The sequence below is a fragment of the Podarcis gaigeae genome (assembly GCF_964106915.1).
Source record: "Podarcis gaigeae genome assembly, chromosome: 8".
Classification (NCBI taxonomy): domain Eukaryota; kingdom Metazoa; phylum Chordata; class Lepidosauria; order Squamata; family Lacertidae; genus Podarcis; species Podarcis gaigeae.
Window position 1 is genome coordinate 2,581,998 of NC_139684.1, and position 144,179 is coordinate 2,726,176.

General features: G+C 45.4%; 1 protein-coding gene and 1 pseudogene across 4 annotated transcripts; one reads left to right on the forward strand and one right to left on the reverse strand.

Moving 5' to 3' along the window:
- Positions 1 to 3,555: 3,555 nt before the first annotated feature.
- On the reverse strand, positions 3,556 to 107,169 carry FER1L5 (fer-1 like family member 5). 3 transcript variants are annotated; one of them, XM_083753106.1, is made up of 55 exons: positions 106,674 to 107,169; positions 104,069 to 105,069; positions 101,705 to 101,753; positions 99,016 to 99,071; positions 95,871 to 95,962; positions 87,620 to 87,728; positions 83,665 to 83,749; positions 82,920 to 83,047; positions 81,995 to 82,123; positions 79,961 to 80,023; positions 74,621 to 74,671; positions 62,495 to 62,525; positions 61,160 to 61,275; positions 59,387 to 59,510; positions 56,819 to 56,895; positions 54,292 to 54,360; positions 53,452 to 53,495; positions 53,043 to 53,125; positions 51,305 to 51,411; positions 50,578 to 50,691; positions 49,132 to 49,309; positions 47,830 to 47,954; positions 46,051 to 46,151; positions 45,072 to 45,261; positions 43,789 to 43,944; positions 42,707 to 42,838; positions 41,749 to 41,912; positions 39,905 to 40,019; positions 38,637 to 38,739; positions 38,360 to 38,523; positions 36,772 to 36,945; positions 35,787 to 35,931; positions 33,965 to 34,042; positions 32,970 to 33,151; positions 31,138 to 31,299; positions 29,886 to 29,984; positions 29,370 to 29,531; positions 28,298 to 28,463; positions 26,313 to 26,338; positions 25,075 to 25,134; positions 24,298 to 24,408; positions 23,171 to 23,293; positions 21,738 to 21,893; positions 21,481 to 21,572; positions 20,241 to 20,411; positions 19,455 to 19,603; positions 18,410 to 18,549; positions 15,561 to 15,649; positions 15,006 to 15,101; positions 14,011 to 14,152; positions 8,993 to 9,092; positions 8,092 to 8,303; positions 7,284 to 7,393; positions 6,211 to 6,358; positions 3,556 to 4,806 (listed from the first exon to the last, which is right to left on the reverse strand). In XM_083753106.1, exons 2-55 carry the CDS (start codon positions 104,141 to 104,143, stop codon positions 3,952 to 3,954), a joined length of 6,978 nt encoding a protein of 2,325 aa, XP_083609232.1. In that variant the 5' UTR covers positions 104,144 to 105,069; positions 106,674 to 107,169; the 3' UTR covers positions 3,556 to 3,951. The 3 variants fall into 3 exon arrangements, with proteins under 3 accessions (XP_083609232.1, XP_083609233.1, XP_083609234.1); XM_083753107.1 differs by lacking the exon at positions 106,674 to 107,169 and having other exon boundaries at positions 32,991 to 33,151; positions 104,069 to 106,072; XM_083753108.1 differs by lacking the exons at positions 23,171 to 23,293; positions 106,674 to 107,169 and having other exon boundaries at positions 104,069 to 106,072.
- An 11,043-nt stretch (positions 107,170 to 118,212) lies between these two features.
- LOC310851131 (neuropeptide FF receptor 1-like) lies at positions 118,213 to 136,926 on the forward strand (annotated as a pseudogene). The gene is made up of 6 exons (XR_014568718.1): positions 118,213 to 119,233; positions 119,316 to 119,385; positions 132,091 to 132,413; positions 133,632 to 133,659; positions 134,493 to 134,564; positions 136,009 to 136,926. The product of XR_014568718.1 is annotated as a neuropeptide FF receptor 1-like (transcript).
- Positions 136,927 to 144,179: the final 7,253 nt, after the last annotated feature.

Sequence of the window (144,179 nt, forward strand, 5' to 3'; positions counted from 1 at the left end):
AATTGGGGGAGCATGTGAGCCTCCAGAAGCTCACAGGATGGTGGGCTTTTCATGTTGGTTCTAGAGCATCAAGCAAAGCATGACACGAGGGTCGCCAGTACCTTCCTTGCTAAAGGAAAAAACCCATTGCAGTGTCCTTTTTTTAATGTGGGGGCTTCACTTTCACTGGCACCCAAATGCTGTGCTTCAGCAGGGTCAGCATCTGGCTGTGGGGCTGCTGCTGAGTTAATGGCTGCAGGAGGACCCTTCCTCTTTCTGAAGATAAGTTTCCTACATCAGCCTTTGCCAACATGCTGCCCTGTGGTTATTTTGGCTGACAACTCTCATCAGCTCCAAACAGCATGGCTGGAGCCAATAGTAGATCTAGGCTCAAAGATCTACTGAACACCTGCTTGGTGAAGGCTGTTTGAAATAGTGATGAAGCAATATTGTAGCCAGGAAGCATTGCTTCTTTCAAAGACCTCCCCCCCCCCTTTTTTTTTGCCTGATCTGGTAAAAAGATTGTATGCTCGTCTGCCTTTTTCTCTGTATTTGTTTTTGTGTCTTGACAATAAACACAGATGCTGAAGTCTCTTTGCTGTTGTATGCATTGGTGGCTTAATTTAGTTCTCTTTTACTCTATCACAGTTGGGATCTCTAAACAGCTCACAGAATGAAGAATGAGATGTTAAAATACAAAAAGCCCAGTAATTAAAAATGCAGCAACTTGTAACATATAAACTTTACTTTCCAGTGGAGGAAAAATAAAACTAGTTGGCAGCTTGGACGATCAAACAAGCAGAACTCTAATGTTAAAAGAGCATAAAGGTAAAGGTAAAGGTACCCCTGCCCGTACGGGCCAGTCTTGCCAGACTCTGGGGTTGTGCGCCCATCTCACTCAAGAGGCCAGGGGCCAGCGCTGTCCGGAGACACTTCCGGGTCACGTGGCCAGCGTGACATCGCTGCTCTGGCGAGCCAGAGCCGCACACGGAAACGCCGTTTACCTTCCCGCTGGTAAGCGGTCCCTATTTATCTACTTGCACCCGGAGGTGCTTTCGAACTGCTAGGTTGGCAGGCGCTGGGACCGAGCAGCGGGAGCGCACCCCGCCGCAGGGATTCGAACCGCCGACCTTTCGATCGGCAAGTCCTAGGCGCTGAGGCTTTAACCCACAGCGCCACCTGCGTCCCTTAAAAGAGCATAGATCTGTTTTATTTTCAAGTGTAAGTTGTTTAAAAGGCTTGGGTGGATAAAAGGATCTTCATCTGGTGCCGAAAAGAGCAAAGAAGATGCCAGATGTGAGGCTATTCTGTAGCTGAAGTGCTGATCTCTTTGCGAGGGGCCATGCACCTCACTTCACTAGAGTGTTGGCACATGAAACAAGGGCTTTGAGGAGGATATTATAGTTTGGGTAAGTGTATGCAGGAGAATGTGATGTTCTGGGTAACCTTTATGCTGTTAAGGGCTTTCAACCAGCCCTGGAAGCAGCCTGGCATCCCGTGTGGCTGATCAGGTACTGGCATAAGATTGAATAGCTCAGTCCAATTAATAAATATACTGGCCTATTTTGAACCAGCTGTAGTCTCTAGGTAGTGCTACTCACAGTGCACTGTAGTCCTAAAGGGAGGTGACCAGAGTGTCCAGGTCTGTCTAAGCTGCCATATCAGTTGGAGCTGATAAGAGGCTATGACAGGGAAGGTGAAGCCACTGGCGCTCCAGGTGTTCCTTGACGCCAGCTTCCATTAGCCTCAGCCAGGGGATGACTAGATGTCATCAGTCCTGATTCAGGGGTTGCTGCAAAGCAAGCCCTCTCCTAGCTTGCCATGCCCCACATTTGTGAGGGTGGCAGAGTTCCCAACAGGGCAACTCCATAGCCCCCAGCCTCCGCCAGGGGCACCACATGGAATGAACATGTGTTGGGACTGACTGAAATCCCACAGGCAGTCAGGGGCCTCCACCTGTCCTGGAAGTTTGATACAGTCTGCTTATTGCAACCCCCCCTCAAAATGGGACATCTTTCCTTCAAAAGGGGGAGGGGGATCTGCCTCTCTCTCAAAACGGAGAGCTCCACATTGAAAGCTCATATTTGAATACCTCCAATTTCTCTCTTCTGTTGTTTCCCTGTGTCTATTTTAGATGGTGTCTCCTTTGGGGCAGGAGCCTGTCAGGACTGCTCTTTGTTGTCTTGTGCACAGATGGTGCAATATAGATAATACATTCCAAATTATTTTAAATAATGTTTTAAACAGCACTCAGTGTAACCTTGAATATAACAGCAGCAGGTAAATGGGGTATAAATAATAAATTATCATTATGTCTGCATCAGAGCCAGTCTGTAAACATTGCTCAGTCTCAGATACAAATTCATGTAAATATGTTTCAGTAACAAGTATCACCTACCTGTCTTGTATGTTCCATCTGACAAGAGCAGTGAGGAGCAGGTAGGACTCATCAACCTGGGAATCTAGGAGCAGGAAAACTGATCCTAAACCTCCGCTGCTTTGCGGAACATCTTTGGGAGAAGAAAAGGCTCAGGAGTAAACCCTACGCAAATCTGGAGTCCCTAAGTCAGTTGGATGGTGCCTCATACGCCGCCTTAAGCAGCTCCTGCAGCCAAGCTGGTGCCAAACATCTTGCTCTTCTTGGGGCCCATCAGGGAGGCTGAGAGGATCACTTTGTCTTGCCCCTTGGGGAGGTGACACTGGTGCTACTAATGCAGTGGTTTGAACTCATCCCTGGAAGCACGCTCCCTTGTCTCTTGAGACACACAGATGCGGTCCGTGAGTGTGGTGGTGTAGGGGATCGGGTGTTGGCCTAGGGCCTGGGAGACCAGGGTCCAAATCACCTATCATCTCTCAGCCCAACCCACATCACGGGCTGTGGGGAGGATAATACAGGGAGCGGGAGAGCAAAATATGACACCTTGAGCTCCTGAAAGGGGGGGGTTATTAAACAAACAAACAAACAAACAAACAAACAAACAAACAAACAAACAATAAATAGCTGCCTGCCCTCCAGTGCTGTAGAGGACACCAATATTGAAGGAAAAGTCAGCTACTGGAATGAGGCATGTATGGACTTTCACCTCAGGCAGGAGGATGTCTCAGGCAGGTTTTTATGAGTGCAGAGGACCCTTCAGATAACCTGGTCCCAAACTAAGGTTTAAAGGTCAGTGGCAACACCGTAAACTGGTGTCAGAAGCAAATAGGTAAGCAACATAACTGGTGCAAACAGGTCCCGTGTGATCCAAGCATTTTAGCTCCCACATATGCCACCAAATAAAGTTTCTGAACTGTCTTCAAGGGTTACACCATGTGAAGCTCATTGCAGTAATCTAACCCCATCCTGTATCACTGAGGCAAGGCATGCCTTCTCTTTAGTAAGGCCACAGACGTTGTTAGTAAGACATGGCTGAAGATGTTGTTCCACCCCAAAGAATGCCAAGCCAATGACCCCCCCCCCACCGCAAGCTGCTTGCCTGACCCTTTAGGGGGAGTGCAGCCCCGCCCAAGCCAGTTGCACACCCCACAGGATTGCTCAGCAAATACCAACAATCCCACTTCTAGAAGCAGCGAGACTTAGGGCTTAACTTTTATTTTTTTATGGGAATATTATAGTCTGTGAGAGTGAAATATGCTAAAATATATGGTGATGGATGGGCGGGAATTGAACATAAGTCTGTTTGGATAGTCTGTTTCTACAGTGGTGCTTTACCCCCTGTTTCCCCACCCCAAGCTAGTTTTATTCAGTGATGCTGCTGTAAATTTGTGGTTGGGATCAGAAGGCCTTCATAATTGTAGGAACGCAAAGATTAGGCGAGGATTGTCTGATGGAGGCTTATGATTTAGAAGCAGCTATGCTCCATTTTTGCCAGATATCTAGAGGCAAGATGGAGCATGAACAGAGTGGTCCTCTGGTGCAAGACATTATAAGCAACAGCATTTGGAGACATAATTTGCTTCCACTGCAGCTAACTACCAGGTGCGTCTTTTTTTGCGAATCAGTGGTGGCTTCTTGGGAGTGGATGGTTGCTTCTTGGGAGCTTTGGGTGGTTTCATGGGAGCTGGAGGTGATTTTTTGGGAGCTGGAGGTGATTTTTTGGGAGCTTTGGGTGGTTTCTTGGGAACTGGAGGTGATTTTTGGGGAACTGGAGGTGATTTTTTGGGAGCTTTGGGTAGTTTCTTGGAAGCCTTGGGTGATTTCTTGGGAGCTTTGGGTGGTTTCTTGGGAGCTGGAGTTGATTTTTTGGGAACTGGAGGTGATTCCTTGGGAGTTTTGGTTGGTTTCTTGGGAGCTTTGGGTGGTTTCTTGGGAGCTGGAGTTGGTTTTTTGGGAACTGGAGGTGATTCCTTTGGAGCTTTGGGTGGTTTCTTGGGAGCTGGAGCTGGTTTCTTGGGAGTTTTGGGTGGTTTCTTGGGAGCTGGAGCTGGTTTCTTGGGAGTTTTGGGTGGTTTCTTGGGAGCTGGTTTCTTGGGAGTTTTGGGTGGTTTCTTGGGAGCTGGAGCTGGTTTCCTGGGAGTTTTGGGTGGTTTCTTGGGAGCTGGAACTGGTTTCTTGGGAGTTTTGGGTGGTTTCTTGGGAGCTGGAGCTGATTTCTTGGGAGTGGGAGGTTTGAAAGTAGTGGGTGTTTCCTCGGGAGTTGTGAGTAGATTTTGGGGAGTGGGTGGCAACTTATTGGAAGCTGGGAGTGGTCTCTCAGCAACTGGAGGCAGTGTTTCAGTAGCTTCTTCAGGTGGCCTCTCAAGAGGTTCCTTCTTCTTTGGAGGCATTTGGTATATTATGGAGCGTCTCCCTCCCATCGGATTGATTATCTTCATTGCCAGGTAGCCCTGAAGGGGAAAGAACAGGTAATAGCATCCAACCTAACTGCCCCAATTTACTGGGATATCATGGATTTACAGAAGCCACCTTGGCTTCTGAAAGTAATCCCATTTGTCCCATTTTGGGCACAGTACTATGGCTTCTGCCTGTGGCCCAGGCCACTGTCTTTTCCAGAAGCATGCTGATGATGTGCTTCTGGCATGCTGTAGCCTCTGTTTCTACCACCCCATGGCCTTTGCCTGCAGCCACAGGCCGCAGTTGGCAGTGTGGGGAGAGGGACAGATGGCCAAGGTAAGGTGGGAGGGGGGCAAGTGGTGGTGGCAGGATGGGGGGAGGCTGATGAAAAAATTCCTCTCGGGAAATGTTGCAGCATCAAGCAAAACTATTCTCAAAACAGTGGACCACAACAGGCTTTCATTGCCTCCAGAGGCCCATTCCTACCGGCAGATGAGACCAGGTTTCAGACAAGCTGGAGAAGCTTTCCCGGACAATTACTTGAGGACACAGTGGAGGCCATGCCCTTGATGCCACATGGGAGGTGTAATTATGCACTTTAATCACTGCTTGCTAGCCCTTGGAACAAGATCTGTACCACCAGCATTATAGCAGTCATCTAGCCTGTTTCATTGCACACAACTCCGTAGAATACCAGGGGACATTGCAGGCTCCACAGTGCCGAAGAAGATACTCAGGAGTGATCATGTCAGTAGTCCTCTGCAATAGTTCTCTTCATTCCATAGTGAGACAACAACCTCAACAGGATCACCTGCTCTGTCCACCAGAAAGTGCCCCAGAGCATTCAGGAATCCACCAGAATCCGTAGCTCTCAGAGGGTGGAACACCTTAATTGCAGAGAGGGATAGCTGCTATGAGTCCAACCTTCATCAGGACGTGGTCCAACCATAATGATGGAATGACATATCCATTTCCAGATCACTTTTCATCCCTTTTGGAGCAAAGACCAAGTCAAGGGTAGGTCCTTTGTGCATTGGGTTGAAGATGATCTGAGACAGCACCATGGTTGCCATGGAATCCTGAACCAATGACCCAACGGCAGCATTGGTGTGAAAGTTGATGTCACCCAGAATTATCATTTGGGATTCCATCAGCACACTGCTCAAGACTACCTCAGCCAGCTTGGCAAGGGAGGATGTTGTTGGTGCTAGTACACCAACAGCACCCCTAAGTCTCTAAGCCCAACCATGAGATGCAGGCCCTGTAGTCCTGCTCTAAGGCAGAGAGATTTCCCACGGAGGACGAATGAAGCCTGGTCAACTACAGCAACCCCACTCCCAGACAGTCTAGCCTGGATTGATGCTGCACCTAGTGGGGCAGAGCTGGGCAAGATCTAGCAAGGTATGTGGCTGAGCCTAAGTTGCCTGGTCCCCTTTGCTCTTCCTGAGCAGACTCACAGGAGCTGCGTAGATGAAGGCTGCAAACAGCAGAATCACCAGCACACTGCAAAGGAAAATCAAGAGCTTCCATTTGCTCTTCTGCCACACAACGAAGTGGATGCTCTTCAGCGGGGCTGTAAACCACAGGAAAGAGGTCTCCGGCCTCCTGGTCACGGGGAGAAGGAAGGGGCAAGAAAAGTTAACCAGAAGTTGCCTACAGCAGCTGTCTCCATCTTCTCTGGCTTAAGAACATGGGGAGCTGACGTACACTGAGTTAGACTGTTGGCCCACCTAGTTCTATAAGGTATACATCAGGACCTCTGGGCCTCCAGATGTTGCTTAACTACAACTCCCATAATACCTGCCCATTAGCCACATTTGCCTGGGGTGTGGGAGTTGTACTTCAGCAACACCTGGAAGGCCAAAGGTTCCCTGCAACTGTTCAACGCCGACTGGCAGCAGCTCTCTGGGGTTTCAGGCAGGGGATGCCCCCAGCAGGGGGGCCAGCTTGAATAAAACAACAATTTTAAAGTCAAAGACACAAAACAGTTATAAACAGTTACATGTGTAAAAACAATGCAAACATATAAAAATTATACCATGTAGTTTCTATATGTTTGCATATCAAAACAGGATACCGAGCAGTATCCAGAACAACTTAACGTCGCTCTTGTGCCCAGTGCTGCTTAGAGTGGTACCAGCACAGCTAGGAAAGGTCCTCAGGGCCCACACAGATGCCAGGCAGGCATGGGCAGGGAGAGTGCCAGAGGGCACAGTGCTCAGAGCAGGCTAGCCAAACTGGGTGCATGTGGCTTAATTGGTGTCGCTCTCATACAGAAGCCTCCCAGCCACCAAATCTTTGGAAACATGCTCTGCCACAGCCTTTGCCAACCTGGTGTTCTCCAGATGTTTTGGACTGCAGTTCTCATCAGCCCCAGCCAAGCACAGGGCTGATGGGAGCTATAGCCCCAAACACCTGCGAGGTACTAGATTGGCAAAGGCTTCCTTCTTGACACAATGACATCCCCTTCCCCATTTCTACCTCCCCAGGAGTTCATGATGCAGGGGGCACCCAGGCGCTGCAGTCTTACTCTGGTGGCTTCAGAACTGGGTTCATGTTGGGCTCCTCTCTTCCTTTCCCAGCTGGCCGCTCTTCAGCCTCCTTTTCTGTCAGCAGCTCCAAGGACATTTCCACCTTGCCCTAAGAGAACGAGAGAGGATGGGCAGAGGGGTTTCCAGGGTGGTATTCAACGGAAAAGAGCAACGACTCAAAATTGCAAAGTGTAACTTCTACTTTCTCCCCACTCCCAACTGGCTGGAGAAACCTGTGGATCAGATTTAGGTGGTGGTGGTGAGGAGGGCAGGGAATGGGGGTGTTAAATTGCATAGCTGAAAGTCATTACACTAGTGAAACTCCTCAACTAAATACCCAATGTATGCATATTTTTCAATATATGGGGGTGGTTCTTCTGTTCATTGGGGTATTTTCTCTTCCAGCAATTGCATAGAACGGTGTGTCTATAGTGCCACCATTCTTAATTTGGCATTTCCTGTTAGCCCTGTTCAAGGCATGCCCAGCCTTGAATACTTGGAGGGAAGGAAAGGTGGAGAATGGGACACACAGTACATTTGGAAAACCTTTTGCTATGGCAGAGCTGGGAAGAGTTAGAGAAGGCCCAGAACAAGAAAGGCAGAGATGAGAGCCCTCCAGAAGCTCCACCCACCAGCCCCAGCCAACGTGGTCGTTTTTCACAGTCCAAAACTTCTGAAAGGCTGGCTTAGGAGTTCATGAAGTGAACTCCTCCCCTCCCCTCTGTTCTACTTGCTATTCTTTGCTCCCCAGACCCAAGTCCCAACAGGCAGAGGTGTGGTAGATCTGGCCTATGATGCCTTACGGACCGACACGCGAGGCTTGTCTTTCTCAAAGACGATGCAGGGCCACCATCCCCTCATTTCCCTCTGCTTGAACAGGGAGACAGGTTTCCGTTTGCGGCGATGGAAAAAAGAGGTGGAGGTGGTGGCACCGGTGTCCTCCAGCAGCATCTTCACGGTGCAGTCGCGGGGACGTTTGGCGGGGCTAGGCATGCTGTTCAGGTTCAGCTCCAGGATTCCTGCAAGTGGAACCGGGTGCTCAAGCATTTAGAGACTCTGCCTTCACCCTTTTCATGCGTCTTCTGCTTCTGGGAGATCAGGCGGGAGAAGAGCTTATCTCAGCAGAAGGGAGAGACCCCCTTGCTTCTCCAGCAACCTGACTTCTCTGCCTCTTGGCCTCCCTCCTCCCCTGCCTCAGCTCTTGCCTCTGATTCTGGACTTCTGTCTGCCATAGACTCCCTCCAGCTCACTAAGCCCTGTTACCTCTCCAGCTTCCGACACCTGATCCTCCCAGTCTTCTCCTTCATCCCCCTCTGACCACCCATTGCTGTCCCACCCCCCCTCCCTGGCCTCTGAGCCTTCTTCCCTTGGAGGTTCCCTCAGCTGGTTCCTCCCACTGCGTCCAACCAGTCCATGATACCTGACTAGAATGCAACTAGGGTCTCTGTTAATGCTTCTTGCATCTCTGGGCGGAGGACAGCGTGGATGTGTGCATGTGCACAGGGAACCTCGCTGACTGTACAAGGCAAAATCCAAAGCAATGGCTTTGCCCACAGTTGGCTTTGGCCCTGCCTGCCACTTGCATGTGGCCCCTGGGAGGCTGCCCAGAAGGGAAAGTGGCCCTCAGGGTGAAGAAGCTTCCCCACCCTGAAATAGGACATGGGGTGAAAAGCCTTGTCTTGCCCCCCAGGTTCAGGATTCTTTTTACCTATAAAGTCGTCAGCTGAGAACTTGTCATTGTCCCAGATCTGGATGATGAGCTTGGGGGGCACTTTCTGCATGGTCTCGTCAAGGCTCCAGAAATGTTGCTGCAAACAGGGTAGAAGAAGGGCTGTTGAAATGGGAGACGCATGACAGGTGTCAAGGCAAACCTGCTCAAGTCAGGACCAGCTCCACCACACCTGGGAGCTGACGCTGAGGCTGTGGGGCAGGAGCACAGAGGAGGGCAAGCAAGACAACCAGGGGGTGGAAACCAAGCCTTATGAGGGAACTGGGCATGCATAGCCTGGTAAAGAAGAGAGTGAAAGGAGATATGATAGCCATCTATCTAAAGGGCTGTCACATGGAAGAGGGAACAGGTTTGTTTTCTCTGACTCTGGAGGGTAGGTCTCAAACCAATGGCTTCAAGTGACAAGAAAGGAGATCTTGACCATCAGGAAGCACTTTCTGACAGTAAGAGCTGTTTGACCGTGGAACTGTCTCCCTCGGGAGGTGGAGGACTCTCCTTCCTTAGAGGTGTTTAAGCAGAGGTTGGATGACCATCTGTCATGTATAATCTCGTTGAGATTCCTGCATTGCAGGGGGTTGGACTAGATGGCCCTCAGTGTCCGTCCTAACCCTACAATTCTATGATTCTATAATTAACAGCATGAAACAGTGCTTTCCAGAGAAAGGAGTGTGGTAAAGCACTTGCCTGACACTAGGTGGCAGCACCAACTTGGAATATCCTTTGAAGTTTATTAGCTAGAGATGCCGGCCAGTTGCTCCAGGGCTATTCACTGGAGGAAGCACATTGGGCCCCCTGACTATTTTCACAGAAATTTAGATGAACTGTCATTAAGCTGACTAGGGACATGGATCATATTCCTGGTGATGAAGCAAATTTTTAGTTTGCTTGCAACAAAAACAACCGTTGTGTCTTGTGCTGGGATGACTCTCAAAATTCACAAGTGACATGCCAAATAAACAACAACAACAACAATAGTATTAAAGTAAACTGATGAAATGGAGAGGGAATTGTTTCAAGATGAAGCAACAAGGGGGAAATGTGCATTGCGAAAAATTAACTAATGCTCATGCCGCTGCTGCTGCTGCCGGATTTTGATCTGTGGCCTGGGACTATTGGGAAAGAAGGAATTGGCAACAGCAACCAGAATGGAATCTTACTTTTGATGATATGTGCAGCGCACAATGTTGTTATTACCAACACACTCATTCAACAACAACAACAACAACAACAAAATTAAAACATCTTGGAGACATCCTTGGTCAAACCACTGGCACCTCTTAGACTATGTTATTGTCCGTGCTAAAGATCGCTGTGATGTGCTCTTTACCAGAGCTATGACGAGCGCCGACGACTGCTGAACAGATCACCAACTAATACACTCCATGATGGCTATCAAGATTATACCTCAATGCAGGCTTCAAGGAAGGAAGCCAAGGCGCAAAATGAACACTCAAGCCCTTCAAGATCCCATTAAGCAGGATTGCTTCCAGACAACTCTTAAGGACCATCTGTTTTCAGAATTCCCTGATAACATTGAGGAACACTGGACCAAGGTAAAAACATCCATTATTGCAGCCTGTGAACAAACTATTGGATACCAAACCGAAACACCAGGACTGGTTTGATGAGAATGACAGTGAGATTGAACGCATGATTGACAAGAAAAGGAAGGCCTTTCAGATCTGGCAAAGAGATAGAAACTGTGCCATTAAGAAAAAAACCTATGCCAACGCTAAGGCTGAGGTTCAAAGAAGAACCAGAGAACTAAAAAGCATCTGGTGGATAAAAAAAGCTCAAGAGATCCAGCACTTAGCCAACACTGATGATGCACAGAGTTTCTTTAAAACCACAAAGACCATCTATGGGCCAGTAAACCATGGCATATGCCCCCTACACTCAACAAATGGTGGTGGTGTTGTTTAGTCGTTTAGTCGTGTCCGACTCTTCGTGACCCCATGGACCAGAGCACGCCCGGCACTTCTGTCCTCCACTGCCTCCCGCAGTTTGGTCAAACTCATGCTGGTAGCTTCAAGAACACTGTCCAACCATCTCGTCCTCTGTCGTCCCCTTCTCCTTGTGCCCTCCATCTTTCCCAACATCAGGGTCTTTTCCAGGGAGTCTTCTCTTCTCATGAGGTGGCCAAAGTATTGGAGCCTCAGATTCGCGATTTGTCCTTCCAGTGAGCGCTCAGGGCTGATTTCCTTAAGAATGGATACGTTTGATTTTCTTGCAGTCCATGGGACTCTCAAGAGTCTCCTCCAGCACCATAATTCAAAAGCATCAATTCTTCGGCAATCAGCCTTCTTGCCCGTTATACGGACCTTTGTTGGCAAGGTGATGTCTCTACTTTTTAAGATGCTGTCTTGGTTTGTCATTGCTTTTCTCCCAAGAAGCAGGCATTTTTTAATTTCGTGACTGCTGTCACCATCTGCAGTGATCATGGAGCCCAAGAAAGTAAAATCTCTTACTGCCTCCATTTCTTCCCCTTCTATTTGCCAGGAGGTGATGGGACCAGTGGCCATGATCTTCAGTTTTTTGATGTTAAGCTTCAAACCATATTTTGCGCTCTCCTCTTTCACCCTCAATAAAATATTCTTTAATTCCTCCTCACTTTCTGCCATCAAGGTTGTGTCATCTGCATATCTGAGGTTGTTGATATTTAATTCCAGCTAGGGATTCATCCAGCCCAGCCTTTCGCATGATGAATTCTGCATATAAGTTAAATAACCAGGGAGACAAAATACAGCCTTGTCGTACTCCTTTCCCAATTTTGAACCAATCAGTTGTTCCATATCCAGTTCTAACAGTAGCTTCTTGTCCCACATAGAGATTTCTCAGGAGACAGATGAGGTGATCAGGCACTCCCATTTCTTTAAGAACTTGCCATAGTTTGTTGTGGTCGACACAGTCAAAGGCTTTTGCATAGTCAATGAAGCAGAAGTAGATGTCTTTCTGGAACTCTCTAGCTTTCTCCATAATCCAGCGCATGTTTGCAATTTGGTCTCTCGTTCCTCTGCCTGTTCTAAATCCAGATTGCACTTCTGGGAGTTCTCGGTCCACATACTGCTTGAGCCTTCCTTGTAGAATTTTAAGCATTTAAGCATTTAAGAATTTTAAACAGATGGTACCACACTTCTAAAAGATAAAGAAGCTGGAAATAACATTACCAGCATCCCCTTAACTGTAACTTCCCTGTAGCTGCTGAGATCCTCTCACAAATTCTGCAAAAACAAATTAGAGATGAGCTTGCAGTATCTCCAAATCTGGGTGAGTTATGTACAGCTATTAACCAAATGAAAAACAACAAAGCCAGTGAACCTGATGGGATACCTGCTGAAGTCTTCAGAGTGGGTGGAATTGAACTTACGCAACAACTTCACAAGCTCATCGAAAAAGTGTGAGAGAACTGATTGCAGAAACTATCGAGGCATCTCTCTGTTAGCTGTAGCCGGCAAAATTCTTGCAAGGATCTTAGCAAACTGTATCTTAAGAATATTCAAGGTGACCCTTCCTGAATCCCAAAATGGTTTTCGGCCTTCTAGGGGGACAGTGGACATGATTTACACTGCTTGACAGCTTCAAGAAAAATGCAGAGAGCAAAACCAACCCGTGTATATGGCGTTTATTGACCTGACTAAGGCCTTCAACACTGTAAATCACAATGCCCTGTGGACTGTTCTTCTGAAAATTGGCTGCCCAGATAAATTTGTGAACATCATTCAGCTCCTCCATGATAAGGGAGAAATGTGCTAAGAGGAAGGCACATTTGGCAAACCCTCACTGTGATCAACTCCTTCCCGGAAACCTATGACCCCACTGTGGAAGGACGTGTGGATCCAGAATTGGCCTCCACAGTCACTTACGGACACTCTCATTCATATTCTGGCACACTTAGTCCATGTAAATTTAATAGCACTTATAGTCTTCAGATGCAGGGCACTTCCAGGCTGTTGCTATTTTCTAGTGGGTTTCAGTCATGTAGCAGCAATCACAGCTGGTTAGGAGGTCCCATGCAACAAATAAGTAAATAAAACCACTTCCCCCAAAAGATCAGACTTTTTGCAATAAAGGAAGTGACAGGAAAATGCCCTGGGAAGTGTGGAATAATAACATAGGCTTTCACGTGACATATTCTAACCCCCCCCCCCCTTATTTGTTGCATGGGACCTCCTAACCAGCTGTGATTGCTGCTACATGACTGAAACCCACTAGAAAATAGCAACAGCCTGGAAGTGCCCTGCATCTGAAGACTATAAGTGCTATTAAATTTACATGGACTAAGTGTGCCAGAATGATGTGTGCACCACAGAGAGCTGTGTGCCTGTCAGTGTGCCTCTGTTTATCCTCCAGCAGATGATATGCAGAGAGATATTTTCTGTCAACCACCCTGAGACCTCCAGGTATAGGGCAGTATATAAATTCAAGAAATAATAATACAATCCTAATCTCTTGAGTTGGATTTGCCAGATGGAGGATAGGAAGGCTTTGCTGGTTGTCCATACACAACCCTCCTTCATTCATTCATTCATTCAAGTTTAACAAAATTTATGTACTACTTAGTCAAAACAAATAATAATAATCAAAGCAGTTTGCATAAATGAATATAAAATATTCACAAGAAAACATCAATAATATAAACTGATTTTAAAAACAAATAGAAATATTAAAATGTTAAAATGGGAGAAAACAACCACACACTATAAATTTGCATGTCTGTCTAGGTGTGGCCCACGCCAAAAGGATTTTTTTAAAGCAGGCATCAACAAGAGTGCAGCAAAGGTGCCTAAATAGATTTCCAAAGAACAGGTGCTGCCACACATTAAGAGATTGATTCCTTGCAAGTGCAGAGCAGGCATGATATGTCAATTGTAAAGGTGCCAGTTCTGGTGGTCCACGTGGTTGAGGGCGCTCCTATGGGGTAAGGTAAGCTTTGAGGAAGCCAAGGCCACCTCCCTTTTTCTAAATTGGAGCAATGCTCTGTTTCAGTTTCCACCTACCTTCTTGGTGAGAACGCAGACCTGCTCCATGGGCAGGTACTCCAAGGTAAACACAAAGCGCCAGTTGAAGTTGCCTTCCCCTGTCAGGGACCTATAATGGATATCTGTCTTCTGCTTGTCCTCCTCGAGGCCATCCATCCACCTGGAACCAGGGCAAAGGAGATGCTGGAGTTGTTCATAGGAACTCTTTTGCCCCATCCCAGATTCTAGGGCACACTTGGGTACATTGGCAATAAAAAGCTGCACCATCTAGTCCCGCTGGCAGCTTTGGGAGAGATGTCCCTCTTCCTCCATGACCCTTAGGCAAGGGACAGGCGGGAGCTGAATGCAGACCAAAAAGTCCAGGTTCCCCTGACATCTCTGCTGCTGGAGCGTATCATCCAGCCCAATCTTCCCCAACCTGAGGCCTTCTGAATCTTTTGGACTCCAACTCCCATCAGCCTCAGCAACACAAGGCCATACAGGCTGGTGATGATGGGAGTTGCATTCCAGAACATCTAGAGGACACTAGGTTGGCAAAGGCTATTTTTCACCCCTTTAAGGTGCCAGAAAACCCATCTTTTATTTCTTGCATTAGACTATTGGAGCAACCCTTTTTGAAGGCTGATGGGAGTTGCAGTTCAGCTACAAATGTGGCAGAGGAGCAAAGGTTCTCTATACCAGGAGAAGGAGAAAGTTCTGGTGCACAAGTTGATGCAGAAGCACCAGCCAAATCTTTAGCTACTAGTCTCTCCTTTGTTAACTGCTGCTTCATTTGATTGTTGTGAACCACCTTGGTTCTTTGGAGAAAAGCAACACAATTGATGAATGAATTCATGAATGGTTTTGTTATGCAAATGGGGCTATAACAGTTTGGGAATCATGGAGCTGACACCTCAAAGGAAATATGGCTAGGGCTGGTAGACAGCTCTCCATCTGCAAATAAGACCAGTTGTTGGTCACTTGCCACCACAGGAGTTGGGCTGCCATAAACCTTCTGCCTCTGTCTCTCGTACCCTTTCACATAGATGTCACTCATCCTGTCTCCAAAAATGTTGGTGTCTTCCAGATCCACATCTTTGGTGTTCCAGATGATGCAGCGAAGTTCGTGCCTACAGAGGAGACGAACAGGAGAGTCTTGGTGCTACTGGGAGGGTGCTTTAAGGGATTCCTCTTCCTGCTATATACAAGAACAGGGCAGGCTAACAAGGACTTTTACTGGAAAACTTTCTGTGCAACCCCGCTCTAGTCCAGTGTGGAGATGCCAGTGGGGTTTGGAGCTAGAACCTTCTGAATGCAAAGCAAATGCTCTAGCACTGACTTGCAGCCCTTCCCTAAGAGTAGGGGCGCCACCAGTAGATGCCTTTGTGAACCAGCTTCCCCCTTGTGTCATGCTCTGGGATTAGAAACAATGACAAGTATGCAACAGCGGACACGGGGTGGTCAGATCCAGCATGCACGTCACCCTGCACCCTGACACTCTCATTCAACCATCCTGAAAATGTGCTACGTGGGTGCAAATAGTTCTGGGTCTTTAAAAGGGTTGGGGTGGCTGTGTTTGGTGCACCTACTTCTTGGGCTTCCTTGGGGTGATGTCAAAAGGAGGTCCTGGCTCACCTATGTTTTCTGGGAAGATGTCAACCCACATCTGCACTTTCCCCTGGATATGAAGAGAGGCACATTCTTAATGTTTTTCAGTTGGTACTTCAGTGATGTACATAAAGTATAGTCACAAAACAGACAGTGAACATAACGAGATAAAAAAACAACCACCACAGCATCCTCCCTATGCCGGAAACCAGGCAAGTAATTGTAGTCTCATGTATACTCACTGTTGCCTATTTCATTCATTTTCTCTGCTGTTCTTGCAGGGACCTTACAGAGCATATTGCCAGGATAATGTCACCATTTTAACTGGCCAGAAGAGACTGAGATGTCCAAGGAAAAAGTTAGGAGCAGAAACATAACAATGGCATCCGGATATGTGCTGATGCTGGTGACAAGGTGTTTTGTAAACCTGATATGTTGGCCTATGTGATAAACTGCCACCAAACAGCCTGCAATGCACCTGGTTTCTTTTCCCCCTTCAAGATTGCTACATCACATCTTATTTCTTCAGCAATTGCTAACTTCCAGACTTTCTTAAGCCACAATTCTAGTTCAGTGCCCTGCGAGGTCCTCCAGGTTTGGGCTATAGGGCACAAGATTTATAAAGGAGTCTGCAAATTCAGACCTGCAGGCAAGAAGGCTGGTCTTTCTTTCCAATTCCAGTGTGTGCCACTCTGCTTCAAAAGGCAGGTTCCATTTCATTTACCAGCACCTATTTAGGATATTACAGTACTTCAGCTTGTCTGAAATGTCTCCTGGGGGTCAGTGCCAAACTTATCCTTACCTCCTGCAGCCAAATGGGGAGGAAATGGGTCTGGGGCAGGAGTATTTAGGGTAACATCTACTACACTGAAACCAGCTTCAACTCCCACCCAAAGAACCCTGGGAAGTGTAGTTCTGTTGGATGACGGATTTCTCACAAAACTATAATTTAATGTTCTTTGGAGTAATCCATGACATATACTGGGTTCAACCAGATGCAGATTTTCTTGGGCACCATTAAAATTGCTGGTTGTGAGGCAAAATGGCCTGGGACCATCTTGGCTGAAGGATCAAGTTCTCCTGCACAAACCAACCCAAGTCTTGAGATCTTCTTGAAAGGTCCCCATCTTAGTCCTGCCTAAGGCATCTAAACAGCATCTAAACATACTGTTTAAGGCATGTTTGGCAAGGGTGCAATGAGAGGCCTTTCTCACTCACTGGCTGGGCCTTACCTCTGGGATTCTCTCCTTAGGGTCTCTGCAGAAGACCTATTTATCAGCATTCATCCTGATCCTCCTGCACAAAGCTTATGTGGAAATTAGATTCTACCTGGCCTTTATTTGAACATCTGATTTGCTCATGGGATGCTTATATGCCTTCCTGTTAATTCCACACTTTTCAGTGCATTTCCCTATCACATTCCCAGCACAGAAAGCCAGGTCACATCCACACCATAAATTACCCCAAAGAATCCCAGGAACTGTAATTGAACACCTCAAAGAGCTCCCACTCCCAACACTCTTAGCACACCACCAGTGGTGTAGCGTGGGGGGTGCAGGGGAGGCTGGGTGCACCGGGCGCAACATCTGGGGGTTAGGGGCGCAAATCCACGAGTTAGGGGGCGCAAATTACTTGCCTTGCCCCGGGTGCTGACAACCCACTGCTGACAACCCACTACGCCACTGCACACCACAGCTCTCAATATACTTTGGTAGAAGCCATGCACTTTAAATATGTGATATGGATTCCTCTTTAGTTTCTTTCTTAAAGTGGATTTCTCATACAAGGGCAACAAAACTCTTGAATCTACTTTAATTACAGAAATCTAAATTTTGTGGCATGCACGGGAATCCCCCCCTCAAAACACTGGCTGCCTGGAGGCTTCCTCGGAGGTTGGCTTAGATTCCTCTCTGATGTCCTACTATTGGGCAAATGTATTTTTAAATTTAGAAATGCTTTTGGTTTGTCAAGCTGCCTTGGCTTTTTAAATGCATGACTTTCTTTAATATCCTTTAACAGGGCAGTTCTTGTTGGTATTCACCTGTTCTTATTTTATCATCACACACTTTTAAAAATGGGTTTATAGCATTTTAAAAAATCATAACCATCATCACTTGGTAAGCCACTTTGAATGCTTTGCATAGAAAGGTTGGATATATATTGCAATTATAATAAATGAACAGTAAGTCGGACCTGCAGGAAAATCTTGCTGACAGATGTGCTTCTGTTCAGATTTCTAGCCAGCCACCCCTTTTACAGGATGCTATTCTTTTCTGTCCCTCCATCAACTCCCAGCATTCTGGGGTTTAGCCAACCAACTTTCTACTCAGTGAGACCCATTGAAATTAATGAACATAATGAACATGCCTATTCATTTCAATGGGTCTATGCCGAGCACAACTGACACTGGACACAGTCTTTGCCCGCTGAGCATGCTCAGTCCTTATTGTGTTGTGTTGGAGACTCCTTGCCCCCAATCCTTGGGATGAAGTGCTCTTCTGAGTGGATGGTACTGTTTGGGCTACGTAAGTGTCAGCACTTGGAGAATGAGTTTGCTGTAGTTTTATGTAGGATAAATGAACATGTCAGCCAAGTGTGTAGCTGCTCTAAGCTTCCCACCTGTGAAGGGGAGCCAGACTACAGGGGCAAATAGAGAAGCTTCTCTCTTCCAGCAACCACCAAATGTGTAGGCTCAGCAGCAGCTAACAAGGCATCCTCCAACAGTTGTCAGCTAGGATTCCCATCAGCCCCTGCCAGGGATGGTGGGAGCGGCAGTTCATAGCAACTGGCTACTCCTGGTGCAGTGGGGAAATGGAGGCAGGAAATTTACCTGCTGGATCCCGGGATTGGTAGCGCTGTAGATGCCACGAGTCTCCACGTGTTCAGGCACCAGCCCACAGGTGTGGAGGAGATGGAGAGCCATGCGCTCTTTTGGAGGCCCCAGGAAGCCATGTGACGGTAGTTTAGTCTCTGAAAGGGGAGTGTCAAGTACAATAGAGTCAGCACTTATTCAGCCAAATGTATCACAGGAGCGTGAGACTTCCATGCAGGGCAATGGGGGCCACAATTACAAATACAATTCTGCTCCAAGGCAGCCTGTGTTCTACAATGTATACGCATTGTGCAACATAAGCACATTTGCAGAGTGCTGCTTCTGGGGGAGCATTTTTCCTTGCATTATGCTCTTCCCACAAACATTTGTGGGGATTTATTGGATTTATTATTATTATTATTATTATTATTATTATTATTATTATTATTATTATTACTATTACTGCTATCATCATCATCATTATTATCTTTGTTTGTTTGTTTATTGTGATTTTATGTTGTAACCACTCAGAGGCCTGTGGGTATATGGCAGTATACAAATGTTAATAATAATAATAATAATAATAATAATTATTATTATTATTTGCTGCTTGGTGAATGTCAGACAAACCATGGTCAAGGACAGGTGCTGGGTTCACACATAATACCAAGCTATAAATAAAACAAACCATGGGCTGAAAGCCACCAAATATCCATGGCTTCAGATCATGCTTTGTTGGCAATAAACAATCCATTTTGTGAAGTCATTGGGCAGGGTGCACACATAATGCTAAGGCATAGCTTAACGAACTATAGTTTAATTAATCTTCCTTTAGCATTAAATATGTGCCGAACTATTGCTCTCACACCCAGAGAGGACAGGTGAGCAGGAAGCAACAATGAGGAGGAGGAACAGCAAGCCAGAGCTTCAAAGGATTGGCAGTGGGCTCCCTTTCAGCAGGTGCTTAGTGATACCAATGGCTGGTGCTGACCTCGGGCTCAACCTTCAGAGCAGCTCAAGCCTCCTTCTCTCTTGCTCCGTGGGAATATTTTGAAGTACTTACCAAAGTCAGACAGCTGATAAATCTTGCTTCGGAAAGTGGCTCTGCTGCCATCTTCACTTATATCCGGCTGAGGTATGTTCTTGGTCCGAGCATAATTCTCCAAGAGCTGGCTTGGAAGAAGCTGGTCTCGCCACTGGGTGGGGCCACATCTGTGTGGGAAAGAAGCGATCAGGAGGTTAAGCGGCATCTGCAGGGGGGGCTACCTGAGGGATGTAGTTTCTCCTAGACTGCAGAAAATCTTTATTTCATGAACTGGTTTAATGCCCTAAAAAAATGCTAAGGGGCAATGATTTTTCTGCTCTGTTGGGTAGAAAGATTAGCTAATTGTTCATTTTAATTTCACCTACTTCATTCTTATCTCTGGAAAGTAAAAAGAGACTTTAAAGAGAAGGAACTTGTTAAGCTAATATTAATATTGCTTGCTAAAACGGTAAGATGAACACATAGTGGAAATATTTCTGGAGCTCCAGAGCAGTTATATTGTGGATCACAGAGAGAAGACAAACGTGACCTAAAAACCGAGTGTTTTGTTGATGAAACATTGATATGTAGCTTATGAAATGACCACTGGCAGTTCATTAGTTAAGCCTGGTGCTCCTGCCCTGCCAGGGGATGTGGCAATGGCACTGCTGTTGGGGAAGGCATCTCTGTGGGGCTGCCCCCTTGAACTGGCTGCTCCCAGCTCTTGCAGCAAAACCATGAGCTCTGACAATGAGCCCATCTGTAGCAGATGCCTGTATGAGTCCAAAAGGCACCTGCTTAGCACCTATGCTCATTGCTGCTTACACGCAGTAGGACTGTGGAAGGCCACAGTTGGCTCCATAGCGGGACAGGATCCGGTCCTCCAGGTCAATGGTGGTGTCTCCAATTACATCATCAGGGGAAAACATGTCAAAGTCATAGAATGAGATCTTCAATTCCTTTTCTGTTGGGATGTTGCACATAATCTCAAACATCCTGTGGCAGTCAAGGAAAAGAGTAGAGGAATAAATAGGTATGTATGCCACTACTGCGGCCCACGTTTTGTTAGCTCAAAAATAGAAAATAAGCGAGGTCCCAACTAAAGAAGAATGGAAAGCATAAGCTGATGGAATATGTGCAGCTTGTAGACCTAACATGGAATAAGAGAACAAGAAGAACATACATTTAGAGAAAATTCAAAAATATTTATTGAATAGATGGGGGGAAATTATGTACACTTTGAAAACGTTGGCAGCATTAAGATAAATTCAACAGTGTAAATAAGTTTTGATGGATGTAATAATGGAATATTGAATGGTTTATAGTTTATGTAAAATATGTAGGGACGCAGGTGGCACTGTGGGTTAAACCACAGAACCTAGGACTTGCCGATCAGAAGGTCGTCAGTTCAAATCCCTGTGACGGGGTGAGCTCCCGTTGCTCGGTCCCTGCTCCTGCCAACCTAGCAGTTTGAAAGCACTTCAAACTGCAAGTAGATAAATAGGTACCGCTCTGGCGGGAAGGTAAATGGCGTTTCTGCGTGCTGCTCTGGCTCACCAGAAGCAGCTTAGTCATGCTAGCCACATGACCCGGAAGCTGTACACCGGCTCCCTCAGCCAATAAATCAAGATGGGCGCCGCAAACCCCAGAGTCGTCCATGACTGGACCTAATGGTCAGGGGTCCCTTTATTTTTAAAATATGTAGGGATTTATAGTATGCAAAATGAACCATAAAAGAAGAAGAGAAGTCATTGATATTTTAATGATATTTAAATGAGTATTTAAAATTGTAAAACAGAAAATTTAATAAAAATTATATATAAAAAAACGGAAAAGAGGAGAGGAAATAATCCTTTTCCCTTCCCACCTCTGAACGCTTGTTATGCTCTGTACATTCCAAGGATAAGTCATGGTAGGGATGCACCTGTGTCTTAACAACCCTCTCCTATCCCAGTAGCTTCCTGCCCTGCCCTGTACCAGAGGTGGGGACAGCATCCGCAGGATGTGCACAAAGCGATTAGCCTTAGCAGGCAGAGTCTCTGAGGGAGAAGTGTGCCAGACCTACCTCCCAAAGACGGGCTCCAGAGTGTTGGGAACATACTCCTCCCTCTCTCCAACCTTTTTCTTCCCGACCTTGATTTTGATGTAGGGGTCACACTGTAAGGGGACACAGTTCAATGCAGGATGTTAGGAGGACCAGACCCTCAAACGGGGCCCAGCAACACCTGCTGTAGAGGAAGCCTCCTATCACATAACACAGGGAAGCTCAGAGCTGGAAGCGAGAACTGCAGGCAAGCAAAAGAACAAAGCTGTTGTGATTACCAGACCATTGGCGTCCTTTGGCTCTAGGTTAAAGGCTCGGATGATGTAAATCCGGACCAGACATGACTCGCAGACGTTGTCGGGAAGTTCCTGGAATTGGCGTGGAGGGGGTGGGACATTGGGATCTTCTGGTAAAGGATAGATCCGGAACAGTCCCTGCCAGAGAAAGCACTGTTTCATTTAGTTACCAGCTCCACTGCCCCCACTCCAGAAGTAGCAGCTGGCAAAGCCACATTGTTCTCCTGGCTGCCCATTGCTCTGTGCTGCTGTGCCTGTTTCATGCTGAGCGCCCTGCTCTTAGCAAGGGGTGTAAGGTGTTGGCAAGCTGGGAGAGCAATGCAGCCCCACCTACACCCTCCCAGCCTCTACTGCCTGGAAAGGCTTCAAGAATACAGCTTTTTGTTCCTCGAAGCTGCCATAATCTCTCCCTTGCTGATTTCCTGCTTCTCATGGAGATGCCAAGAGACCAAGAAGCCTTGCACAAAGAAAACTGGACTCTAGTCCATGAAAGTGTACGTCACGACAATTTGTTAGTCTTTAAGGCGCCAAAGACGCTGTGCTGCTTTTGCTGCAACACTGGCTAGTCAGGCTACTCCTGGGGATGAAACCCACATGCAAAACTTGGCAACTCTGCTTCTGAAGACTACCGTATTTTTCGCACCATAGGACGCACTTTTTCCCCTCCAAAAATGAAGGGGAAATGTGTGTGCGTCCTATGGTGCGAATGCAGGCTTTTGCTGAAGCCTGGAGAGTGAGAGGGGTCGGTGTGCACCGACCCCTCACGCTCTCCAAGCTTTGCACACCTCTCCGCAAGCAGCGGGAGCCCAGCGCTGGGCTCCCGCTGCTTGCAGTGAGTTGCCAGCATGCCGAAGCCTGCGCGCGCTGAGCTCAGCGCGCCCAGGCTTCGCGGACCTCTCCGCAAACAGCGGGAGCGCTCCCGCTGCTTGCGGAGAGTTGCCAGCATGCTGAAACCTGCGCGTGCTGAGCTCAGCGCGCCCAGGCTTCGCGGACCTCTCCGCAAGCAGCGGGAGCGCTCCCGCTGCTTGCGGAGAGTTGCCAGCATGCCGAAGCCTGCGCGCGCTGAGCTCAGCGCGCCCAGGCTTCGCGGACCTCTCTGCAAGCAGCGGGAGTGCTCCCACGGCTTGCAGAGAGCTGCCTGTTTGGGGGCTGGGGTCGGGGGAAGCTCGAGCTTCCCCCGCCCCAGCCCTGCACCTGGGGGAAAAATAATTCCCCCCCCTTTATTTCCCCCCCAAAAAACTGGGTGCGCCCTATGGTCCAGTGCGCCCTATGGTGCGAAAAATTCGGTATATGTTGTTTAATATACACCTGAAGCAGAGTGGGAAGTCAGTCTCCTGAAAACAGTCTCCAGGGTGGAAGTTCTGTGGATTTTTATAGATGGCTAGAAAGCAGGGCCACTTGGGGCAGGCCCTCACCTTGAACTGACCCCCCACTCTGGGGTCGTCATCTTTCACCAGCCCTCGGTGCAGCTGAAAGGTCTGGCAGAAATCCTGTAGGCCATGGAATTCAGGCACTTCTTCCAGTTCACAGCTATACATCTGGGAGAAGGAGACACAGACGTTGGCTTAGCCCCTTGGCTGGGCTCCCTGCAGCGTGTGCACCTGCTCACTGCTTCAGCCATCTCTCCCCAGGCATTGAGTTAAAGTCATTTTCTTACATTTAAGAACATCAGAATGTAGTGGGTCAGGCCCAGCAGCCTGTTCTCACAGTGGCCAGCCAGAAGCCTGTGGGAAACCCGCCAGCACAAGAGCATCCCACACGAGGTCAAGCAACTGGGATTCAGAAGCAACTGGGATTCTGCCTCTGACTGTAGAGGCAGAACACAGCCATCATAGCTAGTAGCCATTGATAGCCCCCTCCGCCATCTTTTAAATCCATCCAGATTGGTGGCCATCGCTGCCTCTTGTGGGAGTGAAGTTCATAGTTTAACTATGCAATGTGTGAAGAAATACATTCATTTGTCTCTCCTGAATCTTTCAACTTTCAGCTTCCTTCAACATCCCTGAGTTCTCGTATTATGAGAGAGGGGGAAATAGCCACTTTCTCCCCAGCACCCACAATTTTATATACCTCTATCATGTCTCTTCTTCCTTGCCTTTTCTTTAAACTAAAAAGACACAAATGGGTATTTTGTTGCCCTTTTCTAAATATTTTCCAACTCAACAATATCCATTTTGAGTTGAGGCATCCAGGACTGTGCACTGTACTCCAAGTGTGGTTGCATCACAGATTTGCAGCATGGCATCATGCTACTGGCAGTTTTCTTTTCAATTCCTTCCTTAATGATCCCTATGTGCATCATTCACTCTTGTTTACACAGAATGGCAGTGTTTGCCATTTTGCTGCCCATTCATTCAGTTTGGAGAGATCCTTTTGGAGTTCTTCACAATCCTTTTCACTTTAATAACTCTAAAAAACAACAACTAGATCCCTGCATTATCTCTACAAACATAAATTTAGGGACAGATGTTAGTTGAGGAAACCTGCCGTTCTGCCTTGCATTCTGCTTGGACTGCTACCCCTCCCCCCACAGCACAGGCACCTTCAAACTATCAAAGCCCTTCTCCAGGTAATGTCCACTCTTTGACAGATCTCCCATAGTCACGTAGTACTTGCTCCACCAGTCCACCTCCTCTTCCTCTTCTTCCATCTCCTGTATGGGGAGAAGGAAATTCAGTTCACCTCCACGTCACATGTTCTCAGAGCAAAACAACATTCGTTCGGATCCAAACTTGACTTGTGGGATCTGATCTGTAGAACATGTTCAGATTATAGGAGGCAGCACAATAGCCCAAACATTTTGCGATGCTCCCTCAGCTACTGTTTCTAGAAGACTACACAGGTTTTTTACTAAAATTGGAAGAAGTCAGAGGGGTGGAGCTTGTGGGTTTTATGAAGGATCCTTCTACGCCCCCTCCATCTGAATAGTCACCAGTCTTTGTTTTGATTACCCCCCTCCCTAATCAACAAGAAATCAAGCAGGGAAGTGGCTTGGGAGCCTCCAGATCTGTACGGATGCAGCACCCGCGATCAAGAAGTAATAGTAGAAGAAGAAGAGTTTGGATTTGATATCCTGCTTTATCACTACCCGAAGAAGTCTCAAAGTGGCTAACATTCTCCTTTCCTTTCCTCCCCCACAACAAACACTCTGTGAGGTGAATGGGGCTGAGAGACTTCAGAGAAGTGTGACTGGCCCAAGGTCACCCAGCAGCTGCATGTGGAGGAGCAGGGAAGCGAACCCGCTTCCCCAGATTACGAGTCTACCGCTCTTAACCACTACACCACACTGGCTCTTAGCTTTGATGGCATCATGACTTACCTTCTCTTCTTTCCTAAAGGGCCTTTTCCAGAACCAGGCCTTGTAGGCTTTGCCCAGCTCCTGCAAGAAGCAGCAGAATAACTCTCACAAGCCCAACAGCCATCCAACTTTGTTCCTCCTTCCAGGGAACCCCATAGTTTCTCTCTTCCCTGGGAGGCTGGGCTTTTTTGGCTACCACTACTTACATGGCAGCATCTGTGCCAGAGGCTGTGGCCTGAAAAGTGGCTAAACCTATGGAAGTGAAATGCAAAACCAAAAGACAGAAGCCTTAAAAAGAGAGAAAAAAGGGAAAGGAAGGTAAGGAAAAACTGTAAGTTTGACAATAGCTTAACCTGCTTGGATGAAGGACCTAGAAAGAATTTGCTCCATTCCACCTGCTATGGTGGCTGAATGAGAACTGAGCAGGAAGGTGTAGGATCTATGCTTTGGAGCATGCACACAACACAAATGTGTAGGCTACTCCGCAGAGCTTCCGAGCCAGCACAATCCTTGGGGGTTTGCAGCCCACCACTCCCTGTCCTCAAACATCTGCTGCCTGAGGTGGGTGTCTCACTCTGTCTAATGGTAGGTCCAGCCCTGAATGAAGAAGACCTGAGCTTCCCTGGATGAGGCTTTCCCTTCTGCTACCAATCCATTGTAGAGGCATGTGCGGTGTGCTGTTGGGGGATTACTCATAGTTGACACAACCCCAGCCAGCACCCCATGTGAACATGCTTGCAAAATTCATGCAACCAAGAATACTTTCAGAATCTCAGAGATACCAAAATACACTGATATAGAACATGGGAAGTTAGGGCTCACCCACACTTACCTTCCACCCCACACTTTCTAGGCACAAGTTTGTGCTTTAATAAATTGCAGTGCCCAAGCACTTTTTTTGGCCCACTGCTTTCCTCAGGAAAACCTGCTCTTTAACACTAATTGGAACAAACAACAATTTGGATGGTTGTTTGCTCCAATTCAGCAGTAAAGAGCATGTTTCCGGGGGGAAGGCACTGGAGAAACACACACACACACACACACACACACACACACACACACACACACCTGTGCCTAGAAACATGGCTCAAAAGGAAGTATCAATTACCCCTTGGAAACCCACCACCGTAGGAGGAGACCAGGGCTCTTAAAGGTTCATTCTTTCCATTGGCCTGTGGAGAGCCTGATAAATGTAGACCTTCTTCAAGGAAGGAAGGAACTGAATCAGTGGCAAGACAATGAGATGCAGCAACACTTACCTTCTTTCTCTTTGTCTTGGCAATGGCTGTTTGGAGAAGGGGAAAATTGAGAAGACGTGGAATTAATAATAGCAAACTTTGAAAGGTTTGACAGTGGAAACAAGCAGGAACAAAATCTGCCACCTTGCTTGCAAATGCTTTTAGGAGGTGGAGAGCCATTAGTTTGGTATAGCTTGCTCGCCCTTTGGAAAGCTCGGAGAGGCTTACATGAGGCTCCCTGGTTCTCTCAGGCAGGGATCAATGTTGCTGAACTGAAACTCCCATAATCCCTGGCCATTGTCCATGCTTGCCGTGGCTGATGGGAGATGTAGTTCAGCAACCATCTGGAGGGCTACAGGTTCCTCACCACCTGTGTTACAGCAACAACCGGTGTTCCCAGACCATGCAGCTGGCATGCAAGGTCAGGTAACCCACAACAAAGATGTGGAAGCAACCCATAAGGCACTTCAGACCCAGCCTTCCCAAGAGTGACTTGGGCAGTGGCGCAGCAGGAGTAGCCTCCTGGAAGTGGCATCGCTGCCGCTTAATGGGAAGGACAAGGTGGCAGTGAGGTCAGGGTTGTGCAGGTACACTGGCAGAGCCAATTCGGTGCTTTGGCACAAACCAAACCTTGCTAAGCGCCAGTGGCACTGCTGCTATGGGCTATTGCTGTGGCGCTGCTCCACTGGGCAAGGCACTCCTGTTCCCCGGAGCTGACAAAGACATACATGAGGCTATCCTTTTTCTGCCCTTGCAGTGGCCTTGAGAGTGTGTGGCTGGCGTGGAGACCTATATTTCCTGTGCTGCATCTAAAAGCAACTGGTGGAAGGAGGAGGAGACGTTTGCAGGGACAAAGTGACAGGTGGGAAAGGGTTAAGCACACCCTGCGGCTCCTCTGCAGTCTCTTCCCCCAATTGCCACTTTGCAGCTGTTTGGAGGCAACTGGGGTGTCCAGCGCCATGTTTGCAGCCAGGAATATAGCTCTGTTCAGCCCTAAGAATAAACTCTTGCAATGGAACTCAGCAGCACTTAAGTTTGTTTTTGGTTGTTAGTTTGTTTGTTAATGTGGCTAATATTGTAGATTATGAGTGCTGTAGCGCTTTGTGAATCTTATAACATGACCTGTGTTGTGGCTGTGCTGTTTAGCTTATTTTTTTTAGTTGTTTCGTTAATAGTGTTTTATACTAGTTGCTTGTTTTACTGATTATTTGTTAATTATTCTATAATGGTGGTGTTCTATCATGTAATTGTCATTGATTGCTTGTGAGCCACTTTGTTTGTTTTTTTTCAAGTGAATTTTTATTGTTTTCCTTGCATTTCTTTTCCAACAAATTGTAATAACACCATACATTCCCTTTGACTCTGCCGAGTCACGACCCCCCTCCCTCCCCACAACTGGTATATTTATCCTCTTTCCATCACACACATCATTCTCAAATTAGTACTATTATACATTGGAGGTATTATGTCAATCCTGCTAGTGTCTTGACCTCTTTACAATTCTTCTTTAAGTATTCAATAAATTTACTCCAGTTATTTTGGTATCTTTGATCTCCCTGGTCCCGGATCCTCCCTGACAGTTTGGCAAGTTCTGCATATTCTGTCAACTTCGCCTGCCACTCCTGTATAGTTGGTATATCTTGTACTTTCCATCTTTGGGCCAGAAGGGTCCTCGTGGCAGCTGTAGCATACATGAACAAATTTTGATCTTCTATTTTAATTTCTGTTCCTATTAAGCCTAATAGACATGCTTCCGGTCTTTTGGGGAAAGTATATCTAAATATCTTTTTGAGTTCATTATAAATTGCTTCCCAAAATTTTTTTACCTTATCGCAGGTCCACCACATATGGAAATAGTCCCCATCTGCCTTTTTACATTTCCAACACTTTCTTTCTTTTTTCCTATACATTTTAGCTAATGTGGCTTGTGAGCCACTTTGTGACTCATGTGAGTGAAAAGCAGCATAGAAAATGAAATGAACTCACTCCTGTAAGGTGGAGCCTACCTCTGACAGGGAGATTATGGGCCTTCCTTTCTTCCCAGGGGTCACAGTAGTACTGGCTCATGGATCTCACAGTCGCTTGGCCCACCACAGGCTTAAATCCAAACTCTCTGTGGTCTATCACCTTTAGTTCGATAGGAAGCGCATAATCTTCATCCACAGGCAGGTACTAAGAGAGATCAGGAGGGGCTGCATGAGGTTCTTCCAGGAGAGGAACGCCTGGGGGATCCATTTGAGGGATGATGAGACAAAGACAGCTGTGCACATACTGTCATGCTGTCCAAGTGAGGAGATTACACCTCTAAGGTTTCAGTATAGCTAGTAACTAAAAAGATGCCTATTTAAATGAGCATGCCTGGCCTAAAGATGCTTGCTTAGATAAGCATTTGTGGCTCTTGATGACACACGCTACCAGTTTGGATCGAGGCAGGGCTGGTCCAAGACTTTTTGTCACCTGAGGCAAGCCACAAAATGGCATCCCCTCTCCTCCCATGAGGGAAGAAAGGGTGAGAGAAGATCTACATCTGGAACAAGGGTGGGAGGAGACCAGCAGTGCCTCCTGTTCACTAAGATCGCCATATGGGACAGCTGAATATTCCTGCATTGCAGGGGGCTTGGCTAGATGATCCCATGGGTCCCTTCCAACTCTACAATTCTATAAGATTCTAAGAAGCTACTGTGGAGGTGGCATAGGGGGGCTGCTGAGGAGACAGCAGATCCAGCCCCCAAGGAGCACGCTGCAACTGTTGGTAGCACCATGGGGGCAGCAGTGGGCAATGCATTCCTTGGAGGCCAGATTTGCTGCCCCTGTGAATCCTGCTGCTTGAGGCGGTCGCCTCACCTTGCCTCATGGGTGGGCCAGCCCTGCGTAGAGGCTGGAGGGAAAGTATAGCTAGTAAAGGAGACATGAGGCAAAAGGTCACAGTGAAAATGTGGATTGCAAAATCTGATTAGCACACTCTAAAATGGTGGAGATGATGATGATGATGATGATTGGAGGAGAGGTTAGTTTCATCTCAAGTCTTAAGATTTGCCCTTGGAAACTGTCTCTGCCATATGCTAGGGGCCCACTCACCACTTTCATGAGATAGATATTGATTGGAAAATTGGAGTGCTCTTGCAGATTCCTGATGACTGGTGTCTGAAGCGTTTCTCCTCCACACTCTATGATGAGACTCGGATTGCTGATGGCCAGCAGATTGTAGGTCTTCATGTCCCGCAGGCCCCAAGCCAGGATCTGTGGGAAGATCATGATAAAAATTTATAAAAGCAACAGCTCAGCAGAAAGTGGGGCCACAGGGCCTGAGGCTCTGCTTTCTGGATTGGTTGCAGGGTTGGACCAACCCATCCATTTTACTTCCCCTGAACCTTTGAAGAATTAAATGATAATTGTGGAGTTTACAACCCGCCCCCGTGCAATCTTTTAAATTCATTATGCTTTATTTTCCCCTCCCCCCCCCCATGCATGCTGTAAGCCACCCAGAGTGGCTGGGGAAACCCAGCCAGATGGGCAGGGTAACAACAACAACAACAACAACAAAACAACAACAACAACAACAATAATATCATCATCTTGTGGCTTTACACTCACCTCAATGGCCATCAGCCTTAAGATTGGCCGGATTCCTTTAGGGATTATGTATGTCCCATCCTTCCATGCAGGTGGTGGAAGCTTTCCTAAGGATCCATCCTGTAGAGAGGATGAAGAGCTCTGCTGAACAGAGATCTATTTTTCTTTTTTTAGCCAGTGATGAATGACATTTTCTCCTCAGTCTTTAGCTGGAGGATAACTATTGGCTTTATGAGCCCCAGAGAGCAAATCTGGAGAGTAGAAATCTAGAGAGTAGGGTGTAGTAGACAAATTTCTTTTGCCCTGCTTAGACGTGCTGGAGCTTTGAAACACTTGGTTGCAGAAGGCTTTTGAAATGATGCTGGGGCAGCAGGTTGCTCCTTCGAACCTCCCAGATGTTTTGAATTACAACTCCCATCATCCCCAGGGAACGTGGCTGTGAGGAGTAGAACTGATGGGAGCTGTAGTCCAAAATATCTGGAGGGCACCAGGGATAGTGAAGGCTGCTTTAGAGCCTCTGGGAAACTCAAAGAAAATTGTTGCTTGCGACTGCATGACTCTTTTATCCAGTTTTTTAAAGGAGTTGTAGCTTAATTTGGTTTCTTCCGGTGTACCTAAATGTCAGGAGTGAGCCAGCAGTAAATCACACCATTGAAGCTGGAGTGAACTTTCTGTTAGCAAGAACAGAGTCTGCACAGATTTGGAGGAATGCCAGGCCCAATGAGCACAGCAGCTCATGTCTGGTAGGTCTTGCCTCCTGGATCAGTTGCCAAGCCTGAAAGTCTCTGCCTCACCACAGCCATCTAAGTTTCCTCCTCTCCAGGACCTTTCTCAAGCAATTGGAGACTGTGTCTGCATGAAGTCAACCTCTCCCCCACCCTTTTCATGCTTCTTGTGTTCCTGGGAGACCACAGGAAAGGGGAGCTTGTCGGAGCAGGAAGGGGGGGACAGACTCCTGTCACTTTGCCTGACTCATCTCCGCCTCTTGGCCTCCCTCATCCCACTTTCCTGCTTCAGCTTATGACTCTGATTCTGGACTCTGCTACAGACTCTCCCAGTTCACTGAGACCTGTTACCTCTCCAGCTTCTGACACCACTTTCCAGGCTTCTCCCACTTCTCCCAGTGACCACTCACTGTTGTCCCACCACCACTGCCCAGACTCTGTGCCTTCTTCCCTTGAGAGTTCTCCTGCTAGTTCCACCATTCCTCTGCATCACACCAGTCCATGATACTAACGCATAACCTGCCATAAGGCATAATTTAATTTGTTACCTTCTTGTCCAACAGAAGCTCAAAAGCAGCCAGGAGCTGTCCGGAATCCTCCTGTTCTTTGATGATTGTATACTTCTGGAGGCGGGGTAGTCTTCGTGAGCTGAGATCCAGGTGCACACTTGGGATGCACAAGCTCCTTCCCATGAAATAATGGGAGTGGCCCTGAAAGAGACACAGAACAAGGGGTGAAGGTTTTCCAGGCTAGGTGTGCAAGAGGAGTCGTTAAAAGCAAATAGTAGATTTGGCTGCCTGTATGTTTGGCTGCCTGTATGTAGGGTCAGAAAGCAAACAGACAGGAAATGTTGGACATGCTGAAGACTGTACTTGGTGTTATAATCTAGTTGTTCCCTTATGTGGAAATTGCAGTCTGAAGCAGCTGGAGGGCACCAGGATGGGGAAGGCCAAGTTTAAAAGAGACTAGTGGTGGGCGAATCCATCAATTTCAGTTTCTCTCTTTTCTGATCTTACATTCAGTTCTCCCCATTTCCACATTAGTTTGTGATTTTTTTATTTTCAAAAAAGTTCTCATGAAAATTCATATGCATCTCAGTTCAAATTTCTCCTAACTGTATACATTTTTGCCAACACATTTCTGCAAAGCAGTGTTTCCTAATATAATGCATTTTCCTATGTTATTTTCACATATATTTTTATGAACACTTTACTCAAACATATGCATTTTTGTACATGTTACATGGAGGGAGAACTACATTGCAAAATTCAAAGAAGTGTGAATTCTGAAGGGTGTGTGTGTGTTTCTGTTTGTGTGTTGTTGAGAAGTGCTGCGAATTAGGTAGATTTGCCTTTAAATGTGAACCAAATCAAATTTCTTCTCCATCCTTACCAGAGAGCAATCTCCATTTTGAACTGGACTTATGGATATTTGTAACATTTAAGGATTGCTTGCCTTATTTTCAGCAGTATAGCTCTTGAATTCTGGCAAGTATTTTGATATGAGTAAAAATTGTCTTTTTCTTGTTTACTCAGTAGTCTGAGAGTGATTTCTTTGTTAAGAGGGAAACATAAAACAGGCAGAAGGTAATCCAAGTCTATCAAAAGCATCCTTGGAAATCACAATTACTCTAGAAGGTTACACTGACCTGTGGCCCCCGGAGGGTGGACCAAGAATGAATTTGGCTCCTGGGCTGGAAAAAAATTAGTCACCCCAAACTAAAGAAAGTGTTTGTTGACATATGTTGCATGGAATTCACTGCCATGAGATGTGGTGTTTTGTCACATTTGCAAGTTGACTAATTTATGGAGGAGGGAGTCTTATCAGGGACCATTACAAATGATAGCCAAATGGAACCTCCACGTTCAGAGGTAGTCTACCTCTTAATATCAGATACTGGGGATAAATGAAAGAGGAGGGCTGTTGCCTTCCTGTCCTGCTTGTGGACTTCCTAGAGATAGATTAACTGGGAAACAGGATGCCTGAATAGGTGGGTCTTTGGTTTGAGATAGCAGGGCTCTTGAGTTATTACTCAAGATAAAAGGCTGGAGGGAAAGCACCTGGGAATGCCTTCTGGACTGCCCATGGTGCTGTTATCACAGGTTAATAATGCCAGAAAAGAGAAGCCTGAATTTCAGTTGCCCTTTTGCTTGCCACCTTTTTCTGTTGACTTCATGGGCCTGTGAAAAGAACCTCATGCCTATCTCAGGGTTAGGTCATCGGCTTTGCATGCAGAAGGTCCCAGGTTCAATCCCTGGCATCTCTAGGTGGGGCTGGGAAAGACTGTGTTGGAAAGCCGCTGCCAGTCAGCATACAGATAATATCATGCTAGACGGGCCAATGGTCTGGCTCAGCGTAGGGAAACTTCCTATGCACATACACTTGCGTCAAAGTCAAAGACCTCCAAGGCCACCACAGGTGGCTCTTGCTCAGTTGCTCGAGGGTCTCCATAGATCAAGATGTTTTCAAAGATAAGGGTCTGGTCCCAGCAGGGGTGCAGCGTGCCAGAGATGGTCTGGGTATGTTGGCTCATGTGAAGGAAGGAAACGTGGGCCAAAGGATCTAGCAGAGAGGAAATAACAGGAGATGGAGGAATTACTGATACAGAGTCAAATATCACCTACATGTTTTCCAAGATAACACTACGCTATAAGCTTAAAATGGATGAATAGCCATTCACCCCCCCCCTCTTTCTTGGGAATTCTGGGAACTCTAGTTTTAAGATGGGTGAGTCTAGGGATCTCCAACAGAGAATTCTCAACATTTGCACTCCCAAACCACCATTGGATTGGCCCAGCTGTACTGTGCTGTAAGCATCAACTCTTTCCCCCAGGCCACTTTCCTGCTCTAAATCCCCCCCTGCAAAAGCAGCTGTTAAAGCAAATGGGGAGGGAGAGGAGAGAGGAATGATCTACAGATAGCTAAAAGCAACATTGGGAGGGTGTGTGGGGGGGTGTTAGATGGGGAAATGGCTTTTAAAAAAACAGTACTGTTGCCCTGATCCAGTCTGAGCATGATTTGAGGATAAGAAGACAAAGATGAAGATGATGATGAAGAAGAGGGCAGGAGATCCAATACTGGATCTCTTGCAACACAGCTTTTTTGCCCTGACCTGAGCTCCAGAAAAATAATAATTACCTTGGGAGAGGACACCAAGATTCTGCCCCTCCTAAATTCAAAGCGTAACACAGGCATTTGAGTGCCTCTGGGGAAATGGCCTCTTGTGAGGAAAGAGATGAGGACAGGGAGGAGTGAATGATAGAGGGCATGGGAGGGCAGAGGACTTGGAATCATAGAATGGTAGAGTAGCAAGGGACCCCAGGGGTTATCTAGTGCAACCCCTGCAATGCAATTACTTGTTTCCATTGCACCTACCTGCAGAACTCTTAGCACTAGTTCCAACTAGGTCTCTTGCCTGGTAGATGTAGCAGCGCAACTGGAAATAGACAGGATCTGAAAGGAGGAAGGAAGAAAAAAGAACTGCACTTTCCTTTTAGTTTGGCTACAATATACCACCCAGACTTGCAAACAGGGATGTAGGAAGGCAAAGTTTTTTCATTTCGCTCTGTATTCATAGCAAGCCGCTGCTCATCTTCCACCAAAAACCTTGCTGTCCGTTGTGGTGAGCTTATGTAATTGATTAAATAAATTGCACAAGTTATGTTGTCATTATGTTATTCCACCCCATTCATTTCAATGCAAAGGAAATGCATTGCAAATGGTGGAGTGGGGAGCACCATTCCAGACATGGGATGAATTTGCAAACACCAGCAATTTCTGCTCCTGCTTTTGTTTTTGTCCGAATTCTCTGCAAACTCCCTACTTGCTCTGTTAGAGAGTCCACAATATCATTCCATCTCAGGGGATGGGTTATGCCCCAGAATGCTTGGGAGAACCCCAAGCTTTACAGAAATAGAAAAGAATCTTTCAAAATACAACCACCCCCCTATGGATGCGTCTGCCTCAATACAGCCCAATAAGTGCTGAGCATGCTCAGTGGCCGTGGAATGCCGAGTGACCACTGAAAACGAAAAACAGAACAGGGAGAAAATATCCAAAAAGTGGCACAAACAAGGGCACTCTAGACATTTTGATCCATCAGAAGATCAGCTTTCAATTCATGTCAATGTAACTTGCATAGATTTAAAATACATCAAAATTGGTTTAGCAAACTGGTTTTGGATTTGCTCTTGGCAGGCACAGAACAGCCAAGTGTCACAGCTGGAGGTGATCCAGCAGTTCGGCCAAGTCCTGGAGAAAGGGGAGAACATCTGGGAGGGGTAACAGCAGGGGCAGACTTTGGCCTTTCATATTTCAGCAGTGCCCTATGTGAGCCCAAAGTTCAGCACTGCCCTCCTCTCGCCCTCTGTTCTGCTCAATTCACTATGTTGTACTTGCAAGCCCTGTGTCACTCTCTAGGCTCAGCGCCTAGTGTGGTAGAACCAGATGCGCTGCTTTAAATCTGTCTCTGGATAACAGTCCTTTGTCTTGGATACCCCTAAAGCCCAAGCCTGGCTCATCATTTTACAGTTCCTAAATTCATGTTTTATTAATTTTTTTACTTACTTTTATATTCCACCTTTCTTCCAAGGAGTTCAAGGTGGCATACATAGAAACCATGGCACGTATTCTATAGATTTATGACTGCTCCATGTAAGCTTTGAATGCACTATTTGCAAAGTAATTAATTATCATATTTGGGAAAATTTCTGGAGTTCAGGAATCAATGTGGGGTCAATCAGGGCTACCAGTGGTTTCTTTTCTGTCACTTTTCTTTCCACTTGATTCTGTTTCTTGACCATTGTATCTGTCATGGAATCTGATATTTACTTGTTATTTTATGTGCAGTAGGACAGCCTTCTTTTTCCATGTGCTCTTATTTGAACAAACTGTTGGAGAAAAGCATATGCATTCCCTTCTCTTGAGTTTGTAGTTAATGCATGAATTGCTTTAAACTACAAGAGGACACTTTGTGTGCAGCTATTTAGCCAACAGTGTTTGTAAGCCTCTATGTCTAATTTAACTCCAACCCTAAAAGATGTTTGTTCTTCTCGTCATAAAATATGTCTGCTGTTTCTCTCTTATATCCACTCATCCGGTAAATAGTTCCTGCGTGAATAAAGCCTTCGAACTCCAGAAACTGTAAGTCATTCTCATTCACCCAAGCTGCTAAGTCCTGTTAACACAGACTACTCACTCTTGAACATGCAGAAGATAAGTGGGGTGTTCTTCTTCAGGAGGGTTTGAGAGGGAGCTTTTTCTGGCTCTTTCTCATCTTTCTTTTCTTCTTTCTTTCCTATCTCAATTTTCTTATTTTTCCATTGGCTTTCAATTTCCACACCCTGAAAAGAGAGGACATATTTTTTTAAAAATAAAAAAATGCCATAAGTGTACACTTAAAAAAAACCCTGCTACCCATACAAATCATGCAAATAAAGCACAGCAGCACAATTTCTTTTATTTTGCATTTTTAAACATTGCCTTTTAGCTATTTTGCCAAACTTATTCCAGTTTTGCTAGTCATGGTATGTGTGTGTGTGGGGGGAGGAGAACCCTGAAACCCCACCCCCTGATGACGGGAAAACTTGTTTACCTTTGTGTGTGTGTGTGTGTGTGTGTGTGTGTGCGCGCGTGCGTGCTTGTTGAGAAATGGTGGCCACACAAAAAGCACTAGAGAATATTCAGAAAAAAATGCAAATCTTTTTCTACAAGGGTGGAAAAAGAAGAAATTCAGAAACACTTCTAGACATTTCAGCTTAACTCTGCTTGAGTCACATTGTGACTTATCCCAAGACTTCTCTGTTGAATTTTACTGAAATGAATGGAAGCTTCTGTCATGGATGCACTGAGGATAGAATTGGTGATGCTGCTATTGAACCATTTCTGTCTCTCTCCAGCAGTCAAGATTCAATTTAGGGCTCACCTGTGGAATTGGAACAAATGTCAATCCATGGAAAACCCATTTGACATTTGGTCCGATTCAGCTATAAATAGCATGTTTCCCTGGCAAAAGCGGCAGGACAAAAAAAAACCCCTGCTCAGACCCTTGCCTGCACATCATGAACCTGTGCCTAGAAATTACTTGGACGAGTCCTTTGAAAGCCAAAAGACTGACTTCGTATCCTCTGAATCACTTGCCAGCTGTGCCACAGCTGAGGCAGAAGGCACCTGCCTTTTCTTACCAGTGAACCCTCCAAGAGAAAAATGGAGGCCACACCGCTGGGCGACATCGGGATGAGCTTCCTGTGCCAGCAGCGCCGGCGAAAGATGTCGCTGGGATGCCGCTGCAGATGGAACCTCCAGCCATGGAGTGGGGCATATTCCCAAGTCTCTTCTTTCAGCCTTAACTCGGAGTGCTGCAGGAAATAGATGGAAAGAGAGGCTTGAAGTGAGCTGGAGAAAAGATAGTGATTAGGTCACCACATATGATCCTGGTATCAAGGCCATTTGAGACCCCCTGGATGGACTTGAAGGTTTTATGGGGGTTCACTTCAATGCTGATCATTAACAGTAACAATGAAGATTGTGATTTGATTTGGGGCCCCAATTTAGACAGCCATGTGTGTTACTACAATTTTGACGCACACAATGTTACATTGCATTTCATTGTCATTGCGATATATTTTGAGGCTTCATGTATGTTTTGTTTTTGTGGTTCTTAGTTGTTTTACTTAACTACACTGTTACTTCATATATGGGAATTATTAAGGCCACATGATCTAAGTTTGGAGCATCCAGCTTAGACCTTCTTACTGGTAGGTATCAGGAATGTGGCCGCCCCCCCGCCCCCCGAGCACACCGAGAGAGTCAGCCTCGGAAGATGAGCTGAGTGAGGAAGAGGTTAACTCTGTAGCTGAGAGTTGTCTGTCTGATATTTGAGAAAGCAGCCCAGGGCCCCTCCTCATTTCCAGGGAAGGAGCGTTTAGTTCCCAAGAGGAAGAGGAGGAGGAGTTGGATTCTGACCAAGACATTGCCAGGCAACCATCAAATAAGACTTCCTCTCAGGCTGGATCTTCGGAGGGGGATTGCATTCAAACCAAGAGTCCAAGAACTTGTAGGTTAGAAAATGTAGGTTAGAGAATGAAGGAGGGGGGAGAGAAGGCGGGCGGGATTTTGGTGTTCCTCCTGTTGGAGAGGGCAGGACGATGACTCGGACTGGAGCAACTAATGAGATCATGGCTGTCTGTCCTGCTCTGAATGTGTTTCTTTCTTTCTTTTTAATAAACTTTAATAAAACAAACTCCTGTTTGTTAGGAGAGTCTTCGCTGCTTTATCAGGCTGCTCCCCTGCAGAGGTCCCTATAGTAGGGTTAACATGGAGGAAGAAGAGTGATAACAAATAGTTTGGTAACCCTTCCTAGCAGGACAGCGTACTCTATGGTCTTAATCCCTTCATGGATTAATTATGTTGGTTATATGAGGCTGGACAGCAAGCACCCTCCCTTTTTACTAGCAGGCACCTCTTGAATGCCTTTTTATGTTCCTTATCTCTGTGCCAGTAATTTTAATAATCATTTTGTACCCTTTCCATGAAGTATTATATTTTATTGTTTTTATTGTTTTCTGGGCCGTGTCTAAGCTGCACTACCAGCCTGCCTGGGTGTCTTGTCAGTTGGCACCCCCCCCCAGGGGGTGCCAATCCCTGTCCACCTGGTCCCCATAAAAGTCCTGGCCTCAAGAGTTTGCTCTGCATTTATGGCTGACTTTTAATCCCTGACATTCTCTGAACAAGCCCTTGGGCACAACAGCTGTGAGCACCACTGCCAGTTACCAGCCGAAGGAAGGCAGCCATTTTTCCTTCTTGGTTCTCGCTGGCCAGGTTCCGGCAGCGTTTCCTGAGCCAACGCCGCCGGCGGTGGGTGTGGTAGGTCTTCTCGGCTGCATTCCAAGAACGGGGGAACTCAGCGGGTGGGAGAGCAACGCCATACTCCCAACCTAAGGGAGGAAATGTATTCTCATGAGGCTCCAGGCAATGACCCCAGAAGATATACAGTCATTGTTCTCAGGAGTGGCTCCAGGGCCAAGACAAACACAAATGGAAAACTTGCCAGCATCGTCCACAGCACGATTCTCCTCCACTTTCCAGTCTTCCACAAAGAGCCAGCCTTGGGGGCACAAAATCTCTTCCTTTGGAGGGGCAGGGGAACCACTCTAAAACAGAGAGGGCAGGGGGCAAAATGGGTGTCTAAGCAGCAATATTTAAAATGTGCAGGGCATTGCAAATCTTGGGGGCTCCAGTGCAGGAGAGGGTTTTGAGGTACTATTGAAAGCCAACCTTTTTAGGCTTGAGGGCATGTTAGAATATTTGAGTGAGTGCCGTAGCACCCCTGCCCTCACTGACCAGCTCTCTTCTTTCCCCTTGCTCAGTCCCTCCCTCAGTGTACACCTGCATGCACACACTTCACTTTCCCAAGGGATCTGGGTAAAAGTTGGTTAAGGCAGAATTAACCTGAGACTTTAAAAGCACATAAAGCTGAAAGAGAAATTTCCTAAGCATTTTTCAAGGGAGGAAAAGAAATTCATCTTCTCCATCTAATGGCTAAAGGGGCAGTGGTGGTGCTTGGAGGCTTTGGGGCACCAGGGGAAGACCACAAGGGTGCCATCGCATTCCTGGGCACCACACTGTTGGTCCCTGAGTCTTTTTTCAGATTATTGACCCCCAGCCTCAGGAGGATATGAAATTTAGGAGTGATGGTGGTGTGTGTGTTCCTGTGGTATAGAGGTATCCTGCTCAGTAGTGTGGCAAGACTCACCCAGGGTGTAGGACAAGGTGAGGTTCCAGCTGTGCTCTGGGAAACACAAAGCTCTAGCTAGGGACAACCTGAGCCCATTTGTAAAGGCAGCAGCAGGTGTAGTCTAATTGCTAGCACCATCTGTGCTGCAAAAGGCTGCCCTACTTAAAGGGGCCCACCTGTCCCTCGTAATCTCCTACTGCGAAGGAGCCAAGGAGGACCCTCTTCTAGGGTCTTATACAATGAAGTCCTTGGAGTTGGAGGATGGCAGAGACATATCCTTGGGCTTGGGGGTGGCACTGGCAGCAATGGTTCTGGAGCTGGCCCTCAGGAATGGGGTGCTATAGTATGTGTACCTTGCAGTCTCAAGGAATGTTCTGTGGGGGTGGGGGGTCTCCTTCTTCTTTCGGAAGTTTCCCCCCATTTTGGATATGGCAGGTTCTGACGGGGGGGGGGGGGATCTACGGGGAGAGCATCTTCCAAAGGTAAGTTTGAAAACCACTGGCATCTCCCAAGGATGTCCAAGCCTCAGAGGGTCTGCCCTCAGTCCCAGGCTGAAGCTGTCTGTCTCTCCCCTCACTCACAGCATTGCTATAGGGGACTGGGGCTGGTCTCCATCGACGCCCAGGTTGCCGGATCTGGTTCTCATACACTTCCTCTAGCACTTCGGTGTGGTTTGTCTCTTTGTCCAGCAAGAGCCTGGTCAGATGCAGAAGGGGCAAAGGTCTGGTATGTTTTTGGTATGGTGTGGTTTATTTACATACTGTTTAGTGACCCAAGGGCCACAGCAGGGTGAACCACATGAATACATTGCAAAAGGAATAAACAAAGTTTGTATCTACGTAATCTGTGTAGACACATTCTATTTTAGAATCAATGGAGACTGAGTGCTTTTCCCCAGTATGTAGTCCATGCGTCACTGAGATCTGTTGCATATTCTTTGCCCTTGAAAAGTGATCCTTGAGAAACTGGTTTCATTCTGAAAATGAAAGCTAATTGCAGACTGATTCTCCTTTGCCCTGCTGTGGGCCTATTTGAAAACAGAAGTCGGTGGTCCTGGCTTTGGGGTGGGTGTATCCACACCTACCCAAATAAAATTATTATCATCACTATTTATTAAATTTCTATACAGTGGTACCTCGGGTTACATACGCTTCAGGTTATATACGCTTCAGGTTACAGACTCCGCTAACCCAGAAATAGTGCTTCAGGTTAAAAACTTTGCTTCAGGATGAGAACAGAAATTGTGCTCCAGTGGCGCGGCAGCAGCAGGAGGCCCCATTAGCTAAAGTGGTGCTTCAGGTTAAGAACAGTTTCAGGTTAAGTATGGACCTCCGGAACGAATTAAGTACTTAACCCGAGGTACCACTGTACTGTCCTTCATCTGAAGATTACAGAGCAGTTTACAATCATAAGTTTCTCTGGAGAGAGGGTCAGAGCCATGTTTTGGAGCATGTTTGATTTCTGTTGGAATTCAGGATTGGGCCTATGGGAGAAGAAAGACCCTTTTGGAGTGGCAATGCTCTGAACCCCTCCACAGGCTCAGGTTCTTTATATGTGTAAATAAACCATATATCACGAAGACACCACAGTCTCTGCTGTGCCTCATTTCCAAATGGAAACACAAAACCCTGGGGAAGCGCCTGGAACCCCTGGAATTTCACGTTGCTGTGGAGATTGGGGTGGTGCATAACCATATAAAAACAGGAAAATACATACCATAATAACAAACAAAATCAATAACCTCCCCTCACAGACAGTTACTGTGTTTTATTAAGCATTGTGGATGGGTGTCCACCAATTATTACTTTCTTCTTCATTCACCTGGGGCATGTGCAGTGATAAAAAGGCCTGGATAACCCAACCCAAAGAAGGGGGCATCCAACAGCCCCCCCCCGCCCTTGTGGAGGGCAGGGTCCAGAATCACAATTTAGATTGAAAGCAGAATGCTGAGGACGAGCGCGAATGATTCCAGACCATGTGTCTGCAACCTTAGTCATCAGATGTTTCCTGCCCTTCCTCTCAAAGCAGCCCAGCGCGGCAAACTTCTAAATGTTAAAACATCTCAGTTTAAAATAAAAAACAAAAGCACATTTAAAGCATTTAAAAACAACTGAAAAACATTTAAAAGCCCTCACAGTTGCTAATGTCAAGGTTGTCATGGCCAGTATCTATCAACCATCAAATGCCAGCATTAACAGGAAGGTCTTTAAATTCCTCTTTTTAAACACCCTGTTTTAACATTCTGTCTCCCACTCCCCCATCTGATGGATTGTTGGTTCCTGAGTCCCCCCCTACTTTGTTTTAGGCTGTCATTTGCACTTTAGATTCTACTGAAAGCTATTTTGACGTTTTTTCTAAGAAAAGTGTGGCTTTTAGAAAAGAAGAACCTTATAAGTAATCTTGAAATTATTATGCGCACACTTACCTTCTCTGGGGCTCCACGACCCACTCGCCATCCCACTGCCATCCCACAGGTGGTTGGAACTTTTCTTTGGGAAGGCTGACCTTCCCAGTGACATCTGAAAAGGCGGGGTGCTGCATCAGGTCCCTGGTCCCCCATATTCCGTGGGTCTTCTTTTGATTTTCATACTGCAAGCATGAGAGTTAGAACCATGCTTATTTTCACCCCCCCCCCACGGCAGCACGCATGGTGTCTATCAGCACAGCCAATTAAATGGCCCAAGCATAGTCCAGAGAGAGAGGTCTGGAGGAAGGGGGCCATTGCTCAGGGGTAGAGCATTTGCTTTGCATGCAGAAGGTCCTGGGTACAAGTCCCTGGTATCTCCAGGTACGGCTGGGAAGGTCCCCAGTCTGAGACCATGGAAAGTCACTTGTACCCAGTGCAGACAGCCATGAGCCAGATGGTCCCAAAGTCTGACAGCTTCCTACAGTCTTAAAAGCATGCTGGTGAGCAAGCTGAACAAAAATAGTCTATGAGAAAGGAGTCTAAGGAGAAAGCAACAGAGAGGTTATGTCTTCCTTAGTTCAGGCTTTGTACATATCATGGAGGCATTCAACCAAACATACAGAGAAAAAATTCTCTCAGAATTACACAGCCAATCAAAGCACATGATGCCTCAGTGATGTCATGCCACCCTCTTTGCTTGTTAAGCAACACCTCCACCTGTTTCCCTCTTGTCTAGCTGACATTGACAAAATTAACCTTGAAATTACGAACGGAATGATCCTTACGACTGCATTTCCAACAGTGCCTCCCCCACTCCCATACGGCCCCCGGCATAAACCTGTGAGGAAAGGTTATGCTAGGAGATAGTAACTACCCCAAGGTCACTCGGTAAGCACTGTGGCTCAGTGAGGAGGTGTCTCCTGGAATCAGGTTGAAACCGGACCCTTCCCATAAAGCTGCCTGGCTTGTCTCTCACCGTCTCAGCGTAGATAAGAATTCTCCCTTCACAACATTTCAAGAACTCTGCACTATCAGCCAGCTCTCCAAGCCACATTCGCACCCGCAGCACAACAGGAATGGGATCCGCCTTCCCTTTGTTTTGTGCACTCTGTGGGATAGAAAGGAAAAGAGTTATGCATATGCATTCCTTCCACCATCATCAGGACTGCAGACATAACAGTGGACATAACGGCTAGATCAGGGGTCTGCAACCCGCGGCTCCGGAGCCGCATGTGGCTCTTTTACACCTTTGCCGCGGCTCCAGGGCGGATACTAGCGAGGGGAGGAGGCGCATTGTGCGCCCTGACACTCCCCACTGTGACGGGCGCTGTACTGGCTGTGATGTCGCATGGGGGCGGTGCGTGCGTTAGTCACGCACTGTCCCGACGTCACCTTCCCACCCGCTGTCAGATCGCGGCTCTGGAGATATATTTGTTTTAAATGTCGCAATGGTTTTGCGGCTCCCAGTTTTTTTTCTTCTTCGGAAATGGGTCCAAGTGGCTCTTTTTGTCTTAAAGGTTGCAGACCCCTGGGCTAGATGAAGGTCTACCAGGCCTAGGTGATGCTTAGGTGGGCATCCAATAATGTGGAACCATATGAAGAGTCCTTTTTGGTTGATGAAGCCGGTTCCTGTGACACAAGGGCAGTAATGTAAGGAGGAAAGAAAGCACAACAGGCAGGGCTAGAGGAGCGCCAGCAGCTCCCTTGGGCAGACTCAGAGGGGAGGGCATGAGATGCTTGTGGGTACGCTGCCTCCTGGGTGACCCCAATAGCTTTAATTCCTATGGTTTTTGCTAAGAGAATTGGCAAACAAATGAGCCAAGCTACGTATATCTTTGTATTTGTTATTTTAATTTTATTTAAAGCATTTGTGCTCTGCTTTTCAGACAAAAAGGACTCCTAGAATGGCTATTGTAAGACCAGTAAAAACAAAACAATTCCAGCCTGCAAGCTTACAATCTAATAGACACAGCAGAGAATAAAAAAGGGAAGAGGAGGGAAGAGGAAAACAAGCAAACAGAGACTCCATTTTCAATGTCAAAAAGTAGTTCTTTTTACCTGCAGGAAGATGGTCTGGGTTTTGCCACACATCCCGCCCCTGGCATGGGGGCCAGCTTTGGAGAACATGATTGTATGAGACCTGACCCGGGTGTGGGCCACCCGCTTGTCATCGCACAGCATCCAGATCATGACATCCGGCATGCTGATCTGGGCCTAAGGGCAGCAAGGAGGACAGGGAGCCAGAGGTCACTTACTGTGGTAGTGTTTGTACTTATAACACTTAGGGTATGTTCATATTAGCAGCCTCAAACACAGCACAGTTGTTTCCACCCTGAATGTTTTCAAGTCACATTTGCATGGTGTTGGTCACATCAGAGAGCATACCCTCCAACATTTCTCCAATGAAAGTAGGGACATCCTAAGGAAAAGTGGGACATTCCAGGATCAAATCAGAAACTGGGATGGCTTCTCTAAATCAGGGACGTCCCTGGAAAAGAAAGGCATTTGGAGGGTCTGAGAGAGTGAATGGGCATGTCTTCACCCAACAAGCAGGACCTTTTTGGCTCCTGCAACCCCCTTTCCCCAAACTCCTATTCATGAATCTGTCATCTGCATATGTGCTCTTCTCTGTGGATGCGCAATGACTGTCTCAAATGTACACACCATTCTTAAATTGGAAGTGAATGCAGCTTAAGTTTGCTAGTTGGATAGAAGCTGGTTTGAGGGGGGAAACACATTGGATAACAGCATTTGTCAAGAAACTACAGGATGGCCATGGATTGTGGCTAACGTCATGCAACAGTGGCTTTAAAAACTAGCACTGGGAGTGCACGAGATGTGAAGAAGATGCTACAGCTGTTCCGCTGGCTACCAGTTGGTTTCCAGGCACAATTTTCTATGTTATTACCAGTCCTTATTTTTATCTGTAAGCCGCCTTGAGTCCCCTCAAGGAAAAAGTTGAAGTATAAATAAATATATCAACAGCAACATTTTATACCACACATATTCTGGGTTTTTTCTTCTTCTGTTGCTTTTGTAGCACTATAGTGCAAGAGTGCCCCTGCAGCCAGCAATAATGCAGAAACACTGGGGAAGCATCAGATAACAACCAATAAACTGGAATGATGTGTGGATGTTCCAGTATAAATCTACCACTAATGCACTATTCTGGCATCCATTACAAGATGTACGATACACACACAACACCCTAAGCCTTCCTTCTCCTTTAAGGCTCAGTGCAGAGCACCTTTGTCCAAGGAACATGGAGGACTCTCCCAGAAGCATCTGAGAAAACAGTCCCTGAGCTTCCATTCCTTACAAGAGTTGTCCCCAGGAGGTACCTCGGAAGTGACTGAAGCGATCCTGTTCAGCCAGATCTCTGCTTTGGCAATCAGTTTCTGCAGGGGCGTCTTCCAACTTGTCTTCTCTGCTGCCTTGCTGGTTTTCAGGAGGAGTTGGCTGCGCAGCTTCCTCAGCTGCAGATCCAGCATGGTAGGGACTGTTGGGGCTTCCCAGCCAGGAAGAGGTCTCCTGAGCATGGAGGAAGTGGAAAAAGTTCAGTGCTCCCCGCGGGAAAAGAGGTGGACAAAAGCCATTCATTGCAACTGTGGCTCTGGGTGCAGAACTGAAGGGAAGGTAAAGAACGGACACTACAGTAGTGGCCAACATTGTGGAAACCTTTAGGAAAAGTTATATATGAAATGCCCTTTATCATGGTTTTCTGTGTATAACATCTTTTATTTTGGCAATAACTTTTGATAGGATAAAAGTAATGCAAATTTCTAATGATATATAAATTTATGGCATTCTAAAAAAGGCTTATGGTGTGAGTCATCATACCTCAGAAATGCATATTTTCCAAAAAGTTCCCACGGTTTTGATCACTAGTGTCTCTTTCTCCTGAGTACTGACAGGCTCCAGGCTTTGAGGGGACCTTCCCACCAACTACGGTACTCACTGCAAGCTAGGAGGGGATGGCAGTGGGTATATTAAGAGAAGCCTGGAGCCAGTGGAGCAGCTGAGAGACTCCCTTTAAACATTGGGAAATTTAAATGCTCCCACTGAAGAAATAGGAGATTCAAGTGTTTGGAAGTAGTTGCAAAGACCAACACCAAATGTTTGGAAGTAGTTGCAAAGACACATAACATGCTTTTGGGATGACTAGTGCCACTTTAAAGTCTCACGCTCTCTATAAAAGCCTGGTTTGGGAAGGGGACACCTTCTGCCTGGGTGTATGACCTCCCCTGCAGACCAGGAACACACCAGCTCTGCGGCCCACTCCCTTGCCAGAACTTCCATGGCCTTCTTCCCATTGCTCACTTGCAGTCTTCCACCAGTTCTTTCTGGAGCATTTTCCAAACAACACCCACAACTGGGTCTTTGGGAGAGCTGATGGCTTTAAGAATGTCCAGGTTCTTCTTCTGTTAGGGAATGAAGCACATGGTGATAGCTGGGCAGCCCATAAGCCAAAACCAACAGCATATCATAGTATAAAGTAGTTATATTCTATGTGTCTTCTACAATAAATAATAATAATAATGTAAACCATCTTGCTAGGCAAATATGGGACCTGAGAAGAAGGGCAGAGGTGCATTACATTACATTACAACAACAACAATACAAATAAAAGGATGTATCCAGTGCTATTTCTATTCATAGTAGACCCACTGAACTGAATGGCCATGACTAAGGTCCCATCCACACCATTCATTCAGAGCACAATGACACCACTTCAAACAGTCATGGCTCCCCCGCCCCCCCCCCCGAGTCCTGGGAGACAGAATTCAAGAGTGTGGAGAATTGTTCAGAGAGCACCCCCTTTCCCCCTAAAAAGCTACAATCCTCAAAATGGTATAACAATCAATCCCTTTTTGCACGAGACTCTGGGAATCATAGGAGACCCCCAGTCCCATCCAAGCTATCAGTTCTCAGCACCCTTCACAAACTACAGCTACTAGAATTCTTTAGGGGAAATCATGAGCATTTAAAGTAGTATAATGGATCATTAAACATGTGGTGTGAATGTGGCCTAATTTAAGTTCTTTAATTCCAATGGGTCAACTCTGAGCAGTGCCTACTTGCATACAGCCCAGCAGTCATTGGCCTGTTTCAATGCTTTACCCTGGCTTTTCACACTGGAGGTGCATATTTTTAGAAATCACTGTATTTTTGTGGTTGTAAGTTGTTTTAAACTTCTTTAACACCATGTTTTATTTAATGTTTTAACTCACTCTGTGACCTTAGGGTGAAAGGGGGAAATAATAGTTATAATAATGATTATAATAATATGGCCCAGAATCACACTATATCTGTTCTGCTTCTTTACAAGATTGCCAGTTCTTCTTACTAGGTCATCGGCACCAGGGTTTGACCACCAAGTCCAGGTGACTCTGTCCAGAACTCAGGAATCTCCTGCAGCTGAGCTCTGATAAGCACCCTATGAAACAACAGTGGGACATCCCACCCCACCCCCTCGGGCATATGTACCCTCATCTGACGGGGCATGTGCAACCTGCGGCTTCTTCTGCAGGGAAGCAGTCACTGCTCTTCCCTCTTCAAGCCCCTTCTGGCTCTAGGAGACAGTGGGGTGGGAGATGGCAGGGATTTGACTGCCTCGTCCCTCACATGCACAGCCTCTTCCTCTGCCTCTGACACATCCTGCATGTCTTCCTCTGTCTCTGACGACTCTGACCCTTCCTCCCCCCGACTTCTGTCTCACAGGCAGTGCCAAATCCCATAAATTGCTGGCCCCTTGCCTCCACCACAAACTGCTCAGAGCCCTACCAGTCCCTGGCACAGACTAGAAGACCCTCGGTGTCACTCTCAACTCTATGCATCTATAATGCATGGAGATAAGCAAACCAGAGGCTATGGTCCATGACAGCTAAGGACATAACCTCCATGCTCAGAAGCACTATGACGCTGGTATTGTGGGTGGCGGCTTCCATCATGCAAGGGGTATATAATGGGCAGCCGTAGGAAATGAGAAAATAACCTGGGATACACATCCATCTTGCACACAGGCCATTCCACCACCCCCTGTTAGGTGGTTCATCCCAAACATGCCTGCTCCCTCCAATCACTGGTTCCTGGACTTACCAGCCTGTTGTGAATGAATAGCATGGCGTTCATACTGGCGATTCGATAGCTAATGTTCTCCCAGAATGAGGTGATGGCAACCATGGGCTTTGTGTCATACCATGGCAAGTAGTAGTAGTGGTTACCTGGAAAGGAATTGCCTGGTTTTGCACTGGTTCTTGTCTTGCCATGAAGCTGCTTCATGAGCAGTCAGACTATTGCTCCATCTAGCCCAGTGCTGTCTACTCTGACTGGCAGCAGCTCTCCAAACTTGCAGACAGAGGCCAGCCGCTAGAAAACCTTTGTGGTGTGGCGGTCAGACCAGTGCTCTCTTCAGCTACAAAGCTAATTGGGAAGACAACAAAGAGTCTTGTGGTACCTTTTAAAGTGCTAACAAGTTTATTGTAAGCTTCCATGGGCTATGCAGATAATGGATGACTTGTGCCATAATGAACTTGTTAACTCTTGATGGTGCCAGAAGATTCTTTGCTCCAAGACACTAGCATGAGCACCGCTCTGCAAAAAGTTTATTCGGTGAACTTCTGTGTATCGGTCCCAGCCTCCAACCTTCCTCACAAGACTGTTGTAGGGATACATGGGAGAAATCATGTCTGAGCCCTTTGGAAGAAGGAAAGGATTAAGATGCATGGAATGAGACGCAGGACACACGACACTCATAGCATATGCTCTACCCGCTGAGCTCCTGTACCTTCTACCTCCAAATAGTATTTCCCTTCACAGTGAATCCTTTCTTTTCCTGCCCTCCCCATCTGCCAGTTCATTTCCGGGCCCAATTCAAGGTGCTTGTGTTAGTGTGCAAAGCTTGTAAATGATTTAGGCCCCAAATAGCTGAAAGACTGCCTCCTTTGCTACAGATCCTCCCAGGTGTTAAGCTTAGCAGAGAGGGCACCTCCTCACTTTCATAGAATCATAGAGATGGAAGGGACCCAACCCCTGCAGTGCAGGAATATGAAGTAGTCCATTACAGGAACCAAACCTGCAACCAAGCTTTCCAGCTCCCTCAGAGGTTTGGGGTAGATGGGTTTGATGGCCTAGGAGAGGGCATGATCTGTGGTGGCCCTTAAGTTGTGGAATTTCCTACCCAGAAAGATGTGTCTGACTTCTTCACTATGCAGCTTTTACTGAATGCTGAAGATCTTTACCCTAGTCTTTGGCACCTGAGACCCACCCTATTTTGGGGAATGTAACATGCTTCAACTGTTTTTAATTCTGAATTTTAAATTGTTGTAATCCAGCCTGGGATCTGCTGGTGAAGGATAACTAATAAATTTCACCATCATCTCTTAGTCACTTCTTCCTTACCATCATACACTGCATGGCTGTACTGAGTGGTTGAGGCAGAAGGTTTGCAAGTCCCATCAAATTTGTTGCCATAGTTCCCAATGCTGACCTCAAACTGGATCTGTTCCTTGATATCAGCCAACATAGTAGCTGAATAAAAGATGACACATAACCCATACCGGATTTGAGGCAAATAGCGCTGCAGAAACAAACAAAGAAATCTGTGGAACTGGCACAGTAACAAATCAACCTTTGGAACTCCTTGCCTATTGACACCAGACAGGCACCTTCACTGGACTCTTTTCAGCACCTGTTAAAAACATTTTATGTTTAGACAAGCTTACTAAAATATGTAGTATGTTGACATGTGTTTTAATCTGTTTTTACTTTATCTTGAAATTTAATTATCCTTTGGATGTTTTTTATTAATAATTTTGCTGTTTTATTATTTTTTGTTCCATACCCAAAGAAGTATACAATGTTTTAGAAATAATTAAAAAGGGTTATTATGAGAAGGAGGTCTTGGCCAGTATCTCCCACGCATTTGAGCACAAAACTATCTATATATATAATGTAATAATCTTGAGAAGCGATTAAAGTGCCTACAAAAGATCCTCAAAATTTTAGCAGAAGAAGCACCACCACCCTGTTCTTACAGTGGCCAACAAGAGGCCCCAGTGGAAGCATGCCAGCAGAACTTGAGCACTCCAGTCTGGCACAGCTGGCATGGGAAACCCTCCCGGTCTTCTTGGCCTGCACCTCCCATCATCCTTGGCCACAGGCTGCGCTGACTGGAGCTGACGGGAGTCCAAGAACACCTGGAGGACCCAAGTGACCCAGTGCCTGGATGGAACTTGGGTTCTTCAAGCTCTTGGCCTTGCACTTTCCAGACAGCAGAGAAGGCATGACGGGTGGGCAGGGAATGACAGGTCAACAGGCCTTCTCTTGCTGCATGGAGCTCACAAGCAGATCTATTATGTTATTCATTTACTAGAATAATGTCTTTCTGCTAAAAAATATAGGAAGTAATCACTGAAATATCCTGGTCCGAGAGTTTTGAGGGCCCACTTGAAAAGTTTAGGCCAACATTGTGAATTGGGCCCAGAAACAAAATGGCAACTGGTGACACTGTGATAATACTGTGGTAATATGGTCCAAACATCTCACACCACATAGTCCAGCTTCTGCATTCTGGGCCATGCGAAGTTCCTCAACATCCTCCAAAGACAAACACAAGAAAGCTTCATCTGTAACTAGATAATAAAGACTGTTGCCAGCTAGCTGCCTGAATCCTGTGTTTCCATGACACAACAGTCTTCCAGGAGAAACATGGGAAAGTAAGCAGGGAGGAAACAACTACTGCAAGGTCCACATCTTCATGGTCTTATGAAACACCCCCACCCCACCCCATACTCCTGTTTACACATGGCAAGAAAACAACTTGTATATATTTTGTTCTTTGGCTACCTCCATTCTTGTAATATATTGTTCAGGAACAGCTTCTATTCTTTGAACGGGGTCCGGATCCATGTAGGTAATCAGCTCCACTAGGACTCTTCCCCGGTAAATTATCCCTTCCTTCTAAAAGAGAAGAAGAGTTCGTGATAGAAAGAGCAGAACAGACAATGATGAGGAAGAATTGAAAAGAAAGAGCAACATTGTGATGTCTGTGTTACCCTTTCCTTACACTCTTTAGCACAGCCTAAAATAGCCCAGCTTGACAAGAGTGTGCACATTCTCAGTGTTAAGAAATAGACCTTTGGAACACAAAAGCTTGTTCTTGCCAAGGTGTACATGAGTGGTACTTTACACCGAGGAAATTATCCCTGATAAACCCTATTCTTTCTCCTTCCACATTTGAGAAGCTGTGGTATGGTTGGTACATACCTTCACATGCCCCCAGGGATTGGGATTGCCCCCAGGGGCAAGGGTTTTGGAAGCTCGTGTGCCAGGAGACCAGTGAGGCTACTGGTCAATCAATATATCCATCTCTGACACTGGTCTTGTTAATTATGTTTCTGGATAGAAATTTATATCTTAATCACAAAAAGTGGTTGTGTCATTCACTCTTGGTAAATGTTGTAGCTCAGCATCAGAAAACTATTTTGGTTTGCAGTGTTGGTGCCTTGCAGAACAACAACCCTCTTGCCACAACTCCTAAGAAGTTGAATGGACAACCAAGAGACAGACTTACACTCCCAACATTTTCTAAATTGTCCTCTTCATTCATGAGCTCTGGTGGCGTCCTGTAGAGGGTCACAAAGCTTGGCCCGAAGCACGGCAGGAAGCCTGGGAAATTCTCTGAAACCAACAAGAGCTTGAGGGAAGGAAGAGTCTGTGCACCACCAGCCTAGTCCCAAGGCAAGGCAAGGTGGCCAGTTTTGGGTGCTCTTCAAGAGGACACCAGACAGATCTGATCCCCAGGGCACAATCCAGTGGGAAGTCTTCCTGCATAATCTTCCACTGAAACCAAGGAAGCTAAAAGGCAGCAGAGGGCTTAAACCTGAAGCTCTATGGGACTCCATGCCTCTGGGGTTGAAGACCAGGGGAAGGAACTGGAGGCAGCTCAATACTGGACACCACTACCCAGAATCCTCTTGGTCCTTGATATCATGTGATTGTATAGAGCCAATCCCGTAACACTATCTGCTCTAGAGCATGCCCTCCAACAGTTTCATTCCCCAAATCGGGACATCAGGAGGGGTGCAACTTCCAGTCTGGTGCTCTGGCAATCATCTGGAGAGTTGGCAGAGTCTTGCCAAAGTACTGGACCAGAAGACGCTTTGGCGTGACCCTGCGGATGAGTGCCAGAATGCACGTCTTTAACAGGACATTCCAGGATCCAAACAGAAGCCAGGATTGCCTTCTATGATGTGGGATGTCCCACGAAAGAAGGTACAGTTGGGGGGTATGATATAGCTCTAAGACAGGTGGGGAAACTGTGGTCTTCCAGATGTTGCTGGACTCAGGAGCAGACTTTGGTAATATGGTGCCTTGAGTGAGGACAAAATTTTGTGCCTCCATCACATATTTCATGTTTTTGCAGTAATACCTTTTGGTACAGGTGCTTTTTAAATGGATTTTCTCAGTAGGTACCCGTAAAAATACTGGTTTTAGTATTATGACTATGGCTATTATTTTCTGCCCCCTTGGCTGGGCACCCTGTGCGGGGAACCAACCGCACTGCCCTAAAACCCAGTGCTGCTGGGCTACAACTTCTGGCATCCTTGTCTGCTGGCCATGATAGCTGGGACTGAAAGGGCATGCAGTCTGTTAATACCTCCATGGCCACAGATTCCCCACCCAGTCTCTAAAAACTGCTAATCTTCCTCATTCTGGGCGACTTGGTCACCAGGTGGTCCCTCCAAGCCAACGATTATCCTTCTCAGACTCAGGACCTGGACCTCACCTGCCTTTGGCTCTGAGGGGGACGTAGGATAGTGTGTTCCCACTATTCCAATACATTTCAATGGGGCTTGCACCAGTGCACAGCAAATGCCAGAAGCCCTGTGACCTGGGAGGGCCCACTGTGACTGGTGCCAAGTCCCAGGCCATCCTTTGAATTTCACCAGAATGCACTATGATGTACATGCAACGGGCATTGCATTTTGGGCAAATTAAAACGGTGGCTATAGCAGTAAGTCCAGTCACATAGCCTTGGAGTCTCTGACAACAAAGCCAGGAGGCCATCTCCTGTTGGTGCCTGCTGTCCGGGATGCCTGCATTGTCCAGCGAAGGGCTTGCTACCGGTGGGGAGGGGCCATGGAAGGCACTTCCTCCAGGATCTTCTGAAACCTGGAACCAGCTCTGCTTGCATAAGATCAGAGCTTGCACCGGAAGATTGTGCCTTATGCTAATTGAAAGGAGTGGGTTGCTGTCAGGTGGCTCAGATTTGCAGGGTGTGTGTTTGTAAAGAATCAAAGCTTGCTTACTTCCCATGTCATTCCCAGCTGAAGAGATCTGGGAAAGGCTGAGAAATGCCGTCCCCAGAACACTGCTATCTTCATTTTGTTCCCTAGAAAACAAAATAGAAGGCTCCGTGGCAGCAGGGAGGGGGACACCCCTCCCCCAGTGGCACTCCAGGTCACTTCCTAGCCCCTGGAACTCTTCTCAACTGCACCCCATCTCCCCAGAACAGACTCCTCACTGCTCTGCTCTGTACCCTCTCATGTGCCTCTCACTTGCTTGGCTGGGGGCTAGAGCAGGGCATCCATGTGCAGAAACCTTTGACCTTTGCATGACTGGAAAGCAGCAATATATCTTGGACTGGCAATGTCTTTTGGGGGCATAGTATATGGCCTAGATACTGTTCCGCATTTGAGGTGCACTGGCAGCACTCACCCATCAAGAGCACTGAGTTTGATTAGATCACACATGGAAGGCATCTGCAAAGGAAAAGGCAAGTTGGTAAGGAAACCTCTCTGCATCTGTGCTCCATGGACCACCTAAGATTCCATCAGCCTCTCACATGACCAAATAACAGAGCCCAACTTCAGTCAAAGTAAGTTAGAGATGATGGGCTGTATGATTAGTTTTACCCAGCTCAGGGAACGAACTTCTCATGTTCCTAATACCCATGTGTCCCAGAGAAGTTCTTCTCCAGCTCAGAAAATAAAACAAGCTGTTAGGCATGTGCAGATCAGAAAGTAATCAGTGATGAAGTTCAGGTGCCATGGAATTGACACGTCCCAAATCTCCTTGCACCTGGGATACCAATGAACATGCTCCCATTTCAGCACCCCTGGCATCAGGAATAAATGGAGGCCATTATAGCAGCTAAGTAAAGTTTGCATGAGGGAGAGCTGGTGGCTGAGGTCTTGGGCTTCTATTGCTGTTATTGGGAACCTAACAATATTCTGCATTCTGGAAAGCAAAAGGACTGAGCTAATTTCTGGTTTTAGGGCCAGAGGGCTCTGTTTGCCAAGGCCAATTCCAAACTGAGCCAGAGCGAGGGTTTGCATGTCAGTGGTGTAAACAGTAAATAGTAGCAGACATTTCATCCTGACAGTAACAGACTGCAATCTGGGAGGACCCAGACAGGAGAGGGGGTTAAGTAACTAGCCCTCCCCTCCCCAATGAAACGTGGTGTCATGAGTGGTAGGAAGCAAGCTCAGCCCCAGCCACAAAGTGCACCCCTGTGCTCTCTCTCTCCTCGCCCCATTTCTGCATAACAATACTCACCTGCATAGGAAAGAACATCAGCTGGTTCCACACAGGGTTGGCGTCTCTGAGCACAACTCTGGTCTTTAGCTGAACATGTGGGTAAAGGGAGCAGGTCAGTAAAGAGCCTCCATTCTGTAGAGGGCTTAGCTTTCAGCACGTGCTAATGCCAGGTAAGATTCCCACTTCTAGATGACAGGGGATAGCTCAGTCGGTAGAGCATGAGACTCTCAGTCTAATGGTTGTGGGTTTGAGCCCCATGCTGGGAGAAAGATTCCTGTATTGCAGGGACTGGACTAGATGTCCTTGTGGTCCCTTCCAACTCTACAATTCTTTGATCCTATGACTATCTTATGAAACAGGATTATATATATTCACTTGTCTCTGACATGGAAGGCTGAGCTGCAGGGAACCAAGCCTCTGGAGAACTGAATGAGCAGCGCTTCTTGCTGTCTTCAGGCTATGAGTGTACTATAGATGCAGGCAGGAGTAAGTGTGGGCAAGCAGCAGCTGATCAAACTCCTTGAGGTCTGGTAGTTTTCAAGGACTTCTTTCCAAGGCTGAGACGCACCCATTTTGGTTCACGGCAAGTTCTCCAATGTGGTGATCAAGGCAAAGAGAAGGCTCCCTGCTATTGTCAGTGTCGCATGGTCAGTCAGTTTGGAACTTAAATGGTTATTGATGGAAATGCATTGCTAGGGTTTTTTTTTAAAAAAAAGAATGACAATTGGTTGGTTTTTGCTTTGTGCATTTTGGAGAGGGAGAGGGAGTACCATGGAGTCAATGCGCCAAATATTACAGCAAGAACGCTGGAAAGGAGATGTATTTAATTTTTAGCTGTATAGAGAGAATATGGCACATCATCTTTTATGCAGATTATGTCATTCAATTAAATAAATCTTAGTCGATGAAGAAATCAGTTTCTTGTTTAAATCTGCATATAGATAAAAGCAATGGTTCTGAAGCAAACTTCTTGTGTCTTTAGAAGATAGGTTCCTATATCATCCATGGCAGGTAATGCCTTCAAAAAGACGTTCCCTCCTATGTGAGGGAGAAAGAAAGGGTCTCTCTTAAGTTGTAGCTTGCCCTGGCATCTGCTGGTGAAAGGCAGGTAATAATTGCTTACCTGCAATAGCTCAATTGGTTAGAATGTGGTGCTGATAGATAACGCCAATATTGCAGGTTTTGATCCCCATCGGGGACAACTGCATATTCCTGCATTGCAGGGGGTTGGACTAGATGATTCCTAGGGTCCCTTTCAAATCTATGATTTTACTAATAACAGTGGTGGTTGCCCTCTGTTGTTTGTATAAACATTAATTTGCTGCCTGAGTAATTGGGAGCAGTTTTCCAGTTGACAAAATGTCTGTTTAATCAATGCACATGTTAGATTAATCAATTATATATGGAAGCTCTAATTATGGTTTTAGTTTCTAATTTTCCAGATCTTAAGTTTGGTTTGCCACAAAAAGCAGGATTTCTACTAAGACTGTATACACATTTTTGAAAGGAAGTTTCTCTAAAACAATGTACTGCACTTTGGTATTATTTTCAACGATATATGCATTTTTATGCACACTTTCCTCCAATAAACACATTTCTTGGGGTTGGAGAACTGCATTGTAAAATTTAAAGAGCTGCTGATTTCAAAGCATAACTACAGTTTAGTTTTTGTATAATTTCAGGAAATATGAATTAGGTAGAATTTCTCCCCCATCCACAATTATGAACCATGTACATTGATAGTGCTCCATAAAAATATTAATATTAGAGAGATATTAATAGCCAGGCTCCCAGGTGTCACTGGTAGCTAAAAAATGGCACCTAGCCCACGCTGAGGATAGCTGGAAGGAGGGTGCATTGCTTTGTGTGGGACTTGATTGCTGCCACCTCCCCAATTTCCTTAGGGTCCTCAATGGCAACCAGAAGCAGCTCACCTGCAGAAAGTGAGTCCAGTGCTATGATTTCCAGCTAAGCCTGAGGCTGAGCATGTGTCAATGAAGCACTACCTGGAAGAAAATGCCTCTCTGTGTGGAAACACCAGGACCTGCCAGCAAGGCACTCGCGTCACTGGCATGCTTGGGTTTCTGTGTCAGCCTCCTTCCAAACTGGCACCAGAGTTTTGCAAAATGCACCCTTTGACAATTCTAACAGATACACCTTCAAGTCATTCTCAAGTTGCATCTTTCCACACAAGACATAAAAATGAGTTCCCAGGTAAATAGGAGGTAGTTACCCTGCTTTTGTTTTGCATTACTGCAACTTGTCATTTCCACCAAACACTAGGCTTGTAAACAACCATTGGCTAGGCTATTTCTGGTGAGCATCAGGGGCCTTCAGGTGATCAGGCAAAGATGGATTGAAATATTGGCCCATTCCTCCATTTATGCTACTAGAGATTAACATAGACTGTACAGGCTAGTAAATTCAAAGGCTGTAGAATACAGGACCTTATTGTATTGTTTATAAGTAGCAGATGTTATTTTCTTAAGAGGCTACTGTCTTCCTTTAAGGAAGAATAAAATAATTAGGGCTGCATTTTACATACCAGTTTCCCTGCAAAATCAACTTCCAGAGAAGGGTCAACTGAACCGCCAGTGGGATCAACATCCATGTTGCTCCGTACTGTTGAGGAAAGTAAGAGCCCTATTAAATCTTTTTTGATGATCCCATTTTACCAGGGTGTTAGCCCTTCCTTACTCTCTTATCTGCTAGACAGCTCTAATGGGAATGTGTTGACCGCATAAGGGAACCTGGAGGAACATGAATCTGAACTATTCACCTATATCATTTAGAAGAAAAGATTCAAGCCTTCTCACTCATATAATAGCCTAACAGAAACAAACCCTTGTCTGGCTGTGTTTTGACCTCTGAGCCACTTATCTGAATGTTCTTTGTTAAAAATTGTTTTGTTTTGTTTTGTTGGGTTTATTTTTTTGAAAAATTTATTGATTTATTTAAGTAAATCATTTCCCCCCTTGTTCTTCAGCCAAAAAGCTTCCTAGAGCAAAACCCAGTTGAAATTAAAAAAACAAAACAGCAATTATCCTGTTTCTCAAGTTTTGAGAAAAGGTCAGAAGAAGCACTTTTACTTACTGTGCATACTTGAACTGTGGAGGCCATGCATGCACACTAATGCACCACTGCAATGCATGCCATGGTGGCTATGTCCTCCCTCCATGGTTGGAGTCAGTAGGTCTCTAAATACCACTTGCTGGGAATTGCAGGGGTGGAGAGTGCTATGGTACTCAGGTCTGGCTTGCAGGCTTCCCACAAACATCCAGTTGGACACTGTGAGAATGCTGGGTCAGGAGGGGCTTTTGACCGGACTCAGAAGGCTCTTCTTCTGTTCTTAAGCCAGGACAAAGCTTAAGGCGATTCCTCGGTTATTGCCTTTTCCCCCTGCCCCTTCACAAGCAAAGGCTTAGTCCACTGTGTCCACCAACACAAGAGCAAAACTGTGCTATTATCCTCACTCTCTGACCCACCAGTTTAACTGGGACTCCATTGTCTGGCCCAGCCCAGGCATAGAATTTCTGAAATTACAAATTAACAAGCATTTTTGCTTGCAAAAAGCAGCAAAGCTCATTAAGTTCTTTATAAAGCCTGGCATACTTGCAAAGACAGAGGCAAAGTCTTAACAACACGTGGGGAAGGATGTAGGCTTAGCTCCTGAAAGAACATCCCAGCCCTGCTGCTACCCTATGTATTTAATTAATTGCAAATGCATATGAAAAATGCAAAGACTTTCCCCCACAGGCCAGGGCTACTTCAAACATTTTTCCATAGTAAGTGTGTGGTTCATTTGTTTTTGTGGGTGGGAAGTTTTGTGGTGCTTAAATCTGTTACATAGCTTTTTAAAAAACATAGCTTTGTTTAAAAAGAGCCTAGTATACAAAGGCAACATTTATATCCACTGCTCCACCATCTTTTCCCTGGAACCCTGCACACGGCTGCCATACTGAAGGCTCCCCAAAGGGAACGTGGCTCTCTGGCTGAAGAAGCTTCACCACAGGAAGCTAACCCATTCTCACGCCACTTTCAGTGCTCTGGAAATGCTAAGTCTCACATGAAGGGAGAGACCCTCCCAGAAGCTGCCCCTTAAGCTCTTGTCTATTTTTACTGGTCCAAACCTCCTAGGGGCAGAGGAAGGGGGTGCGGTAGGTGCGAGCTGCCCCGGGTGTCCCCACCAAGAGGGGTGACAAAATGCTGGGCGGCACTCACCCCAGGGCTTGCAGTGCGCCCAAGCCATTCCTCTCTCCTGGGAGAGACATGGTGGCTTGGGCGCGTAGAGGCTCCACGCTGCTGAAACAGTCCATCCGCTGCCCCCTCCCCAGCTGTAGGGTGGCTGAGTGGGAGGAGGCAGGCAGACTCCGAAGGCCCCACCCTGCCCCTATGGGCGGCTGGCCTTGCCCTCGCCCCGCTCCTATGGGTGGCTCACGCTGCCCCTGGGCGCACCGCTCCAGGCGCCCAAGCGGTTTACTCTTCCACGGAAACCTCCTCCACAAATACCTTATTAATTTCCTCTTGGTTGCAGCCTGATCAACAGATGGAGGCTGGAAAACATCCTCTGAATTTTTGATTGCAAGTTGGTATAAGTGTGTTTGGCATCATCATGCAAAGATTAACACATGATACGAGGAAACCAAGGGACCAAGCTACATCTACTGATCTTAATGGTTATCACTTCGGTCTATATGAGATCTGTAACTTTTAAAAAAAAATGTGCTGCAATTTGCAACATAAAATTAGTCTCTCTATAGAAAAAGACAAAAAAGAGAAAGGGGCCATTGTCCCTATCTTGGTTTCGCACTGCCACCCCACTGTGACAAAGAGGGCACTTTATGAGTGTGGTACAGAGATGCAGAGTCACCAAGAGGTTTTTCCTTTGTCCATTGTTTACTGCTGAATCAGAACAAACACCCACACTCAAAAACCTGATTGGGGTTTCTTCTGATTTAGCAGTAAACAGTGAGTTTTCTGGGAAAAGCAGATGGGCAAATGAAAAACTTCTCAAACTTGTGCCTAGAAAGCACTGGCCAAACAGAAGTAATAGTGTGTGTGTGTGTGTGTGTGTGTGTGTGGAGAGAGAGAGAGAGAGAGAGGGCAAACTTACTTGGAGACAAATCTTCTGCTCGGTATACAAAGAGCTGGAGCATGGCTCTGCGTACTGCTGGCATTACTGCTGCCTGCAGGAGGTTGGCCTCCAAATCGCCACTGTCTGGCAAATGGGCTGCATCCTTGGAGAAGAGAAAGGCGCAACATAAACCTGTGACCCAGATGCTGGTGGCCCTCTAGATGTTTTTGGCTCACAACCCCCATCAGCCGCAGCCTGCCCCAGCTGTGCTAGTTGGGATGGATGGGAACACAGGAAGCTGCCCTATCATGGATCAGGCCATTGGCCTACCTGGCCACACTGACCAGCAACGGCTCCCAAGACTTTGGATGGGAGACATTCCCTGCCCCACCTGGAGATGCTGGGGGTGGGGGGCAGGACTTCCTGCAAGCAAAGCAGGTGCTCTGTCAGGGAGCTCCCTTCCCCATAATCCTTTTTCAGTCTCAAATATAGGGAGGGCCCTAGGTGGGTGAAAGCTGTCACAGATCATCCCTACAGAACACGGAGGGAGTTTCAGATTCAAACAGGGCACTTTCTGTGTTCATTTCAGTGGCAGCTGCAAAAGGAGCACAAACACTGTAGCAGGAACAAATGCAATGTTGGAACCAGCCCACAGTTTTGCAAGGAAAGCTGTGGAAAAACTCAACCCAGTTTGACAGGCATGCCGTCTCCCAAGAAAACAGTAGATCTGGCATATGGGACCTGCTGTCCTGTAGCTTCTCCCTGTGGTGAGCCACACAGGAGGGCCACATGGGGGCAGACAATGGTGTAAAGTGGGCCTTTTCCATTTGGCCAGGTACTCAGAGTAGAATTCATGGTTCTGTTCTCAAAACAACCTTATGAGGTAAGGTAATGAATTAATTATAGGTCTTTTTCCGCTGCTTGTTCATGTCCCTGGAAAAGTTTGCAACAATTCAAATATAGGCACAAACAAAACTTAAATAAAGCTAAAGACCACAGAATTGCAAGAGCAATTAAAATTATCTGCAAAAGGTGAGAGAAGGAAAAGCGACAACAAACAAAAGACAGGCTTCAGGCAAACCTCTCTGGGGAGGGTGTTCCATGGCTGGAGTGCTACTACCCAAAAGGCCCTTTAGATAGTGGGGGAACCCCAAGCAGCTTTCCTGTGAGGTTCTTAATGTAGGGGCAGGTGCAAATCGAGACAGGTGGTAAGGTCAAGATGGAGCAACTGGACCCCATTCACCCACTGAGCTTCAGGGCAAAATAGGAGTTTGAACCTTGTTCCCCACAGGAATAAGTCCATATCCACCATCCCAGTCTGGCATAGGAATTTGGGTGGGCACCCCACATAGTAGAATCATGGAATCATAGTTGGAACGGATCCTGAGGATCATCTAGTTCAGGAATATGCAGCTGTCCCTTACTGAACCCGCAACCTTGATGTTCTCAACACCACACTCTAACTAACTGAGCTATCAACTGAGCTGCTGTTGGCATCCTGTAGCAGGACCCAGGTATAGATAATATCTATCTTCTTAAGAATGTTGCTGCTAAAATCCCAAGTTCTTCCTATTTAGGCTGCTGGTACAAGGCCACCAAGAGTTCTGCTTGTCTAGTCAGCCTGTCCTGCTCTACTAAACTGTTTAGCAAGTTGGCGTCTGATCTACCAGTCTTGAAAAATGATGCTTTATTCCATTATCCAAACAAGGCACCCCATCATTTTAATAGCTGCCAATGGCATCACATGAACTTGAATGCCTGTGACAAGCCTCTGTTGAGGTGGTGAAGATGTTGTAATGTAAAGATTTTTACCGGCGCCTGATCTCCAGCTCCAAGGACACAGAGGTTAACTTTCACATAGCCCCTTAGTCCGGCATTGAGATTAGCTGGGTCATAGAGGCTCAGCCATTTGCCCATCAAAGCATGACCTAGGGAAAAGAACAAGAGCCAACATTCACACCATCCAGAAGTGCCATCTAATTGTGGATAGACATTCATTTTAAAAAATTAGAAGATCCTGCTGGATTAGGCTTGGACAGAATCCTGTTCTCACCAGGGCCTGCCAGATCCCTGTGGGAAACCTGCAAGCAGGACCCGAGCCCAAGAGCCCTCTCTCCCCTGGGGTTTCCAGCAGCTGGTCTTCAGAGGCCTTGCTGCCTCCAGCTATGGAGGCAGAGCATAGTCATCATGGCCAGCAGCCATTGATTGCCAAGGACAGCCTTTTCCTCCATGGATTTGCCGCATCCTTTTTTAAAGCCATCCTTGATGGCGGCCATCACTGCCTCCTGCGGGAGTGAGTTCAACAGTTCAATATTTTAACTGTTTAACTGCTTTGTGAAGAAGGGCTTTCTTTTATCTGTCCTGAATCTTCCAACATCATTGATTGTTCATGAGTTCAGCTGTTATGAGAGAGGGAGAAAAACGTTTCTCTCTCCACTTTCTCCAGGCCAGGCATCATTTTAGACACCTCTGTCATTTCACCTCTTGCTCACCTTTTCTCTTAACTAAAAAGTTAAGAGAACTCCTCGCAGGGGAGTTGCTATGAGTAACAGTATCACAAGGATGCTTCCTTTCTGTCAAATGTCAATATAAAACTGTGTGACCTGGTCAGAGTCCCTCTTTCCTTACTCTGTAGGTAATATAAACTGTAGGTAATATAAGGAAGCCCTGTTGATGAGGGCTTCCTTTTCCAATTCTTTTAGGCACTCCTTGTGAAAAGGTTAATCTGATTGCTTACATTGCCTCACTAGCTCTCACTCTCAATTGCCTTCAATTGCCATCACCATATACTCAAATCTGACGGGCTCCATAGTGTAGTAATACCATCCCATGTCCTACAATAGCCGGTTTACATTTCATTTCCCAAAAATATACATAGAAAATAGGCAATTTAAATCTAGTAGTAGCATAACAGCTGTAATATGTAATACAAATATAATGCACTACAATATAAAAAGCATATTAGTACAAAACAACCAGTAGGACAATTAACAGGATCTGACACCAAAAACATCCATGGAGCTTGTGATGTGAGGATGGAGCACAAGGCCCAATGGAGGGCGGAGGAAGGGAACAGTGGCTGAAGGGTCTTGGACACCCTGCCTCCCAAGAGCCCTCAAACTCGCCACTGGCTCTAGACAAAAGTACCTGGAGATTCATACACAAGCCCGATCTCAATCTGCAAGAGAGAAAACAGAAGGAGTTACAGGAGTTGTCAAGGAAAGGAAAAATTGAGCTGTGGGGAAATTTCAGGGCAATTCAGAATATTGCAAAGAGTTTGTGGTTAGACTAAATTGTGGTGGTTTTTCCTTTTGGCGGGAGGTGGGGTTCCCTTCCAATCCTGTGATTTTATAACTAAAATGGGGTTCCACAGGAATAGGGGAGATTGCTAAAATGGTCAAATGCTTCTTTATTAAGGAAATAGCATAGGCAGGTCTATTAAGTATCTGTATTGTAATGTATGCTAATGTGTTGTCACAGAAACTCTAAATCTCTGGAGGCTCTTCTGGGTGGTCAGTGGAAGATGGTGTGTCTCCCTCCCTCTCCCTGGCTAAAGGGGATGTCATCAAGATATCTCTGTGTGGAAAAGGACACAGGAGAATGGTCATCTGGGGGCTGGAGCTGCAGAAGAGACACAGAGGCCTGACTTGCTCTCTGCAAGAATCCAAAGCTATGGCTTTGGTGACCCCCCCCCCCCCTCAGGAACCTAAAGTAGGAGGAAGAGATAATCAGCTGGAAGATTAATGCTGTAGACCTTCCAGAACATGCTCAGCCTGTGTTTATAAATCTTCTACCACAGAAATCACCATCAGCCTTCCGTGGCCTTCACTCCAAGGAAACCAACCCAAGGTTTTCTTGTGTGTGTGTTTCTTTGTGGCTGATTAGCTGCTCTCCCTATGCAAAGGTCAGAGGGGGCAGGGTTTCTGTTGAGGCAGGTGATTAGCTGTGGGAGGAGCTTATCAGAGCTTGCAGGGCAGCACCATGCGCCGCAAGGCGCACGCAGTTTGATCCATCTTTTAGATTTAGGGGAGGTAGTCTCAAACGTTTGTTGGGGGAGACCTAGGTTTTTTTTTGGGGGGGGGAGTTATTTGTCCTGTCTTCATGCTTTTTATGATGGAGGACCGCTGTAGTCACCCCCAACGACACGTTCTCAAGATGGAGGGTGAGGGAACAGCTGCAGTCGCCTGCGGTTCCTGCGCAATGTTTGCCATCTTGCCAAAGGTTCCAGGCAGCTTTACCTGCAGCAATTGCATGTTGATTGCCCTATTAGAAGACAAAGTCCAGCAACTGGAGGAACATGTAGCTACGCTCCAAAGAATTAGAGAGCTGGAGCTCTTCTTGGAAGCAACAGAGCACACCGTCTCCACCAAGGAGGAGACAGGGGACTCCCCTGAGAAGGAGGCTAGTTCACCAACACAGGAGCCAGATATATGGAGAAACGTGACTCAAAGAAGTAGGAGGCCCAGGGTTCGCTCTGATTGTTTAGAAATACACAATCGCTTTGAGGTCCTCTCCCCTAGCATGGAAGACGAAGAGCAGACTCCATTTGAGGATCTCTCCCTCATTACAGTTGATCAGGTATATGAAGACAAGCAGCAAAGTCACTCCACATGGAATGTGCAGGCGACCTTGGAACGGACAGCTCACGGAAGAACCCTGACCAAACCTAAGAGGAGGCATGTAGTGGTGATAGGGGATTCCCTACTGAGGGGAACAGAAGCAGTGATCTGTGGGCCTGACAAGATGTCTCGGGAAGTGTGCTGTCTCCCCAGGGCTAAGATCCAAGATATAACTGAACGATTGCAAGGAATCATAAAACCCACTGACAAATACCCCTTCCTCTTGGTTCATGTGGGAACCAATGACACTGCAAGCAATAGCCTCCAGAAGATCAAAAGAGACTACGAGGCTCTGGGCAGGAAATTGAAGCAATTAAATGCACAAATTGTCATCTCATCTGTCCTCCCAGTTGAATGACGTGGCCCAGGGAGAGAGGGAAAAATAGTGGAAGTGAACAGCTGGCTTCGCAAATGGTGTAAACAGGAACGGTTTGGATTCTTAGATCACGGACTGCAGTTTCTTGAAGATGGACTTCTGGCAAGCGATGGGCTGCACCTCACAACGGTTGGGAGGAATGTCTTTGCCAAAAATCTCAGAAACCTCATCAGGAGGGCTTTAAACTGACTAATGTGGGGGAGGGAGACAGTGCTCCTGAAGGTCCTGAGTCTATCAATTGATGAAGATGATCATCCAAATGTCATAGACCAAATGGAGCAAACAGCACGCAGACCCAGTGGTGGGAGGAAAAAATCCTTAAATAAGAGACACGGGGGAATGATTAATGGACTTCAATGTCTGTACACTAATGTGCAAAGCATGGGAAATAAACAAGACGAGCTTGAGCTCTTGGTACAGCAAACTAAATATGACATAATAGGCATCACTGAAACCTGGTGGGATAAGTCCCACGATTGGAATGTAATAATGGAGGGATACAATCTATTTCAGAGAAACAGACCAGACAAGAAAGGAGGAGGAGTGGCGTTATATGTCAGGGATGTGTATACCTGTGAAGAGATCCAAGATTTAGAACCTCAAAGCCAAAGTGAGAACATTTGGGTCAAAATTAAGGGAGAGAAGAATAACAGGGACCTCATTGTGGGAGTTTACTATCGATCCCCAAGCCAAACAGAGGACATAGATGATTCCTTCCTGGAACAGATGGCCAAGCATGCAAAAGGAAGGGAGATAGGAGTAATGGGGGACTTCAATTACCCGGATATTTGTTGGATGTCAAACTCAGCCAAGAGCATAAGGTCAAACAGATTCCTCACTGGCCTTGCAGACAACTTCGTTGTCCAGAAAGTGGGAGAAGCAACAAGAGGAACAGCCATTTTAGATCTGGTCCTAACCAATGTTGATGATCTGGTTAGTGGGGTAGAAGTGGAAGGATCATTAGGCGCGACTGATCATGCTCTTCTGAAGTTTACTATACAGCGGAAAGGAGCAGCCAAGCATACTAGGACTCAATTTCTTGACTTTAAGAAAGCCGACTTCATAAAACTTAGGGAAGTGCTGGGTGAGATCCCATGGACAGTAATACTAAAAGGAAAGGGAGTTCATGATGGCTGGGAGTTTGTTAAGAGGGAGATAGTAAAAGCACAACTTCAGGCAATACCAATGAGACGGAAACATGGAAGGTGCCTAAAGAAGCCAGGGTGGCTATCTAAAGAACTTTTAACTGAGTTAAGATTAAAAAAGGATGTGTACAAAAAATGGAAAAGGGGGGAAACCACCAAATAGCCAGCATGTGTAGACACAAAGTAAGAAAAGCTAAAGCACAGAATGAACTCAGGCTTGCTAGAGAGGTTAAAAGCAACAAAACAGGCTTTTATGGGTATGTCCGTAGCAAAAGGAAGAACAAAGAAACAGTGGGGTCACTCAGAGGAGAAGATGGTGAAATGCAAACAGGGGACACAGAAAGGGCTGAACTCCTCAATGCCTTCTTTGCCTCAGTCTTCTCCGATAAATAAAACAATGCCCGACCTGAAGAATTTGGAGCAAATGATTCAGCAAACACAGCACAGAATAACTAAGGAGATAGTACAGGAATACTTGGCTAGTTTAGATGTACAGTGGTGCCCCGCAAGACGAACGCCTCGCAAGACGGAAAACCCGCTAGACGAAAGGGTTTTCTGTTTTGGAGGCGCTTCGCAAAACAAATTTCCCTATGGGGTTGCTTCGCAAGACGAAAAATTCTTGCGAGTTCCCGCGGGTTTTTTTTGCTTTCCCCCCTTTTCCTAAGCCGCTAAGCCGCTTAACAGCTGATCCGCTGATAAGCCGCTTAACAGCTGATCCGCTGATAAGCCGCTTAACAGCTGATCGCTAGAAGCCGCTAGAGCGCTGTAGCGCTTATCCGCTAAGCTGTCAATGGGCTTGCTTCGCAAGACGAAAAAACCGCTAGACGAAGAGAATCGTGGAACGGATTCTTTTCGTCTTGCGAGGCACCACTGTATTCAAGTCTCCAGGGCCAGATGAACTGCATCCAAGAGTATTAAAAGAACTGGCAGATGTGATCTCAGAACCACTGGCAGTCATCTTTGAGAATTCCTGGAGAACAGGCGAAGTCCTGGCAAACTGGAGGAGGGCAAATGCTGTCCCTATTTTCAAAAAAGGGAAAAGAGAGGACCCAAATAATTACTGCCCAGTCAGTCTGACATCAATACCAGGGAAGATTCTGGAGCAGATCATTAAGCAAACAGACTGTGAGCACCTAGAAAGGAATGCTGTGGTCACCAACAGTCAGCATGGATTTCTGAAAAATAAGTCATGTCAGACTAACCTGATCTCGTTTTTTGACAGAATTACAAGCCTGGTAGATGAAGGCAACGCAGTGGATGTAGCCTACCTTGATTTCAGCAAGGCATTTGACAAGGTGCCCCATGATATTCTTGTAAAGAAGCTGGTAAAATGCGGTCTTGACTATGCTACCACTCAGTGGATTTGTAACTGGCTGACTGACCGAACCCAAAGGGTGCTCATCAATGGTTCCTCTTCATCCTGGAGAAGAGTGACTAGTGGGGTGCCACAGGGTTCTGTCTTGGGCCCGATCTTATTCAACATCTTTATCAACGACTTGGATGATGGACTCAAGGGCATCCTGATCAAATTTGCAGATGACACCAAACTGGGAGGGGGGGCTAACACCCCAGAGGACAGGATCACACTTCTTTTTTTTTTCATGCGTAATTTTTATTAGTTTACATAAATCAAAATACAAGACAGACTATAATATTCCACTTAATATCACACATATTTTAAAAGTGACTTCCTTCAACCTTTCCACAAATCATCCGTATTAATAAAGGCAAATAATTCCGCATTTCTTATTTTGTAGTGCCGTTAATCATTCTAGTTCATCTGTTTTTCTTTAGACATTACCCTTTGCTTCTTACAGAGCTCCCTTAAAACCCACTAGTGTTATCTGTCCATCGCTTAAGTTTTCCAGATATTTCGTAAGACTTTCCCAATCTTTTACAAACCTCTGGTCTTTTATATATCTGATTTTCCCTGTCATCTTATCCATCTCCACATAATCTAGTAATTTTGATCTCCAATCCTCAATTGTCGGCAAACCCTCTAATTTCCAATTTTTAGCTAACAGGACCCTTGCTGCCGTTGTTGCGTACTGAAACAGCTTGTAATCTTTCCTTTTTATCTCCCTTCCTACCAATCCCAGCAGGAATGCCTCGGGTTTTTTAACAAAAGTATAGCTTAAAATTTTCTTCATTTCATTATACACACTCTCCCAGAACCCTTTAACCTTTTGGCATTCCCACCACATATGGTAGAAGGTCCCCTCTCTTTCCTTGCACTTCCAGCATTTATTACAGGATCCGTACATTCTGGCTAATTTAACGGGAGTCATATACCAACGGTAGAACATTTTCATTAGATTCTCCTTAAGTGTCACACAAGCCGTAAACTTAAGATGTTGTTTCCATAGTTTTTCCCATTCTTCGAAGTAGATGTTACGGCCAAAGTCTTTGGCCCAGTATGTCATTACCGACTTGACTTCCTCATCAATTAGATTCCAGTCCAGTAACTGATTGTACATTTTAGACAAAGTTTTTATATTATTTTCCAGGATCTCAATTTGGAATCTAGAGTTTTTATCAGCATATCCTTTATCTTTGATATCTTTCCTAAACATGTCATTTATCTGGAAGTAGTGTAGCCAATCATAAACTTGGTTCTTGACCTGCTCGTACGGCCTCATTTTCCACTTTCCTTCCTCTTTCATGACCAATTGTTCATATGTGGCCCAATTGGCCCTCATATTGGTCTTTTTAACGGACATAACCTCTAATGGTGACTTCCACCCTCTAATGGGGTGTCCTGAATACGCTACTGGTACTGGACTGGGCGATGCACCTTCACCCAAAACATATGGAGGGCACCAGACCACATGGGTTGCCCCTAGTCTAAGTGAGATACAATTAGCAGCTGCATACTCCTAGATATTTCACCCTCTTAGTCACCTCTAATTCCGTTTCTCTTTGTAGTTCTTCAACTTTGTCCTTGTGCATATTCTTAACTATCATTTTTGTTTTCCTTTTATTAAGTTTGAAGCCCGATACTTTTCCAAATTGATCAAATTCTTCAAGTACCTCTTTTGTTGAGTCTATTGGGTCTTCCATTGTTACAACCAGATCGTCAGCGAAAGCTTTAATTTTATATTCGTTCTGACCGACCCTTACTCCTTTTATTTTTTTGTTGTCTCTTATGGAATTAATTAAGACCTCTAATACCATTACAAACAGTAATGGGGACAGTGGGCATCCCTGTCTTGTTCCTTTTGTTACTATTATTTCTGCAGTCTCTACATTGTTTATTATGAGTCTTGCCCTTTGTTCTGTGTAGATTGCTTTTATCCCGTTGTAAAATTCAGTGCCCACTTCCATATGTTCCAATTGTTTCAGCAGGAAATCCCAGATTACATTATCAAACGCTTTCTCGGCGTCCACGAATAACAACAAACCTTGTTTATCGCACCTGTCTGTTAAGTATTCTATGATGTTTATTATGTTTCTTATGTTGTCTTTCATTTGCCTACCAGGCAAAAAGCCGGCTTGGTCTTTGTGTATACTTTCTACCAGAATGTCTTTTAATCTCTTTGCTAGGATTCCAGCAAAAATCTTGTAGTCTATATTTAATCGGTCTATAGTTTTTGATCTGCTGTAAATCTGAGTCTTGTTTAGGAATTAATGTGATCAATGCCTCCTTCCACGTCTCTGGTAGTTCTCTTTCTTTGAGGATGTTATTCATTACTTCTTGCAATGGGGTCAGCAGAACTGGTTCCATCTCCTTATAGTATCTGCCAGTAAACCCATCCGGGCCTGGGGCTTTCCCATTTTTTAAGTTCTTAATTGTTGCTTTGATTTCTTCTATCTCAATTAGAGCGTTCAGCTTCTCTTTTTCTACTGTGGAAATCTTATTGATGTTCTTAGCTTTTAAATATCTCTCTATTTTCCTCATGTTATTCCTTTCTGTGTTTTTGAAGAGTCCTCTGTAAAAGTCCAAAAAGGCCTTCCTTATTTCATTGGGCTTATTTATCTCTTCTCCTTCTACCTCAATTTTGTTTATTGTATTCTGCTCCTTCCTTTTTTTTTAATTGCCAGCTTCCCAGATTTATTAGCATATTCGAAGTTCCTTTGTCTTAATTTTTTAACTTTCCATTCTATCTCTCTATTTATCAACATCGCGTACTGGGATTGTAGAACTTTAATGTTCTCTTTTATTTTCTTATTTTTGGGATTTTTAGTTAATTTCTGTTCATTCTCCAATATTTGTTGTAAAATTTCTTTTTTCCCTTTTTCTCTCTTTTTATTCTTGATTGCATTATGTTGGATAAAGAAGCCCCGCATCACCGCCTTGCCTGCATCCCACACCACCTTTGGTTTTGTACCATTACCTAAATTATCTTCAAAATATTCTTTTAACCTGTTTTGAGCTTTCTCTATTATCTCTTGGTCGTCCAGTAAATAATCTTTCATTTTCCATCTATTTAATCTTCTTTCCAGCCCCTTCAGTTCCATTTTTACTGGGTTATGGTCGGAAATTGTTTTGGCCTGTATCCCCACCCTTGCGGCTCTTGGGATTAATTCTGCCGAGATCCATATCTGGTCTAATCTTGAAAATGAGTCATTGGGTTCTGAATGATAAGTATGTTGTTTTTCCAAGGGGTATTTAAATCTCCAAATATCCACTAGATTGCAGTTCTGGACCAAAGAGAAAAAGGTTCTAGGTAGCTTTCCTTCTATACTTTTCGTGTCCCTTTGCCTGTCCAACTCTAACGACACCACGCCGTTCATGTCTCCCAAAAGTATAATTTTCTGATCAGCGTAATCAGATAACTTTCCTTCTAACCTCCTAAAGAACTCTGACTTATTAACATTTGGCGCATAAATCCCCACTACTATTACCTTTTCTCCTTGCCAATTAATTTGTACTGCTGCTATCCTTCCTTCTTCATCTTTAAATAATTGTTTCGCTTCGATTTGTTTATTAATATAGATGACCACCCCCCTTTTTTTACTCCGGTCTGACGATACAAATTCATTCCCCAGTCTTTGGTTAGTCAAGACTCTTTTATGCTTCCTCGCTATGTGCGTCTCCTGCAGGCAAATAATATCTAGGCCTTCTTTCTTTAGGATATGCTCAATTTTATTCCTCCTGCCCCTATTGTTCATCCCATTAACATTCCAGCTGTAAATTTTTAACGCCATATTGATTTCCTAAAGAGAAAGATAGAAAACGGCTACTATTTCCCTTTAGACTCCTCCCTCTGCCCCCCTCCTCTCCCCCTCCTCCTCCCCCGACCCTCCCTCCTCCTCCTCTGGGTTTTCCCCTCCTTCTGCCTCCTCTCCTTTGTCTTCTTCTTTTTGTGGTTTTAGTTCTTTATATTTTCTTAAAAATTTGCTTGTTTCTTCTGGATTTGTCAATTTTTGCCTCTTGCTCCTATATGTGAAGGAAATTCCTTCAGGGAACTCCCACTTGAATTCAATATTATTTCTTTTCAGTATCTGTACCAGTTCTTTGTAGGGGTCCCTACGTTTTAGGAGCCTAACTGGAATGTCTTTGAAAATAATTATGTAATTTCCCCCAATGTTTAACCTTTTCTCTCTATTTTTTTGGAGGATCCTGTTCCTCATTTCCCTTTCTTTAAATGTAACTACACAGTCTCCAACAAATTTTTTATTCCTTACTGATTTGACTTTCAATCTGAAAGCCGATTGGACTGTCTTCTCAACCTCTTCTATTGGGGTCTCTAACCATAGGGCTAGTTCTGTTATTAATTTCTCTTTTATGTTTTCGCCTTGAACTTCGGGTATGGCTCTCAACCTAAGATTGGCCTCCCTCTGTCTTAATTCATTCAAAGCAATCCAGTCTTTCATGTCCTCTTGGCTTTTGTTCAGTTCCAGTATCTCAGCTTTTATCTTATCTTCCTCACGTTTTACATCTCTCACTTCCATTCTTGTCTTTTTCAGACCTTCCTCCACTGCCTGCGTCCTCCTAAAAACCTCTTTCAATTGACTCTTCAATTCATTTACTGTTACATCTATCTTCTTGTCCACTTCCCCAATTCTGTGTTCTACTTGTTCTAACTTGTGCTCTACATTTTTCTCACTCTGTTTTATCTCCGCAAACATTCTAAGGATCTCTGCTCTAAAGTCCCCCTCTTGTTTAGATCCCTTTCTTTCCACTGGTGTTCCCCCTTCAGGTCTTTTCCCAGTGTTTGACATTCTTTTTTTTTTTTTTTGCGATACCCAATGCCCGATACTCAATATATCAGAGTGTTTGATTGCTAACACTTATTAACCAATTCTAATTTGACCTTAATTTAGACCCGGCCCACAGTCTTTTAACAGTCCTTAAGTTGCACACGATGATCCACTTACTTCTTTTCAGCGTATTGTAACTTTGGGGATATCAAAAAAAACCCGTAGAAACCATGAAGTCTTAGAGTTCAGAAGTTCAAGGGTTCGTATAAAGGCAGTGGGGAGTATATTCTCAATCAACTCAAAAAGCGTTTTGGAAGGTTTTTTTAACAGGCAGGAGGTGGGGATTTGCAACTTCGAAGCCCCCTCGATTCCACCTGGAGTAAGCTGGAGAGCGGGAAGAAGAGGGGAGAGGGAAAGAGAGGGGGAGAAAGCGGGGAAAAGGGGTATGAAACAATGAAAGTAGGGAGAAAAGAGAAGAGAGAGAGTGGAAAACAAAACAGAACAGAATCCCAGACGTGATAATCACTCTGTCCACTAGATGGCTCTCTCCGTCGCTGTTCAGCTTTTGAGGTAGACTCTCTACGCAGCAAGCCGAAGGGCCCCACAGCACAGGATTAAAGATTACTTTCGGTCGCCAGACCATCATCAAAATTCGCAAATCGCAAATCAGTACAGCCCGCACCCGGGCACCAGCAGATGGCTGAAAACACAGCCACAAATTTTAAACCAGATTAGTCCGTACTGTTAGAAAAGATAGTCTTTTTACTTTAGTCATTACCTCATTTTGCTTCAGTTAATGGCGTCGGCGCTTCTCTTCCGCTTTTCCACTGAAAACAGCACGATAGGGGGGAGCGTTCTTCGGCGCCCCCTTCACTCTATCAGATGGTTCCAATTTTATAACTTCACCTTCTGTCCCCTGTATTAGGCACCTCTGCTTAAGAGGGTATCTGATGCTTTAATAGGAGAATCTTTCAGGGGAACAAAGTGGACACTAGTAGTAACTTTCTCTTTTCCTCGCTCTGGAGTCTCTCTGCGTTTTCGCTGATTCCTGATAAAGGCTGAACCCCGAAAAAAAACTTCTCTCCTTTTTTACCGGGTTTCTCTATTCCAATGTTACTGCTCCTTCAAGCTTAGTTCACTCCCCGGTTTCCTATGCTTGGAAGCGGAGCGCTAGCCTTCTGCGAGGACTGGGCTGTCCAATACTGGGGAGGGAGGAAATGGCTGCCCAGGACCTGCTGCTCAACGTCGCTGTACTCTTCGCCTTTTAAGGGTTACCTGACAGCGAAGTGAGCCGCGTCCGGTCTCTGCTGGCCCCCTGTACCTCCGGACACCCTCCGGACGTGTTTCTGGGGTGCTTACGCCCTTCTGCACCCCCTTTTCCCCCCCCTTGTCGGACAGGGATCGCGCTCTCCGCCGAATCCCTTCTCGCTCGGAAGACGCGCTCCACCGGAACACAGGGTTCTGTCTTGGGCCCGGTCTTATTCAACATCTTTATCAACGACTTGGATGATGGACTCAAGGGCATCCTGATCAAATTTGCAGATGACACCAAACTGGGAGGGGTGGCTAACACCCCAGAGGACAGGATCACACTTCAAAACGACCTTGACAGATTAGAGAACTGGGCCAAAACAAACAAGATGAATTTTAACAGGGAGAAATGTAAAGTATTGCACTTGGGCAAAAAAAATGAGAGGCATAAATACAAGATGGGTGACACCTGGCTTGAGAGCAGTACATGTGAAAAGGATCTAGGAGTCTTGGTTGACCACAAACTTGACATGAGCCAACAGTGCGACGCGGCAGCTAAAAAAGCCAATGCAATTCTGGGCTGCATCAATAGGAGTATAGCATCTAGATTAAGGGAAGTAATAGTGCCATTGTATTCTGCTCTGGTCAGACCTCACCTGGAGTACTGTGTCCAGTTCTGGGCACCACAGTTCAAGAAGGACACTGACAAACTGGAACGTGTCCAGAGGAGGGCAACCAAAATGGTCAAAGGCCTGGAAATGATGCCTTATGAGGAACGGCTAAGGGAGCTGGGCATGTTTAGCCTGGAGAAGAGGAGGTTAAGGGGTGATATGATAGCCATGTTCAAATATATAAAAGGATGTCACATAGAGGAGGGAGAAAGGTTGTTTTCTGCTGCTCCAGAGAAGCGGACACGGAGCAATGGATCCAAACTACAAGAAAGAAGATTCCACCTAAACATTAGGAAGAACTTCCTGACAGTAAGAGCTGTTCAACAGTGGAATTTGCTGCCAAGGAGTGTGGTGGAGTCTCCTTCTTTGGAGGTCTTTAAGCAGAGGCTTGACAACCATATGTCAGGAGTGCTCTGATGGTGTTTCCTGCTTGGCAGGGGGTTGGACTTCATGGCCCTTGTGGTCTCTTCCAACTCTATGATTCTATGATTCTATTCTATGAAGGTATGAGCTGGGACTAGGGATTTACAAATTCTGGTTTTCTAAGTTTCTCCTTTTTCCAATCTTAAATTCAGTTCTTCACATTTCTGCAGCAATTTGGTTTCCTTAGTGTGAATTTCCCCTAATTCTTAAATGCAGTTTTGACAAATATAGACATGTTTGCAAGCACTCTCCCCTATGGTAATGCATTTTTGTATGGCATTTTCACTGATGTATGCCTTTATAGGCAAACAATACCCTAATATAACATTGCATTTAGTAGTTGTTGCTCTAATGTATTTAATTTAGTAGTAGTTGCTGCCATAAATAGAGTCTGTTTAAGTGTTGGATGTTGCCAGATGTTGAGTGCTACCAGTGGTAAAACAACAAACAAACAATGAATGAATGTCAAAAGCTTGGCTGAGAGATCAGAACTTCTATAAAAGACTCTTTCCCTTGTCCCGGGGGCCAGCCCAGAGCAGCTCAAGGCCCAGTCCTGAGTTCAGGCCCACTGAGCATCACCAGCAGGGAGGCACCTCTTGATTTCTGCCTCTCTGTAGATATCAGCCAAAATTACATCTGCTCACCCTGAAGACCCCAATGAGGGAATCGGCCCGTATTGCCTTGGAGTTCAGCACCTAAAAAAGAAACACACATAAATTCCCCTCCCCTCCCCCAAAGCTGCCTTGTCTGTCTAGTATAGGGGTTGGCAATACAGTGCCTCCAGATGTTGAGAACTACAATTTCCATCATCCTTGATCACTGAAATTGCCATGCCGGGGCTGATGGGAGCTGAACTCCAAAATACTATATGTGGAGGTGCCCCCACCACATTGGTTGTGTCTGGTCTGAGTAAGAGGCAATTGTGGCCTCAGTCGCAACTCCACTCTCCCCCACACAGTGACTAAAATAAGGAGTGATAAAATAAACTCAACCAGACAACAATCTGGATTAAAAATGGCCACAACTTTACAGAAGTAGGTGGAATTTTGGCTCAGGGATCGGGTGTACTATATATTTGTTTTAGCCTCCTGCTGGAGAGCTGAAACATTTTCAGGGTTATGCCAAGGACTTTGGCCTCTCCAAGACACCAAGCCACTGAGGTGGCCACGCGAAGGCCATATGCTGCAAGCTCTAAGGCCCGCCTGCCCCATGCTTGGCTTCTGGACAGAGACTTCCACCCTCTAATGGGGTGTCCTGAATACGCTACTGGTACTGGACTGGGCGATGCACCTTCACCCAAAACATATGGAGGGCACCAGACCACATGGGTTGCCCCTAGTCTAAGTGAGATACAATTAGCAGCTGCATTATCCTTTTGCCACTTGCATTGGGGCTTCTTTTGTATCTTCGAGAAAAAGGAATAGATTTAAGGGTTTAGAATGCAAAACAGGCAACCCAGGAACAACACACTGTCTGCGCAGAGGGTGTGGAAGAATGGAAAACATAATCAATGGGAGCTGGAGGAAGGTGACTCAAGAGCCACCAGCCCATACCACTTCTGGTGTACACACCACACTTGCCTACCGTCAGGCTAGGCGGGGAAAGGGCCACAGTCCAGAGGGAGACTACCTGCTTTGCCTGCTGAAAGTCCCAGGTTCAGGAAACTCCAGGTAAAGATGAGAAAGACATCTGTTTGGAGCCCTGGAGAGCTGCTGCTAGCCAGTGTATAACAAATACACCAGCAGCCTGATTTGATACAAGACAACTTCCTATGTTCCTGACATGAAAGAGCTAACAAAAAGTGTCAGGGTCAAGCTTGGACTTCACCTGGGCAATAGTGTGTTGGTTTTCTATCCTTATTTCTGGTTCCCCTGCCTGATGGCTTCTTCTTAGGCCTCAGTCCCAGGAATGGGTGTCTCCTCCTTTTGCCCTGCTAGCTCTCTCAGCCCACATCCACATCATAAAGTGCTATGATACCACTTTAAACAGTCCTGGCTTCCCCCAAAGGATTCTGGGAGCTGTAGTTTGTTAAGAGTGCCAAGAGTTGTTAGGAGACCCCCATTCCCCTCCTAAAGCTATGGTTCCTACAGTGGTTTAACAATCCCTCTTCACAGGGAAATCTGGGAATTATAGGTCTGTGAAGGGGAGAGGGGCCTCCTTAATAGCACCCTTAATAAAGTACAGCTCCCAGAATCCTTTGGGGAAAGTCAGGACTGTTTAAAGTGGTATTGTAGTGCTTTAATTTAGTGGTATTGTAGTGCTTTAATTTAGTTTAAAGTGGTATTGTAGTGCTAAAATGGACGGGAATGGGTGAATTCAGTTCGGATGACCATCATATCTACTACTGTGGGCAAGAAACCCATAAAAGAAATGGAGTGGCCCTCATAGTCAACAAAAGAGTGGTGAAAGCTGTACTGGGATGCAATCTCAAAAATGATAGAATGATCTCGATACGAATCCAAGGCAGACCTTTTAACATCACAGTAATCCAAGTTTATGCACCAACTACTTGTGCTGAAGAAACTGAAATTGACCAATTCTATGAAGACTTACAAGACCTTATAGAAGTGACACCAAAGAAGGATGTTCTTCTCATTATAGGGGATTGGAATGCTAAAGTAGGGAGTCAAGAGATAAAAGGAACAACTGGCAAGTTTGGCCTTGGAGATCAAAACGAAGCAGGGCAAAGGCTAATAGAGTTCTGTCAAGAGAACAAGCTGGTCATCACAAACACGCTTTTCCAGCAACACAAGAGACGACTCTACACATGGACATCACCAGATGGGCAGCATCGAAATCAGATTGATTATATTCTCTGCAGCCAAAGATGGAGAAGCTCTATACAGTCAGCAAAAACAAGACCTGGAGCTGACTGTGGCTCAGATCATCAGCTTCTTATAGCAAAATTCAAGCTTAAACTGAAGAAAGTAGGAAAAACCACTGGGCCGGTAAGATACAATCTAAGTCAAATCCCTTATGAATACACAGTGGAAGTGAGGAACAGGTTTAAGGATTTAGATTTGGTGGACAGAATGCCTGAAGAACTATGGATGGAGGCTCGTAACATTATACAGGAGGCAGCAACGAAAACCATCCCAATGAAAAGGAAATGCAAGAAAGCAAAGTGGCTGTCCAATGAGGCCTTACAAATAGCAGGGGAGAGAAGGCAAGCAAAATGCGAGGGAGATGGTGAAAGATACAGGAAATTGAATGCAGATTTCCAAAGAATAGCAAGGAGAGACAAGAAGACCTTCTTAAACGAGCAATGCAAAGAAATAGAGGAAAGCAATAGAATGGGAAGAACCAGAGATCTGTTCAAGAAAATTGGAGATATGAAAGGAACATTTCGTACAAAGATTTCCACAATAAAGGACAAAAGTGGAAAGGACCTAACAGAAGCAGAAGACATCAAGAAGAGGTGGCAAGAATACACAGAGGAATTATACCAGAAAGAAATGGATGTCTCGTATACCCCAGGTAGTGTGGTTGCTGACCTTGAGCCAGACATCCTGGAAAGTGAAGTCAAATGGGCCTTAGAAAGCACTGCAAATAACAAGGCCAGTGGAAGTGATGGCATTCCAGCTGAACTATTTAAAATTTTAAAAGATGATGCTGTTAAGGTGCTACACTCAATATGCCAGCAAGTTTGGAAAACTCAGCAGTGGCCAGAGGATTGGAGAAGATCAGTCTACATCCCAATCCCAAAGAAGGGCAGTGCCAAAGAATGCTCCAACTACCGCACAATTGCACTCATTTCACACGCTAGCAAGGTTATGCTTAAAATTCTACAAGGAAGGCTCAAGCAGTATGTGGACCGAGAACTCCCAGAAGTGCAAGCTGGATTTAGAAGAGGCAGAGGAACCAGAGACCAAATTGCAAACATGCGCTGGATTATGGAGAAAGCTAGAGAGTTCCAGAAAGACATCTACTTCTGCTTCATTGACTATGCAAAAGCTTTTGACTGTGTCGACCACGGCAAACTATGGCAAGTTCTTAAAGAAATGGGAGTGCCAGATCACCTCATCTGTCTCCTGAGAAATCTCTATGTGGGACAAGAAGCTACAGTTAGAACTGGATATGGAACAACTGATTGGTTCAAAATTGGGAAAGGAGTACGACAAGGCTGTATTTTGTCTCCCTGCTTATTTAACTTATATGCAGAATTCATCATGCGAAAGGCTGGGCTGGATGAATTCCTAGCCGGAATTAAGATTGCCGGAAGAAATATCAACAACCTCAGATATGCAGATGACACAACCTTGATGGCAGAAAGTGAGGAGGAATTAAAGAACCTTTTAATGAGGGTGAAAGAGGAGAGCGCAAAATATGGCCTGAAGCTCAACATCAAAAAAACGAAGATCATGGCCACTGGTCCCATCACCTCCTGGCAAATAGAAGGGGAAGAAATGGAGGTAGTGAGAGATTTTACTTTCTTGGGCTCAATGATCACTGCAGATGGTGACAGCAGCCACGAAATTAAAAGACGCCTGCTTCTTGGGAGAAGGGCAATGACAGGCCTAGACAGCATCTTGAGAAGTAGAGACATCACCTTGCCAACAAAGGTTCGTATAGTTAAAGCTATGGTTTTCCCAGTAGTGATGTATGGAAGTGAGAGCTGGACCATAAAGAAGGCTGATCGCCGAAGAATTGATGCTTTTGAATTATGGTGCTGGAGGAGACTCTTGAGAGTCCCATGGACTGCAAGAAGATCAAACCTCTCCATACTGAAGGAAATCAACCCTGAGTGCTCACTGGAAGGACAGATTGTGAAGCTGAGGCTCCAGTACTTTGGCCACCTCATGAGAAGAGAAGACTCCCTGGAGAAGACCCTGATGTTGGGAAAGATGGAGGGCACAAGGAGAAGGGGACGGCAGAGGACGAGATGGTTGGATAGTGTTTTCGAGATTACCAGCATGAGTTTGAGCAAACTGCGGGAGGCAGTGGAGGACAGAGGTGCCTGGCGTTCTCTGGTCCATGGGGTCACGAAGAGTCGGACACGACTAAACGACTAAACAACAACAAAGTGCTTTAAATGTATGGTGCGAATGTGGCCTAACAAGTGAAGGAATTCCAATGGGTCTACTCTGAGTGGAACAACCTAGTTGTTTAACAGTAATTTGTGGCTTTTTAGGTGTTGTGACCTCTTGTGAGAAGGAAGCGTGGCTGGGGAGTGGCAAAGAATGCCCACAGTCCATGGGCATGCAACGTCTCAGAAGTAGCTCATGCAACCTCTCACCTGGCCAGGTTCCTTGGAGCTGCGATGAACGACCCTGGGACCTTGCAGTGTTTAGCTGAGGATGTGGATTGAGGACAAGGTTCTAGCTACTTGCTGGGGACAGTGGTGGGATGGCCTTGTTCCTATATGCTTGGGAATCTCTGTCTTTGTTCTTGTATCCACTCCTCAGTTTCTGCTATGGCTCCTTCTGCCTCCTTGTTCCACTAAGACTCTCTGAAGATTCCAGACTAGAAGTCACTTTACATCTGGTCTGCTTCTTCCTTTACAAAATTGCCTATTCTGCTCCCCAGGTTATCAGCCCTGAGTCCGAATGAAGCCTGCCAGAGCTACAATTCTCAGAGTTCCCTGTGAAGAGGGATTGATTGTTAAAGTACTCTGGGAATGGTAGCTTTGTGAGGGGAACAGGAGTCTCCCAATAACTCTCAGTGTCCTTCGCAAACTACAGCTCCCAGCATTCTTTGGGGCTGTTTAAAGTGACACGATAGTGCTTCAAATTTATGGTGCTAATGTGGCCCCAGTTGCCGATAACACAAGTTGCTGCTTCTTTACAAGAATCACAAGGTAATGCAATCACAAGACGTGTCTAACCTTTTGTCCTCCAGAGGTTGCTGGAATCCAACTCCTATCATGCCAGACTTTGGGGGCTGCTAGGAGCTGGAGCCTGCCAGCCTTTGGAGAGCACCACATGGGCTGCTCTTGAGGACATGGGATTCTGTTGAAAAGGAAGGACCAGATGTCGCTTTCTCACCTGGATGTCAATGAACTGGTCGAATAGTTGCATAGGTCTCTCATCGAAAGTCTGAACGAATGTCTAAGGAAAATCAAACAAATGTGAATGAAAAAGAGAGGTACCTAGGTTGAAGTAAGACAGGCATAGGCAACCTCGGCCCACCAGATGTTTTGGGACTACAACTCCCATGATCCCTAGGTAACAGGACTAGTGGTCAGGGATAATGGGAATTGTAGTCCCAAAATATCTGGCGGGCCGAGGTTGCCTATGGCTGCAGTAAGATGACAACCTTGCAGCAGAGGCAACATTGAAAAGTCCTTGTTACAGCTTCAAACCCATTAAAGGGCTTTCCACCTGAGTAATCATTCATGCATAGTTTCCACTTTTATGCAGCTATACTATAACAGGAGTTCTCTGGGTACTCACAGGAAGCAAACCAAAACAAACCTAATAAAACAACAAGAAAAGAAAAACACAGAAGCATAATTTAAAACTCAATTATAAATAGAGTGGCCCAGAGGTAAAATGTATGTCATTTAAAAGGTCTTCAGCAGGTGCAAAAAAGGACCATAAAGATAATACCACCATCATGCATGTTGTTGAATCCCCTCCAAAACAGTCGTCTTACGTGCTGATGAAGAAAATAGAATATTGTTAGAAGGAGATGCTGTGTTCAGTCAAGCCATGGAGCTTGCTTTCCAGGAGGCAGTGATGGCCGCCAGCTTGGATGGCTTTAAGAGAGAGGAGGAGAGGGCTGTCACTGGCTCCTGGTCATGATGGCTTTATTCCACCTTCACAGCTCTAGGCAGCAGCAGCAGCAGTGCTTCAAAATGCCACTTGCTGGAAACCATGGGAGGGGAGAGCGCTACTCTTGTGCTCAGGTTCTGCTCCCTCGTTCGCCACTGTCAGAACAGGATGAACCAAAACAGTCCCCAAAAGCAAAGGTGTGAGCATTTAACTCTCGTGTCCCAAGATAGTTTATTTTTCACCAGTTCCAACTGGTCCCAACTGCTTGAGCGACTAAAGGTTAATTGGTTAGCCTACCAATTATATCTAATCATTTTGGACAAATGTAGTTGCCTTATGCTGAACCAAACTATCCCAGGCAAGAACAGGTTTTTCCTGTCTGTTATTTAAATGGAGGAGGGGGGAAACTGTTTAACTGAACATGCCAGTTTGGATCTGATATCTGCATGAACAGGTTGTTAATATTAATGTTTGATGTTTTATTATTTATTTATTTTAAATGTGTGTTTGAAGCCACCCAGAGTATAAATATTAAATTATTATTTATTATTATTATTATTATTTTATCCCTAAGCTCAGTGACAGAGAATGCTATGAGTGCAAAAAACCCCAGGTTCAATCCCTGGCATATCTAGGTATGGATGGGAAAGATTGGAGAGCTGCTGCCAGTCAGTGTTGACATTACTGAGCTAGGTGGACCAATGGACTGACTTGATATAAGATCACTTTCTTTGTTGCTTTACCAATGAGCTATAGGCTCTCTTTCATTTTCTTTGGATTGCAGTTGACTATGATCTGGACAATAACACCATTTACTTATATTGGACCAGGAAAGTAGCTTTCCCCTGCCCAACTGGCTTTCTCCACTCGATTTGTATAGTTATTGAGCTATTGCTGCTGGATTGTAGATAGGAGGAAAGCTGTTCCTCTTATTCTCTATAGCAGGGGTAGCAAACATGTTGTCCCCCAGATGTTGTTGGATTACATCTCCCATCATCTCTGAGCACAGACCATGCTGGTTTGGGCTAACGAGGGACAGAGTCCAGCAACATCTTGAGGACCACAGGTTCCCCAACATTGCAGAAATGACTGCAAACAGCCTCATAGTGTGTTCATTCTAGAAAGCAGGTGGTTCATAGTGCCTTTCCAAATACAGCATCTCTTCCTCTTAGCAAGCCAGCACCTTCAAGTCCTAAGGTCCTGCTACTGTACAATGGCTTTTTCATTTGAGCCCCAGACAGGAAAGCCCCTGTCAGCCAAGGACAGTGTTTGTGCATGCCACCCGAAAGCTCACAGAATACCAACCTCATTGTAGTAGGGGCTGATCCCAAATTTAATTCTCGTCCTGAACACGTAATCCCCAATAGAGACTTTGACCACCGGCTTGATGTTGTTTTCTTGCAGCTGCCGGCACTCTATTATTCCAACTCGCACCTAGAATGAGAGAGACAACATGTTGGCCACACTCTGAAAGCATCTGTGATCTGTTGTCATAGTCTATGGCCAACAAGCAGGTGAGCAACACCCAGAATGGAGACATGCTTGGAGAAAGGGCCGAAATAAGAGAACAAAGAGGTGGAGGTGACAAGGGATAGTGGAGCTCAGACTCCAGGATGTAAGCCAGCGGGTAGGAATGGAAGAAGAAGGCAGCATTTTCTGGTTCGCCACGTATATGTCACATGCTCCACTCTTCCACTGCAGTTCATCTTCTGCCCAAGCCTGCATTACTTCTCTCACTATCCACTGCAGTGAAATTACATAACAAATGTAATCTACATAATTAATTAAGTGAATTGCATTGTCACTACATTATTACACCCTATTCATTCTGATGCAAAGGATATGTAGTGCAAATGGGGAAGAAACGTAATCAATGATGTATCATTGGTGGACTGAAAGCAAAAGCAAATACTGATTGTATTTACTAGATTGATTTATGTCCCAGATATGGGACAAATAAGTGAACACTGACAATTTATGGTCCCACTTCCATTTTTGTTGGAATTCTCTGACATCTTTACCGGTGAGTTACATCCAAGGGAAAATAGTTGAGATAGAAAGAGGAGACTTTATAGCAGCGGAGGCCAACTAGTCATCATCCAGATGTTGCACCTGATCTCCCATTAGTCCCAGCCAGTATGGCTGCAACTGGATGGCATCAGGATGGCAGAGGATGTCTTAAAACAATGATTGTTCCTACATTTTGACCTCAGCAGTTGGACCACCTTACCTGAAAGACTTGCTTCTTGTCGACCAACACTTTCTTGGGTGTGGGCATTGGCGTTGCCTCTTGGATATCTGTATCCTTTGGAACCAGTTCTTCCGTTTCAGAATCCTTTGCAAAGATGGGGCAGCAAACTGGTGAAGACCAGAAATAACAGTGCTGTAACGTCTATTGTTTCCATAGCTTTCCCCCCTAAATATTTGAAGCAATATAATGCACAGAATCTCTGAAATGATACAAGAATTAATCAAAGGCGAAGAGAAATATTTCCTTCTGGGGATCTCCTGGGGCTAATGTGTGGTTCAAACACACAGGAGTGAAGGTGGTGTTGCTTACATTGCAGCGCAGTCTGCTGCACACACATGAAATGTGCAGACGTACGTATGAAAAACACAAAGTCAGTGGGACCCGTAAGGGGCATAAGAAGGTGAGCAATATAATCTTTGAGCAATATAACTGATAGAAATAATAATACAAAGGCACAGCAATTGTACATAAAAACACAAGCAAAATAGACCTTATAGGAAAAAAATCAAATAGACTGAAAATATAAATTTCCCTAGGAAGCTAATGAGGTGTTAAGATTTCATTGCTTCATCAAAATCATCTTAGAAATGATGACTTTCTCAGGGTTGGCAGTTGAACTCTCTGGTTCAGAATTTAGAGGCCCATCATGGAATGAGGAGCCAAGCTTGTGGGCTGGTAATCAATACTAGGTAGGCATCAGTCCCCAAGCCAACTGCATACTTACTAAATTTCCTGAAATCATGTTTTTTTGATGGCAGATCTGTTGCAGGTTCTGCAGGGGAAAAGCAGATCTTCACAGTGATGGTACACTGAAATGTTGAGTCAGGTGAATGTGTATTAGTTTGCAAGCAGCTAAAGTGAAAACAATAAGGGGTTCCCAAGCAAACCCCACCTGAAACCTAAAGAAAGCAGCCTGGCCTGCTCACATCCCTAGACCAACAGCCTGAACTGCAGAAATTACTGGGCAAGTTTTTAACAGTATGGATATAAGAATCCTTATCTTCTCATGTCTGCTATAGCCAGTGTGCACCCACACTGTAGATACCAGGCCCCCTAAGAAATATTTGTGGATTCTTCTCTGAATGTTACGTTTTCCTTTAGAAATAATTATTTTAGCTTTTAGCTTATCTATGCAGGCTGCTATACTGTATTCACTCATGGTAAGGAAGGGTTTTCTCAGGGCAACCAGATGAGAATTTGTAGCACCCTGCTTGTGGTTAACGCTTAGCTGGAATGAAATATTCAACGCAGCAATAGAGAAATTAAAATAATAATTTATTTGTCAGACAAATAAATGAGAGGCACAGTGGTATGGTTACCAAGCTCTGGCCTGGCCTCCTGCCATTCTGGCCAGCACTTATATTTCCTTAATCCAGCCCCCTTGCTCCTCCTGTGGCTGCCTCTGTCCAATCAGCCTGGTTGAAATTCCTATTGGCTGTTTGCTAGAACCAATCACAAAAGATACACCCATTTCCTTCTGTCCTTTTATGGAACACAAAGAGCTATATATTCTTATATCTATAAATCAGTGTTTCCCAACCTTTTTTGGGCAAAGGCACACTTGTTTCATGAAAAAAATCTCGAGGCACACCACCATTACAGCCCCGTGACGTCAGCGCGCAGCGTCACGCTGGGAGGGACGCACAAAAGTGTAAGTTTCAATTTTTCCCCCTCTCCCTTGCCTTCCTTCTGTGCCAACCGCCAAAAAGCCAAGAAAAAAGCCAAGACTTTAGGGCAGCAGGTCGACACGGAAGAAGCTCCTACCTAAGGACAGGTGCGACGGCCGTGTCCTCTTTGGCCACACTTGGCAGCCCTGCCTCACGGTCGTGACTCCCACCCTGATTTCTCCCCGCAGGTCGAGCGGCACAGGCAGCCCAATGTGTCCAGCCCAGACACAAGCCCCGCTTCCCCACTCTAGATCCTGAATGCGACCAAGTGCTCTGGACTCCCGAGCAGAGTGGGAAAGAGGACTCGCATCTGGTAGCCTCCGGGCTCCTCGCCTGCTCAAGGGATGGCATTGCAGGCAAGCTGCCGGCCGTCGCCATCGCCGCCCCCTCATGCGAGTGGACCTGCCCGGAGTGGTGGGCCGGGGGAGGCTCGCTCTCTGTGGGGATGTGGCCCGCACGCTTCCTCCTGCCCAGGGCTGAGCTCCTTACCCGCGATCTCGGTCTCGCGCACGCGGATCCCACTTATTCCGAAGCTCGCGCCACTAGCCGGGGCTCTCACACCGTGCCAGGGCGAGGCGGCGCGGCCCACTGACGTCATCGCGGCTCGCCGCCGCCCTCGACTTCCCTGTTCCCTCCCCTCCCTCGGGTTGCCGTGGTTACTGAGGACTGCAAGCTGCTTGGGCGAGCGTGGGGCATTAAGTGGGAGAAGGAAAATTAAAATTAAAACTCGCCCGAAGGCCGCCTCTCCGGATATCTTTCGAATTTTTTAATTTTTCCCGCGGCACACCAGGCAACGTCTCGCGGCACACTAGTGTGCCGCGGAACACCGGTTGGGAAACACTGCTATAAATGACAAATAAGTAGTAATATATCTTACATGTGTCTCAGCAAGGAATCTTAATTACCAGCTCACCTCTTGCCCTCCTTGCCCTATTGCCTTCCAAAACAGATGGTTAATCTTATATTTTTATCTTCAAGGATCTTTAGTTCACATCAACATTGAAAGATCTCCTTCATTTGAAGGTGTCTAAACAAAAAGGCCTGACAACCATATATCAGGAGTGCTCGATGGCGTCTCCTGTCTGGCAGGAGGCTGGGCTCATTTGCCCCTCTGGTCTCCTATTGCAATATGACTCTATGAAATAAGAATCTAGCATTTCTTAAATCCTTTGCATAATTACATTTAAGCTAATATATTTCATACATTATCATAGGTAGCCTTTTAAAAGGAAAAGAAATCTTAAAAGGATCTCAGTTCAAGAAACAGCTTTAGAAAAGACTTTCCCAAAAATGCTCTCTTTCTTCCAGCCAGACCAGTTGCTTTTCTTTTCCATTTGCTCTTGGCCTTTTTAACCTTAGGAAGAAGATATGGCTCATTTTACTATTTACCAACCCTTAATTTGTAGGGTCAGTGTAACCTTGGCTCTCAGCCTGTAATTCCCTTTTTACGACTTTGAGAATTGTTTTCTGCTATAAATCAGGGGGCCCCCTTGTCTTAGGAGGAAAAACATTGCCAAGGTTTTTTAGTCTTCTGCCTGGCATGAAACATTTGAAAATCTTTAAGCTCATTTTAAGATTCAGGCCCTGATCAAGCCTTAATAAAAATGCAGGCTTATGATTAGATGCCTCAAATTTTCTGTACGTCAGATGAACGTCAGCTTCTTCTTAATTTCTTCCAGGCTGCTAGTGTGCCTCAAATATCTTCCACATTGTGAGTTTCGGTTGCCTTTATAATTACTTAGAGGGCTATTAATTTTGTGGATTTATCTGCAAGACTGCCTTCTGCACTTTTTCTCCGGCCTGTCACTATTTTGGCCATTGCCAGAAAAGTTGCTGGGATGGCTGACAAGCACTGAGGCTCTTTCACAACTGGGTCTATGGATGCTTTTAGCCTTTTACTCTGGGACTGGCATCCTTCACTCACTTAAATTTATGGATAATACAGATCCCATCACCATATAATTGCATTTCAGTGTTTTTATTCTACTTATCTGCCCTGTGGAACGCCCTTCCAGCAGATGTCAAAGCGATAAACAACTACCTGACATTCAGAAGACATCTTAAGGCAGCCCTGTTCAGGGAAGTTTTTAATGTGTGATATTTTAGTGTATTTTTGGTTTCTATGGAAGCCGCCCAGAGTGGCTGGGGAAACCCAGCCAGTTGGGCGGGGTACAAATAATAATAATAAATAATAATAATAATAATAATAATAATAATAATAATAATAATTATTATTATTATTATTATTATTATTATTATCCTACCTTTATAGACCCAATTTATGGTTTTTGTGTGTGTGCAATAATAAGAAATTGCAGCACTGTCCTGTGCTGTATAGACTGGCAAAATGCTACTGAGGTGTCTTGGGACTCCCGTGCCTTTAAATAAATCTTCCATTTTGCACTTTCCGGCCTTTTTAATCATTTCTGTTCAATTAAAAAGTTGGGCCTACAAAGAGGACATTTTAAATCAACATGGAATGGACTGTCGCTGAATAGACTTGTGAGTAAATATTATAGGAAGATTTAAGTTATGGGAAGAGCATTGCTGGACAATCTAATGCTATCTTTCAGTGCCATGTCCTTCTTCATGACCAGTGTTTACAAACTTCTAAATAAGTCCACTTCAGCAAAGGTCCCTTCTAAGGCTATTTAAAAGCACCCTGTTAATTCTACTTCCAAATAATTATGGAAAAGCAACACCACAGTAGGGAACCCTCGAGGGGAGGCAACCCACATCAGCATTGTTCAAAATCAAGGAATCTAGAGCAGTATTTTCCTATTTGGTGTCTTCCAGATGTGCAGCCAATTCCTATCAGCCCTTGTCAACATAGCCGATTCAGGGATGATAGGTGCTGGAGTACGGAACATCTAGAGGGCAGAAGGTTGAGGAAGGCTGATCTAGAGGGAACTCAATGTAATCTTGTCCTGGGCCCACTGCCTCTCACTACCACTCAGATGGACACCCAGATCCCCTCATCATTCACACACAGACTCCCCTTTCCTGGCATACCCCAGTTGGTTTCAGATTGTCATCCCTCAGTGCCAGGTTCTTGATGTTGATCAAAGTTCTGGGTCTTTCAGAAGCAGCTCCTAGGGCTATGCTAGCAAAGCCAAAATTCCTAGAGTAGGAGATATAAGGGGAAGTCGTCAAAGAGCTTCAAAGCCAGTGCAAAAGTTAGCAGTGTGTTAGAAGGAGACCCCCTTTCCAACATGGTGCCCCCAGATGTTTTGGACTACAACCCCACAGCATCTATGCTGCCTATGCTGCCTGCGGCTGATGTGAGTTGTAGTCCAAATCATCTGGAAGGTTCCACGTTGGGCAAAGTTGGGTCAGGAGGAAGCAGACAGGAGTCAGACCTCCCAGCTCCACATCCTTCCACAAAGATGCAAATATTTTGTAACACGTAAATGGCTGTGACATGCCAGGTTCCCCTGGCAATGTCAAGAAGATGCTAGAGCCAGCTGTTAATTAAATAATAATAATAGTAACAACAACAATAATTTATTTAAATTATTTAAATTATTTATTTATAATTAAATTATAAATAATTTAATTATTTATAAATAATTTATTTATTTATTTATTTGAATTATGGTGCTGGAGGAGACTCTGGAGAGTCCCATGGACTGCAAGAAGATCAAACATATCCAAACTCAACCACCTGACAATTAATCATGGAAAATCTAAAGTACTGGTCTTTACCAGGTCTCGGAAAACTTACAGCTGGAAGTTAGATGGAGTCTAATTAGAACAGGTTTTCAAATTTAAATACCTGGGAGTCTTTTTTCACTACAACCTAAGCTGGAAGCCACAGATACAGTATTTACTGAACAAAGGGAAAACAATACTTTACACTCTACTCCAATTTTTTGCGGTCGACGGAGCCTCCCACATCCCGTCTGCATTGAAGGTGTACCACGCAAAAGTGGTTTCCACCCTCTGTTATGCTGCCCCACTCTGGGCCCCAGGGTCCAATTTAACATCGCTGGGGACATTGCAGAATCAGTTTCTCCGTCGCCTCCTGAAACTCCCCATGTGTGTGAGCAATGCAGCCATACATCTGGAGCTAAGGACTGCATCATTGGAGACTGTCATCTGGAAGCGAGTCTTTGGCTACTGGCTGTCCAGCTGGCATAGGCTTCCCGACCATTACCTCTTTCAGTGCCTCTGGCGGGATGACTTTGTTAATCCGTGGGTAGGAAAAATCCATGCCAAACTTCTGAGCATCGGAATTTCCCCAGCAGACTCCTTAAAGATGAACCTACGCTCAGCCAAAAGCCTTATCGAGCAAAGATTAGCAGACATTGAAAATCAACACAACCTCTCCAGGGGTGGGGGTGTCTGCTCCCCCAGGTATCATGGAATAACCCCACCACTTGGCCTTCCATCATATATGTCATCTCTTTCATCTGTACCACACCGACTTGCATTTATTCGTGCAAGGTTCAATGTTTTTCCATCGAACCTGCTGAGCCACAGATTTTCCAAGGGTTTGGTGTCTCCGCTATGCGAGTGTGACGGGAAAACAGTTGAATCTCTTCCACATATAATGTTCAACTGTCTCTTACATAGCATAGTAAAGGTAAAGGTACCCCTGCCCGTACGGGCCAGTCTTGACAGACTCTGGGGTTGTGCGCCCATCTCACTCAAGAGGCCAGGGGCCAGTGCTGTCCGGAGACACTTCCGGGTCACGTGGCCAGCGTGACATCGCTGCTCTGGCGAGCCAGAGCCGCACACGGAAACGCCGTTTACCTTCCCGCTGGTAAGCGGTCCCTATTTATCTACTTGCACCCGGAGGTGCTTTGGAACTGCTAGGTTGGCAGGCGCTGGGACCGAGCAGCGGGAGCGCACCCCGCCACAGGGATTCGAACCGCCGACCTTTCGATCGGCAAGTCCTAGGCGCTGAGGCTTTAACCCACAGCGCCACCTGCGTCCCCTACATAGCATAGCCAGGACTAAATTCCTGGGTCCTGCTTTACTGCGCTTGGTTGGCAGGCCTGTTGAGTCACATGCCGCACTGCTTTTGCAGGATACAGATCCTTCTGTAACTCTGCAGGTGGCGAGATTCCTGAATGCGGTTATCTCACACACAAAAACCACCAAAAAACAACATCAACAACAAAAACTAATCGGACAGTTATGATGAGAGTGCATGACGGATCTCGTCTCCAGTTCTCCTTTTTCTGGGAACCGTCCCTTGGATCTTTCCGGGCCCCAAGCTGTTATTTGTCACTGCTCAATGACCCACCCTTGCATCGTGGTGTTCCCCTTCTGTTGTTAGATGTATTGGTTTTTATGTTTCTGTGCTTTTAGGTTTGTACACATTTTATGGGCTAATAGCCGTAAATAAATAAATTTGAAAATCCATTCTTAAGGAAATCAGCCCTGAGTGCTCACTGGAAGGACAGATCATGAAACTGAGGCTCCAATACTTTGGCCACCTCATGAGAAGAGAAGACTTCCTGGAAAAGACCCTGATGTTGGGAAAGATGGAGGGCACAAGGAGAAGGGGACGATGGAGGACGAGATGGTGGGACAGTGTTCTCGAAGCTACCAGCATGAGTTTGACCAAGCTGCGGGAGGCAGTGGAAGATAGGAGTGCCTGGCGTGCTCTGGTCCAGGGGGTCACGAAGAGTCGGACACGACTAAATGACTAAACAACAACAACAACAATTTATTTATACCCCACCCATCTGGCTAGGTCCACCCACTATCCCCTGGAATTTGATGGCAGTGTGTGCCTGAGACATTAAACATGGAGTTTACCCTTTTGTACATCTTTCTTAGTATTGTAATAACTATAATTTGTTATTTGTACCCTGCCCATCTGACTGGGTTGCCCCAGCCACTCAAGGTGGCTTCCAGCATATATAAAAACATAGTAAAATATTAAACCTTAAAAAGCTTCCCTATACAACTCGTTAGTTGTCCAGATGAGAACTGGGGCCATGGTGGGCATGGAGGGGCTTGAACTCTGCCACATGCCTGACAAAAGCCCATGACTTACTTGCAGCAGGAAGGAAGCTGCTGTTGTTGCAATGTGTAGCTGCAGGGGGATGGCAAGATTTGTAAAAACTTTGGCAGGGGAGGGAGGGGTTAATACACCAACCCATGCACCATTCCCAATTCTCTCCATCATAGAAGTTGCGTATTTTAATTTTTTTTTGGATTTTATTGTGCTAGCTAAAGGCCATGGCAACATCCAAAGAAGGAAAAGGAAAGAAAAGGAAAGAAAAACAAACAAACGAAAACACAGCAGTCTCTAAATACTACAGTTCCATTAGATGGTACACTTCATGTGACCTGCAGTTCTGCCCTGAAGGTAGATGGATCTTCATTCCAGTTTACACAATTAGCAAAAAAAAAAAAAAAAAAAAAGAGATAATCCCCCTACTGCTCCCTAGACCTTTGCATGTGTAGAAGAATTTGCGTGGACAGGCGGAGTCTCCAGATCCTGCGCGGTCCCCCCCGTCATGTGAAATAACGACTCATGACAACGTGCTATGGGATTAAATTGGCCACAACTTTATTAAATTTCAAATGTGGGTAGACCTTGGCTCAGGCATTGGGCGTTCTCCCTCCCCAGTCTCCAGCCGGGGACCTAGGGAGCATCAGGGTTATCCAGTGGGGGGGGGGGATGGGCCGTCTCTGAAAAACATATGTTCAAGCAGAGATAGCCGCCCCCGTTACGCTGCCGCTGCAGGGGAGAGCAATGACGACTTTTTGGCATACGGTCAAAGCCTCCCTTCAGAAACCCCTTTAACGGGGAACCCTGGTATTGCCGCTGGAAAGAGGAAGATGGACAAAAGGATTCCGCCCAAGGCCTGATACCGCCAAAGTTGTGACGTTTTGCTACGGGAAAGGCGAAACCTGCCAATGCAGGGAAATTCCTTTCCGGCCCTTTAACAGCGACCTTAACGTAGCAGCGCCCGCATACCTGTGAAGAAGGAGTGGTTATTACAACCTCTGAAGGAAGTCTGCAATGAAATTTTGGAGGGGAAAAGAGCACCAGAATCGTGGAAAGAGGCTTATATTACACTTATACCGAAGACAGAGACTGAAAAGACTCAACTTAAGAACTACCGCCCTATTTCGTTATTAAATGTGGATTACAAAATCTTTGCTGACATTCTGGCTAAGAGACTGAAAAAAGTTTTGATGGAGGAGATTCATAGAGACCAAGCGGGCTTTCTCCCAAGAAGACATTTGTCAGATAACGTAAGGAATATAATCGATATTCTGGAAAAGCTAGAAGTGAATATAAACACTAAAGCAGTTTTGATATTTGTGGACGCGGAGAAAGCCTTCGACAATATTTCTTGGAGTTTTATGAGGAAGAATCTCCAGGGGATGGGGGTAGGCCAAGGGTTTGAAAACGGTATAGGTGCAATATACTCTGAACAAAAAGCAAAGCTGATTGTAAATAATGTGGTTACGGAAGAATTTAAGATAGAAAAAGGGACACGTCAGGGGTGCCCAATCTCTCCATTACTTTTTATATCAATCCTGGAGGTTTTGCTGAACATGATTAGAAGGGATCAACTGGTTAAAGGGGTACAGGTCGGAGCTAAACAGTACAAACTGAGAGCATTTGCAGATGATCTGGTACTTACATTACAAGAGCCAGAATCTAGTACTAAAAGGGTCTTAGAATTAATTCAAGAGTTTGGTCAAGTAGCAGGATTTAAATTGAATAAGTTAAAAACTAAGGTATTAGAGAAAAACTTAACAGTTATTGAAAAAGAGAGGTTTCAGAATGAGACAGGTTTAACTGTGGTTAAGAAAGTGAAATATTTGGGGATTAATATGACAGCAAAAAATGTGAATTTATTTAAAGATAAATATGAGAAATGTTGGACAGAAGTGAAAAAAGATTTAGAAATTTGGTCAAATTTGAAGCTTTCCTTGTCTGGTCAAATTGCGGTTATAAAGACATTTCTAAATTTGTCTGGCAGGGCAAGAAACCCAGAATAAAATTTAAGATTTTAACTGATGCAAAGGAAAGGAGGGGATTTGCCCTGCCAGACTTTAAACTTTACTATGAATCAGCAGCTTTCTGCTGGTTGAAAGACTGGCTGCTTCTTGAGAACACAGACATTTTGGACTTAGAAGGTTTTAACAATATTTTTGGGTGGTTAAAGCTCATAAAGCTTTTAAAAATCAGGAAAGCATTATATAATGTCTGGATTAAATATAAAGATTTGCTGGAAAATAAAACTCCCAAGGTGGTTGTTGCCAATGGAGGCAAAGGCTGTGAAAAGGCTCAATATGGAGTCCAAAGGGCCGAAATATTGGGAAATTTTGGAACAAGAAGGGGACAAACTGAAATTGCAGAGTTTTGAGAAATTAAAAGATAAAGTGTGAGACTGGCTTCACTATTATCAAATAATGGACAGGAAAATTGGCTTCCAGGTGGAAAAATCAAAATTGGAAACAGAATTGTTAGAACCCAATACTAAGAATTAGTCAAAAATGTATAACTTGCTGTTGAAATGGAATATGCAGGATGAAACGGTGAAATCAGCCATGATTAAGTGGGCACAAGATATTGGTCATAACATTATGTTTGCTGACTGGGAAAAGTTGTGGACCACCGGTATAAAATTTACGGCATGTAATGCCCTAAGAGAGCATATTATGAAAATGATTTATAGGTGGTACATGACACCAGTCAAGCTTGCAAAAATTTACCACTTACCTGATAATAAATGTTGGAAATGTAAAGAGACTGAAGGTACATTCTTTCACCTTTGGTGGACATGCCCAAAGATTAAGGCTTTCTGGGAAATGATATATAATGAAATGAAAAAGGTATTTAAATATACCTTCCTGAAGAAACCAGAGGCCTTCCTCCTGGGTAAGGTCGGCCAATTGGTGCCAAAGAAGGATCGAACATTCTTTATGTATGCTACAAAAGCAGCAAGAATACTCATCGCAAAGTATTGGAAGACACAAGATCTACCCACCTTGGAAGAATGGCAGATGAAGGTGATAGACTATATGGGACTGGCAGAATCCGAGACCAGGGAAGAGAGACAGCGGAAGATTGGAAGAAATTTAAGGACTATCTTAGGAAACATTGCAAAATTAATGAATGTTAGAATGACGTTGGTTTAAAAATTATGTGGTTTCCAGCTGTAATGGTTAAGTAAAAAGAAAAGAAAGGTTAAAAACTAAATGAAAAATAAGGGAGAGGATTTGCTGAATTAATAATTAGAAATTGGAATACAGAAAGGGGAGGTATGAGGAAGTCGGGGAAGTAAGTTATAAGAAAATAAGGGATTGAAATTATACTTGTTTTTGTTTGTGTTTGTATTGTTGTTTTGTTTTGTTTTTATATAATTTTTGAAACTTTAATAAATATATATTAAAAAAAAAGAAAAGTTAACCTGCAAAACCTGTGAAGAAAAGTTAACCTGCAAATAAGACATTAACTGAGGGTGGGTAGGATGGGAGAAGCTCTGGAGCCAAGTGAGGATTCCCAGGTAAGATCCTCCCTCTATTGTGTGGGCAGGTAATCCCTCCCCTACCTGGCCTGGTCTCCTTGGCAACGCTTCCCCCAGGTGGGATTGGACAACTGACTGGGGTAGGCAGAGACCTCCAGGTATCCCACCTGAGGGAAGGCAAAGCCAAGCCTATGCTGTTGGAGCCTCTCCACATCTAGGGGCTGCACGTGTCCACGCAAAGGGTGCCCCCCGTTTTATGCGGGGAGTGGTCAATACCATATTTGAATACCCCGCCCCCTCAAAAGACACATAGAAAACCAGCACATCGTGAATAAAGCTTCAGTCTGATGCCTGTAGACGAGACGGAACAAGTGCTCAAGGTTAAGAAACAAAACAGAAACCGGGGCTGGATGACTGTTGAGAACACACTAGAACTCAGGAATGGGTTCTTAGCTCTTTCTTTCTTTCTTTCTTTCTTTCTTTCTTTCTTTCTTTCTTTCTCTCTCTCTCTCTCTCTCTCTCTCTCTCTCTCTCTCTCTCTCTCTCTCTCTCTCTCTTTCTTTCATATTTATATACCACTGTAGCATAGAAATATACCACAGCAGTTTACAGCAATAGAACCATATTAAAAAACATCCAGTAAAATAATAAAAAATTAAAAGTAAGTTAAAAGCAAACAAATTAAAACAAACATCTGTAGACTGGTGTGGAAGATGAGGTGCTCTGAATTGCCTGTATAGGCCTGATGGAATAGAAAAGTTCTTAGCAGGCATTTGAAAGTACAAAAGGCACCTGCTGAATCTCTATTGGCAGTGGTGGACTGATGACACTAAAGGACCTGTTTCCTGTTGTTGAGCCCCACCAACTCTGGGAATGGTCAGAGATGTTCCTGCAGATGATTGTGGTGGGATACAAGGGTTCAGGCAATCCCTGTGGTATCCTGAACCAAAGATGTTCAGGGTTTGTAAATTAATACAAGAAGACTGAATGTGGCTCAGTATTAGACGGGCAGCTCATGCAACTGTTTTAACAGTGGTGCCACATGTTTTCAACAAAAAGCTCCCACCAGTGCTCTGGCCACAGTATTCTGCACTACCTGGAGCTTCTGAATGAGGCCCAAGGGCAGCCCCACATATAATGCTTTACAGTAATCTAGCCTCAGAGTTACCAGTGCATGGATTACAGTGATCAGGAAGTGTATTGATGTGTAAAACTAACATTGGGGTCTGTGTGCGCAAATGTTCAAAGGTCCATCCTCCCTCATCACCCCCTCCTGCACTATGGAACCTCTCTGCACAGTTTAGGACTCTGATCTTCCAGGGTTCAAATCACCTGGGGAGCCTCCACTAGGGATGGATGAATTAGTACCAATTTCAGGTTCTCTCAATTTCTCCTTTTCCCACTCTTAAGTTCAGCTTTGCACATTTCCACATCTATTCGTGGTTTGGCTTTGTTTTCCTTGTGAAAGTTCCATCAGAATTTTAGTGCAGCATTTTCCTAATATAATAATAATAATAATGATAATAATAATTTTTTTTTATTTATATCCCGCCCTCCCTAGCCAAGGCCAGGCTTGTATGCAATTCTGCCTCATATGCCCAATTTTGCAAAACAATTTCTCGTGGTATAATGCATTTTTTTGGTTATATCCCTAATATATACATTACTATGCATACTTTACCCGAGAACATGCATTTCTGTACACATGACAGCTAGAGAATAGCATTGCAAACGGGTCCTTCAACGGTGTATGCAAAGCAAGAATGGTCCCTGACCCCCAGATGCTCCATTTTGGCTTTCTTCTGGTGGCTCACCTGTCAACAGCTTTAGTGCTCCACTCTCGGAGGTGGACAGTCACAAAAGGATCGCTGTCCAACAACTCTCCATCCAAATACCACACCAGGGTCTGTAGGGAAAGCAAGAAAAGCAGTCAGCGGCTGATGGTGCTAGTCACTCACCTTGCCCTGGGTGGGTGGTCCTGGCTCCTGCACGATGTGCCAGTTTTGAATGGGAGCTGAGTCATTGCTCAGTTTGTATTGGAAATATGGTGTCTGCCTGCAAAATGTAGTGCCCAACTTGGTGTTGCTGCTACTGTGGCTATCCTCTAAAGAACCTCTTTGTTTAAGGGGGTGGGGTGGAATGAGGTGAGCAGGAAAAGTGCTATGTTGCGTAAACTGACAGGTTGGCTGGGTTGGAACTGGCTGGTGATGAATCCTTCTGAATTATAATTATAATCATAATCATAATCATGATAACACTGGGTCCTTAGCAGATGCTTGATTATTTTGGTTGCTGATACTGGGCCTGAGCAAAAACATATTTTATTTCTGTTTTTCCCTCGGGAGTTGTCTTCTTAATTTTTTTTTTTTATACGAGTTCCTAGATTAGTCATTCTTGCTCCTTGGGGTCTCTAGAAGTTTAATCCCAAAGTGCTGGGTAGATGCATCTGATCTCTGAAGCATGTAAACAGGAACAACCACCCAACAGTTGCGATCTGTGGAACTGTCCATGTCACATGTGCCACATTCATTCCTTAATTTTATGATCTTTTAGTGTGGCACCACTCACACTTCGGAATTTCTTGCCTCCTCTTTGTGGCTGCTTCAAACATCTTTGTTTAGGCAAGTCTATCCAAACATTTTCTTTTATTGTTTATTAGGTTTTAATAGCTTTAAGCATTTTCAACTGTTTTTATTGTTCCTTTTAATATTCTGAGTAAATCAGTTAAGAGTTTTACTACAATCAAGCAGCTTGCAGTATTGATTTTGTTAAATATAAATGAATGAATAAATAAAAACCCCTTTTCTAGAAGGTCTGCTTGTTTATGGTCAGGTGCCAGGGGGCCTGGATCAAAAACTCCCTGAATCTAGGTTCTGTGCTTACTGCTAGGATGCTTGAACAACAAACCAACATCCCTCTGGCCTAGGGAATCAGGCGGTCTTGGAGGGACAATCACTTGCTCCTGGGTGATGGGAGAGAGCTCACCCAAAGGTTCAACTGCTTTCCCTTATGAGTGAGGGAGACCACCATGCTGGTCGGACTAGCAGTCTTTGGGATGCCCACTTGCACGCTGCACAAAAGAAGAGGGACGCAGATCTTCATCGCTGCTTCATAATGTAGTTTTATGGATGGGAAAAACAGACCACATTGTTTTTAACTATGCTTCATTTTTTAAGCAACTCTTGGTCCCCACCCCCCATTCCAAACACATTTTATAAATCTGTACTGCCAATCTTTTAATATCTTTGGTGACACTCTATCTTTGGTGTTATCAAAAACAGGAATTAAATTTCAGGAAGTGCTACCATTTTTAAGGCACCATTAAAGGTTATTTAGCTTTAAACAGGGCAGCCAGCAGTCCTTCAAATGTGTCCTTTTGCAGGGTAGGGCACATGGCCTCCCAGGCAGTCTTCCTGCCAGTCTGCTCGTGTTCACACCATACATTTAAAGTGCTATGAAATCTAAATTCAATATCAATATTCTAGAAGGTAAAAATAAAGTACTATCAAAAACATACGATTTATTACTGGATCGGTATACGAAAGACGAAGAGATAAAGGAAGCCATGGTTAAATGGGCTATTGATTTTGGCCATAATATCAATTTTGATCCGTGGCAAGAACTATGGAATGTAAACATGAAATTTACGGCTTGCACTGCCTTAAAGGAGAATTTGTGGAAAATGATCTACAGATGGCATCTAACGCCGGTAAAGCTAGCAAGGATGTATAGAACAAAAAATAAGAAATGTTGGAAGTGTGGAGAGGTGGAGGGTGACCGCTACCATATGTGGTGGACCTGTAGTAAAGTGAAGGGCTTTTGGGAATTAATCTATAACGAACTTAAAAAAAATCTTTAAAAATACTTTCCCAAAAAGACCTGAAGCTTTTCTACTGGGATTGATTGGAAAGGAAATTTAAAAAAAAGATAAAAACCTCTTTCTATATGCCACGACAGCAGCCAGAAATATGTTAGCTCAGAATTGGAAAACAGACATAATACCGAATATAATGGACTGGCAAGTTAAAATGATGGACTACGCAGAACTGGCCAGACTATCAAGAAAATTAAGAGATCAGGACGAGCAGAAGTTTCAAGAAAATTGGAGTAAATATTTGATGTATATAAGAAACAATTGTAAATCTTTGAAGACACTGGTAGGGTTGGAATAACTCTTACAGTGTGTAGTTGATAATATGATATATAAAGTACGCCACATTAGAATTTTATTTGATACTTACCAAAGAAATGTAGGGAACTCAGAGGCATGATAGAGCCTAAGTTAAATATGCAACCTATATTTGTGTAATTTATGAATGTATGTATGTTTACTGAAAATCAATAAAAAATTAATTTGCAAAAAAATATATAAACAAATAAAGTGCCCATCCCCTGCAAGTCTCCTAGAAAAACTGGGATATCCCCTTTTGTCTTGCAAGAGAATGGCAGCCATTTTGGGTGCTGTGATCTTGTGTGATTTTGTGCCGTGATTCCATCCGAAAAAGCACTTTTTTCAGGGCTGCGATCTTGCGCAGCACCCCAAAACACGTGTTTTTTGGCACAATGCCCCTAATGGCCGCTGTTCTCTTGTGAGAAGGAACAAGCAGATGGTGTCTGGGAAGATGGCATCCTGGTTTTTACCTTCAAGGAGTTGAGGGATGTGCAGTCCTGGCTTCCTCAGAAGCATCATGGAAAGTAGCTGTTAGGAGACCCCTATTCCTCTCATAGAGCTACAATTCCAGGAGTTCTTTCTGAAGAAAGATTGAGTGGCAAACACACAGAGAACGGCAGTTCTGTGAGGGGAAGCAGGGACGCTCTCAGAACTCTCAGCACCCTTAACAAACTACAGCTCCCAGAATTCTTTGGCAAAACTGTGACGGTTTAAAGCACTTTAAATGGATGGTGTGGGTGTAGCCACAGACAAGTGACTGAGGCCATCAACAGGATTAAAGAGTTTACCTCATTCCAGACGGGATTCTGTTCCTTCTGCACAACTCTGGTGTCCCTGTGAATATCTAAAGGGGGGGGGGGACACTTTGTCAATGAATATGACTAGCATAGGTCTCCTTGCTCAGTACACCTGACAAACAGCCATGTCTATGGATCATCCCTGTGTTCTTTTGAGAGAAACCACATCCATTCCCAGGGAGCCGACTGGCCTCTGGCCGCATTGGGTTGTATTCAGAGTAGCTCTGAATAACAAGTCCACTCAGTACACGCATTTCCACTAGCACCGTGGGATTTCCTCCTGGTTTTCTCTTCTGGGTCCCCCCTAAACCTGTTTTAGGGAGCAGGAGCAGATTTGGGGCAGATGAGTCTTGTTGCAAAAGTGGAAGTCCTTGTGTTGGTTGGAGACTGCCCGTTCTGTCCTAGTGTTTGGCAGACCCCAGGATGGAAACAAAGTTATACCCAATGAGGATTCCAACTCACAATAATGCAAACAAGACCTGGAACTTTGTAAAAATGTAGTGTTGTGCACGCCCCAGTCTCTCTGAGCAGCAAGAATCCCAAAGTTCAGCTTTGGGTCCAGCACAGAGAAAGAGCTGCTTCTGGGTCTCTAGCTTCCAGTATCAGCTAAAACCTTCTTTTAAAAATGTTTTGTTTTTTTTAATGGACAGGGCAGTTTGTGAGAAATTTAGCAAAGTAATGCCAAAGTAACATTTTGTCCACCACCTTGTTTCAAAATAGTGCCCTGTGTCCAAGCATCAAGAAAGGCAGGAGCCTCTGCCACCTCAGGAACCCGCATGCCAAATTTGGCAATACAGCAATTTGTGTGGGATATGGGAAAAGGTGGGATATGAATGGCAATGAAACAATCAATAATCATACATTTATTGGCCTCTTCTCTCTTTTTTCCTATACCTCAGAATAACTACTAGCAGAATTTGGACACTGCTTTGGACACTTGTACCATGGTGTTACCTTTGTGACCTTCAGTTCATGGGCTATTACCTATAGATATGGAGTTTTATATGGCGATAATCTACCATATTGGGAAACTTCACTCCTCCTTCAGCTCCGTCATTAGAGCTTTTTTCAAAGGTTGCCATGGGAACGCTGGCTTTTTTATTATTATTCCACACAAAGTTTGAAAGTAGTTCTTGCCAGTTCAATAATAGCCCTTTGTCATTCTTTATAATGACAAGTAGAAAAAGCATCCTAGAAATTATAGTCATTTTTAATACCGCTTCTTAACCTAACCATGAAAGATCAATCTGGGACTATTGTTTAAAATCTTCTGTCGCTGCGGCCATCATTGGTTCATAATTTATTTTTAAAGCAGTGCTTTGCTTATGCTTTTTAAACTTCCTTTTAAAGGTTTAGCAGGATTGCAAATGAGATCTAGAAGTTTGACTAGCTCAAGGGAGAGGGAGTTCACTTGCATGTAAATCAGCAATAATCAGAGATGAATGTAATCTGTGTTTTAAACATGAAAATGACATTTTTGCTCCTAAGTTCCTCCACATAGGGATGCTGGTGGTGCTGTGGCCGATTGGAAGGTTGGCGGTTTGAATCCCTGTAACGGAGTGAGCTCCCATTGCTCTGTCCCAGCTCCTCCCAACCTAGCTGTTTGAAGGCACGCCAGTGCAAGTAGATAAATAGGTACTGCTGTGGCAGGAAGGTAAATGGTGTTTCCGTGCGCTCTGGTTTCCGTCACAGTGTTCTGTTGCACCAGAAGCAGTTTAGTCCTGCTGGCCACATGACCCGGAAAGCTGTCTGTGGACACTTGGCCTGAAAGCGAGATGAGCGCCACAACCTCATAGTCGCCTTTGACGGGACTTAACAGTCTGGGGTCCTTTACCTTTTTACCTTTTGCATCAGCCTTCATCAACCTGTTGTCCCCCAGGTGTTTAGGACTACGACTCCCATCAGTCCCAGTCAGCAAGTTGTAGTTTGGACACCTGGAGGGCCCAGGTTTGATGAAACACAAAGCTGCCAGACCATCAGTTCATCTAGTTCAGGGTTGTCCACATGGATTGACAGTGGCTGTTCCTTTCACCCGATACTGGAGCTTTTTAAAATGGGGGATGCCAGGGACTGAGTCTGAGACAAACTGCTTTCAAAGCATGGGCTCTGCCACTGAGATGTGGCCCCTTCCCACACTCCAGATGTGTGACAAGAAAAGCTGGTTTGTTGTTGTTGTTGTTGTTGTTTTAAAAAAACCCTGTATTATGCAAACAGCACATTTGAACAATCTCTCCTCAAACCTTTTACCACCCAGATGTCACCCAGCTGTTCCTCTGGGTGCTGGGATTCTATCTGGCTGTTTTCCCACACTTTCCAGTACATGTTTCACAAGGCCAGCCCAATACATTTTGACACCTGAGCTGGATCCCAAAATGGCACCTCCTTCCCCGCCAGGAGGGGAGGGAACAAAGAGCGAAGAAAGATTGACATCAGGATCTCCTGCCCTGGTGAATCTTGCTGCCAGAGGCAGTCACTTCACCTTGCCTCGTGGGTGGGCTGGGCCTGTGTTTGCAGTCCTAAGGTCTAGAATCTTTGTTGCAAGTAATCAAGCTGAGATTCTTAGCAAGCTGAATTCTGCAGCTAAGACAATATTCAGACGTCCCATGGTAACATGACTTACTTATAACCTTGACAAGAATACAATTGTTCAAAGGCAAGTGGAACTGCATTATTGCTTTACCTCTGAAGGAACCAGTCACATATGTATCAGGGCGATCTTCCTGTTCAAGCTGTAAATGAGCAGACATAACAAAAACACGCAACATCTTGTGCAACCTCCTGCTTCCCCCTCTATTTCTGAAAAAAGCTGCTGATGATCCCTTTTGGTTATTTGCTATAGATGTCCCCTTAAGTCTCCCTCTCTTTCTCCACTGTTAATAGTCTGCTAATGAGGACCCCAAACCAATCCAATGGTTGATTCCAAAAGCCCCCTTTAAAGCCTGTCACTCAATTTCCCCATTTCAAAGGGAATGGAGCCTTCTTTAGCATGCAGATCTAAGGACGGTCGACATCATAAAGGAGAAAAATGGAAGGAAAACTTATAAAAAGTGAGGTCACAATAGGAAGGCAATAAATATTCCATATGTGAACTGCTCTAAGGATGTAACTTTTATGCTTGTAACTTCCTGTTTGGCTGCCATGGCAAATGGCTGTGCCCATAACAGCAGAGCCCTCTTGTGCGAACAATGAGGATAATATGGGAGTAATTATCCTCCCCAAACCCCTCAGGGCCTGGGCTCTGATACCTGCTGCCTGTTCTGGAGGAATGAGGGGGGCAGGGGGCACTGGGCGCAATGCACCGAGCATCTCAGCAACACTCCAAAGCCGACGCCATGAGCAGAGGACACCTGTTTTTTAAGATAAATATTCGGATTTAATTAACAGGCATGCTCTGAACTAGTGGAGATAAAATAACTTGCTAATTTAACCAGCCACTGAGAAGGATTAGATCTGGAGAAAAGACTTTTGTCGCAACTAAAGAACAACTGTTAGAAATACATGAGTGGACGCTAAGCTTAATTACGAAATGGACTGTGCGAAATTTTGACAATGATTCTGGCAATGACCATTAACGAAAAGATGAAAGGAATTCCTGACTGGAGCTAATGTGTTAGTGCAGAGGTACCATCTCATTAGAAGTTGGTAGGAGACCAAAGAGGAGAATTCTGGATATCTGCCCGGGACTAATGATGGACTGTGATGCAGTTAAAATTATCCCTGTGAGCAGAAAACAAAAGTAGCTTCGCTGAGAAGCAAGACAGCACAAAGGACTGGCCCACTTGCTAAATTAACTGATGGGATTAATTGTATAGCCCCAGGGGGAGGTAAGCCTTTATTCTCTTTTGATATATTTGTACTTGCAGTTTTACCTGGTAAACCTCCCCCGAAGGACAACTGTTTGAAATATGCAAGCGGGCTTCAAAGAGCATTCTGCTGCCATTATGGCTTAAATATAATACTGACTGGGTGAAGATTTTGGCAGCTACACTCAGCGGAAGGATGGAAAGAATTCTGGACTGGAGTTATTGTGTTTTTGCAGAGGTACCAGCATCCTGGGAGATGGAGCAAGATTACAGAGGGGAATTCTGGATGTCTGCCCGGGGCTAATGGCGTCTCTTTGTTTGGGATGTGGCATATTACGGCTCCTGAGAGCAGAAACTGAAAATGGAATTGCTGGAGTGTGGATTACAACAGGGAAAAATATTTCACACAGAACTATGAAGGCGAAAGTTGAACTGACCACTGGTTGCAAAAATAAATGAAAACAAAATGAAGGATTAACATCGGAATGGTTTATTGACTAATTAAGATGATCAGCACTTCGCGAAATTCAGAGCATGGGTCACCCAAAGATATATAATTTGCCACCTATATCTGGCTTTTGTATTGTATTGTAATTTGGAATGTTTTAATGTGGTTTTTATTGGGTTATTAAAATGGAAAACTTAATATTATTATTATTTTTAAATAAAGCTTTTAAACTATTTGGATTGGCTGAAAAGGTCCCCTGAATGGTCACATTGTGTGTGTGTTTGTGTGTGTGTGTATGTACACACACACACACACAAACTTGTAGAATTTACATAGCCAATCTCAGAAGAGGGAAGTGACCCTTTTAAGATTATACCTGCTGTGACATTTAAATGAAGTGGACATTTCCCCCCTTATAATTATCGCTTTTATCTTATGCAAATGTGATCAGTCAGTTGACTAAAAGACATGTGATTAATGGACTTAGGACTGAACTATGCATCAAGTCGGCTGTACCCTTTGGCCTTTTTAAACTTTAAATGGGAACCTGGGGAAGAGGGTGCTGATCAGGAATCTCAAGTAGGATCTTAGGCACCATTTCCTGTTCTGCCCTGTGTTTGTTGCATTCCACTGTAGTTCCTCTTCTGCCAAAAAACTACTTGCTGGCTGCTGCAGCACAATTGTAATTGCATTATTCTGCTCCATTCATTTCAGTGCAAAGGAAACACGGTGCAAATGACTCAATCAGTCGTGTATTATTTGTGGACTGAAAGTAGCAACAGTGAATACTCACTGGACTGATTTCTGTTCTGGATGTAGGATGAACCTGAACATAAGAAGAACCTCCTGGATCAGGCCAATGCTGCATCTAGCCTAGCTTCTTGTTCCCAGTGGCCAAAAAACTGGCAAGCAGGATCAGTTGGCACAAGCTCTCCCTCCTCTCCTGTGGTTTCCAGCAACTGGTATCCAGAAGCATCATTGCCTCTGCCTGTGGAGACAGAGCCATGGGAACATCAGCATTTTCCACTCTGGTTTCTGTTTTCATCAGAATTCTCTGACATCCCTAATTTCAGGTCTTTCCCACCTGATCCTTTTAGATATCAGGCATGGGTTGCTGGTGGTCACTATTGGGGGCTCTCGGGGCAGAGGTCGGAGCAACAGAAAGCATACCCTCCAACATTTCACCAATGAAAATGGGGAGATCATTTTTAATAATAATAATAATAATAATAATAATAATAATAATAATATTTATGCCCCACCCATCTGGCTGGGTTGCCCCAGCCAATCTAAGCAGCTTCCAACATATATAAAAACATAGTAAAATTTAAAACATTTAAAAAATTCCCCATACAGGGCTGCCTTCAGATGGCGCATAACTCCATGCCCTCCAACATTTCTCTAATGAAAATAGGGACAACCTAAGGAAAATCTGGGATCAAATCAGAAACTGGGATGGCTTCTGTAAATCTGGGGCTGTTCTTGGGAAACAGGTCTGCAAAAAGTAGACAGAGCCAGGAATAACAAAAGGCAGAGGTAATGGTTGGCAGAGGAAGCCTCAATGAATTTTGGCCTCAGCAGAATTTAGCCAAGGAGGTTCTTAGCTCAGGTCCCTGCCGATACTTACATCAGCTGACATAGAGCCTTATGGTGGAGTGCAGTGCAGGCAATGATCATCCCGGCCTGGAATGAAACAAACTGCTGGCCTGTTTTTTGTTGCAGCGTTTTGCCACAGCTGTTGCACATCAGCCAAAAGTGCCGCCCAGGTGCATTCGCAATGCTGTGGGTGGGAATCTATTGAAATGGAAACAGAAAGGAGTGACAGGATCTATGACTCTGTGAGGTTTAATGGAGGGTGTCAAATCTAATTGGACCTGTTCCTGATGGTTCTGTATGCTGTCAACAAGGCATTCAATTAAATCAAGGGAATAATAATCCCTTGGTAGGTGCTGTAGAGAACTGCAGTTTCCCCAGCAAAAGAGAAAAGTCTTGGTTGTGCCCCATCAAGGACATAAAGTTGTGGAAAGATGTGGAGCTGGACTACTTTAGTGCCTAAGGAAGAAAATCCAGGTGGCTCCCTCCCTTCCCACTAGTTGACAGGGGGCTTGATTCACCAGGCTGGGGGGGGGGGTGTCTCTGCCCATCCCCCCCCTACAGCTCCCATTCATTTCAGAAGGGTCTGTGCAGCACAACTTCCTGGAGAAGGAGCACAGTGCAGAGAACTGAGGATCTGCTTTGATTGCAGAAGTTCCCAGTCTCTGGCCTCCCTAGCTAAAAGGAAAGGTTCAGGAAGCAGATAGACCTCTCTCTCTGCCCAAGACTCTGGAGAAAAGCTAGCTGCCAGTCCGTGTAGGCAATCTTGGCAGGGGTGTAGCACTGTCCACAGGCGCCAGAGGCAGGTGTGCGCACACACCGCAAGCAGGGATGGAGCGTGCTCACCCAGTCCTTGCTGCTGCCGCTGCCAGGCAGGGACAGGGCACGGAGGGTGAAGAGCACCCTCCCCACCTGGTCTCTGCCCAGTGTGTGAGAACCCGCCCATCTGGGCCTGTGTCCCAATGGTATGGTTACCAGATTTTTTTCAATGAATCCGGGGACACTTTTTTTTTTGAAGCTGAGTAGCAACAAGGAGTCAATAGTGGGGATGGTGAGGCAAAAGACCCTGGGCCCAAGCACACATGCATATCGTATAAAGGTGCAAAGCCCTTCTTTCCCACTCCGTGAAACATAAATGCACAGGGTTTTTTTTAAAAAAAACTGGGCAACGGCGCATCACCCACCCGTGACTCCCGAGCTCCCCCTTCCCCCTTTGTTTTGACAGATCAGAGGAGGTTCATGGGCGGGCGGGCGAGCAACCGTTGCCCAGGAGAGGCCAGCCTGGTATTGCAGTTGGCTCTAGCTGGCTTCAGGAGCTGCTCACTGCTCGCTGCCGTGGCGCCCACCATTTTTCCTGCACCACGACAGTGAGCAGCTCCTGAAGCCAGCCAGAGCCAACTGCACTACCAGGCTGGCTCTGGGCTGCTGAGGCTGCTGCTGCCACGTTTCCCGGGGACAGATTTCCAAATCTGAGGACTGTCCCTGGGAACATCTGGTAACCCTACCCAATGAGACATATGTGCTTTACTTCAGAGCAGACATGCACAGGATTGTGCTGTTATGCACATAAACTTGAGGCCGAGTCCAAAACAGCATTTCAGTCACTTGGTAAAATGGTTGCTAGTCAGACTTTAGAACTCAAGGCAGTTGTTCCCAGGGCAGTTGATAAGAAGGTGTAACAGAGGAGTGGCTGCAGATATATGTGGGGGGGGGGGAGAGACAGAAATGGGGTGCATAAAGTAAAGAGGGTGACTGTGACAGAATAGAGAGAGGCTAATTGAATAAGCAGAAAAGAAAATACATACTGGCACCTCCCCTCCCCTAAGTGTGGAACTTACAACTTCATGGTGAGTACTGGCACCATTTTGTTCTAAAAAAAGAGAAAAGCACTGCAAAGCAGTATGTCCATCTAGAAGCGTCTGCTGGTGCAAACAACATTGAAAGCACAGAACTGCTCTTAAACCCTAATAAGCACAAATAACCATGAATACACAAAAGAACGAAAAAGATCCCGCTGGATCAGTCCAATCTTTACGCAGGAGATTTACACCTTGAGGACCCATTTGAGACAGCTTTAGAGGCTGATTTAAAGATCCAGAAGAAGAAGAAGGTGGTGCAGTCATGGGTGGGCTGTACCACTTTGAAATGTGGATGAAAATCAGGCCTGTAGGAATACAGGTGTGGCCTAGCTTTCTTCCTGGCATGCCAGTTTTCTCTCTGCAGGGATCGTTTTTTTAAGAGGAAGCATTTGACCAAGTCACTTCACATCTGCAACCTAAACTTGTACAGCAAAGAAGTAGCTTGCTTGATTTATTTATTGTATTTTTAGCCGAAAAGGCTCTCAGAGTAGCTTACAAATATCAGTTCCAAGACAGTCCCTGAACATATATTTAGGCTGCACATATACCATCCATTTAAAGCACACACCCTACAAGAATCCTGGGAACTGTAGTTTCTTAAGGGTGCTGGGAACTGTAGTTGTAAATGAGGGGTAACTACGGTTTTTAGAGGAAGGTCTTCAGAGAGGGTGTTTTAAATGCATGGTGTGTACACAGCCCTACTAATGATTCTTAAAACAATGGGGGAGGGACTCCAAGCCATTAGGGAAGTAACCTTACAGGGTTTATGATATTATTCCTTTTTTACTCACATTAATATGCAATGGAAAAGCACTTTTATATGTGACTAACGCTTGATACTCAATGAAGCCTTTTGTTCAGAAAGTTTTGACCATTGTATCACCTCAGATATTAGTGCACCTCACCTAATCCTCTCTGTGTTATTAGGGGAATCTCAAATGGATTCTTTGACCTTAACTTTTCCCATTAAGTTACTCAGGCTTACGGACAGAACCTGCTCTCTCTTGGAACATTGTCTTTATCCCCTAGACCACATAAATTAGGGATCTGCAAATATCTATCATTACCCATATTGATGGAATATATAGTGAAGGTAACAGATTTATTTGGAGTTTTAGGTTGTTTTGTTGTTGCTGCCGCTGCTGCCACTGCTGCCGCTGCTGCCCCTAAAGTAATTTCAAATCCTTCTGAGGTTTTTCATTGTTTTTGTTCATTAGTAATAGTAAATAGAAAAGAAAAGAAAAAAGCATCAGCACAAAAATCTGAGCTTTTTTAAATAGACATATTAATCAACTATAATTTCATAAAATGAATTTGCTGTTTTGTGATTGAATGCCCCTGCTGTCCAGCCCTGTTCTTAAGGTTCTGATTATGTTCTGATTGTGTTCTGTTCTGATTATGGAACATCAGGGGATCTTCTTTTCTCTAACTGGGGAAGTTTGCTCTTCTGCAGATTTCCAAACTGTTTAGCTTTTTGGAGACCTGCTGCTTCTTCCTTCTTCTAGGCAGCTCTACCCTGATGACACCTGAGGGAGCAGACCTCTCTCTCTGCTGCTCCAGAAGATTCTTGATGTTCCACAATCAGAAGGCAATTACCACAAGAACAAGGCTGGACAGCAGGTGACATTCAATCACATTCCTGCAAGTTCATGACGTGAAATTATAGTTGATCCGATGTCTTGTGCAACAAACCTGCTTCCCCAAAACCTAAGACTTTTATGCTGATATTTATTTTATTTCAATTGCAAATGAAAGCCCCACCCTCTCCCTCCTTTGAAATTGCATGAATGGAAGGACCAGAGTAAGGAGAGAGGGAAGGGGAGACTGAAAGGGTTTTGTGGTACAGGGCACCCTTCTCCAGGGCAGAGGTGAGAAACCAGTGGCTCAAGTTCCCATTATCCTCAACCCCTGATGGCTGGGACTGATGGGAGTTGGAGTCCAACAATATCTGGAGAGCCACAGGTTCCCCACCCCTGCTCTAGGGACATGCTGTGCTCTTCTGCATCTGTAAATAAAATGGCATTTTTCAATAGTTTCATGAGTCTCTCCGGAAGGGGAGGTTTTCCTCTCTATTTCTGGACCGTTTTAGGGTTGGTAGTCATTGAACATTGACTCAAGGGCTACCTTATTGGCCATCCCATAACTAGCTAAGCCTTGAGGTCTTTTTCAAAAAGTACTAACTTACTAGCTGCCTTGCAGTCACAGAGACAACCACAGAGTTTGTGGTTGAGTCTCCAGTGAAGACAGCTATGATTGTAGGTCACAATGAAACAAAGGCAAACATCTTCCATCCTCCCTCCTTTGGGGCAGGTAACTTTTTGTGTTTCATTCCAGTCTTTGTTGACTTCTACCTTTCTCTTTCCCCCAGTCTGGCTGCCTTTCTGCTCTTATGTTAAGAAGGCAAGAGTAGCCTGCTGGATCAGGCCAATGGCCCATCTAGTCCAGCATCCTGTTCTCACAGTGGCCAACAAGATGCCCCCATGTGAAACCTGCAAGCAGGATTCGAGCACAAGAGCATTCTTCCCAAGATTCCTTGGAGGTGCCATGGCGCGCCCTGCCCCAGCTTGCCCCGCCCCCTGGAGCAGGGCATGCACACCACCCTGGGCAACTGAGCGGCAAGCTACGCCACTGGCACCACCACCTGAGCAGAAGAGGAGCATAGCTGGAGGCCAACAGCAAATGCAGCAGGTCTGTAGAGCAGGCAGGGGGAATTCGTTGGACCCCCCCCATCAGCTCCAGCCAGTGGGGGGTGAGGATAATGGGAAGTGGAACCACAGCTTCCTCACCCCGTCCTTAGAGAGGGAGGCCCTGTGTCACAAGATCCTTTCAGCCTTCCTCTCTGTCTCTCTCCCTTCCTTCCTTCTTTCCTTCCTTCCTTCCTTCCTTCCTTCCTTCCGTCCGTCCTTCCTCCATCCCTCCCCCCCCCTTATTCAGGTGTTTCCTTTCATACAATTCCAAAGGAGGGAGAGGATGGTTACATTCTGATTCTGCCCCCTCTGTCACTTCAATCTCTTTGGCTTTGTTGCCCTCCACATGTTAGGGGCTGAGATCCTGTAGCAATCCAGTGAAATATTGTACAGGGGTGAGCAGACTTCAGACTTCTGAGATAAGCTTTGCTTTAAACACACACACACACACACACACACACACACACACACACACACACACCAAGGTCGCCCAATAGTGGGCCAGCCAGCTAGGAGTACATTAAGGATTCAGGAACAGGATGCCTCAGAGCATATGTTCAGCTCAGGTATTTCCGAACAGTACCAGCAACGAGCTAGACAAGTCTTTTTCACATAAAAATCCACACCTGGTTTCCCCTCAAGAATTCTTTTCCACCAACCTAATTATTTGCTAATCTTCTGCAAATCACTCAGAGGTCAACCAGTAGATGCTGATTTACCCTGCTCACGCCTGATTTCGAACTCTGGAAGATCAGGCTTCTAAACTGAGTGGGGGAATCTGTACCATAGAGAAGCCCCCCCACCCCACCCCCCCGCTACCAACAGAAGAAGTTCAATGCAAAACATTGGTTACTAATACGCAGTCTCACTTTCTGAGTGTTTAGATCTGTAAACTGGTGTCAGTTGGGACTGGTAGTGTCATGAGCTCCATGGAGCAGGACTGGTCAGAAGGGGAGGAGGAGGAAGAATGGGATGAGAGTGCTGAGCTCAATGCAAGGAAGGGCTCAGAAATCTTCCAGGAGGCACCTCCACCTGCCGGGACTGGATGTTCCAGCAGAGGAGAGGGAGACTGAACCAGCCGCTGTCCTGCTCCTGCCAGTGTGAGCCACTTCCAAATAAGCCCCAGAAGGTCATGCTTCTCGCAGAATAAAGTTGGAGATGGAGCCATATTCCCAACTTCCACTGGGTTTGAGGCGTATTACAGAATCCATTTCTGATGAAGACATATTACTGTACTGACTCTTCCACTAATAAGGTTGGTTTGTCATAATACAGCAGGGTCTCTGTATGGTGCTGAGTTTTTTCTCCCTCAAGACTAATCTCCTATTTCAAGGCTTAGTTTTATGGCAGTATTAAAGGCAAAACTGATTGGACTTTTTTCTCCTAAGTGAGCTGGTGATTCCAGAAGACTGCACGGAAACAAGCATGCTTTGGGACTGTGGAATTCAGCTTAATGCTATGATGTTCCTGTGATGCCAGTAACTGAGGAGGCTCCTGAACCTTGATCAGATAATGAGCCGGTTGGGCAGGCTCTGAGGCTGTCTCCAAGGATGCGCCATTGGGTGCACCAGTGTGAGCAGACCCAACCTACTTGCAGGAGTGCCCGCTTGCTTGTCCCATTGGTTTGGACCTGAAAAATACAAACGGCCGTGTCCTCCCTGATCTTCAAAAAGAGGGCAAAGGGTGCTGAGACAACTTTCATTGTGTCTAGTCGTGTATGTTACATCTCTGCTTTGAAGCACTGAACTGTGTAACCTGTATGTTTAGGCCATATAGTGACTTGTGTAATAAAGCCTTGGGGAATAACTGAGCCAAGAGTCTGAGTCCTATGCCCACAAAAGGGAGCAAGGACAGGGAGGGGGTAAGGCAGGAGGCCAACAGTAGGTGGCACCAAAGCCAGTGACAGGCAGAGCCAACTAATTCTAGCTTTGTCTCCCTTCTCCTTCCTGCTGAGTTATTTGTGGGCAACAGTGACACTAAGGAAGAGGAAGTTCACAGGCAGATTATATGCACGAAGGCAGGAAGCTGGGGATGGTTGTTCTGCTCTCTCTCAATGGCAATGTTTTCCTTGCACAATGCAAGAAAGAAGTGCACCCAACAAGGCAGATTCCTTTAAATGAATGCTTTTGATGAGGAGAGTTTTAAATCTATTGGCAATGGAAAATGGATTAATGATGCCATGCATTACACAACTGGGGGTACAGCAGGAAAAAACCATATCCAAAGCAGTTTCACATGGTCTTTCACCTATAACTGCTTTCCTGTAAAAGAACAGTCCAACTTCAGTGATGATTATCTGGAAAGTGACTTTACACGTTGTGCTAAGATTCACCCAGTTTTCAAGCTACAATAATTATGCAATCATGTCATGGCGGTTAAAATTAAGACAGAGATAGAACAGGGAAAAGAGCACTTTAAACCAAAAAAGGCATTCTTAAGCATCAAACACTGAGGTTTTTAATGCTCAAAGTGAAATGAAATGTATTCTGTAATTAGTGGAGCTGTACATCTATTTCAGTCACTCCAAGCCCTTCCCATCCACCAATCAGGTATTATATTTCAACAAAGCAATTTTCAAGGGAAAGACGGCCAGTATGCTACAAACAGGAGCAATGATGTAAAATTACACACACATCCCCGCCGCTTTCTTCCTTTTGGTCAACTTTTTTAAAAACAAGCACCCAGCCTTCATTCATTCTATCATAGAATGTTGCAGGAGTGAGAAGCAACTGCTGTCCTTTCCAACTGTACCCCAGACTGCAGCCCATTTACTTTGCTCCACAGAATTCAATGGGGGCCACTGAGATCCAAGCCAGCCCCTCCTCACATAAGGTAAAGGTAAAGGGACCCCTGACCATTAGGTCCAGTCGTGACTGACTCTGGGGTTGTGGCACTCATTTCACTTTATTGGCCAAGGGAGCCGGAGTACAGCTTCCGGATCATGTGGCCAGGATGACTTAGCCGCTCTTGGCGAACCAGAGCAGCACACGGAAATGCCGTTTACCTTCCTGCTGGAGTGGTACCTATTTATCTACTTGCACTTTGACATGCTTTCGAACGGCTAGGTTGGCAGGAGCAGGGACCGAGCAACGGGAGCTCACCCCGTTGCAGGGATTTGAACCGCTGACCTTCTGATCGGCAAATCCTAGGCTCTATGGTTTAACCCACAGCACCACCCATGTCCCTCTTCACATAGTCTTTCCCTTATTTTTCACATAGTCTTTTCCTTATTTTCCTGTGCAGGTCATGTTCCTGTAGTTTGTAATCCATGAGATTTGGGTGGATTACTAATTCAGTTCCCTTGTATTATCAGAATGTATTAATTTGGAAAGTATATAAATTTTGACATTTCTCATCAAAGCCCTGAAGTGACCCCATGACGAAAATAAAGACACCTGCACCCACTGTATTAACGCCGCAAGGGACTTTTTTATGTGTTCTTATGACCTACTGGAAGGGACGCAGGTGGCGCTGTGGGTTAAAGCCTCAGCACCTAGGACTTGCCGATCGAAAGGTCGGCGGTTCGAATCCCTGCGGCGGGGTGCGCTCCCGCTGCTCGGTCCCAGCGCCTGCCAACCTAGCAGTTCGAAAGCACCTCCGGGTGCAAGTAGATAAATAGGGACTGCTTACCAGCGGGAAGGTAAACGGCGTTTCCGTGTGCGGCTCTGGCTCTGGCTCTGGCTCTGGCCAGAGCAGCGATGTCACGCTGGCCACGTGACCCGGAAGTGTCTCCGGACAGCGCTGGCCCCTGGCCTCTTGAGTGAGATGGGCGCACAACCCCAGAGTCTGTCAAGACTGGCCCGTACGGGCAGGGGTACCTTTACCTTTACCTTTTATGACCTACTGGTGGCGGAAGGAGCGAGCCACATTCCAGTGAGTGAGCCTGTCTGGCTGTAATACTAGTGTTAGCCTGCTCACTGGTCAGAGCTGAAGGAGCTAAAGGGCAGAGTGATTAGGAGAGGAGGCTGGGGAAGATGAAACAGGTTTGAAAAAGCAACTGAAACCAGCTTAGGTAAGATTGCTTAACAAAACAATTGGGAATTTTTTTAGAGTAAATGAAGGGATTTCATTCTGCTGAAATTCATCACTTACAACTTTAAAAAGGGACACATGTAATTTTTACCTGTGATCTCTGTTGTGGTTGATTTCAAATACTGTGGACATATATCTTATTCAGGTATTCATCTCTTAAAAGTGTTAGGAGAGGAATTAAATTTTACATTAAGAGGAAACTGAAGGAAAATAGAAAATCAAAGAAGATTTAATCCTAATAACACAGGGACAGTAAATTGTACACAGATGATAGTCCTTGAGAAAGTCACGCAAAAAACAGTTTAGCCAAGAAAATTTAAACTGAAAACTCAGAAAAATACCAAGATAAGATTGCCATGGATGCAGAGAGAGATAGGTAAGTTGAAAACTTGCTGGAAAGGCAAAGAAAGCATTTTGAAGATGAAGCTGCTGATGGCGACTGGAGAGGGACTGCTCAGGGACACGGCAAGTCCAGGATCCTGTGGGAAAGTGCTTTCTCTGAGGGAAGTTGCTGAGAGTGGCTAGAGGGGTGGATTAGGACCTGGGAAACTAGAGTTCAAATCCTCCCTCTGCCATGAAGCACCTCTCTATCTCTCAGCCTAACCTACCTCACAGGGTTGTTGTGAGGATCAAATGAGGAAGCAGACTAGAAGATCAACTCCACTCAGCCTTTCCAGCAGAACCTGCAAGATTACGAGAAGAGATGGGAAATGGAGCTCCAAAGGTAACTATGGAACAGGCCAGGCAAAATTACCCCTCATGCGTAACGTGGCTCTCTGGCGCTAATACCCAAGGTTTGGGGATTTCATCTTCTTTTTTTGCTGCATAGCTTGAGCAACACAAAGCGTTGACTCTCTGCAAAAAACCCTGGATCCTCCAGCACTGAAGGTGTTTGAAATACCCGATTTAAAAGCTGATCTAGCAGTCAGCTTCCTTTGCCAGTAACTTTGCAGCTGGAAACTAGCGTTGCACTTGAAGGAAGGTAACGATTCAATACTTTTCAGAGGTGGCGACAGGTTGCGGCAAGCCCCTTCGCATCCTGTTACCATAAAGGATTCTTCTGCATATGCTCATCTTAAAATGGAGCCTTCAACTCTGGAAGATTTCTCCAATGTGTTCTGCAAGTGGAGGATTCCAGTGGAGGTAGAACGAATGCTAGGAGGTTATAGAGTTGGACTGAAAGGCCTGGCCTTTCTTCCAGCAGCAATGACCAGATGACATAATAAATGGGAAACGGACGTCAAAAGGTAACTATGCAACAGGGGAGGCCAAACTATCACCGATACGTGATGTGGCTGTGGGAGTAATAACTCTAAAATCAGGGCCTAGGATTTCATTGACAAATGCATTAAGGGGTGGATATCCCTCAGCGCTCCATGTGCGTCCCTCCCCAAGCGGTGCGCTCGGTGGAAGAGGACGACCATCCCAGATCGAAGGAGGGTCCCCTTCTTTGGTCAAGGGCATGCGATAGTTGCGCTCCCTTGCTAGAACCTGCAAACCTTTGGCTAAGCATCTTCCAAGAACACCATTTGAGACATAGTGCATCATTGCCTTACTTGGATGTGTCTGGAGTCTTGGAAGCTGGACTACCCTACGTTCTCCTACAAATGGACCTTCAGGGGTTTGCAGCTTCGAGCAGGGGAGCGCAGCTCTCGTATACCCTTGACTGAAGAAGGGTACACTCCTTCGATCTGGGATGGTCGTCCTCTTCCACCAAACGCGCAGCTTCGGGAGGGACTCACATGGTAACTAGAAAGTCCTCTTGAATTTGAAGAGGCGGTGACAGGCTCCGATACCTCCCAAGTCAAGCCAAAATGCTACATCACAATGATAGCAGCAATATAGATGTAGACATTCTGCCTGAAGGACATCTAGGTGAACATCCCTTTCTTGGCTGGGAAGAAAATTAATTTGTATTGTGTTCCTTCTGCAACTTTTTGTGCTAAGACTCTTTCAGGTGGCGGTGATTGAGTCGTCAGAAGAGGCCCTATTCGGTGTCAACACAATGAAGCTCACCTGCAGGCAGGAGAACACTTCTTCTTTTGTTCCAGCTCCTCTTTTCTTCCAGCTTCTCAGAGCTCACTGTACCTGAAGCAGATCTGTTCAGTTGACGAGAAAGAAGATGCAATGTGAGGAAGAGCTCTTGATACATCAAGAAAAAGCCTGCAGTGAGAGTCACCAGCATCAGGACAGTGCTGCTTGAGGTAAATTCACGTTCCACCACCCCGTTGGTTTCTTTTTATTCAGGCAATGTTTTTTGGATTGCTCTCCCGTTTTTCCCATTTTCTTTTCTGCTTTTCTCTTCCCAGTTCTCTCCAAAGATCCTGCAAGGCTCAAATGAAATGAACGCTCTTCCAAAAAACAAGACACTATTTTCTGGAGGATTGGTGGAAGGCGGCTGGGGATAAGCTAGTGACTCTAGATCGCAACGCAACAGAAGGAGCTGCCAGACACATGAAGTCACCAACACTCAGATGAAGCCACCTCTTCCGGCAGAGTCACAGAAATCACGGTGAACGTATTTTACAAACAAACAAGCAAACAAACCAAGAATCAAAAAACTCTTTCCATGGAATTGGTGTGGTGGGGCTGGGGAGAAACTAGGAACTGTGGATTGCTTTTCACACCCCAAGAGAAGGAACTGCCGGGCGCACAAAGTCACCCTTCAAAGGGACAAACTCAGAAAAATACCAAGATGGAGATGTTAAAGAGAATCCAGAAAACGAAAAATACTTAACGGGAAAAGCCAAGAGAAAAGGAAGATAAATGAAGGAATATGAAGTGAGCTCAAGTTTGAGTTACCTTTCAGACTAGTCTTTGGATGAAAAGAAGGAGCACATGGATATGAGGTCTGCTTCAAGCAGATGGAAAATGAGTACGGAAAATAGAAGGCATTTCTTTCACGAGGCAACTAGAGAGAGCCAACTAGAGAAGTCGTTTCCTGACAAGAAATTTGGGGTTTTTTGTTGCTGAAGCTAGAAATGTGCATGTGGAGAAAAAAGAAAGAAGACAAGGAGAGGACAAAACAACGCCTTCTAATTTCATGTTGGCTCAGGTTGCCTTGGACGGAGAGAGAGATAGGTAAGTTGAAAACTTGCTGAAAAGGCAAAGAAAGCATTTTGAAGATGAAGCTGCTGATGGCGACTGGAGAGGGACTGCTCAGGGACACGGCAAGTCCTGGATCCTGTGGGAAAGTGCTTTCTCTGAGGGAAGTTTTTTTTTTAAAAAAATAATATTTATTACTTTCCCAACAATTTAAACACTACAAAAGAAAAAAAGTTAAACAAAACAATACAGTACAGTACAAAAACAAAAACGCTACATAACACTAACACTAAGACATTAAACTAACAAAACAAAACAAAAACAATTTAAGACACATCAAACAATTTCAATATCTTATCTTTCATTCACTTGTTTCAATGACCTCCTCAAACCTCCCTTTTTGTATTCCACTTCAGTTAATTGTTTCAGCAATTCCTTTCCATCTTCCTCTGTTTTCTGTCCTGTAATTATCTTAACATATTCTAACCTTATTTTTCCCTTTAATACACTAATAATCTATTTGTACTTAGTTCCTTATAACATTTCTACTAAAGCCATATAACTTTATTCCAACATTTTTCTAACATTATTTTACAGTATTTCTGTAAATAATAGTCTTTAAACTTTTTCCAGTCTTCTTCCACTGACTCTTCTCCCTGGTCTCGGATTCTGCCAGACATTTCCGCCAGTTCCATATAGTCCATCAACTTCATCTGCCATTCTTCCCGGGTGGGTAAATCTTGTGTTTTCCAATACTTCGCGATAAGTATTCTTGCTGCTGTTGTTGCATACATAAAAAAAGTTTTGTCCTTCTTTGGCACCAATTGGCCGACCATGCCCAGGAGAAAGGCCTCTAGTTTCTTCAGGAAGGAATGTCTTAATCCTTCGGCATGACCACCAAAGGTGAAAGAATGTACCTTCAGTCTCATTACATTTCCAACATTTATTGTCGGGTAAATTATAAATTTTTGCAAGCTTGACTGGTGTCATGTACCACCTATAAATCATTTTCATTAAATTCTCTTTTAGGGCATTACATGCCGTGAATTTCATACCTCTCTGAGGGAAGTTGCTGAGAGTGGCTAGAGGGGTGGATTAGGACCTGGGAAACTAGAGTTCAAATCCTCCCTCTGCCATGAAGCAGCTCTCTATCTCTCAGCCTAACCTACCTCACAGGGTTGTTGTGAGGATCAAATGAGGAAGCAGACTAGAAGATCAACTCCACTCAGCCTTTCCAGCAGAACCTGCAAGATTACGAGAAGAGATGGGAAATGGAGCTCCAAAGGTAACTATGGAAAGGCCAGGCAAAATTACCCCTCATGCGTAACATGGCTCTCTGGCGCTAATACCCAAGGTTTGGGGACTTCATCTTCTTTTTTTGCTGCATAGCTCGAGCAACACAAAGCGTTGACTCTCTGCAAAAAACCCTGGATCCTCCAGCACTGAAGGTGTTTGAAATACCCGATTTAAAAGCTGATCTAGCAGTCAGCTTCCTTTGCCAGTAACTTTGCAGCTGGAAACCAGCGTTGCACTTGAGGGAAGGTAACGATTCAATACTTTTCAGAGGTGGCGACAGGTTGCGGCAAGCCCCTTCGCATCCTGTTACCATAAAGGATCTTCTGCATATGCTCATCTTAAAATGGAGCCTTCAACTCTGGAAGATTTCTCCAATGTGTTCTGCAAGTGGAGGATTCCAATGGAGGTAGAACGAATGCTAGGAGGTTATAGAGTTGGACTGAAAGGCCTGGCCTTTCTTCCAGCAGCAATGACCAGATGACATAATAAATGGGAAATGGACGTCAAAAGGTAACTATGCAACAGGGGAGGCCAAACTATCACCGATACGTGATGTGGCTGTGGGAGTAATAACTCTAAAATCAGGGCCTAGGATTTCATTGACAAATGCATTAAGGGGTGGATTCTGCTGTATCCCTCAGCGCTCCATGTGCGTCCCTCCCCAAGCGGTGCGCTCGGTGGAAGAGGACGACCATCCCAGATCGAAGGAGGGTCCCCTTCTTTGGTCAAGGGCATGTGATAGTTGCGCTCCCTTGCTAGAACCTGCAAACCTTTGGCTAAGCATCTTCCAAGAACACCATTTGAGACATAGTGCATCATTGCCTTACTTGGATGTGTCTGGAGTCTTGGAAGCTGGACTACCCTACGTTCTCCTACAAATGGACCTTCAGGGGTTTGCAGCTTCGAGCAGGGGAGCGCAGCTCTCGTATACCCTTGACTGAAGAAGGGTACACTCCTTCGATCTGGGATGGTCGTCCTCTTCCACCAAACGCGCAGCTTCGGGAGGGACTCACATGGTAACTAGAAAGTCCTCTTGAATTTGAAGAGGCGGTGACAGGCTCCGATACCTCCCAAGTCAAGCCAAAATGCTACATCACAATGATAGCAGCAATATAGATCTAGACATTCTGCCTGAAGGACATCTAGGTGAATATCCCTTTCTTGGCTGGGAAGAAAATTAATTTGTATTGTGTTCCTTCTGCAACTTTTTGTGCTAAGACTCTTTCAGGTGGCGGTGACTGAGTCGTCAGAAGAGGCCCTATTCGGTGTCAACACAATGAAGCTCACCTGCAGGCAGGAGAACACTTCTTCTTTTGTTCCAGCTCTTGCAGATTCTTGCCAAAAAGTCAAATAAAGCATTTTGAGGATCAAGCTGCTGATGGCGACAACTGGAGAGTGACTGCTGTCAGACACATGAAGTCACACTTCAGATGAACAAAGAAAATGGTGAGCATTGAGCAATCTTCCCTCTTTCCACATTAAGATTAATTGCAGAGATTGAATCTCATCTCTCTGTACTGCCTTGTAGATCATTGGCTTATCTAGCTTCAATCAAAAATCGCAGTCAAAATGGTATTCCATGGTTGAATGACATTTAGGTGAGTATCCCTTGCTTGGCTAGGGAGGTAATCTGTATGGTGTTTTGTATGAAACTGTTTGTGCTATCACTCTTTCACGTTGCAGGGAATCAGTTGCAGAAGTCAAAACCTTTTGCAGCAGATTTCTTCATAACTCTTAAGGGTTGTTTTTTTCCACGAGACAACATTTGCAGAGTGTTCTCTCAGGTTTTGCTTTTTGCCTTGTTGCATCACTCAAAAAACAGAGCAAAAGGCACCAGTGGTTGTCACTCCTGGTTCCCAGGATGGGATTAAAGTCCCTGCAGTGTCCTTGCTAACTTCCAAGGCAACTATCATGCCCCTCAATTTTCATCTATACCCCTCACTTCCCAAACTATTAGCATGGGAGGTTTTTTTGGGTAGTGATTTCAGTGATTAAGCTTGGTTCTGGAATCCACCATGGCATCTAAGGACTAATTCAAGCCACCTTTGCTCTGTGCCTGCTGCTCTAACATCCCAGGTAGGCAGGTATTTAATTTCTATACCGCTTTATATCTTTAAGAAATATCTCAACGCAGTTTACAGATTGGTCTTTTTTGGAATACTACCAGTCAGCTCCTGTTTTCAAATGGGTCAGTGGCTGCTAAAATGTTAAAGGAAAATACTAGTTTCCCATCTTATATAGATCAGCCTTCTGCTCAGGGCTGTAGCTAGAGGGTGGCAAAGGAGCCCCCCGCCAGGGGCACAGGCAAGGAGGGGGCAAAATCAGCTTAAAAAATGTCCATAAATATGTCTATAAATTAACTGATTATTGCCTCATAAGGAAAGGTTTTTAATAGGTGACTTGAATGGGTTGGGGGGTGGAGGAGAGGCGGAAAGAAGAGCTACAGTAATTTGTCCATGGCGAGGGGGCGCAACCTGGATGGTTCCCCCAGGGGCGCAAGATCACCCAGCTATGGCTCTGTTGACAACAGACCAATCTTAGTTGAGCAGGGCTACCTTTGTCCTCATAGACTAGCCTCTACCAGCTTAGATGCAGATGGTGGTATATTTCTTGCAAATGTTTCTCTGTTTATTGGTGCTTTTGCAGCTCAATCCCACTAAGTAGCCATCAGGTTATAACATCTTTTTTATTTTATTTTTTAAAAATGACATTGGTTGCTTTTTAACAACAGCTTGCTACTTCCTCTCTCATTGCCTCCACATTTGGGGGGAAAGCGTCCCCTGCTCAGTTGTTTCTTCTTCTTCTTCGAAAGGTTATTAATTTTTTTTTTTAAAAAAAGGAAAATTCAAACAACATTGAACTTACCAATACAAAAGGGGAAGAAAAGGAACACTAGAATGGGTAAAAAGGAGCAGAAGAAAAGGGAAAATAGTTTAAACAAAAACAATGAGACAATAACCCCCAGCCACAAACACATTGAAAAGGCTGTAGGATATTATAAAATCAAAAAACACAAATACAAAATACATACTAACACATAGCACTTAAGAACAGTTTCAAACAGCCCTCACCCCAATAAACAGCACCCTCCCAAGTTAAAATCCCACCCCCATTCAAACCAGAATCTTAGCCCAGGGTCTGGCCCTGGTTCCTGTCAGTGTTTGGGGGGGGGGGGGGAAGGAAAAAGGTTCTGACCTCCTTTGCCTGGTCCTCAAAGAGTCCTTGAGAAAGGGCAGGGGGCAGAATGCTGCTGTCATTCTAAAAAGATCTTCTTCTCCAATTACGACTGACAGCTTTCATACATAGCAAACACATCCAGCTTTCCGCCATCCAACCAACCCGTCCCAGTCAATGGCCGCTCTGTCTAGTCAAGCATATGTAGCTGAGAGGGCGCGTGAGTCAGGCAGGCTTTGCCGATTCATTGTAGGCCGCAGACTCAGGCTGACTCTGTTCCTTTTGTATTAAAGAAACTGAAGCTAATTTTAAGCCATGAGAGTTCCGCCCCAAAGGAAGAAGGTCTTTTTGTGTGGGTGCTCCAGGGGCAGCCCCACTCCTAGGGCAGGCAGGGAGGCTTTCTACAGCTGCCTCAGCAGCCTGCTCAGAGTCTGGGCCCTGCCCCACCCGCTCAGCTGCAGGCAGGTGCTGGTCAGGAGATCCAGGAGGTTGTGATGCAAAAGAACTACAGTGGTACCTCAGGTTAAGTACTTAATTCGTTCTGGAGGTCCGTTCTCAACCTGAAGACCACTTTAGCTAATGGGGCCTCCTGCTGCAGCCACACGATTTCTGTTCTCATCCTGAAGCAAAGTTCTTAACCCAAGGTACTATTTCTGGGTTAGCAGAGTCTGTAACCTGAAGCATCTGTAACCTGAGTTACCACTGTAATTGATTTGTATGTAAGGTGCTCAGGGAGTACAATAGATCCCCAATAAATAATCCTGACAGGAGTTTACAGTACTGATGGCATGTCAATGGTGTCAGAAGCCCAGCTGGAAATTTGCTGTATGTATCAGTGGCTCAGACTGTTGAGGACTGAAGCTTAGCTTCACTGATTAATCCAAATATCTACAGGACTTAAATGTTCATATTTTACCACCATTTGGAAATTTTGTTTTCCACACCCCCACCAGTCACTCTCTTTTGGGAGAGAAAAAGCTTATAACGTATTACACAGTCGTTGCAATTAGAGCCCATATTTCACAGCCTCCTCCTCATTTGAAATGGCATATATAATTGCACAAATTACTTTGCTGTCTGTGCCGCTGATGTCAGAACCCACCACTGTGGCTCGACATTCTATTAAATGACTGTAATGCTCAGCAACTTGTCAGTATTTGAGAGTGGGCCAATTCCATTCACACTGCACGCCTCTTCCACTAGCATTGTAATATCTAGGCAGCTGGAAAATGAAGTTTAAAAGAAGTACTGGAGGGGGATTGAGATCATTACTGCTGCTAGTGATTCTCTTGAAATGTCCTTTTGATTTGGGCATCATGTGGGCAAAATGCAGAACCTTGCTTTTTTCCCACATTTGCTGCAATCTGGGCTGGGGACAGGTGAGAAGAAGGTGTGAAAATGGAGCTGTAAATAAAAACAGGCCTTGTGGGTCACATTCAGATCCACAAGCACACTGTTTGAGCATAAAAAAGAGTAGGCATATGCGCAGTGGAGGAGTCCCTCTCCAAACACCCAGCCCTGGATGCATCCAGAACAACATCTATGTCTGGGTTGTAGAGTCAATGACATTTCTTGTGGCATTAGGCCCTGGTACCAGAAATTTATCCCACAATGAGGCCACAATAACTGTCATTGATCCTACATTGATCCAAAAAACCAAAGTGCTGCACCAACAGGCACAAAACAACCCCTCTGCAGCGCCACAAATCCAACTCAATGGTGTAACATTGGAAAATGTCAGTCACTTCTCCTACCTCACTTCTCCACATACCTCATTAATACTTCCACAGCCACAGATAGAACCAATAATCCTCCAATTAACCCAGGAGGGAAAGGGGGATTGACAAATGAAACACCATGGGACTGTCCCCCCCACTTGGGGTGCGGTTGGTTGGGTTTTATCTTCTAGGGATACTTACCCTATCAGACCTCCACCTCTTTCCCATACCATTTTGACCCATGAGTCCTGGCCCAAGGATGACTTGTTATTGAGGGGATGTTACCCATCTATTGGGGAGGCTAGTATGGGATCTGGGATTTCCACAATTGAAGGGCTAGGGGGGAATGGCGGTGGGGCTAGATATCTCTATCGGCGAAGGGTTTCGAGATGCAGTGATCCTCGTACCCCTTCCAATCTACGCCCCATCTCAAGGCATGAGGGTAGGAAGAGCAAGGATTACACACCTCCGACATTGGTGCTGTGCAATGCCAGGTCCATAGGCAACAAAACCGCCACCATGCGTGACTTTTTTGTCTCACAGGGGATTGACCTGGCTTGCGTGACGGAGACCTGGGTACGGGAAGGCGAAGTAGTCTCCCTACATGAGATAACACCCCAGGTTTCTCTATCCTCCATCAATCGCGGACTGTGAGTCGGGGGGGAGGAATAGCGTTGTTATTCCGGGAGGATTGCTCTTTCAGAGCTCTGCCATCACCGGCGATCTCCGGCATTGAATGTGTTGGTCTCGTGTGGGGCACCAAGGAGAGCTTGGCTGTCTGGCTGGTGTACCGACCACCCAGCACACCTGCAGCCACCCTGTCAGACCTGCTGGAGGTGGTGGCAGGCTGGGCCTTGGAGTTCCCAAACCTACTGGTTTTGGGAGACTTCAATGTCCATGCAGATGTCGCTCCCTCCTCACAGGCTCTGGACCTAGTGACTTCCATGGCAACACTAGGGCTCTCCCAGGTTGTTTTGGGCCCTACCCATCAAGCAGGCCACACGCTGGATCTGATCTTTGGGGCTGGCATAGATGTGATCATGCTCCCTGCTGTGGAAGTGCCATGGTCTGATCACTACGCTCTGAAAGCCAAGATTGACTTCCCGCTCCTCCCTGGCTCGGGTGGCGAACCTATTTGGGCTCGTCCGCGAAAACTGATGGATCCTGATAGATTCCGACAAGCCTTGCGGAACCCTGCTCCTCCTGGCGACTCATTAGATGACCTTGTTGAGGACTGGAATAACCGGCTCTTGGCAGCCATTGATGAGATCGCACCTAAGCGCCCTCTGCGACCCCGTCGAAACCGGGCCCCTTGGTTTACTGAGGAGCTCCGGAAAATGAAGCGGGATCTCAGATGGCTAGAGCGAGTATGGCGACGGACTCGTGACGGAGCCTCAAGAACATCTTATAGGACGCTTATGAAAGCCTATGAGATGGCTATGAAAGCTGCTAAGAAATCTTACTTTGCAGCTTCCATTGCATCCGCTAGCTCTCGCCCAGCACAACTTTTTAGAATAATTAGGTCAATAACGTCCTTAGGAGGACAATCAAATTTAAGCACAAATTCGACCCACAGCTGTGAGGCATTCGCGAGTTTTTTTGCGGATAAAGTCCTATTGCTCCGCCGTGACCTCCCTGCCAATTTAGATACAGTGACTGAACTGGAGGCCCCTCAAATGACTTCAGGTCCAGTGTTGGACCATTTCGATCAGATACTCCCTACTGATGTGGATAGATTCCTCCAAGTTAGTAGGCCCACCACCTGCCTCCTTGATCCGTGCCCGTCTTGGCTGATTAGGGAGTGTCCAGATGTTGCGCGGACCCCTCTGGTTGAAATTATCAATTTGTCCCTTGACACGGGGACATTCCCAGGGGAACTGAAGGAGGCAGTGGTGTGTCCACTCTTAAAAAAAACTTCATTAGATCCCTTAGACCTATCCAATTACCGCCAGTTTCAAATCTTCCATACCTGGGTAAGGTAATTGAGAGAGCGGTTGCTGAGCAGCTTGGAGGAAACATCGGCATTAGATCCATTTCAGTCTGGTTTCCGTCCTGGTTTTGGGACGGAGACGGCTCTGGTTGCCTTAACAGACGATCTCCGTAGACAACTGGATCGAAGCGGGTCAGGACTGCTGATCCTTTTAGATTTGTCAGCAGCCTTTGACATGGTTGATCATGATCTTCTGGACCACCGCCTCGCAGACGTGGGGATACAGGGCATAGCCCGTAACTGGTTGTGCTCTTTTATCTCTGGTCGGGGACAGAGGGTGGCACTAGGGAGGGAAATGTCGTCGCGCCACTCCTTGGTGTGTGGAGTGCCTCAGGGCGCAATTCTCTCCCCGATGCTTTTTAACATCTTTATGCGCCCCCTTGCCCAGATTATCCGGAGCTTTGGGCTGGGCTGTCACCAATATGCTGATGACACTCAGCTCTATCTGCTGATGGATGGCCACACCGACTCGGCCCCAAACACATTGACCAGATGCTTGGAAGCTGTGGCTGGATGGTTTCGTGGGAGCCGATTGAAACTAAATCCTTCGAAGACAGAGGTCCTATGGCTAGGTCGGGATGGCATGGGGATGAGGGACCAACTCCCTTCTCTTGCGGGGGCCCAATTAGTGCCATTGCCTTCCGTTAAGAGTTTGGGTGTAATCCTTGACGCCTCCCTTTCCATGGAGGCGCAGGTTACAGCAACAGCCAAGGCGACATTTTTCCACCTTCGCCGCATCAAGCAGTTGGTCCCTTACCTTTCCCGCCCTGACTTGGCCACAGTGATCCATGCGACGGTCATCTCCAGGCTTGACTACTGTAATTCGCTCTACGCGGGGCTGCCCTTGAAGCTGTCCCAGAAACTCCAGCGGGTACAGAATGCTGCAGCGAGGCTCCTCACGGGGTCTGTGCCATGGGAGCATATTCACCCAGTGCTTTTCAAGCTGCACTGGCTCCCGGTGGAGTACAGGGTCAGATTTAAGGTGCTGCTTTTGACCTTTAAAGCCCTTCACGGCCTAGGACCCTCATACCTCCGGGACCGCCTCTCCTGGTATGCCCCACGGAGAGCCTCAAGGTCCATAAATAACAACACCCTAGTGGTCCCAGGCCCTAAGGAAGTTAGATTGGCTTCGACCAGAGCCAGGGCCTTTTCAACTCTGGCTCCGGCCTGGTGGAACGCTCTGCCTCATGAGACCAGGGCCCTGCAGGATCTGATTTCTTTCCGCAGGGCCTGTAAGACAGAGTTGTTCCGCCTGGCCTTTGGCTTGGAGCCAGTTTGATTCCCTCCCTCCCCCCCCTCTCTTTTTCCCCCTTCTTTTCCTTCTCCTCCTGCGATGAGGCTACATTTTAATATTTTAATGTTCCATTATTTTAATTGTTGTGTTTTATTTTTGTTTTTAAGTTTGTAATCATTCATCTTGTTTTTATTATTGCTTGTAAGCCGCTCTGAGCCCGGCCTTGGCTGGGGAGGGCGGGGTATAAATAAAAAATTATTATTATTATTATTATTATTATTATTATTATTACCTGGGCAGTTACCTTTCCACAAGAGCTGACACTGATGCCGAAATCCAGCATCGCCTGAGCTCTGTGAGTGCAGCTTTCTCCCGATTGAAGTGCACAGTGTTTGAGGAGCAGGACATTTGCAGGGAAATCAAACTGCTTGTTTACAATACTATTATACTACCAACCTTACTCTATGCTTGTGAAACATGGACCACTTACAAACACCATCTCCAACTCCTCGAAAGATTCCATCAATGGTGTCTCCAGAAAATTTTACACATCACTTGAGAAGACAGGCAAACGAATGCCAGTGTACTGGAAGAAGCAGAGATCACCAGTGTTGAAGCAATGATTCTTCAACATCAACTTCGTTGGAATGGTCATGTTGTTCGGGTGCCTGATCATCTTCCAAAGCAACAACTCTATTCTGAACTTAAAAATGGAAAGTTTTTAAAAAGAATTTTAAAACTTCCTCAAGGCAAATCTTTAAAAAGTAATATAAACGCTGACAACTGAGAAACACTGCCCTCGAGTGCTTCAATTGGAGAACAGCCTTTACCAAAGGTGTCATGGACTTTGATGATGCTCAAACTCAGGAAGAAAGGGAGAAACATGCTAAGAGGAAGGCATGTTTGGCAAACGCTCACTGTGATCAACTCCCACCTGGAAACCTATGTCCCCACCGTGGAAGGATGTGTGGATCCAGAATGGGCCTTCACAGTCACCTACTCACAGACTCACTGTTAAAACCGTGTTCATGGAAGACAATCTTACTTGGCTACAAGAGATCACCAAAGAAGAAGATTGATCCTACACAGCAGGATTAGATGCTGCTCAGGACATATTCATAGGCTGAAATGCTGAGCTGAACTAGTAGAGTCAAATGCAAGAGAGTCTGCCTTCACAGCACTTAACCAACATGTTATGCAATGCAATTTGGTTTGTTCTAGGATGCTTGGTTCTGAGAAAGCCTTCTTTCATTGTTTACAAAATCTTGACAAAGGTGGAATTGATCAGCAGTGAAGCAAACATCAGTTTTCAAAGCAGAAGGGAAAGAGAAGTTCTGACTTAAAAGCAAGAGGTTGCTGTTTGTTTGTAATAGGGACTCCATCAAATAAAATTGGCCTACAAGGAAAAGGCAGCAGGGTAGTGGAAATTGTACACTGTAAAAAAAAGAAATAAAATTTTCAAAGTGCTGTCACAATAGAAACCATGATCAAAGGAAAACCAAACCTTCTGCTGCAAAGACAACAGTTTGTTTTTGTTCTAGCCTATTGTGAATGAAGGGGACGCAGGTGGCGCTGTGGGTTAAAGCCTCAGCGCCTAGGACTTGCCGATCAAAAGGTCGGCGGTTCGAATCCCTGCGGCGGGGTGCGCTCCTGCTGCTCGGTCCCAGCGCCTGCCAACCTAGCAGTTCGAAAGCACCTCCGGGTGCAAGTAGATAAATAGGGACCGCTTACCAGCGGGAAGGTAAACGGCGTTTCCGTGTGCGGCTCTGGCTCGCCAGAGCAGCGATGTCACGCTGGCCACGTGACCCGGAAGTGTCTCCGGACAGCGCTGGCCCCTGGCCTCTTAAGTGAGATGGGCGCACAACCCCAGAGTCTGGCAAGACTGGCCCGTACGGGCAGGGGTACCTTTACCTTTTACCTTTTATTGTGAATGAATCTCCCACAGAACTTTTATGATGGCTTTCCGTATTCTTATATATTTGGTTTAATTTCAAAGGCGGAGGTGAGAGTGCAAAACCCACCATCTAACTAACTGAGGTCTAATGAACTCTGAGTTCCTGTCTAGGATTCGTCTACTCCTGCAGCCAGTCCCTGCCCTATCCCCTCGCTTGGGGTCCCAGTGCTGGCTTGAGGAAGACTGTGATTCAGACGATGCACCAGTCACTCCACTCAAGGGGGAGCCTCACCCCCCCATCCTGCATTGCTCTGGTCTGATGCTGTTGCTCTTCCCTCATCTTCCGAGCATGTATTCTTGCAGTCTCTCCTGCCCCATAGTCTAACTGCATGAAGAAATGCTTCCTTTTATGTTCCCGAATCTTCCAGAATTCAGCTTCAGTTCTAAAGATAACGGTAAAAAGGCTTCAGCATCTCTTCCCTTGGAAAGTTGTGGACTCTGGTTCATTGGAGGCTTTTAAGCAGAGATTGGACGGCCATCTATCATGGATGCTTTAGTTGAAATTTCTGCATTGCAGGGGGTTAGAATAGATGACCCTCAGAGTCCCTTCCAACTTCAAAATTGTATACTTCTGTGATTCTATGATATGCTATGGTGAATCTGAAGAAAACTATTGAGGAAGGAAGGTCGGTTGGAGTGTTAATGTTGTGAACCTTACATCTTCTGCTCAATCTGTATGTAGGCATAAGTAAAGGCACATCACACTGCTTTTGATGCAATTTGCACTCATATCTTTCTACAATGGGAAAATAACAGTGTACTTTATCCAACATACAGTGTACAAAGCAGCTTCATCATTTGTTTTGCAGGGATCTGTGTTTAGTTGTTGTTTTTTAAGCTCCTAACTCTTTCCAAGAAGAGGGCCAGCAAATGAATGAATTAAAGCAGATTCTTCTCTGCATGCAAGCTAATGTTCTATGTGCAGGTGCGTCAGGATCTGATCAGCATATGATGCAAAGCTGGGTGGCAAGTGTGTTAATGACCTAGAAGTATATTAAGGTATCTTTTGTGGAAGCAAATGTTGACAGATTGTGGGTGGCAATGACATCATATGTTACCTGCTCCCAGGTTTATGAAGTGAGGAATACAAGGCTGAGAGAATCCACAAGAAGATCAAATGCCATTCAGGAGAAAACATCAGATTTCAGCAAGGAGCAAATATTCCTGTATCCGTGGAAACAATGTGATTGCTTTTTTTGCTGGGCAAATGGAACTGTAAAACTTCCTTAAGAACCTCCAGATAGACCGGAGTAGGGGACAGATATTACAAATGGAATGACCTCGGTTTAACAGGTAAGTGGTGCAAAGTGTATGTTTTCTGGACAAACGGGGGCAATTTTTGCAATTTTCTTAGTAAGCTGCGTTTTCCTGAACTGATGCTTCTGGCCTCCAATATTATGTGTTAAACAAGCCTTGAATTTGATTGTGCCAATAATGAAACGTATTGAAAAAGAGTTTGGCTGGGGGTGTGTGGGAAAAGGGGCCCTCTGGGTCATGAGTGTTACAGATTAGGAAAAAATAATATTTAATTATCTCCAGGAACTGGAAATATTGATCAGGTACAAAAAGCTGCTTCAAATTCAGTTGCTGCCTCTACAAGACGCTTTAAAACAAGCTGCATGTTGAATATTCGGCTTTGCAATAAATGTGATTTATTTGTGAGAAAGATGTTGTTCTTAAAAGCCCAGCTGCTGTACTTTTGTTCCTGTGTCCCCCTTCTCTCCCCAACCCAGTTTATAGAGAGAGAGAGCTCCCAAATTCTTTCCTATGATACTTTTTGGACTAAGGCTTATGCAAAAGAATGATTGCAGTGCAACCCTTTATATTTCTGCTCAGAAGCAAGTCATATTAAGTTCAAAAGGACTCCTTCCCAAATAAGTGAATATAGGATTGTAGTCTAAATGTTTCTTTTTATAATTTTAGGGTCAGGCAAAGACATATTTGTTTTCACTGGCATTTTGGCAGCTTCAGTGATTTGTTATTATCCTGTTAAGTTGTTTTTAAATAATGTTTCTGTGAATTTTTAACTTTGGTTGTAAAACACTTTGAGACTTTTTTTAAAATGAGACGTAATGTATTCATTTAAGAACCCTAAACCAAAAGCTTATCTGAATACAGAATGTGGGACCAGGCTGTGATTGTAAATTTCCTCCAAGACTCTCAAAACAAAAGGGCTGTTGGAGACAATAAAGTTATTTATTTATTGAACAAAATGCATATATTGCTTGTCTGTATGTGAACCTAAGTGGTTTACAAAAATGTAAACTCAAACAATTATTGACTAAAAACCAGTAAAACTTGGCAATTAAAATGTTCACAATGTGCTTAAAATCGACAGTAGCTAAAAAGAGATAAAACACATGTAACTTCTACATGTTTACATGTTTTAAGCAGGTACTAAAAACAAGACAGTGAAGGTCCCTGCCTGGTGTCAAGAGGCAAGGAGTTCAAAAGTGCAGGTGCTGCCGCACTCAAATATTGATTTCTTACCAGTGCAGAAGGAGTGTTGTGTGGCGCCAGTAACAGTGTCAGTTCTGCAGATCAAAGCAGTTTGAAATGTTCAGATTTCCTGATATCTCCCTACAATTTGAAATTTGGAAAGTTATGTAAAAATTTCCTTTTTTATATAATTTGTATTGGTTTATCACAATTTTATACATTTTAACTTTAACCATTTCAAACATTAAAATGAAAGGTTCTTTTGAACCTTCGGACCTCCTTCCCTCCCTCCGTGGGTTCCATATTTAAGAATAAATTTTCTGCCTCTTTTACCATTGTCCATCTGTTGTATGTCCATAGCTACCATAATTAATTCCACATTACAATTGTCATTACATCCCTGCCAATGATTTTAACTGTTTACAGTGGTCTTTTAAATAAACTAAGAATTTGCTCCAGTCTTTTAAAAATATGTGATCATCCTGGTTTCGGATCTTCCCCATCTGTTTCGCCATCTCTGCCTACTCCATCAGCTTCGTCTGCCATTCTTCTTTTGTTGGTACCTCTCCTTCCTTCCATCTCTGGGCTAGTAGCATTCTCGCTACCGTCATGGCATACATAAAAAGCCTTTTGTCCTCTCTTGGTATCTCCTCACCTATTATACCTAACCAAAAGGCTTATGGTATTTTAACAAATGTATTTTTAAACATTTTCTTTAATTCATTATATATCATTTCCCAGAAAGCCTTTACCAGTGTACATGTCTACCACATATGATAAAAAGTACCGTACCTTCCTTCCCTTTACATTTCCAACATAAATTTTAACTCGTTTTGTACATTTTTGCAATTTTACTCAGTGTTAAATACCACCTATACATCATTTCCATATAGTTTTCTTTCCACGAAGAACATGCAGTAAATTTTATTTCCTCTTTCCATAACTTTTCCCAAGATGCAAGTTGAATATTGTACCCAAAATCTCTAGCCCAATGTATCATGACTGCCTTAACTTCATCATCTTTTGTATACCATTCTAATAGTAATTTGTACATTTTTGACAACACTTTCACATTATTTTCCAACAGATCTATTTCAAACCTCGATCTCACTGTATCCAAACCTTTTTTTATTTGGTCTACCTTAAAAAAAATCATTTAATTGGTGATACTGTAACCAATCCATTAATAATTCTCTTATATCTTCTATGTAAGAATTTCCACACACAATTTTGAAATGAGTTTTTTCCCTCTGTCCAAATTTAGTTTTGGTGATATTTTTATATGTATGTCTGTGTGTGCCTCTATTGCTGCATGCACCGTAATCTCCAGCCAGTGAGACACTCCAGAGGTTCCTGTGCTTACCCAGAGTCCAGTTTCCTTGGAATGAAGGGCCATGGAAACTGTGGCATCTTTAGAACATGTGGTTTTATTTTCACATCTATACAACCTGAGCATAGGATGGAGGGGTTCACAACATTAACACTCCAGCAGATCTTGCTTCCCCATTTGGTTTCCAAGGAAGCTCACAACTTTAGGTCTAGCACAGATCAAGATGTCCTTTCCTCTCCAGGTTCCAGCATCTGCCCAATCTCTCCCTCCCCCCTCCCTCTCTCTCTCTCTCTCTCTCTCTCTCTCTCTCTCTCTCACACACACACACACACACACACACATATCCTAGGATGAAGTGGTATCTAGCCAGGAGAGGTGGGAAAAAGCCCATCCACTTATCTCTATGGGAGCAGGGCAACCTCTTTGGATATAGATTTTTTTAAACTGTTTTGGTTGCTATGTAGGTGAAGCTGCTAACAGTATGGAGATGAAGAACATTATCCAACCTTGGCCAATGAGACTGAAATATGGATTGCAGGAAGCCACATCAATAGCACTTTCCTCCCTTACTACCAACATTCTCCTGCTGTTGCTGCCATTTTAATCATGGCGTACCTAATTGTCTTTCTCTCATGCATGGCTGGGAACGCCTTGGTTTGCATGGTGGTGGTGAATAATGAGCGTATGCGCACTGTCACCAACTTCTTCATCCTCAACTTGGCCATCAGTGACCTGCTGGTGGGCATCTTCTGTGTTCCACCCACTCTGATGGACAACCTGATCACAGGTGAGGGCCATTCTATGAGAGAAGTGGGGAAACTGGGCTTTCAGAAGTGGCATGCTGTTGCCTGCCAGGAAACCAGTTTAGGAAAGCTGGTCTAAGACTCCTCTCCTCTGCCACTTCAGTAAGCCCTCTCCCTATGATGGTCTAGAATCAAGTGGCAGAATACAAACTTTGCATGGAAGGGCTCCATTGCACACATTTCCATGTGAAAGGCTCTCTTCTGACTGGGACCTTGGAGAGCTGTTGCCAGTCAGGTGCAATCAATATTGGACTGGCTGGACTTGGAGCGGGGCAGTTTCATAAGTTCACAGTGAAAAATGGGGTTTCTGGTGGAGTCTTAGGACCCATTTTTTTTACACTAGCCTTTGGGATAGTTTGATGCACTTCTAGATCAGATGTATTGGGAGTGTTTTTGGTTGCATTAAGGTGATTATTGCAAAGTATTGAGCAAGGTTTAAAATGGCTTGGTTGAATGTATTTTTTTAATTATGTTTTTGTACACTTATCTGGGATTCTCACTGACAAGGGTGATTAACAAATTGAACAAAGAAAAAATAGAATAAAGCACATCTCTAAAGTGTTGAAATACCACTGCAGAGAAGCAGGACTGCCTTGCTTGTTGGTTATGCTCAGGAAGGCAGAATGCTCAGCTCTGTGATTTCTTCCCATTGTTTTTTGGTGTGGTAAATCTGCCCTAGAAATACCGTACTTACTCGAGTCTAATGCGCCATCGACTCTAATGCACACCTCAGTTTTCTCAACCTTGAAACCCCAAAAAAGTATTTGCTGGTGAATGTGAATGTGCCATCAAATCTAATGTGCACGTTAATTTCCGCAACATAATTTGGCCAAAAATGGCGAGCATTAGATTCAAGTAAATACAGTAAATGTTCAGAGGTGCTAGAGCTGATCCTTGCCCTCTAGATATGCCTATTTCCTCTTGGTTTTAATGTATCTATGTGGAGTTTATTGTCTGGTTGTAATTTGCTTTGGGTTGCGCTGGGCAAGGTAAAATGAGTAACAAATTCAATGACAGATGATAGATAGATGGATAGATGGATAGGTAGGTAGGTAGGTAGGTAGGTAGGTAGGTAGATATTCAGGCTTATCAAGAATGCAGCACTGGGTTCCTATGGTAATGGAAACCTCTTTGCAAATTAAAAATGCCCTATTTATGAATCACAGGAAGTTGACTTATTCTGTGTATCTCCTACATGACAGGCTGGCCTTTCAACCAGGTTATCTGTACCATGAGCGCAGTGGCGTAGCGTGGGGGGTGCCAGGGGTGCCGGCCGCACCGGGCGCAACATCTGGGGGGGCGCAAGTCCAGAGGGAAGGGACAAGTTCCTTCCTCCGCCGGGCTCCCCGCCGCCACCGCCAGCCTTGCGCCTTAGCGCGCGTGCGCCCGCCGCCGCCGCTGCGGCTGTGCTCCACTCACTGCTCGCAGGAGGAGCAGCCGCTGCAGCAGCGCCGACGCCGCCACCAACGCCTGGCCAGGCACGGGCAGCCTCCACACACACCCCGCCGCCACCATCCCCTCGGCCCAGCCACAGGCGGCGGCTGCTTCTGCCGACTGGGAGGGAGGAGCCAAACCCTCCGAGAGGAAGCCGGCGGGCGGGCGAGGGTCTCCCGGCGGAAGGGGGCGCCGCTGGCTCCGGCTCTCAGTGCAAGCCTCAGCCGCGGGGGGGCGGGGGTGGCGGGCGAGGACGGAGCGCGGCTGGAAGCCCCCGGACCAGGCTGGGGGGAGGAGAGGCGCTCGCCAAGCCCGGATCTGGAGCGCCTCGTAGCGCCCAAGGAGAGGAGAGGGCGGGGAGGCGCCCGAGGGGAGGGGGCTTCGGCTGCCTCGGCCCGCGGGGGCTCCGCAAATAATAAATTTAATAAATTCCTGCTGAGCCTTAAGGGGGGGGGGGTCCTTGGTTCCTTCACTCGCCCCCAGCCCCAATGGCGTAGCGTGGGGGGTGCAGGGGGGCCGGCCGCAACATCTGGGGGGGCGCGCTCACATTCGAGTGCTAAAATCCAGGGGTTAGGGGGCGCAAATTACTTGCCTTGCCCCGGGTGCTGACAACCCATGCTACGCCACTGCATGAGCGGCCTGGTCCAAGGAATGTCCGTCTCTGCTTCTGTCTTCACTCTCGTGGCTATAGCCATGGACAGGTAAGGCTTTTGGTTTCATTGTGGGTATTACAACAAACGAGAATGAATTTGCTTTTGCTTTGCACACACTGGATATCCATGGGTCACTGGTGGACATGTTCCTTAGCTGAAGGTTGACCTGCCTCTTCACTTTGCAGCATGTTAGCCAATCAACTGTTGGCTCAGCCCCCAATTTTGCCCTGCCCACCATGCTTTGGGAGGGCTGTCTAAACTTTTAATGGTTGTTGAAAATGCTTTGCATTGACATTATAAATAAAAAGATCAATGTTTAAGAAGTGCAAACCTTCCCCTTTTCAGGAGAGAGTTTTCATGCTGACCTTGTGAATAGTCAGACAGCTGATGCAGCCAGCTTCTGGTTCAAGCTTGCTTGTGTTCAGAGATGAATAGGTGAGCAATGAGAGCACTCTTGGAACAGCTCCCTGGCTCTAAAGTTTTGACATGTGGTATCCTTTAAATCAGGCCACAAATTCAAAGTTGGAATCCCTAAGCTATAGATGGAAAACCAGCTCTTTGTTGCTGCCACCATCAAAACTCAAAGGAGTCTCCATGCTAGGAAGGATGATGGTTGCAATGGCAGGCCTGCCCACCCTCATCGAATGTTGATTATTCAGAAGTGCATTCCCTGGAGTGAAATCAACATCTCAGAACTACTCTTGAATTTACACTAGACACTGACATTTCAAAGTGCTGATTATGACCTGTAAAGCCCTACACAGCTTAGGTTCAGACTACCTGAAAGACCATCTCCCCTTATACAAACCTGCCCAGGCTCTGAGATCATTACACGGCAGGAGGAGGAGGAGCTGCCACACTGAAGTTGTGCTCCACAATCGGCCTCCTCTTTCTCCTGCTGCCATCACCATTGGCTGTGTCTGCTTCCCCCCTCTTTCCCCTCCAAGGCAGGAGGAGGAGGAAGAGAAGGAGGAGCCACACTACGCTAAGCTCCATGCTCTGCCTCCTCCATGCCCTGATTTTTTTAAAACATGGGGGCACCTCTCCAAAAATATTGGGCTCCTAGGAGTTGGCACCTGTACAGCATCTCTCTGGGTCTCCCCAACTCTGCAACCTGATATGCTCTTTAACCAGACATGGCAGCAATTGAATGGAGGGCTACCTGCATGCAACACATGCATTCTCCCACTGAACTGTGGTCTCTTCTGTGCATAGACTCAGGTCATGTAGTTAGCAGGCTGCTGCCACCCTCCAGCTAGTGGCAATGAAGGTGTGCACTCCTTCCTGCTACACATGAGATTAATGTGTGAAATGGGCCTATTTGAACGGAAGTCCTGCTTTAAAACATATTTATTTATTTAACACATTGGTGCCTTGCATTTCTCCACCAGACCCAAGAGTTATTTACACAGCTCTTCCTTCCCCAGTTCATGGGAGGATGACGTGTCTGTGGTTTGCTCTTGCTAATGCTTCCTGCTTCTTACTCTTCCAGATTCCACTGCATCGTCCTGCCTTTCCGGGAGAGGCTCAGCCTTGTGAAGGCTGTGATGATTATTGTTGTGGTGTGGCTCCTGGCCATCGCCATCATGTGCCCTTCTGCCATCATGCTCACTGTTGGTCGCGTGGAGGACCACTACATGGTGCTGAGTGATGGCAAGAATACCACCTACCCACTCTATGCATGCTACGAAGCCTGGTCTGACAGCCGCATGAGAAAAGTCTATACCACCATCCTATTTGTCCACATCTACCTGGTGCCCTTGATGCTCATCTTGTTCATGTATGGAAGCATCTGCCTGAAACTCTGCCGTTCCACAGCGCCCATCACCCAAAACCTGACTTGCCCTGTCAAAGCCAATGGCACGCCTAAGAAGAGAATCAAGGTCATCAAGATGCTGGTCTTGGTGGCCCTCCTCTTCATGATCTCCTCGCTGCCCCTCTGGACTCTGATGCTGCTGGTGGATTATAACAGTTTGGACGATGACCACCTAGACTTACTTTTGCCCACTGGCTGGCCTTCTCTAACAGCAGCATCAACCCAATCATCTATGGCTACTACAATGAGAATTTCAGGCAGGGCTTCCAGACAGCTTTTAAGTTCCACCTTTGCTCCCAGGAGAAGGTACACCAGGAAACTTACTCGGAGCAGTCACAGGGGCCCACCAGTTTTAGGATGTGCAACAAAGTCTTTGCAGAGGCAACTTCTTATAACTCGGTGTCCTCACGGCACACTCAGAACACTGGCCCTCTCGTCTCCAGGAGCATTCAGCCCAAGTGCCCCGGCCTCAGCTTAGAGGACATTGATAAGATGACTTATCGTGGAATTAATCAGGCTTGGGAGAAAACAGAAAACTGCTAAAACATCGAGGCGTGTGTGTGGAAATAAGGCAAAATAAGAGAACAAAACTTATCGTGGACTATTATGTGATTAATTTGAGGGGACAGAAAGTAACTCGCAACTTGCAGGCATTTAACTTGTGCACATTCAGTTTTATGCACTTGGCAATTTAAATTTTTTTTAAAAGGGGGGTGGAAAGGGGGTGGGCATGCAGGGGAAAAACCCCAAAAGAGATATCAACTTGCAGGTTTAGAAAAGGTCCCAAAGAGCTGCTGCTAGTTAGATCCCTGGTGCTGTGGGATCTGATCTAGTGCAATCTCACCTGCCAGGCTCAAGTTCAGGGATCCCTTGATCACAGGGCCAGTCCCAGACATTTTGGCACCTGAAGCGAATCAGAACTTGGTGCTCCCCATTGTAGTTTGTTAAGGGTGTTTTTTTATAATCAGTCAAGGCTCCTCATGCCCCTCCATCCCAACACGAATCTTTTTTTCTCCCCTTCATCCTGAGCTTCACTCCCCCCTCTCCCTTATTAGAATATTAGAAATAGCAGGGAGTGGAAATCAGCACCAGAAACAAGTGGGGAGTGAAGATCAGCATCATAAACAAGGGAGGGAGTGGAGACCTTCACGTCCCTCTTTTCCCCCATGCTTATCTTCACTCCCCACTTGTTTCTGGTGCTGATCAGACTAGCAGCTGTTGGGAACACAATGCAGGTTAGGCGGACCTTTGGCCCCATCCAGCAGCACACTAATGTTCATTCATTACTGTTCGGGATTTGCCTCCTTTGGGGTGGGGAGAAGAATTTGTTTTATTTTGTTATTTGCTTCCCATAAAACATTCCAAAGTGATAAAAAGACAAAATACATCTCCCTATATACATAAGAATATAAGGCTGCCATCCTGCAGCCTCCACTGGAGGATCTGTAGGGCCGCATCACAACCCTGGCTTTTCCTGAAGTCCTGGTGCATTAGTGGAGCAAAAGAGAAGGCATGTTGCACAGCTACAGTGGCCATGGCATGGGAGTGAGAAGGGAGGGACACTGGCAGGGTGAAAGAGGTGATTTAAAACAGTGACAGAAGTCTGAACAAAGCAGGGGTGAAGGAAACTGAGAGGGAAATAATTGAGAGAGTTGAGTAATGTACATGAGTACAGTGGGATATTTGCGTATGGGAAGCTCAAAGGGATTTATGTGGGGGGAATGGCAGTGGGTTGGCAAGCAGAGTGAGCAGGGATGCATAATATGCAGTAAATAGGTACAATTTAAAACCCAATACAAATACAGATTGGGATTACAAGCTTCACTTAATAGGCTTGAAAGGAAAGGAGGGTGTTCATTAGGTGATGAAAAGATAGCACCACACTGAAGGTCTGACACCTGTATTGTGCAGAAAACACTTCCTGATGAGATGACATCTGCAGGAGGCAGAGTGCTGGTTGTGCAATGGCTGGCTTGGTATACAAGGCATGAGATCATCTTTTGTGCCTCCAGTTTTAATTTGCTAAACAAAAGTTGTTTCAGCTGCTAGAGGTTTCTAACAGCAAACAATTCTTTTCCATAAAACAGAAATAATCCCCAAGAAGCTAACAAACTTTGTTACTCACTGAACAAACTTACTAAATGGGTAACAAAAGATAGTCATGAATCATCTGGATCGACAAAGCTTGTACCAAGTCCTGTATTAAATAAGGTGCTGAGTGACATGTCAATTTGCAGATGGTGACACTGTGGTCACTAATCCCCTTGCCAGAGAAAAGCATGTTATTCCCCTTCCTAATCTCTTGTCACGCTGCCTGGATGAGAAAGGACAAATCTGAAACCACCTGAAGGTGACACAATGTCCAGGTGGTAGTGCCCACATTGGTTTCTGCCTTTGTGACTCCATCTCCTGGAGAGAAGCAATGGGTTGATGGAGGATTAGAGTCGCACAGGGATCGTTCCTATAGTTAAGGCGAGCAGAAAAAGCAAGACCCCATCATTACAAGTCTCAACATCCGATAGCTTATAAAGATGGCCTCTTTAAGGCAAATAACTTGAAATTTGCATTATGTACTTGCATTATGTACTTGAACACTCTATGCATATGCTAAACTTCAGACTGATCCAATAAAAGCTGAGAGAGATATAGCAAGTTATAAAGTGGTGACATTCAACACTTTGGCCCCTTATTTTTTAGCTATTAAGCCAGTGTATCATATATTTCTTTCTAATTTCAGTGATAACTACTGGTGTACACTACTCAGACTTGTTACAGAACAGATCTTTTAACTGGTTTGGTAGTGAAGTTCTGATCAATGTTTGGAAAGTCTATGGAAAACAAGTAATTGCAAAATAGTATTACACATGACTGAAATCCAAAGTGAAGCCAAACTTTTACAATGAATACAGATTAAAAAGTTTAAATCCATGTGAGGGGGTGAGCGCCCGTTCCTCTGTGCCAGTGTCTGCCAACCTAGAAGTTCAAAAGCATGCCAGTGCAAGTAGATAAATAGGGACCGCTGTGGCAGGAAGGTAAATGGCGTTTCTGTGCACTCTGGTTTCTGTCACGGTGTCCTGTTGTGCCAGAAGTGGTTTAGTCCTGCTGGCCACATGACCAGGAAAGCTGTCCGCAGACAAACGCCGGCTCCCTCGCTCTGAAAGCAAGATGAGCGCCACAACCCCATAGTCATGCTTCACTGCACTTAACCATCCAGGTGTCCTTTACCTTTACCTTTTAATAAACACCACACACACACACACACCAACGATGAAACCCCTCTCACAAGCACCTCACCCCCCACTGAAGCACACAGAAGTACACAAGAAGTACCCAACACATAGGTGAGGCCATTGACCCATCTAGTTCTGTGTCCTGTTCTGGGATGGCCAACAAGATGCCCCTGGAAAGCCCACTGACCACTCCACAATGGCAATGCACCCCCATCTGACATTCATGCTGTGTGTTTTTAATCAGTTCAGTGATCAAAACACCACAGGCAATCCTACCCCACAACCATGCATTTCCCTTGTACAGCAAACCCCTAATCCTCATGCTGCAAGCCCCTAAGCACTCTGCCCCACACTGAATCCCCCACTGATCCCCTGCACACCAAAACCCACCTCCACTACTGCACACTGAAACCCCTTCTACACAGACCGCCCCAAACAACCCCCACCATACCTCACATTTCTCTGATGAAAATAGGGACGTCTCATTCCATAATGATAATTTTACTATTTATATGCCACACATCTTACTGGGTTGCCCCAGCCACTCTGGGCAGCTTCCAACATACATAAAAACATAAGAAAACATTAAACATAAAAAGCTTCCCTATGCAGGGCTGCCTTCAGGTGTCTTCTAATGGCTGTATTGTAACTTATCTCCTTGGCTCGGGGGTTGCATAGCTCCATACCCTCCAACATTTCTTCAGTGAAAATAGGGACATCCTTAGGTGGTCTAAACCACAGAGCCTAGGACTTGCCGATCAGAAGGTCAGCAGTTCGAATCCCTGCGACGGGGTGAGCTCCTGTTGTTCGGCCCCACCTCCTGCCCACCTAGCAGTTTGAAAGCATGTCAAAAGTGCAAGTAGATAAATAGGTACCGCTCAGGCAGGAAGGTAAATGGTGTTTCCGTGTGCTCCTCTAGTTCTCCAGAAGCGGCTTAGTCATGCTGGCCACATGACCCGGAAAAACTGTCTGCGGACAAATGCCTGCTCCCTCGGCCTATAGAGCGAGATGAGCGTTGCAACCCCAGAGTCGTCCGCAACTGGACCTAACAGTCATGGGTACCTTTACCTTTAAGGAAAAGCAGAATATTTCAGGATCAAATCAGAAACCCGGATGGCTTTTCTAAATCAGGGGCATCCCTGGAAAATAGGGACACTTGGAAGGTCTGTTCCACCCCACACTGAAACCCTAGAGAAAGACCAGGCCCCTGATGGAACCCCCACCCCCATCCCACTGCTCCACAGTGAAAAATATAAACAGCTTGTCCCATACTGAAACCTGCCCCATAATGAAGCCCCCACGCTGAAACACCCCAGTCATTTTTCCTTGAACCCTGCTCCCTTCCCAGCCCTTTTAAATTTTTTAATTTTATTTTGCCATGCACTGAATGCGCAAAAGTTAAATGTGCTTAATTTGCGGACTTGCTGTACTACAAAGATGCAAGAGTAGGAAAGAAAGGAATTACGGGTCAGAGACTGGAATGCACTTAACTCCTCTGGAAGTGAAGCCCATGGAACTTTCCGACAGAGTTGGCTAGCCTGTGCTCCTGCGCATCTTGCCTCTCCCATAAAACCTGATCATTGGCCATATTGCCTGGGGTTTCAGGAGGTGCAGGGTAAGGACAAAAGCAGTTTCAGAAAGAGGGCTGGGAAGGGGGAAAGGGAGCTTAGTGTTGCATGGGGGAGGAAGGGGGTGTTGGTGAGTGGAGTCAGCAGGAGGGCAGAGCCCCCGGTAAAAACATAAATACATGAAGACCCAGAGGGGGGAAATCCATATGGAGCGAGGCGGGTGGGCAGGCGGGCAACCTGAACACTAATGAGAAACTGGGTGGAGGACACACAGGAGGGGGGAAATAAGTGTGCCATCCAGTGGCACCTTAAGAGGCATCAGGGTCCCACCCCAAACACAGCTGGGCTAGCTTACCACGTTTGAAGAGAGTGCAATACATCACCATCTAAAGAGCCTCCCCCCACCCCCCCAGTAAGACCGTTAAGTTCAGAGCCTAAAATAACTGCACTACCAAAATGAATGTATTGCCAAGAATGCTGTTTTTGTTTCAGACGTTACAAATTATTGACAAGATGGACTGTTTCAAGAGGTGGCAAAAAGAAATTTCTAGATTTGTCTGGCAGGGCAAAAAGCCCAGAATAAAATATAAAATTCTTACTGATGCAAAGGATAGAGGGGGGTTTGCCCTGCCGGACTTTAAGTTATATTATGAAGCAGCAGCTTTTTGCTGGCTGAAGGAATGGCTACTTCTTGAGAATACAAATATTTTGGATTTGGAAGGGTATGATAATGTTTTTGGATGGCATGCATATTTGTGGTATGGTAAGGATAAAGCACATAAGGCGTTTAAAAACCATATTGTCAGGAAAGCATTGTTTAATGTCTGGACAAAAAAAATTCCTTCCAGTAGCACCTTAAAGACCAACTAAGTCAGTTCTTGGTATGAGCTTTCGTGTGCATGCACACTTCTTCAGATACACTGAAACAGAAGTTTCCAGACCCTTCTATATAGTGAGAAGGTGGGGAGGGGTATTACTCAGAAGGCTGGTGGGAATGGGTGAATGGCAGATAGCTGTGATGAGCCTGTTGACGACTCTTAACGACTGCAATAGGTCTTACAGGAAGAAGCAAGGGGTGAAAAGGTGAAAAATGGCTTTGTCATGTATAATGAGATAAGAATCCAAGGTCTTTGTTCAGGCCAGGTTTCTCCATGGTTTTAAGTCTGGTGATAAGTTGTAATTCAGCAGCTTCTCTTTCCAGTCTATTTCTGAAATTCCTTTGTAGTAAAACAGCTACTTTGAGATCTTGTATAGAATGTCCTGGGAGATTGAAGTGTTCTCCTACTGGTTTCTCTGTCTTTAATGTCTGGGTTAGATACAAAGATTTTTTGGAGAACAAAACCCCAAGATGGCTTTCACCTATGGAAGCAAAGGCCTTGAAAAAATCTAATATGGGATCGAATTGGCCAAAATATTGGGAAATTTTGGAGCAGGAGGGGGACAAATTGAAACTGCAGAGTTATGAGAAACTTAAAGACAAGGTGCAGGATTGGTTACATTATTTTCAAGTAAGAGAGGCCTATAATTCAGATAGGAAAAATGGCTTCCAGGTGGAAAAATCAAAGTTAGAAACAGAATTGCTAGATCCCAGTGCTAAGATATTGTCGATAATGTATAATCTGCTGCTGAAATGGAATACTGAGGATGAAACTGTCAAATCTGCTATGATAAAATGGGCACAAGATATTGGTCATAACATCATGTTTGCTGACTGGGAACGGTTGTGGACCACCGGTATGAAATTTACGGCATGTAATGCCTTAAGAGAAAATATTATGAAAATGATTTATAGGTGGTACATGACCCCAGTCAAGCTTGCAAAAATTTATCATTTGCCCGATAATAAATGTTGGAAATGCAAAGAAACTGAAGGAACATTCTTTCACCTTTGGTGGTCGTGCCCAAGGATTAAGGCTTTCTGGGAAATGATACATAATGAACTGAAAAAGGTATTTAGGTATACCTTCTTGAAGAAACCAGAGGCCTTTCTCCTGGGTATGGTCGGCCAATTGGTGTCAAAGAAGGACAGAACATTTTTTATGTATGCTACAGCAGCAGAAAGAATACTCATTGCAAAGTACTGGAAGACGCAAGACTTACCCACCCTGGAAGAATGGCAGATGCAAGTAATAGACTATATGGATCTGGCAGAAATGACCGGCAGAATCCGAGATCAAGGAGAAGAACAGGTGGAGGAGGACTGGAAGAAGTTTAAAGCCTATTTACAAAAACATTGTACAATTTATGAATGTTGAAGGCATTGAAAATGAAATGAAGGGGTTCTAGTGATTAAGATAAATAAGAGTATAAAGGGAGGGATAAAGGATGAAAATAAATAATGAATGAGCTTGCTGAACTAATTTTTAAAGTGGAATACAAGAAAGGAAAGCGGGTGGAAGTAAGGAAAATAAGGTTTTGAAGGTTATTAAATTGAAAAAGAGTTTTTCTTTTTTTATGCTAAATTTTCTTTTTTATGTTTTTCTTTTTTCTGTTTTGTTTGTATTTTTGATGTTTGTTGTTTGTTGTTTTTTCTTGAGATTTTTGTTGATTGTTAATCTTCTGTAAAACTTAATAAAATATTATTATAAAAAATAAAAATAAAATAACTGCACTCCCAGCCCCATAGAGAATGCAAATCTGAAAGTCTTTTATCTAACTGTGCGCTTTTCAGTATCCACCCACCCCATACTAGAGACACTTCTCCACTGATCCAGGCAAATAGGCAGGCAGATTGACATTTCCCCTGAGGTTAATGGCATGGAAGAGAGATTAATGTGTTCCCACAGGGCGCATCGGGGCGCATCGAAGCATTAGTTTGGTGTGAAAGCCCGCTGTTGATGCTTCACTGCAGTGACATCTTTTGCTCTTCTTTTGCAGCTGTTTGGCAAGCTCAGGAAGCTCTGTCAAGCCTGTGAGAAGGAGTCCTTCCAGAGGCAGCCAGGGAAGGTGGACTGTGACGCTTGTATTCCTTGGGAAACATGTGCCCCATTCCCAGCAACAGAGCAGAACTTCTGACACTGGCAGGATATCAGGATGGGGCCAGGAAGTG

Bases quoted from the DNA above. Each gene is read 5' to 3' on its own strand.
- FER1L5 (XM_083753106.1), bottom strand. From the start codon at position 104,143: ATGCAGCATTGGCCTGATCCAGGAGGTTCTTCTTATGTTCAGGTTCAT. The intron at 49,310-50,577 runs GTAGCCAAAGAA...TTGTTTCTGCAG, and splicing joins AATATATTACAAGAATGGAG to CGCTATTTGCCTCAAATCCG. The intron at 18,550-19,454 runs GTAAGTACTTCA...CTCCCCTTTCAG, and splicing joins TTATCAGCTGTCTGACTTTG to AGACTAAACTACCGTCACAT.